At 38.3% G+C, this 144,179-nt stretch overlaps 1 protein-coding gene across 1 annotated transcript; it reads left to right on the forward strand.

Moving 5' to 3' along the window:
- Positions 1–6,550: 6,550 nt before the first annotated feature.
- On the forward strand, positions 6,551–65,170 carry si (sucrase-isomaltase; the record flags this gene model as incomplete). The annotated part of the gene is made up of 47 exons (XM_080506480.1): positions 6,551–6,683; positions 7,124–7,203; positions 7,372–7,492; positions 9,437–9,546; positions 9,794–9,945; positions 13,431–13,602; positions 14,012–14,120; positions 14,558–14,670; positions 14,780–14,905; positions 17,394–17,525; positions 17,607–17,726; positions 21,080–21,193; positions 22,107–22,191; positions 22,809–22,926; positions 25,661–25,832; positions 27,629–27,745; positions 30,435–30,589; positions 32,684–32,768; positions 36,956–37,012; positions 39,163–39,287; positions 39,461–39,549; positions 39,828–39,877; positions 40,420–40,611; positions 42,257–42,406; positions 42,510–42,716; positions 42,898–43,052; positions 44,090–44,258; positions 45,830–45,926; positions 46,580–46,692; positions 46,970–47,095; positions 48,688–48,816; positions 48,931–49,047; positions 49,164–49,226; positions 49,338–49,454; positions 49,537–49,627; positions 49,735–49,873; positions 50,013–50,146; positions 51,006–51,040; positions 51,582–51,698; positions 56,904–57,052; positions 57,825–57,909; positions 58,053–58,109; positions 58,975–59,099; positions 59,385–59,473; positions 61,241–61,290; positions 63,951–64,121; positions 65,156–65,170. The coding sequence occupies 47 exons, from the start codon at positions 6,551–6,553 to the stop codon at positions 65,168–65,170; spliced, it is 5,427 nt and encodes a 1,808-aa protein (XP_080362606.1).
- Between the last annotated feature and the right edge of the window lie 79,009 nt (positions 65,171–144,179).

Consider the following 144,179-nt stretch of genomic DNA (forward strand, 5'->3'; position numbering starts at 1 on the left):
GCTGGTGATGTATATTCAAGATGTGACATTGGTCACCTAAAATGCACTTGTAACACTTTAAAAAAACATTTTTTTGCACAGTATTAATATATTCCTTCCTGAATTGATCCATCAGTAGCAGCCACACAGAGCAGCCCTCAAGAGGAGCTGGTGGAGGGCGATGGTCTTGCATGTGCATGTTTTTGGGACTGTGGGAGGAAACTGGGTTAGGGTTATGCAAACTCCACACAGTCAATGGCATCACTCAAAAGTCGTAAACAACCCAATTAAATGTTTTACTCCAAAAATAAAACAAACATGAGGTCAGGACAACAATAGAAAATAAAAAGCTTCCATGGGAGTTCACCCACACTCTTTTCTACAAGTGTGATGTAGCACTTACAGGCTTTCATTTATGTAGGCAAAACCCTGGGACACCAGGTTAATTGGTGGTGCTGCTGTCTGAGTGCTAAGCAGTATAGCCTATTTGCATGTACTATAATTACCCCCTCCCCCATTATGCTTTCGACAGAACTTAGACACTCGTTAGAGAGGCAAAGCTCCAGAAAACATTTTATGAAACAGTGGATTCCTTGAGAGCATTTTGGCTCTGACGATAACATAAATGTCAACATAGTAAAGAGATTTCTTTTTTAATAAGAAGATCACTTGGTGTTGTATCTGGTTGAGATGGGTGAATTCCAAGTATAACTCTTTGTGATCTGTCTGTTTGGACAAATGTCCATAATGAACATATTGCTATTTTGCACTAAACATTATTGTCTTATTTTAACACTTTATGTTTTTGACAGAGGCAAAAAAACAAAACAAAAAAAAGAAAAGAAAAACAACAACAACAATATTAATAATAATAATAATAATAATAATAATAATAATAATAATAATAATAATAATAATAATAATAATACATATATATGTAAATGGCGATCAAGTTTTCTAGCTCTTGAAACAGCCACACTCTTTGGAGATATGTAAAAACAAACTCAAAAGCCAGGGTCTGAGTGGAATTTTGTAGATATTTTTGAAACATCCTGTTTTTTAGCACTTTTCTGTTGACAGGTAAACGTGTCTGTACACTATACTACTACCAAATTGATATTGGCTTGACCAGATTTTTTTGTTTTCTTGCCATGAGATTGAAAACGTATTGAGCAGTATTGTACATTTCTAGTATTTGATGTCAACTGCCAGGATGTGATGAAAATAGTAAAGTGAAAAGAATCAAACTTAACGATGAAAGTAACTACAGCTTTTTGAGTAAATACAAAAAAATAAATATTATTCATTTATTAAGTATAACCATGTAGAATTAAATGCATCTGTTACTTTCACAGAGTTTAATCCACTGATACAATGTTTTATATGATCCCACCACATCCTCACTGATTGGGAAATTAATATTTTAACTTTATTTAACTTTTTCATTTATAGCATGTTGTTAAAGAGGTATTTGCAACCCCCCTGCCCTCCCCCCAAAAAACAAAAAGAAAACAGGGGGACCATATTTCGAACATTAATACATCAAAATATATATTTCACGCACAATATGGCATTTATACCTGTGACAACAGCTCAGTGAAAAGTCTACATGAAAACTCATTGGGGTTTATTACGCATTGTGCACAACTTGGTGCGGAGTTCAATGTTCATTTTACATGGAATTAAACTGCAGCATGTGGGCAGAGGAGCCACAGTTAGCGAGCACAAACTAAACAAAGCATGCCGGAATCCAATTAAAATTGCATGAGTAAGAGAGTGCTCACGGGACAAAGACAAATGGATTCAATGCAATAACTTCACAATATTAATTTGGGGAGCTGAAATTAACATTTTGAGAGGACTTTTGCACTAAAGACCTAACTATTACTAAAATAACTTGACAACATCATGTTGAGGAATAAAATGAAGTGATAAATTAACACTGCAAACACTCCAAAAAATAATGATTACTTTGTTGTGCATACAGATAATTATCTAAAAAGACAATACACTATCCATGGTGCTAGCGGAGCAGGAAAAAAAAAATCTCCTTTCTGCAACAGACAATATCATGATTAATTTGTCACAACAGGGGGTGGATTATTCACTTCCATAAACTGCATTTAACATAACTGATTGTGTAGGTATAAAGCACAAACAAGAATCATCTCTAATCTCAGGCATTAGACAGAATATGCATGAGTATGCCTCTGAACAGCAGTAAAACTTGCCATACCTTAATGCGGTCAGTTATTAATAGTGCTGGCATTTATCACTGGAGACAACACTTTAGTGGAGAACTATAATCAGAGTGGTGATGAAAAATAAAAAATCAGCATAAACACATTTAATCAATCAAGACCCGAGAGAGTTTTTCTGTGCATCATGAGAATAGTATAGCTACAAAATGTCACCAGCAATAAAAAATACTTTCATGGGTAAATGACAACAATGTCAATAAAGGATTATAAGCACATTGACAATTAATATCTTTTTTTGTGAGGTTTTTTTTTAGGGGGGGGGGGGGGGGGGGCTCCTTTTGTATATCAACATGCACATGGACAGAAGCACACATGCACAAACACATAGAAACTTGGTTGGTTGGTAGCTCTCATTGTTGAGTGCCTAGTTTTAAAGTGACTGGATCAATACAGGAGAGTGAATTGCCAATTTCAGTTTGTTCTATTGAAATTGGCTGGTGCTGCATTCTAGTGGGAGAGCACCTGAAATTGGCAGTGGCAGAGTGGAATTGGATTTGTGAGGAGAGCGAGACCAAAGAGTGAGCAGGATGATCACAGAAACACTTGGACAATCAGTTGTACGCACATGTAGTTTCACGTTAAGCTGCTCCTATGCCATAGTTGCACACATCATAACTAGGAAGACAGTGATACATCCTTGTTCACGTTCTGCCTTATATACGGAGATGCTTGGAGACGCACTTATTCAAAGCTCATCTCACCTTCTTCGATCGTGGAGTCCACAGCAATCAAGCTCTGTGTTGGAGGAGCGAACAATTCTGTCCCTGAACAACTTGATCACTCGATCCTCTCCATTCTTTGTGTTAGGGTTATATGGACTGAAGCCATCAACAAGCTACAGAGTATGTTTGCCTGGCTGGACGTCTTGTCATAGACACTGCAAACGACTTCAACCATAAAAATGCATTTCTTAGTAGCCTCACAAGCTGCATTTGCAGACAATGCTAAGTTTGTTGGACTTTGCATCAGAATTATATACAACAGATGGCACTGGACCAGAAGAGCATTGGTGGAAATCAGGATCAATAAAGTGTCCAACCATCACTCAATCAATGAGTCTGTCTGTCTGTCCATTTGTCTGTCAGTGTGACAGACAAATGACATTCAGTGAAGGACAGAGTACAAACAGTCGTGTCAGGTAACAACTCCATAGCAGAGCCAACACAGGAAGACGCAAGCAATTCAAGGAAACTACTTTACCCAGAAAGTGTGTGTTTGGGTTTTGAGATGAAGCTGGTTTATCCTGAGGTCCCACACGGGCCTGAAGGGACATAGGCCTGATCCATTAGAAACACATGTGAATGGTTCGTGGAATTTACTGATAAAGAGCATTTGACAGTTGGCATGTAAGGCATTAACACACCACATGGAGAAACTTGAGATTCAGTGTCATCCTTAAGGACACTACTGGATATGCATAAGACGAAATGAAGCACAAAAATCGACAACCTTGTGATTTGAAGCAAACCAGTTCTACCGACTGGGCAACAGTAGTTCGGACTTGTAAAAACATAAATGTATATGGGTGCTTTGTGTATGACACCAAGGAAGCTTCTCTTATCAAAATGTTCTTTCACAATGCTAATATCTAATTTAACATTTTTTTTCTTCTCTTAGGTAAACACCTGCTTTCAGTGGCTCCCACTCACCAGCGCAGAGGTGAGTATTTGTCACAATTGATGACCTGCTACACAACGATGATTGTGTCACTGTTAGTGTCACAACACAGAGTGCCGTTATCTTTCTTCATCCCATTAATCCCAGCAAGCTTTTTTTTACATGAAATAAATGGTGCAAAAATGAGTCATAGTTTCACTACCCACTGCAAAGTCGTCAACTCTCGCTGTGATAAACCATGTCGTGCAGATGGCAGTTACATGGTATAGACTTCACGATAAGAATAGCTCGACACTGAGGAAGAAGCTAATATGTAGCCTATTTTCTGTTTTGTGAAATTGAAATATAATGATTTATTCCTCACTCCTACCTGACTGGACTGACCTTTGCTATGCACATCTTGGGGCCCATTCTCAGGCTGCTGTTCTGATGAACCAAAACACACTTGTGAATGATTAAAAGAACAACAATTGAAGTGTTACACATCCTGCAATTACAAGACCAAATATGGAGCCAGACACACAGAGGCATTAGTGTCAGGACTTTAGACTGTGTGTTTGTGACTGCTTAAATAGTGTCATAAATGTTTTGTGTGGTTGAGCTTTTTGTTTGATCAGATGTCGCATGAAAAAATATATTAACAGACTTTGGTATATCTCTAATGCATCACTGCCATGTATACGATACTTATATGAAGAAGAATACTAATTGTAATGATACTATCCTACTTTATGTAACTACTACAAATGTTTAATTCAATGACATCTTGCCTAAATTGAGTTGAGTTTTTTTTTTAACCTGTTATCAACATTTGGTAACAGATGAATATAAAGGTGTATACATTAGTCCAATTGTTGTGGTGGAAATGTGATGTTGAAAGGGTGAAGATTACACAAGTTGATACACGAGAACCAAAACCAGACATTGAGCCCTTGGTAAATTGTAAACATACAACCACGCACGCTTTGCGAGGCAGATACTAACGCACAGTCATTAGAATTGTGGAATCAAAGATTATTAAGATATCATTTGCAAATGGCTGATATGGTTATATGTGGAAGCTTATCTAACTTTTTATGACTTTAAGGTTTGCCTAAAGAGATTTTAACAAGGACAAATCAGTTTTACACCGGGGCTGTAAAGAAGAGGTGATCATGTGACCACACTGCACCATGTAGATTATAAGGTTGTCTCTGGTTTTAACTGAGTCGCACTTTTCCCACACCTCTGAAGAGAGCCAAGGTAAGGCAGCTGCTGCAGTATGTCTCAATGTCCATTATCACATGTTACTACAATCCAATGAAAGGGAACACTTTCTGTAATGTCGTCAGTACCATTTTGTTGATAAAAGAACTTCATTATCAGAGTGATAATCATTTTTACATGAGTAGGATTTCAAGAACTACAACATCAACATATGCTAATGAGGAATTAAACTGTTTTCAAAGTCATTGTCAATATTGATGTAGTTTTGCAAGACAGTGAAATTTAGGTCCAATTTTGTTTTGTCCGTTTCTGTTTTCGGTGTTTAACTGCTCACAGATGTTTGAATTATGCAGTTCTTTTTTACATTAGCACAGGCAGCCTGCAACTATGTTAATGATAATGTTGGTTATACACAGCTCTTTGCGAGCAGAGTAAAAAAAAAAAAAAAATACTGTAAATTGCAATGCAGCTTAGAGGAACAGATGTCTGTGGAGAGTTTTACACGCTGATTTTATTTATTTATTTATTTATTTATTTTTTGCTCAGATGCACAGTACACTGATCCACAATGTTTTTGTCTGTAAGGTTTAAACATAATTACAGGAAACAAACTGCCTCTAGCTTTAACTTTTGCATATACTTTCAAGCACATATCTCAATTTCACCGCTGAGCTCCAAGTAGTGCTGAGAACTTATCACTAAATGTCCTATCTGTGTATCATATATTTTAAACTGCCTGAAGTCATGGGGAACCAGTGTGGCCAAAAAGATATATTTGTTGTTGCTGGGAGCTTGAGTATGTATCAACATTGGAAAGGTAAAATGATAAGCCGAGCGGAAGCTATTTTTACCTGATTTGTAAAAGCTAAATGGAGAAGCGAAAACCCGGAAGGATTTGTACTGTATCAATGTTTGTTTTTTCTCTCTGTGTATTACCTTGCATGTTCATAGAAGTCGTCCCATGTTTGTACCTGAAGTGCAGCTGATTGCTGACACACAGGGGCGTGCACACGTTTGGCTCTCCATTGATGTCTCTCTGTGCCCTCACCTGCTCTTCACAGCACATTAAACAGGACAGCCATGAGCCTCTCAAACACCAAAACAGAGACATACCCACCCACACATACAGACATTCACCTTGCCTTCGTCACTTAGAGTATACCCGAGTGAAGCCTAATTACTTGAGTGATGTGACAGGTGACTTTGCTCAGTCCAACTGTTGAATACCATCTTGTTTTGAGAATCACTTCACTTTTCTTTTCTTTTTTCTTTTGTCAATACTTTTGAATAACCCAGTGTTAATCCAAGGGGAAAGTTGACATCATACTGTATATTTGTTTTTGTGCGTATCCATTTAAGTGTGTCTTGCCATTGGGCCTCATTAGGTGGAGACGCTTCTCGAGCATTTGACATTTCACCATTAAAGAATTGTTGGTTATCATTATTGGATGTTAATGTACATTTGTTTATTTTCTTATGTGCATTAGATGGGGAAGCGAAAGTTCTCGTCATTGGAGGTGGCCTTAATGGTCCTGTTCACACTTATGTCTATGTTGGCCATAGCTTTCATAATTGTGTTTGCAATTGACGGACTTTGGACCAGTGAAGACGGACAAGAAGGTAGGGGAAGTACATACATGGACAGAGATCACCATGAATTAAAGCACCAGTGGAACATCTTATATTGAGACAGATAACATAAAAATCACATCATCATTCAGAACAAAACAACAAAATGCTATTTTTGACTGTCCTTTCGAATAACTCATACATTTTTCATAACGCACAGTATTTTGTGGCATGTTTAGCTACCATGGTTACAATGAAAACAGGGGGTTACATAATCAAATGGTTATGCTCTTGGGAGTAATTTCTTTGTCCGTGATAAGAAAGAACATCTACCACGAATATGCACAAGACTGGCTTTTAAAATCACACACTGACATGTTTCCCAGCAATGTTGAACCAGTGAACACATCGAATACTTAACCATCAACGTAAAATCCTGAAGTATTATTTCTTCTTGTTTTGCTCCTATCACATTTTTTTTCCATTGACAGGAAATGTGGGTCTCATTACGTGTCCGAGCATTAAAGACAGTCAAAGAGTAGACTGCTACCCTGAAGGTGGAGCTTCAAAGGTAATTTTGCATCCTCTCCAAGAATTTTGTCGAGAACGAGTTGTCTAAACACCTCCAACAGATTGTAATAATTCTGAAAACGATGCTGATATTACAATAGAATTACTCACGCTGGCAGTAATGTCAGCGTGGACAATGGTTACAGCATCGGCCTCCCTATTTGCACAGGACAAATGTGAAGCGCGTCAGTGTTGCTGGGAACCAATGGATGAGAAGAATGCTCCCTGGTGTTTCTTTTCAAACAACCATGGCTACTCTGTGGTTTCAGTGGAGAAACCAAGTCTGTACGGTGAGTACCAGCCCCCCCTTTCTGCCTGCCCGTTGCCTGAGGAAGCTTGTATTCTAACTGCTTCACAGTCATACAAGCTGTCTGCCCTTCGCACAATCATACAAAGTTCGTTATTCTTTTACTTTGCCTAAGGCATGTTTTTCTGTGAAATATGACATGGATGGCATATCAGAAAACATGATTGACTTTGCAGCATGTAGGTTTTTCTATTTTCTGGTTGATCTCACAGCCGTACTTGAAATCATTATTGTGTAAAGGCCTGAAGTAACACTGGCTCATCTATATCATGACCGAGCTCCGACATTTTCAATCACAATGTTCACACCCTACAAAAAAAAACATTTTGGAATATTTCAAAGGTGACTAAATTGAAAAAAATAAACACTGATGATTTCTTATATCTAGGCTAAGAACAAATGAGGTTTACCCGATATAGGGAAACAAAAGTAAAGCATCCCCATTTACTCAAAGACCTGTTCTGAAAACTTTGATCACACTGGTAAATTAATAACCAGGGAGTAGATTTGTGTCCCAAGAGCTTCCTATATCAGATGTCAGAATGGCTTTAATCAGTTATTTAGTTTTAATGATTGCAGTATAATCATAATGTAGCAATTAAACTATGATCTTAGTTGGGTCAATGGTTTAATGTTGTTCTTATCTTATTCTTCTACAAAGTTGAGATCTCAAACATTATTGGTCAGATTTAAGTAAAGAAAAATGAACTTGGTCAGAGGCTGGATTTGTTTTTTTATCATGCTTGCTAGATGCCTGTTGGCAGCCAACCTGCAAAGACTGCAGGAGGCATTGAAATAACAACTATTTATAGTACTACTGCAAGGCTGCATTCACACCAAATTGGTTGGTGCGGCAGCTCCCTGCAGCGTTGTGTGGCGGTATGAGTGCGTCACTACATGAACAGTTTGCGTGATAATATATTGTATACAAATAGGGTGTTGATGCACACAAAATAAGTTTTCCAATTTAAATGCTTTCTCCTAAAGATACTCAGTTTTTATCACTATGTACAATCTTTATGCAACAAGCAAGCAGATGCGACCAATGCCAATTTTCCTGTTTGTAAACTATTATCCACTTGGTACGATTTACATTCATATGCGATTGACACTCAGTTCTGAATTACTTGCTTCATTCTGCACCAACAAGTTCCTTCGGTCTCAAAATTAGAATCTATATATTTTTAGTTCCGCAATACAGGTTGTGAATGGACCCAACTCTTTTTCACCATACGTATGCTCCAGGGTTTAGTGATTTTATTTTTTATGGAGTATTATTACGTTACATCATCAGTCTTGTCTTTTGATTTGACTTTTTGTAAATATCGAAGGCCATTATTTTCTCTATGTACTGCATCAATACCCACTGTTTTGTTCTTCTTTCTTTATTCTAAAGCACTTTGTGACTATGCCTGTGAAATACCAGACAAAAAACAAAATAGTTAGTACATCTGTGACCTCTGTTGATGCCTTCCCTTCCAATTATCAATCATATAGTAACTTGACATTTTGGGAAACTTGGCTCTGTTCCCTTCTGTTTTTCATTAGTCCTTACATGTTTTTTAAATATTATACACCAAGTGGTTAGCACCATGGAGCCTAAACCTTGATGATTGGCAGTATTATCAATTTAACATTGATACCATTCATTTTATTTTTTAATGCAAATGTCTAATTTAAAAACAACTGGTATTGTGGCATTGGGCTTATTGATAGTGGATAATACGTATAATATTTATCAGGGGAAAACATTGTTGACTTGACAAAGATCTACTGATGATTTAAATGTTTATTGTGTGTACAGATTTTAGAGGCTTAGTGTCCGAGATCATCATTTTCCCCAGATTAGCAGATCTGATGTGAATCCAACAATTCTGTTGTTGTAAAATAACTTTACTCTTTACTTGCAATCTGTTTGATTTCACAGCAATGACAGCCACGTTGAAGAGAATGCCCTCTCCTTCCTTATTTGGCGGTGATGTACAGGAGCTCTCATTTCATGCAGAAATGCAAACAAACAATCGACTCCACTTTAAGGTACACACTAATGCTACACATTACGCACACACATGCTCACTCTCACAATGCTTCACTCATGTGTGAGATATATTTAGTCAAGTCAAACTAAATTTAAAAGGGGCTTTTTGATCAAAGGATAGTTAAGATGAATGCCCGGAAGAACAAAAGAGAACCAAAATAGCGATGTACACAACAAAGTGGAAACATGACCGTGAGATAAGAGGCCAGGCTCGTACTCACTGAATAGTTGTTTCCTTTCCCTCAGATCTATGATGCCCACAAGAAGAGGTACGAGGTCCCTCATGAGCACATCAGAAGCGTAAAGAGCAACCCATCGAACCCGATCAGTGACACACTGGAGATCACACAGAAACCCTTTGCTCTCACTGTGCGCAGGAGGGAGAACAAAAAAATCCTGTGAGTGCTCCCTGTGTGTGTGTTCCCTCTGAATATGTGTGAAACTCTTTATGTATATTGATTACACACGAAGGACAGTTGAGTATACTGTATGTACTGAGTGTATGAGTGAGTCTGATCATGTGCATTGAGGCATCGCTATTTATATATTTTCCTTTGATACTATATTATTGTGTCCTCAAGTGAGGAGTCTATTGGTTTGTTGAATCATCAACTGCAGATGGAAATTATTAAGGTGTGCAATATGAAAATGGCACTGCAACCTGCATGAGCAGTGCAATTGGACTGTGGAGTGCTATAGCGCATTAAACACACACACACACACACACACACACACACACACACACACACACACACACACACACACACACACACACACACACACACACAAGTTCACTTTTGATGAACATGTGATGCAGCATCTTAATTCTGGTCTCTCTGAATTCTCACCTTTGAGAACTGACAGTTGCCAATAGATTAGCATTGATCCTGAGGATCTCAATTTATGCAATTATCTTGGAAACCCCCTAAGGCCTAGTGCCACATCATCTCATTGTCAGGTATTATTGCCACTTACTGGCAAATCACTCCATCCTGTGCTTGCACGTTCCGTTCGTTTCCCTGAGCAATAAATAATTATGGTCATGTTGGTCCAGGGCACTCTATGGTAGCCCTTGGGTGACATCACAGTGATAAACTACCTCTCATAATTGTGCGCCCTCACACAAATTCCATAAGGCACTAAACCATTATTATCATCCGGCTATCTGGAACATGCCAAGCGGTGCAAAATAGTCCTTGTTTATATGAGTGTCAGTAAATGATGGACCATGAGTGTGACAAGAAGGCCTGATAGAGCTTTGCACATTACTGTGTTCTGTTGTAAATCAGAGTTGATTAGCATTTATTGCATACAAAGAGATCCCTGACTTAACATTTTCTTAAACATAAATGACTCATCTGAAAAGGGGAAAATATATTGTGATATGCTGGAATATGGGTATTATTTTGAACTGTGTGTTAGAAGCAATGGATGTTGATAGTTTTGATACCTGTCAAGCGCTGAGAAATAACTACATTCTGATAGCTGCTGGGAAAAGTATTTATTCAATATTGGCCTGATTTACTAACATCCCAAAAATGGCACTAAATATATTGCACCTGTGGTTTGCAATTGTTTTGCAGGTGATTGACAGCACACATAAACAGGGATGTCGAAAGGAAGTTTTTTCCATCCACCATATAATTCTCAGTGCACGAAGGCTTCTTGTCAGCTTACACACTTATTTGTGTGTAATAAAACAGATTTTGCGGTTCACACACGTGACACACCTATGCAAATCAGTCTTCTTGTGTGCAGGATTATTTTACGTGCTCCAAAATGGGGAACAAACAATATACGAGCTGGCGGTGGTGCTACAACTTCCTAAATGTGCAAAATTGTTCAATCTTGACCTCAAAGTTGCAAAGTCAGTCAGAGAAAGCCAAAGGATCAAGCCACAGAATATACCACAACTTTTTGCCACACCATCTCATTAGTTTGTTTGGCTACATAACATTTCACCCCATACAATGCAACAGCAATTCAGAAAATAGACCAAAACAGCAATAAATTCATTTTATCGCACCGTATTGAAGGAGAAATACAGTAATACCTCCTGGAGCTCATTAGCAATAAGTAAACAACAGATCATGACATGGCAAGATGTACCAAGACTCATGCATATTGCTGATTTAAACTTACAGGAAAACAGCAATAATAGTACTCTATTATTGATTCTGTGATTGTAGCTTTTTTTTTCTAGCTTTCACAGCACATCTGAATATTTAAACTTGTCTTAAAGGCTTTAATTTTAGTTGAGTAAAGTTTGAGTTTAATTAGTGCCTTTCAAACGCTCAGTCGCACATGAACAGGAAGGCTGGAGTCCCTGCCACACCAAATCACAACCTTTGGTTTGAATCACTGACTTACACCTCACACCAAACAACACATATCAAGTAGCACTTTTACCCTTCCGGACACTGCACATGACCTTCAACCAGAAGCTGTAAGATTGTGCCGAAGATTCGTCAGTGAAGATAAACGGGCATTTAGTAATCAGATGCTCTCATGTTGTGCTTACACTGCTTTGTGCTTTATGATTGCACTTGCAGTATTTACTTATTGTTATAATTTACATTAGTTTATACAAGGAAAGGCCAGACTGATGCTTTTCAGGAGGTATTTCTCTCTAAACATCTTCTATTATAGCTTTGTCAAGTTACAACAGCCAATAAAAAAAGAGCACATGGATTGTCACCACTTCAGTTTGATCCAGATATGATGTATAAAAGATTGAAAATACCCCCTATGCCCTTTTAGGTTGTTATGGCTTATGGAAATCATTTTTAACTTTGTTTTCCAATGGCTTACACATGTTAAAAGTACCCACATACACATACCATTTCTGTACATAGACAGTTGTCCACACATTTAGACCTACATTTTAGGTCTTCAATAACAAGCTGATAAGTTTTGGAAATTAGCCGGAGATCCTGAAGACAAATGCACAAAGGCACCTGCAAGTGTGCAACCACTAGCCCCATTATGCCATTCTACTCTGAGGTAATGTGTAGGGTGTAGTCTTTACATGATAATAAAGATTTTCTTGGTAAAAATGTACAGAATGACTCAACAGACTGGATCAGTGAATTGTGGCATGTCATTCTATAAGTGTTTTAATTGTTTGAAATGGCTTTTTCTATGCAAGTGACTTGTAAATCAAACCAGGCCTTTAATGTGTTTGGTGCAACTCTCTCGTTCTTGATAATTTGTGACTTTGTGAAAATACACATTTTGCATTACTGGCATTGAACTTTGGATATGTATTTTCATGTCACAAGAATAAGGGTGGGGGGTCAATGCCTTTCAATGTATGAGGTCTGCATGTTCTCATCGTAAAACTAGTTGTACATAGACATGCTGTCGTTCCGAGCTGCCTTGATCCCCTTGACAGCCATAAGTTGAGCTCATAAGAAGCAATGACTAATGAAATGAGTCTTTGCTTCTGCCATTTGTTTTCATGACTATTCAATAACAATGAGTATTTACAACATTTACTTGTATGTTTTGACAGCTGTTTGCAGCTTCAGCAGCCTGAGTATTTCAACTACCACAGTATATCTTGTTCTGAAGACAGGAGGAATGCTACCCAGAGGGCTTATTAGAGCTTGATGGGATGGTCTGTCTTTTCAGTGTTTTCTTTTTTCATCAGCTCAACTTCCTCACAAGTCCTTGTCTCGCTCTTACTTTCTTCTCTTGCTGGATCTCAGTGTAATATTATTTTTTACTTCTTTGTCTCGCACATTCTCCCTGTTACACCTGGTTTTCTTTTTGTTCACATCCCAGTGCTTCCTCTCAGACATCATCCTGGCATCTCTCTTCCCACTCCTGATTCTTGATCAGTTTGGTTTTTTTCTTTCTTTTTTTCTCTGTAAATATTCAGGTTTGACACAAAACTGACTCCACTGGTGTTTGCAGACCAGTACCTGCAGCTGTCTGCCATGCTGCCATCTCATTACATTTATGGTCTTGGCGAGCACGTTCATCAGCGGTATCTCCATGACACAAATTGGAGAACCTGGCCCATATTCACAAGGGACGCTTTTCCCAACGGGGTAAGGAAGCGAACACATACACACATGCATCCATGACACACATACAGTCGCATGTATGTCATGGATCCCTCCTGTTTGAAAGGCTTTTTGCATTGACCTACATTTCCTGTAGACTTTGCCTAACCTGAGCAAGAACTGCCATGTCCCAAGACACCACACTTCTCCTAACCTAAATCTTATCACTGTTGAGATAACAGAGTATGTTCTAAAAATTGAAATACTTAGCGTGGACCATGTTTACATGTTCCTCACATGTGCTTTTTCCCCTTTCATTCTTGTTGTGTTTATAATTGAATATCCTGTAAGCTGATTCACTAGTATAGTCTCCCACACTTTCAGTAAGTCTCCCACATCCCTTTTGCACTTCACATATCCTCCTTAAATGTGTTCTTCTCCTCTTTCCCTGCAGGGAACACACAACCTCTACGGACACTATCCTTTCTTTCTGTGTATGGACGAATCCAACCAGTCGAGTGGAAAAGCATTCGGTGTCTTCCTAATGAACAGCAATGCTATGGGTAAAAAATGAACATAAACACATGAGAACATGTCCGAGTTTAATAGCTTTATATATATATATATATATATATATATATATATATATATATATATATGTACACACTCAGACATAAAAATGCATAACTCAGTGGTTATATAGTGGCTATATGTTTTAACCACTATTCAATGTATTTTTCAGCAGAAAGTACCATTAAATTTAGGATTATGTTAAGATTTTAATAATTATTTGTACTAATTGTTCGAATTTAGAAAAAAACATACACCTTTTCAAGACATATAATCTCAGCCACAGCAACGGAAAACTTTACAATCTTTCACCTAAACTATTAACAAATGATTATAATATATTAGAATATTGTATATATATATATATATATATATTTAAAAAAAAAAAGCAGTTATGTCTAAGGTTGGAGTGTTTTGGTTTGTTTCACAGAGGTGACTCTGCAGCCAGCTCCAGCAGTGACCTATAGGACTATTGGGGGAATCCTTGACTTCTACATTTTCTTTGGAGACACACCTGAACAAGTGGTGCAGGAATTCTTAGAGGTGACTTCATGAATTACAGTTTTCTTCATATAAACGTTGTGTAGAAGTTATTTGTGAGTTACTTTCACAAACTAGCTAAATTAAAATTGTGTCTTTTTGTGCTGTCCAGCTCATTGGAAGGCCCGTCATTCCTCCCTATTGGTCACTGGGCTTCCAGATTTCTCGTTGGGACTATGGCAGTCTGAACGAGGTCAAAAGAGTGGTGGAGAGGAACCGTGCTGCTGGAATCCCATATGTAAGATCTGTTTTGCTTGCTTTCCAGTCAGCCTATCCTCATTTTTGATCTTGATGTGCATTATATGCATATGTACTATGTCAAATAGTGTTTCATGCAAGCCTCTACTAACCCTCAGTTACCTGTGTTTTTATTCTCGCTTTGTTATTGTAAAACAACTTTGCTTATTATAAACTTCAGGGTTATAAATGTGATCCTGCTACCGGAACTTAGAACTTAAATACAACTTAAGCAAATAAAGTGTAAATACAATTTGGATTGCACTGTACCTAGTATCACATTGAAAGTGTGCTATGAACTCTTCAGGCAAGATAAAGACGCAGCTATAAATTCCTTAGTATTTTAATATATTGGTTACTAAGAAACTGCTTGACATGATTCGCAAAATATTTTTGGTAAGCATGAGTTTAATCAAAGACAAATTAAGACCTTTATGTAACTCAATTTTATTGTAATTGGCAATTCTTAAAAAAAAAAATTAATCATTCAGCTCCTAAGCTTATGTAGGAATGCAAATTGGGTGCAAAATCCTTGCATTTGACCTTGAATTCCTAATGCATGAGATCAACTCTATTCAAATTAGAGAACAACAATACATGTTGTGTGTGGATGTGCACTTTTTAGCTGTGATGACAACAGTATAACTTTTACAGGTGGTAGCAGGGGGTGGAAGCAATCAATACCTGACCTTGTGCATCCCTTCATGTATTTGAGCTACTCGTGCACCACTGCGTGGGCCCAGAAGCTGAAGCCTTAACCACGACACTATTTGTGGAGACGTGATATGAAGGTTGAATCAGGAGCTCGACCGACAGTCAGAGTGATAGGAATGGCCTTTAGCTTAGACGGGGTAATCCAGCTTTCTGTCAAATAATGGAGAGTCTGTTGGGCTCTATAGGTTCAATCCCGGGACCACTATTTTTCAAGCGTCACTGAATGTTAGTGCTGATCAAAGATCAATTGGCCAAGTTCCTTTCACTAGCTCATTCATCCTGATCTGAATATTAAAACTACTACAATACGGCTTCCTCTCTGAGACATGTGATAAATACCAGTTCTGGTTGACATTATCTTGGGAATGATCCTCATATCTTATCTCTGCCAGGCCTGTGAATTGCAACCATAAGAAGTCCTGTCTGTTAGATTCAATCGTGTTTGATGTGTTCTACATAGTATATCCTTAATTCCCAATATAAACATACAAATCTAATCTTTATATGTCCCCAGAAAAGATTCCAACCATATTAGAATTCAGCGGTGATTGTACCAATCACAAATGCAGTTTGAACTAAGTCTTATCTTAAGATCAAGCACAAACAAATGTCCCACCCATCTTAATATTTCACTCTGATAAGCACCAATCTCTCCTTCATATCTAAAGATATTAGGATGCAGCTGCCTCCTCTCCTGCTGTACTCAGGGACATGTTTGATAACCATTAGATAGACCACGGAGGGTATTATCACATTCTCCCTAATATGTCTGGAGTTGATTACCATTAGAGGGAAGGATCTGGCAGTGCCTTCCAAACCATCTGCTCCATTGATATGAAGTAGACTTTGGCAGGCAACAGTCAGCCATAGTCAAGCATAAAGTCACACCCTGGTTAAAAAAAAAAAAAAAAAGACATACACTGTTCTCTTGAAGTTCAGCAGCACATTAGCACATTGGTTTGCATTTCATTCATATCAGATCTTTGAAAAGCCAGAAAAGGAAGACCAATGGACAGACTGAAACTCTTTGGAGGCGTAAAAATGTTTGATGTAAGCGCACAGTTGGAAACAAGAGTGGATTTATTCATGTTGTATTATGAGTGATTTTAAATCCATTACATTCGTATGAGTAGTAAATGTGATTTTAATAGCTAGAAACCTTTCCAGCAATTTCCAATTAGGTTTTGACTATCTAATGACAATGACAATGACAACAAACCTGTTTTAAATAAACCTATTATGTTACTCCTCGGCTATCCATCCATCCACTTTCTATACCACTTTGTCCAACTAAGGCTTGTGGAGTGCTAGATGCAATCCCAGCTGACTGGAAAAAGAGAGGGTATGCCACAAATAGGTCACAAGTCTACCACGGCTTAAAGACATAGTAAAACAACCATATATACACACCAAGAGCAATTTGGAGAGAAAATTAAACTATATTTGGGGAAATAAACCTAGAAACCTGGTGAAAACTCATGCTCGCACAGGGAGAACATGCACATTCCTCACAGAAAGGTCCCTGTACTCAAAGTGTGCATATTGTCATTGTGAACTGGGAGTCCTGGGGAGTCCTAACCACCTGTTCTGCCCTTAATGCAATCAACATGTCTTAATACAATAACCAATAATTGCAAATGCATAAACAAATAATAATAATAATAATAATAATAATAATAATAATAATAATAATAATAATAATAATAATAATAATAATAATAATAATAATAATGTGGCCTGTTTCAGATGTACATCCACTTTTTTGTTCTTTGCAGGAAATTCAATATACTGACATAGACTACATGGAGGATAAAAAAGATTTCACCTATGACAAACTGAAGTTCAGTGAGCTACCTCAGTTTGCGGAATATCTCCATGAGAAAGGACAGAAATATATCCTCATCCTGGTAAGAAGTACTTCATTGTGACTGATCCTATATGACATGGAATTAATTTCTCGTGTCACAAACTATTGTTTTTGTCCCCAGGATCCTGCCGTAGCCACCAGTAGAAGACAAGGGAATGCTCCATATGAGTCTTATGACCGTGGGACTGCAGTAAATGCTTGGGTCACTGGATCTGATGGAAAAACTCCTCTGTTAGGAGAGGTAAGATGGGTCTGCTTGCATAAGAAAACACTATGAAAAAAAATAAAGGTTGTGTCCTCTAGCACTTGAACCAAATTTTGCAACGGTAATTGTAAATTAAAGGTGTTGGACACACATTCCTCCTTTGTATTTCATGGGTGAGTTATTTGTGATCTCAAATAGAAATAGTTTAAACTAATTTTGAAGTTCATTAGATTATTATTTACAAGGTTAAGTCATGTTAACCTTTATCACAACTTATTTTTCATGAGTTACTTTCTTCAATTGTTCACTTGTTCAGGAAGATTAAGATGACATTTTCTGGTTTAGACATTTTGGGACATGGACAGTCATGTGGTTTTTAGAACACCTTGGGAACACAGACTGAGGCATATCAATTACGTCCATGAAGGCATCTGCCAGCTCATTGTCACGTGCTTTGACAACTCAATCCAGGATCCTTTAGGACCAGAAGGTTTATGTGATATATCTTGCTGATTGTTATTCATACTTCTCGTGTCAAGAACGAGGACAACAGTTAGCATTGAATCCGGTGAAGTAGGAGTTTTAACCTAATAATTTAAGTAAAAGCTGTTCTGCAAAAGACAGTGCTCCAGCATGAGTTGCAAGTGTTTTTTGATGTTTCTCCTTTGGAGTGAATACTTTTGTCTAATATTCCACAACCAAGGTTTACTACTACACTATTACATAACATTATCTCCAAAAACACAAAGCCTCACTTATGTTTTGTGGGTGCATGATAGTAAAACTATGAATAAGTTAGGAAGTCAGGCAGGTACTGCTATATGTGCCTGCTGACTTCAAGACCAAACTGAATTTCTGTTGATGGCTTTTACATGTATTTCCATTCAATGTTGCAGTTAGATACTGCATGACACAATAAGTCATGCAGCATAAATATATTCATTTGAGTCCATGCCCATGCATGCATGACTGGTTCTTCACAGCATCTATCAGACACACTGATAATCCTTAATGGAAGTTCAAACCTGTGGTATGTCATTTTTGATCTTTTTCCCCAGAGAGCACATATTTAAAATGCTCCCCCCTGCAGAGAAGATGGGAGGGGTGGGTAAAAGTATGTTGCTCTCATGCTTTTAGTGTGTTGCTTTTGATTACGCACACGATTAGGTCCAGTCCCAGTGCTAATCGCTTCTTCATGCTGTTTATAACAGGTCAAACACATATGCATTGATTCTGCATTAGTATTTAATTTTAAAATGTTCTGCATCATTGCATCACAGGTGTTGCGTGTGCGTGTGTGTGCGTGCGTGCGTGCATGTGTGTGTGTGTGTTTGTGAATGAAGAAGGTGGAAAACAAAAGAGAAGAATAACATTATGTGTTCATCTATGTGTTTCCAATTCTCTAAATTAAAAGCTATTCTTGGCTGTTTGTGCATTATGTCTGTGCACGCATGTGTAGAGTATAATTGATTCTAGTTTATTTCCATATGAATGTATGTGTCCTGGTTTGGGAAACAGTAAGGTCTTTGCAAAACGACCTTTGCTGTTGCTGCTTCGTTAATAAAGGAGTTGCTGCGACAGGCTGGTATTTATTCTGCTTTTAAGATAGCTAATTGCTTGCAAAGATAAGGATAAAAGCTTTTCCTTTTGGCCCATATGTTCCGGGGTGTGAGTAAAATCATAGCGAGACCTCACTCACACATTTCTGTTCAGACCACAGACGCAAAAATGGATGGGTGTAAACAAACCTGCAGGGAGAGAAAAAAGGACTTCATGTGGGTTTAAAGGTAGGGATGACAGACAGAAACATGGGCAGAGGAAAAGGTAGGTGCAGGAAGACAGACAGACACAAATAATAGATTAGAGTGAAACGCACTTGGAAGACAGACTGGCTGTCTTACTGAGTGGCACTGTGACAGGGACATCCACAGAAAGCCAGCCGGAGTGAGAGACAGGAGACAAAAAGACAGATTATTGGGTACACACAATGAAAAGGACAGATGAGAATGGAGGTAGAAAGACATTTCTGTGGAAGAAATAAGCAGAAAGACAGATGGAAACTGGCATAAGAAAAGAGAGACAGATGGGTAAAAACACAGATAGGCAGACTGACAGAAAATAAATAGATGAAAAGATGAAGTTAGGATGAGATATGCTGCTACAAATTCCTGTGGATTTGTTGAAAGTGTTTACCCTGTTGTCAACATTAGTACACAGTCGGAGGTGACAAAATCACGACTTAAAGGAAGGAATGACTGAGAAAAAGAGAAAGATGACATCTGCACAGGACTATCAATATGCTCTGACCTTGGAGTTCTGACCACCTGCCAAAAACATCTGCCTATAAATCCTTGTGTGTGTGTGTGTGTGTGTGTGTGTGTGTGTGTGTGTGTGTGTGTGTGTGTGTGTGTGTGTGTGTGTGTGTGTGTGTGTGTGTGTGCCTGTGTCTGTGTCTGTGTCTGTGTGTGTGTGTGTACACGCACATGTGAACATGCATAAGCATGATTCATGTCTTTGCATCAAACTGGGTTGTAAAGTTACTGCCGATGGAAGTAAAGGTAACAGATAGCTTGAGTGAGGCAACCTTGAGATTTAATATCTCCAGTGTTCTAGTGGAACATTCACACACAGAAATGCGCACCTAGAAAAAAAAAAGAAAAACAGACATTTTTTACAGCTTCATTTGTGGGCCACACCCGTTGATGCACTTTATTGAACCTTGCCATATCAACTAAGTGCTTTTCCTAAATGTAACCTATTCATATCAGCCAGGTACCAACAACCATATAAACCTGCATTTTGGTTCCAACAAGGTAACTTTGCAGGTTTTGCACATCACAAATACACACAGAATATCTGCCTTTTTCTATGGATTAATAATTTTTCTTTTAGTACATGTCATTAAAGACTACTTATATAACAGTCACATCTACAGATTTATATTGCATTATTGATTAATCCTCTGCTCAATTCTCTTTTTCCAAGTTGTACATCTCTTCACCCCCATTCTCCTTTGAAATCTTTCCCTCCACCACAATTTTCTTCACCTTGTCTCTGCTCACGTCTCTTAGTTTTGCCAACAACTCGACAGCATATTCTCTATGCAGCCGACCATTTGAGATAACAATGCCCTACAGTGCCCTGTTTGTACACTATTGTAGCACGTCTTGCACGTCTTGCTTTGTAAATGACACCGCAAAACTTTTTGAACTTATTGAAAAACATAAAGAACTCATATGCCACAAAACCATAAATATTGCTGTGTATGAATAAAACCTGAAGTGTAAACCATTAAGAGAGAATCACACAGTATTGCCAAGCTATTTCTTTCAGAGTTTCATTCAAAATTACTTTAAATAAATTGGTTTTTTATACTCTCTCCTTCTCAGGTGTGGCCCGGGGAGACTGTATTCCCAGATTATACCAGCCAAAACTGCATCGACTGGTGGGTTGATGAGTATGAACGATTCTCCAAGGAGATCCAACATGACGCCCTATGGATTGTAAGTCAGTCATAAATACATCAGCTATATTTATGTATTTACAAATTATCTGCCCAATCAAGTATAATTCATGAAGACACCAACTTTTTTTTTGTTCAGTGGCAATTATTTTAAGACCAACAGGTTCAATAGAAATCATTAAGGAAAACCCAAGACCAAATAAGACTGAATTGCATTTTATTTTATTACGCTGATCATTTCTCAGGTGAAAATTTGGATCAATCATCAGTCACCTCTTTTCATACCACCCTTGCAAAATCCCAATCCCTGCTTAATCTGTACTCTACTACAAATAAAAGTATTATTCGAATTAATGTCAAAACTACTCAGTGTATGTGGAGAACTTGTTACTTTCTCAGTGATGGATGTTGCATTTATCAAGGGCACACGCCTAATTCAATTTATCTTTAAAAATATAATGTATGTTTAAAGCCGCTATATCTGACAAAATCTAGAGAAGATATATATATATATATATATATATATATATATATATATATATATATATATATATATATATATATATATATATATATATATATATATATATATATATATATATATCCTATGTTAAACAAATACATGCCTATGAACATCCACAGGCCGCAGGCCATCCACATTGTGTATTTCCAGGCCACTGAGGCCAATACTAGCTACTGTAACCCAATGCAATATTTAATACTGACTATACTCAATATTCAATAGTGGTATTAAAATGATCAAAGCATATTAAATGATAGTAGTTGCTATAGAATTACAACACACTCCATATATCCCAAAGTATTACTTAGATTCAGCAATGGGGATATTTGTAATTTGTTTTTTTGGACTGCTGAGTTTGTCCCAGACAGGTGTGAATGCCTGTTAAAATCCAGTATTTAAAAATGTGTTCCTCATGCTCACAACTATGCAGGACATGAATGAAGTGGCAAATTTCAAGAAAGGATCCACAGAGGGATGTGAAGACAACAACCTCAACTATCCTCCCTTCACTCCAAGTAAGATAGATATTCCACAATACAATCACAGTTCTTTTCTATACTGTTGCAACATATTTGGTTCGTGCCTTTTCAAGGATGCAGATGCATCTCCAACATTTGTTAAAACTACATTCTTGGTCCCCTCTTTGGTTCTAAACCTCGATAGTTCATGACAGCCTCAAAATAGTAGCACAAGGTTATGCTAATACAAGGCAACAGAGGATGTCAGCTTGCAGTACAAATACTGTGAAGAAGTTGATAAATTAGCCACAATAGCTCATAAAGTTCCGAGATAGAGGAAAACTCATCTAAAATAGTTGGTCCCTGGTGAAGAATTTTGAAAATGGCTCTTCTGCCATGTCTCTAATTCTGAATGTGTCCCAGACAGGATGATCATAACTGGAAAAGGCATGGTCCCTCGATGCCACCGTTTTTATTGCACTCCTCCTTAGTCATCCTCTTCTTCCTTTGCAGTCCGCTGTGTCATTTCCTCCTCGTTCCCACATCCTATTGATATTATATATCAATGTCTCTCGCTCCCTCTCGAGCTCACCTCTTTGCACACTATATTTTATTTGTATTCCCTCCATACCTCCTCTCACCTAACGCCATCCTTCATCTTTCTCTCCCCCCAGAGATTCTGGATGAGGTGATGTACAGTAAGACTCTGTGTATGGATGCCAAGCAGGCCTGGGGGAACCACTATGATGTCCACAGTCTGTATGGCTACTCCATGGTGCTGGCTAGTGAAAAGTAGGTGCATCTGCAATCAGTGACGGGAGCGGTTTGGCCAGCTTGTGCTATGGAGGCCAACTTGCTGACACCCCTTCTGAGCAATGAGGAATTGGCAAAGTCCAAATGCACTATGCAGTGTGAAAATCAAGTGTTGTAGATTCGGAGGTTATTGAGCAATGGCCCTTAAACAGAATTATGGAGCTGACATCCAAAAGTGCAACAGTGAAATCTGTCTGTTCGGTGCAGTCAAGTGACTTATACCCCCCCACCCACCCCCACCAAATCCTAGTCTGCGACTCCTGCAGACCTATTGCAAGCTAGATCCCATGTGATAAGTGCAGAAATATGTTTTAACAAGCCCAGCTCCCAAGGTGCCTGAATGAATTTCTCATTTAGGTCTTCCACTGAAACAGTTTAAGGGCCCATTACGCACAGACCTACAAACCAGCGGCCAATGCACACATTTGCCATTATCACTGCAATATGGCAATTCATGAAAGTATAGAAATTTAATAGCTACATGTACACACGTGTGCATGCATGCACACACACACATCAACGCAAACAACTTGTCTGTTACCTACAGGTCCTTTGAGTTTACACATATAGTGTTGCCATGTGCATTGTTCATGTAAGTAGGACACAAGAGGTTCTGTATATTGCATATTTAAGTTATGCTAATGAATGTAATACTCATTAAGATACATTAATCATGCTACATAAAGTCTGCCTCACCCAGGTGACTTTGCTTAAGTGCTGCACAAATTATACAATGAGGCAGTTCTGGTTTTGAAAAAAAAAAAAAAAAAGGATTTGCAAAGCTATACAGCATAATTTAAAAGTTCCCCCAAGCACAGCATATTGGTCCTGCAAAGACAAAATTGTGCACCCACAAGTCAAATTATTATGCGCATGCTCAAAACTTAAATGAGGTACTGAAACAAAGCCCAGATACCAGATGTATAAAGGGATAAGATGGACATTCTAAGGTGTCCAAAGTCCTTCAGCACTCCTTGAAGTGTTATCGGTAGCCGATAGCCATGCACACATGATGTGGATATGAGAAAATGCATTATCTTAAAAATAACATGACCAGTTTTTATGCTGATGAAAAAGAACCACTTCTGACCTTTAATGAATAATTTGTATGCAAAGGCCTATTGTATTACTCATTAATATTGAAAATAATGTTTGAGGCTCAGGGAAATCTATTTTCAATGTACCGGTATGCTTATTTTCATCACTCATCCTGTTCCTATACTTTCATGTTCTTTATTTAATTATCAATTTAAAATCCATCCACATTATAGCAGTCATATCCTAGAGTAGTAATAGTTATGAGCCTGTCACAACCTGATTCTTATATTTTGCCATCAATTCCATTTGATCGTTTTTGCTGCTCAATGTCAAGGACTCAATACTTGATGGACTTTGGTTGGACATAAATCTAACAACAAACAACAAATTCTCAGATTACACAAATTAAATAGTTTCACTTTTGATACTGCTGATTAATTTATTATGCAGGTCACAATACTTTAAATACCAAAAAATATATACCTTTCAGAATTTTCTGTTCATTCCACTTAAGCATTGTGAAAACATTTACAAAAGCAGGATAGAAAAAAAATAAAAACACGGCCAAATTTTTATGAATTGCATACACATTTTTTGTGCAAATTCAGCTATACTGTAGGTTTTACATTTTTGGTCCAATGCTGTAGTAAGATTCTGTGACTGTGTCCATGTGAGGGCATGGAGGCTTCTGCCCAAAACAATCGACAATAAAACTGATGGAACTTAAGTTTCCAACTTGCTTCTTTTGTGTTTCCATTAAAGATGCAGTTCAGCTTCTGTATATTTTAATATATTTTGCAACTATGGTATCTGATTCATCACTATGAGCCTTAAGATGTATCTCAGATGCCAATAAAAAAATCAATGTATAAGGCCACAGTAACCTTTCAGGTGTTACCCACCCCCACTCCTCCCCTCTGAATATAGCCGCAGTGTTTCTTAATACTTTATTGGGATGACAAAACTGTCAAAAAATCTCACGGTATTCCACGACTTCTTGATCTCAGTGAGTTTTGACACACACATATTGATGACATTCCTCGAAGGGTGTATTATTAACTTCTCAAAACTGCAGTGGGCACATTTACTGCAAAAATATGCACACAAAGTCGACAATGCAATACTTGCTTACACACACGGCCACGCGCACAAGTCTCCTCTCACAAGAGTGTTCCCCTTCCCCCATTGCTCTCTTCTAGATGCACGTCCGCACACACACACACACACACACACACACACACAAATGTATCACAAGAGACTGAAATATAAGGTCTCAAAGCTGACTCGCTGAGTCACTCTTGCAGTAATAAAGCCAGCTCATCCCTTTTTGTCTCCTTTCTTACTCCCCACATCTATTTTTACTCTCCCCCCTTCCACTAATTAAAATGTATTATTGGCAGGAGACACAATTTGTAAACATCATCAGGGCTTTGTATTGTCATAAAAATCAATGCTGCATTGACTGCCCTCAAACAAAATAATACTGTACAGTAAAGAAGAAAAAGTATGGACATGACCTTTTGTAATCTTCCTTTATCCTTCTTGAGTGGAGATTCTATGAACAATTGTATATGAGGATTTAATACACGACTCTCATTTGTGCATGCCCATTTTGCCCCTTTGTCTTTTTTCATGATCTTGGTTATGAGGATGTTTCCTCATCTCCATCCCACAGAGCTCTGCAGCGTGTTTTTGGACAAAACCGTACCCTGATGTTGACCAGGTCCTCATTTCCAGGTGTGGGAAAATATTCAGGTCACTGGCTAGGAGACAATGGTGCCAACTGGAATGACATTAAATGGGCCATCTCTGGCATGCTCGAGTTTGGACTCTTTGGGATTCCCTATGTGAGTAGCAAATCTTCATACGGGTTCAAATACAGTCCATACTACTGATGCTACTACATATATTGTTAACATGATGCTGAGACAGGTTTCTCAATTTAATTACGGATTTAAATACTCTCAAAGCAGTATTAACATTGCAATCTGTAGATCATGCAATCATTTTCATTCAGCAAATGTAGTGTTGTGTTTCAGCTTTCTTATCAATGTGGTTTCAAATGGTGGTGTCATATCAATAATGTATTTCATCATAACCCCAATTCTGTGATCTACCAATAACAAAGACATGGCTTGTTTCATCACATAGGTATGTTTATGGAGACCTTGGGATTTCTATCCCAATCAGCCTCTGCAATAATTTCTTTACAACAAGCAGTTTCACTTACCAAAATCAGGCAAGACAGTATATTATGAATCATCTGCTAATTGACTAAATAAAGCATCAAGCTTTTTAAATTAATAAGTTAGATCTGTATTTGACCATTCTGTTCTGGCGATCTTTATGGCTGCACATTTTCAAATCTGCTTTTCTACAATATCAAAATTCCCTGTCAATGTTCACCATCCAATGCTGTTTTTGCCTGCAGAATTAAATGTAAAGGTGAGTCATTCAATCCCAAGATAACCCCAGAAAACCACCGTTAGCTGTAAGGCAAGAGCGCTAACTATGGATAATTGGTCACATTTAACCGTTTTCTGTGATCTGGGGAAACTTAGAAAAATGATATATTACTGCTTTGCAAAATAAACTGATGCCTGCGGGTATTTGTAAGAAAGCCTTTACGTACATAGATCATTTGCATTGTACAATAGGTGTTTCTCTTTTTTTAAAGAGGATACAGCCGCTAATTGAGATTTATATTGAGACATACGTTTAAAGGTACATGGGCGGGCAAAGAAACTGCTGGAGATTCATTATTATGTCAGGAAGAACACCAGTTGTCTTTGCAGTAATAACATCCAGTTAGAAAAAAAAAAAATACTTGAGAATGCATGCTGCTAGTCAGTGCCAAAGTACACTCTATACTGTGTACTTGCATGCATGTGCCTCGAGAGCACAGAGTGCAAATGGCAGTGAGAAAACAACAGGGAGTTGAATGCACACTAACACCCTGACACACATAAACACATGCACAAACCCCAGTAGTGCGCATCAGGTGGTTTTATAGATGCCAACTTCTCCTGGCGGGACTGTGTCAAGCTAATTTCTGGTTCTTCAGGATACACACAGAAAAGCTCACCCAAACACAGACAGAGAAAAAAGGGGAAATGGGATTTGGATCGATTCCCTCCCATCGAGCCTCTTGTAAAATATGGCCAGCAGTAAACAATAGAAAGCAAGCAGTCTCTGTGGACTGGCCTTTGACTGAAGTCTCTTTCTTTTATTCTATTGTGCAATTAATGTAAATAAAGATTACTGCCTACGGCTATTGCCTGCCAGCAAATCTTGACTGAACTGAGCCAACACCATGAATGACATCTTTAAACACAAATGTGTAGCCATATATCCCAATGGTGCCCTTTTTCTTCAATTTTAAGCAACTGTAGAGGATTTGTTGACTTTCTATTTATTTATTTTTTTCTCTGAAGCTAGATTGACATTTACTATCTAGCGATATGATATTTTATTTTCAATATCCCCAACTGTAATACTCAGCACTCCCTGGTCCCCAGGTTCGTCAAATGCCATTTCGGCTTTGTGTTTCCGGCACAACAGTATTCATACATTCAGAACATTAGTAGATATATGCTATAGGTACTGGCGAAATGTCAACTTCTCATTCCCTGATATGTTTCAGATTGGAGCTGACATCTGTGGATTCTTTGATGACTCCAGTGAAGAGTTGTGTCGCCGCTGGATGCAGGTGGGGGCTTTCTACCCCTTCAGTCGGAACCATAATGCTCAGGGCTACAAGGTAATGTTTTTATGTCCAACAATTGTCTCACACTGAAGTGTTAAATCTTGGTATCTTTATCACTCTTAAGTCAAAAATACTCCAGGGTATGTCCTCAATAATTTAAGCATTGTTAAGTAACAAAATGGTCATCACACCAGAGCAAGAACAAATCCATTAATGATCACTAACATTTGGTCTGTTTAAAGGTATCATATGTAATACAGTTTTAGGTGAAGCTTTAAAAAAATAATACCTACAGTTTGATAGACTATTGCCGCAGTTATTCCCAAAAAGTATTATATTGTACTGAAGGGATTTGAGACCAAAGGTAGAAAGTTACCAACCGAGCTTGTCTGGTCGTCACTCTTTAAGTCACTCCAGGGCAAAATGATTCTTAGTTCATAAAGACAAGACTAGGTGAACTTTGACATTGTCAAATGCAGCACTCAATAAAATGATAAATGAAACTCTTGTCAACTTTACAAACTAAAAACTAAACTAAACCCTGACACCAAGAGACACTTGAAGCACTGGAACTGAAGTGTAACGGAGGTCAGAAGCTCGACTAAACACTGGTCCTCAAAAAAGTAGAACTTTTATCATTTGATGAAACAAAAACTATGAATTATTGTAAATTACTGGGACATGCATATGCATATTTGCCATATATAGCAAATATATAGCAAATACTCAGCCACCACATTGTAAAACAATCATCTGCCTTCATGCACACAGTTCCTTTCAAAATCTGAGTCAGCATATCTTTAGATACTGTATAGTGATATTGATTTGCCTACGACCGCATCCTTGAGGGATTGCATGGTCAGTTTTGATCCATTTCAATTCAGGTTTATTTAGATAGAGCCAACAAAATTGTCATCTTGCACCAATCACATTACAATAAAATAGAGTGAGAAAGTCCAACAGGCTTGCATGGGCACAAACAGGTGACAGTGGAGAAGAATAACATCCCTTTAAAATACATAAACCTTCATCTAAACCAGATTTTCTCTGCACCCAGTACTTTTGAATTACATCATGCAGACATATGCTTTAAATATATATTGTTTAAAATGTTAACAGAAGTTCCCCACAATGTCAAAATATATTAAATATTAGTTTTTCATTGAAAAAGACATCGGATGAAGCCCAGGGGTTATAGAAAATGCCTTGATTTTGCAAACATCCTTGCATTTGTTAGCACAACTATAATAGGTAAATTGTATGAAAAAAAAAGATGGCAAACATTGTTACCTGTTGACTACATCGTCATGAAGCAAGGTGGTGCCAAGAGCGTTTGCCACACCACGCTGAAGTTTTCAAGTTATAGTTAGAAAACCCCTGAGAGGGAAAGGAATTTAGTTTCAGTTAGGATTGTTGTTTCTTTGTTTTGAACCAGACTTATTCCAAAAACCTCTTTCAATAGGTGTGACAAATATGCTGATAATAATGCAGCTATATTGATGTTTATGTTTATCTTTGAAAGCGCAGCCTAAATTTAAACCTCAGATTTAAATGTCATAACATTGGCTTAATGTCACTGAGAGACACAGGAAAAGCGCTTGCTGAGCCGAGAACCGTGTTTATATTGCTGCGGAGGTATTTTTGTAGATGAACACAAATAACTTGAGAGAAAAGTCAGTCTACGCCATTGAATAGCTTGAAAATTGATGCTCTCACAACATTCTTCATGTGACATTTTCATACTCTGCTCATCACTGTTTCAAAAATAGCTGCGGTAAGGTGGGGCGGATGTGAGCGAGGGGCCATGGAGAGGCTGTGTGTGTGTGTGTGTGTGTGCGGACGTGCATCTAGAAGAGAGCAATGGGGGAAGGAAGTATTTTCTTGAGAACAGGGACATGATGATGATGAATTTAATGTACGGTTCCCGCTAAATGAGACAGCCGACGTGTGACCTTTGGTTTGCTCTAATCATGACACTCATCACACGCCCTTACAGACTCGTCCAAACACATAAAAACACAGACACACACAAGCCTGAGTGTACGTATACACAGCGACACACACACACTGACAAGTTCTCATCAAAGTCTGAGTGGCGCTGAGGGCATAAATGATTAGCCAGATGAGAGGAGCACAGACTGTTAGTGGCTAATCACCCTCTCACTCACCACTTTCATAAAAATTAAGTCATACCTTTATTTCCTTCCTTTAGCTTAATAATATATACGTGCGGTATGGCTCGGTTGGTAGAGCGGTCATCTCCCAATCGGAAGGTTGCAGGTTCAATCCCATCTCTGCCTGCCCACATGCCAAAGTGTCCTTGGGCAAGACACTGAACTCTGAACTGCCTGTGTGAATGCAGTGTGAGAGTGAATGGTTGGTGGTGGTCGGAGGGGCCGATGGTGCAAAATGGCAGCCTCCCTTCCGTCAGTCTGCCCCAGGGCAGCTGCGGCTGCATACGTAGTTTACCACCATCCAGTATGGAATAATGCAATGCAATGTAAAGCGTCTTTGAGTGCCTCGAAAAGCGCTATATAAAACCAATGCATTATTATTATTATTTTAATCTTTGAAAATAAAGTCAAACTGCAAGCAGTTCCTTTTTATTTCTTCATTTCTCCTGTCCCATTCGGTTACTTCTTTCGTCCTTGCATTCTTGTCATGTTTTATTTCTCGAGAATGTAGAGGTTTGAATTTTGACATTTCCCAAATAGCTTAATTTTGTCCATGTCTCTGTCTCCAGGACCAGGATCCAGCTGCTTATGGTCTTGACTCAACACTCATGAGGTCGTCGAAGCATTATCTGAACATACGTTACACACTCCTTCCCTACCTGTACACACTCTTCTACAAGGCTCACACCACAGGGGAAACTGTTGTACGTTCCATTATGCACGAGTAAGTCATTCATGTTCTTGAATCCTTTTGATAGCAAAACTACACCATGTTAGTACAATTGCATGTTGATGTACATTACATCAAAACTGAGGACAACTAAAGATGAGCAATGTGTCAATTATCTGAATGATATTATGGATTTAATGGAGTCAACCTTTGTACAGACGTTTAACATGAATCAGACAGCATTATTTGTTTTACTAATTGTTTTCTACACCTTTTTTCTCAAGTTATGAAATGAATTATTTATGAAAAATATGACACATTCAATTATATTATTTATAAAATATTGAATTAGTTTAATTTGTCATTTCTCGGTTTTCAATACATATAGTCAAACTTAATTAAAAAAAATGTTTCAAATGTATTTATTCAGAATTTTAATGGATATATTAAAACTCATGCACAATATAATTGCCACAAGCCTTTGTGAACCCACTTTTTTTCAAGTCCTAACATTTTCCCAAAAAATAACAAGGCAGCAACAAAGAATAAGCTTACGTACCCAATATTTTAGTCAAAACATTTGTATAGGTTAAATCAATAAAACAAAACTCCATAATAGATAAAGATGTCCAGGGAGAACCAGTGGTCGCACATGTCTTTGGCACTATGTACCGCATCAAGATATTAATTATAACTTTACATGAATCTGGTGGGACAGATTATCTTTATATAAAAACTGATATCAGGTTAATATATGATGCTAAAGAACACATTGTGAAACTATAACAAAACAAATTGCAACTTCCAAGACAAATTCATAATGAAGGTAAAAATTAAAAAGAAATGTTGAGATTACTTCTGAATGTCCCCACGTATTGAGCTTATTACTTTCAAGTAACTCACATATTTTAAGTCAATATAAGTACATTCAGCAACAGAGTAAACTAAACAGTGGGCAATAATTTATCAAGGTGTACATGTGCTGAAAACGATCATAGTTCTTCGTCATCACAAACCGAATATTAAGCAAGTGACAGTATGTCCCTGGCATTGTAATCAAATGAATGGAAGTACTACAAGGAAACCAGTATTATGGTGAATCAATATCATGTTTCCAGTCGGTCGACCATGTGAATGTAAAGCACACATTCAGACTGTACCTAACCTTTTCTACATGTCCAAAATCACTTTCACGAGCAATGTCAGGTGAACAGTCGCAGCCAATCAGGTTGACTAAAATTCAATGAAAACAAACACCAAGTGAATTTAAAGACTGCAAAGTAGATGATGTAAACCATATTCAATCGTCCAGTTTGAGGGGGTTCACTGACGGCCCATGGTCATGTTTGATATGATCAAGCTCTCTTTGTTCAAGATCATTGTCAGAAACTCAGGTTGGTTCACATGGAGGTAAAAGTCTGGATCACGTCCACATTTTTCATTTGAATTTTTCTCCCGACCTTGACCCTAAATATATGACATTGTTATTGCATCTTTGTCAATCTTTTGAGCATTTTTCACATTAATTCTGTGGCGCTGGATGTCATGCTGGCAAGGTTTCCAGTATATGAAATCCAACTCATGTAGTGTTGCAAGTAATAAACTCTTAATACTGCTCAAACACAAAGTCTGCGGGAGACCTTACATTAAACATCAGCTGCACAGCTTTAAAAAGCCTATCAACATAAAATAACCCCCCCCCCAAAAAAAAAAAAAAAATTATAAGAAGGACTTGACTAAGGCATTAAACTAACATAGTTGTAAAAAATATATAATAACTTACCTTGAATATACTTTTTTCAAGTAGAAAAATAATAATTATGAGAAGAGTCCACATAGTTGAACAATTCTGTTTTTTTAATTATAAGTTATTCGAGTGTGTAATTGTGTACTTGTAATTATGGCTTTGATAAATAGCAATGAAATACAATAAGAGACAAATTGTTGTTTCACTGAAAGAATAAAATCTAAATCAAAAGGTTATGAGGACATTGCAGTCATGTTTTGTAAGAATACATTACAGACATATTTTGGCTCGAGACATATTGAGCAAGAGCATGAAGGTTTTACAAGCCTATTTTACTCGTGAAATATGTGTTACAGCTAATGCATATTTATATATTTAATACTCTACTTTTTGTGATCCAGGTTCTACCTTAACAGTGCTGCCATGGATATTCACAAACAGTTTCTCTGGGGAAAAGACCTGCTCATCACACCTGTACTCGACCCGGTCAGTTAACACCAACACTCACACAACCATGCAGTCATCATGCAAATTCAAAACATGCCCACTTGACATGTATCCAAACATCCAAATATGTATTCATTAAAAAAAAAAATTACAGATGAGGTTATCAGCTTCTCTCTCACATGTCCATGCAACCACACGCACACAGCCTGACCTCCACTGGGAAAACATGACATGGGATTTTCTTTGTTTCCCTCCCCTCCTCTCATCCCTTTTTCTTCTCTCTTTCATTTCCTCCCCCTTTTCTCAGCTCTAATGAGAGCACTGACCTCATTACTAGCAGATTAGAAGAGTAGATAGAAGTGTGTACACGTGTTAGTGCATTTGATTCAGTGTGTGTGTGTGTGTGTGTGCACTTGCATGCATGCCTGGTTGTCTGCGGGAGTGCATGCGTGCACATGTAGCTGTGTGTGTATATGTAAATGAGCGTGCATATGCATTCGTGCATATGCAGTGTTTGCGGTCATGTCAAAGTGGCCTGAATAATGAGCAATTTAGCATGGTCTCTTGTGTATTACAGAATAGTGGAAATGGAACTGGATTCATTGTGGGGCCATGGATAATGTCACTTCAATCAGTGTGATTGTTAAAAAGAAAAAAGTTAGAAATATAAGACATGGTGTGTGCTGAGGGATGTTATGCTTGCAGTGCAGTGTAGAGTCTGAGCCATATTAAACGCAGGCAAAAGAGAACTCATCAGGTGACTGTGCATAATGCCTTTTCAGATAATTGAAGACAAATGCCTCGAGATCAGTGGTAGGTTAAGGCCCCCTTTTACACGACAACGTTTTCAAGTTAAAACGGAAAACGTCTGTGGAGTTTTGACTATCAAAATACAACTTTTCTGAAACACTGTTACTGCACATGCACATCATGACCGTAGTAAATAGTTCTTCTGCACATGCATGAGTAGATGGATATTAACAACAACAGCAGCTTTCAGAGAGGCATGACTCCTGGGACTTGGTAGTTTTATATTTAGAGTCACCTGGAATAAAATCTAACTTTGTCCATATGGATGTCGCCATTGTTAATGTTTATCACATATTGTTCTCTGCGTGCATGTGGGTGTTATTTCATTACAAAATCAAACTACTGTTCCCACTAGTGTCCTGCATGCTACACTATATTGTTTTCAGTGCATTTCTGTGTAAACAGCATTTTTCTGTGAATTAAATATCTCATAATTTGTGTGTTTATAGGTTATTGCAACTATGATCAACTGCTAGTATAGTCCGTGGTCAAAAAGTTCCAATGAACTTGTGAAGTTCATCTCCAGGCATAAAAAAATCATGATGTTGATTTTTGAAGGTGAACAAAATCCCACAGAGGAGAAAACACTTGATAAACACTCAGTATGGGGATTGGGTAACCATGCTGCTATTTTCTGTTGTTGACACTATAAAAACAAAATAAAAATCATATAAACACTTTGAGCAGAGCAAGACATCGACTTCGGCCTGACATTCACAAACCATGAATACAACTCCGACTTAATGCATCATGGAACTGTGTGACAGCACTGTAGTTGGAACCAGCAAACTCAGTTGGAAGGAAAATATAAAAATAATGATGGATTTTTTTTTTTCTCCTTGACTTATTTTGAATCTGAAATCATGCTTGCCAACTTATCATACTTTGTGAGCTATGGAGTAACAAATTTCTTGTTTGTGGATTTCAGATTTAGCCAGAAGTGTCGTGCTCCCAAATCAATACTGACAAGAGCCCTCGACAGAATATACTCCCTAATGCCTTCTGCTTAACAACATGGGTGTGGGCCTCCTCACCCATAATATGCAGGAATTGGCTTCAGAGCTCTAAACAACTCCAAACGTGATGAGCAGTATAGAAGATGGAAGATGGATAAAATGAAATAAGATAAATCCAAGGGTCACTGGGATGATTTTCATCTGCAGTTTCTTGTATAACTACAATGCATACCAGCGAATGACAATTATATATTGCCAAATGTCAAAAACATTACATTATCAACTAAAAAAAAATCTTAGTTGTCAGAAGAAGTGATGGAGCAGCCGGTTTGGTTTGACCTGCATTTATGGAGTTCATCCTCACATACTTTGAAACAATTCAATACTTTGTCAAGAACATGTGCAAATAACACCAACATATTAAATGTGCTGTTGCCTTGAGAAATGTGTTATGGGCAACTTCAATAGGAAGGAGCACGTTGTAGAACATTGACGTCAACTCTCAAAACATGTGGTTCTTCTGCTTGAAAACTCTTTGAGGGTGAATATTCACCTTTTGTGGAAACACTGAGCTGCTCTGTAGTGTTCTGGTTTAAGGCGAGAGTGACGGCCAGGTACTGAAACCAGAGTGCAGGCTGTGTGTTCCGAACGTGTCATACTCTCAAGGGCTGCATAAAGAGATAGTGTCAACTGCTTGAGTAGGGTCATAGGGTGATCTTCAACAACCCTTGACAACCTACTCTCACTTTATTTTTTTTGTTGCTCTCATCTCTCTCAGCCGATCCATCTATCTCTCCATCCGCCTGCCTCCCCTCTCTCTAATGATGCTCTTGCACTACCATTCAGATCAGTTGATGCTTTAACCTTGATCCCTGTGATAAACTGAGGAGATCTCATGCTATCTTTTACCCACTCTCTCCCTCCCTCCGGTCTTCATCCATACTTCCACTCTCCCTCCTCACGCCCATTACTCCCTTTTCTTTTTTGCTCATACTTTCATCAAACGTTGGCTCCCTCATCTAATCTGCATTCTCTTAATCAGCTGCTGTCAACTCATCCTTATGATCCCATTTCATTTCATCACGTCTGTCCTTCAGTCTTCCTTACACCCCCCCCCCCCTCCATGGTACTCGCTGCCCCTCTTATCTCGCTCAGCTACCATCTGATCATTCTGCCAGTATGAATCTTTGGCCCACCTGATCAAATCTTACCTTATGGTTAACGGAGCTTCAGTACTCCAAATGAGGATACAGGCCTCATGCCTTGTCCCCCTCAATCACAGTTAGCAGCCATGCTAAGTCTTACGGTCCCTTCCCATTAGTCAGCACGGTGAGTGATAGGCACCGCGAGCAAATCAGACACCAGAAAACGAGGTGTAGGGGGAGCATCCATTTCCCCAGGCTCTCATCCCACAGGCTGTGCAGCAGTTGTGACAGGTGATTTGCGTCAAACTATTAATGTGGCCCTAAAGGGGACATTAACTCCTTTAATTTGGCTCACTGGCCACCATGTCAACGTCTTTTTGATATTTTCTCTTTTGAGCAGTTAACATGAAGTTTTGGCCATTTTTTCTCTTTCCAAATTCACAATCCTCTCCTATTGGCTGCTGTTAATATTCTTGTTGTCTCTTGTTGTATTCCATCCTGAGTTTATGTTTCTAATGGCAGACTTCAAAAGGCAACAAAATTGGACACTCTGTTGAAGAAAGGGATATATCGATGGCATCAGTGCATTTGACAGACACCCTTGCCCTTCGCAGTTGACATCGTACATTTTACCGTCGTACCATTTGTTTTTGTTTTTTTAGAGGGCCTGTAGTTTGCTCTTTCTTCCACTGTGCCCCCTGTGTTTATCTCCCTTCCCTTCTCTCACTCTGTGTTCTGCACTGTCAGAGAGCAGGGAAGTGACAATGATATCAAAGGCTTGGCGCTCGCCTATTGATTGTCCCTGTCTGTCAGCCACCTTAAGCCATCAAAGGCTGTCACCTAGCAGTTGTTGCTTGATGCGGCCTTACTCATCTTTCTTTGCATCATAGCACTGGAGTCCAAAATGTCAAAAGGCCTTTGTGGAAACTTTATATTAGACTATAGTCAATTTTAGAATAGCTTTTCTTCATTGATTGAAGCATTTTATCATCTTTTTTGCCATCAAGTTGCAGTGATTTATAGCAGCAAATGTGACCCACACTTCCTTTGTGCTGTAACGTTTCTCTTTCTCTGATGTTTGGCTTTGTGAGATTAAAGTGTCAGGATTGGTGCTGTGAGCTTTAGGATGCATTACAGCTGCAAACACAAATCAAACACAGGCATGCTTTCACACAAAACTATAAGCCGACACATTTTGGTGGCTTCTTCACAAACCTGATGCATGCAAAGCTGAGGAGGAATCAAAACCAAATCAGCACTTCATAATTTAATGAGCAGACAGATATAGTCAAACATTTGTTCTTGTGTGTTACAGGGTGTGGATCACGTGGATGCATATATACCAAATGCTTTGTGGTATGACTATGAGACGGTAAGAATAAAACACATAGGGAAAATGTGAATTGTGTAAGCTTTACATTGTTCTTGCATACATGTCACCCACTGAAGAAAGTACACAAGTGCACCATACTCACATAAAAATATAAAATAAAATTAAGTATCGATTACCATGGATATTTTCATTATTGGTAATAACTTGGATCATTAATGTACAAACCATGCCAGGAAGTATAAACGCATCGCAGAGGTAGATATAAATGATTCCATTTTAATTCAAAGAACCATGGCCATTTTCTGTGAAAGGTTGTATTAATTCAGGAAATACCTTTGCTTTTCATGAAAACTCAATAATTCAAGAAACTTCACGTGAACCTTTGTCAAGAGTTTGATTTTGAGTAATACTACTACTACTACTACTACTACTACTAATAATAATAAAAGAAATTAAAAAAAAAATGTCTGTATATTAATACACCATCAACTTCTTTTGTTATAATGCAACAGACCATACAAGTGTCCCTCATTACGAGTGTACAGCAAATCATTGCAAATGTGCTTATCAGTTTGGTGTTACATTAGTCACAATAATGCCTATAAAAAGTACATGTAATACATGAAAGCCTTTGCCTCCAGTCTTCTGTTTGGGACAGAGACTGCAGTGATAAGACAGATTGAGAGTGAGGACACAGATAAAGTGAAAGAGGGGACAAGAAGGGACTATCTCCCTGACAGAGAGATAAAAGAGGTGTTGAGTTCCTTTGGGACCTTATTTGGGCGTCACAGTGGCGATGTAAAGCGCCCACTGATCAGATGAATGATTAGATTGGCTGTCTTGCCGCCGGCCCCTTGTCCTGGTTGGTCTCCTGTGATTATCTGGTAGGAGGATGGAAGTGTGGGAAGGGGGGTATCAATGCAGTGAAAATGACCATGAAAAACAAATTACAGAGAAAAGGAAAACAAGAAAAACAGAAGGGTTACAGTTAAAAAAGTAGACAGGATGGATGCAAAGATGTTGGAAGGAAGGTACAGTTATGTGAAATGGAGAAGAAAAACTCAAACGACATGATGAGAAAAAGAAATAAAAATGAGATGAAAATTACAGTAGGTGGAAAAGTGGAAAAATGGAGAGATTTGCTTGCTTGGAACGAAAGAGAAGAAGAAACAACTCAGCGAGACAAGACCTCCTTAAGGCAGACAATGAGGGGGTGATACGATCTGAAATTGCTTATAGACGCTCCACTAACTCCAGCCCACACACACACAACCATACTGTACGGCATAAAATGATGCACCCCACAATGGAAATGGAGAAGAAAAATGGGATTAAAAGAAAATAAATCACATCAAGAAGAAAAAGATAGATGCAGATTAAGTTGTGATGGAGTGCCAGGAGTTTTAAACTGTTTTAGGCTTGTCTGAAATGTCAACCTTAGTGAATTGAAAATTAACTGGGGTCTGTCTGGAAAAGGGAAGACAATATGATATTGACGAATGTGTTTGGAAACCCTCAATAAGTACCCAGCAGTACAGAATGGTTTGAAAAAAATCTTACTATAATGTTAACATCTCAAAAGACATGAAATATATCAAATTAACTGTAAATAAATCATCTTCTAAATATCTTCAAAAAAGACTAATCAAGATTTTTGTATTGTATACATTACAATACTCTGTAAAATGTCTATATATTATACAAATGCAGGTACAATATGTAACTAAACCAGTAGGTGTATATTGTTTAGGGTCGCTGAAGTAATATTTTGTGATTTTTCTAACCAAACATGATAAGGCACGAAAAGAGAAAAAACAATTATAGGTAAGATGAGCATTGGGGGACACGTATGTAATATTAGTTATCAAAAAATCAAGCAGAATCTCTTTCACTTTCTGCAACAGTACATAAATAACAAGCAAGTAAATCACTGCCTTCTTACTTACTAATTATGTCAGATTAGCTTCCCAAATAATGCTATTCAGGTTCATATTTAAACTTTCTGTAAATACATTCCTAGGTTATGCACCCTATACATGTGTGTGTGTGTGTGTGTGTGTGTGTGTGTGTGTGTAAAGTATTTTTTTTTCTGCACTCAGAGACAGTTCTATTAAGCCGTTACAATAGTCTTGACAACAAAGGGAAATGTAGATGAATGACTATAAATATTTTCTTGTCCCTCTGATCAGATGGAAAGATTGACAGTGCGTGATAACATCTTTAGGATGCACCTGCCAGGTGACAAGATGGGTTTGCATATCCGAGGTGGTGCCATCCTCCCCACTCAGAGACCTGAAGTCACTACCACATACAGGTAAACACATACCAGCAAAGCCACGTGCATCGTTGTATAGCTCTTGTTATCGGGTAATTTATCTGCATTTGTTTGCATACATATGTTAAATAGCAACATGATTCATTGACTTATAATTACCTTTGCATATGGTGTTTGCATGGTGATGTGCATGTTTATGTTTATTCCCCCAGTCGACGTAACCCGATGGGTTTGATCGTTGCTCTTGATGACAATAACCAAGCAGCTGGGGAGCTATTCTGGGATGACGGAGATTCCCGACGTATGGCTGCTTTTGTCTTTTTTCCTATGGGCTAATGTTTTGGTGAATGTGAGAGTAACTTGATACTACAAGAGAAAACAGATTTTTATTGAGCAATCATCAACAAAAAAATGTTACTGGACACAAAGACACACGAGAATAAATATTAAATAATTACAAGTCATTCCATATGAACAAAGGAGCCCAGTGACTGTACAGTGTGATTTGGCAATGGTTGTGTTAAACTGCTGTGACAAACAGCATCATTATCAATTCCCTTTGTTTTTTCTTTGTTGCAGAAACCGTTGAAACAGGAAATTACCTCCTCTATGAATTCTCCGTCATTTATGTAAGTTTTCCTCAAATGGGCTCACACTGTCTATTCACATCCAGCCCACATCGTTCTTCTGATCTCTACTCAGAGGTTCAAAGTTCAATACCACCAGAGATTTTTGACTCTCCCAGTCCGGATCACCAGGCATGATTGATCCATGCTGGGGCTGCTAAAGCTTTGCTGGATCAAGTACCATATGTAACTACTGTACACTGCACTGAGGATTGCCTTGCATGTTTAATGTATGTGGTTGATGTTCCTGTACATTAGCAATACTCCGGGGTGGGAGGGTGTACAGATGGAAAATCTATCCTAACAGTGGTTTGACGGATCGAAAGGGATTTGCAAAGTTAATATGCTCATTGCATCACCAGTATTTTTGATGTAAGGTATGACCGCAGCACTGTCAAATAGACTTTTGTTTTTTCCTTTTTAAAATAGTGAGTGTACATATTTTTGAACACAGTATATATTGCCGCTGAAATTTAGGAGCTTATAAAAGTTGATACAATTAGCATTGGTCGTGATGTCAAGATTGTGTATCTGCTGTCTTTTAGGGAATACTGACCATGCAGGTGGCCCACAACGGATACAAGGACCCAAACAACCTTGCCTTTGAAGACATCACCATCCTCGGGGTGCCTTATTCTCCCAAATCTGTGACAGTGACTCATGTCAGCACGAGAAGTGGCAGAAACTCTACAACTATATTGCCAAGCAGTAACGTGACACACGATGGCGCCAAGGAGGTAAACAATTATCGTACAACTAAAAATGTTTTTAGCAGCGCTGATTCATAATTGAATTCTCGATGAATTTACATGTACAAGAAGTAAAGTGTGAGTATACAAGCCACACTGGAACAATAGTAAGTCATTTTTCAGAACAAACCATATTATTCTCGAACTGTGACAACCTTCATTTGACTGTGTATAAGCAGGTTGTGGAAAAAAAAAATCTGCAATCTTCATCTCATTGTTTTGGCTATTCAAATATTTAAGACATTTTAGTTTAATTTTATTTCATCAAATTAGATATTTTTTCTTGTAGATTAGTTGATAGTTAAACTAAGTGAACGTTATCGGGGAAATCTAATGGAAGACAGATGTAGGTGAAATGACTAACCGCCACCTTCTGCCATTTGTTTCAACAACACCAAGAGTGAAACCATTACCTGGGAGTTATAAACAGACAAATAAAATTCTAGGATCTGTGTCAAGCATTATAGCAGTAACGCTATAGACATCAACTTTAGTGTGCATTAGTGCATGTGTGCCTGTACACACCTACTCATGTGTGAGTGTCTTGTGGTGATCCTCAGAGTCCCCGTGGTCACACACACAAGCATGCATTCATCAAGGGAATCCCACTGGTAATTACTTCTGAGGGGCTAAAGTGTAAATGCGCCGTTAGGTTTAAACTCTGGCGAGTTGAATCCATCAGTCTTTGTCTGCCAAGGCTCAGCCTTGAATGTTGCTCAGTGCTGCTAAAGCTCATTAGTTCTATGTCAACTTCAGTAGAACTGAATGCACGATGCACCAATTTGTGATTTCATTTCAGTTTTTTGATCTGACTGGATTGTTTTTTTTTATTTGTGACTTGAATATTATGAAGTAAATATACATATATTTAATATATATATCCTAATCAGCCATAAAAAAATATGACTACTGGTGTAATATTGTGTAGATGCTCCATTTGGTTCTAAAGCAGCCCATCAAGGCATGAACTATACTCCACCTCTAAAGATTTGACGTGGTAGCTGGCATCACAGTGTCTGCAGCGGGTTCTTTAAGTTGAATGAGTGGCAGGTGAGGCCCTCATGTGACAATGTTTACCATTGAGCACTGCTATGCTATGACTCTGCTGATGGTTGGCCATCAGTGGAGCATTTCTGACAGATATTGGCCATGCAGACCGGAGACATCCATAACGTGCTGTAGTTTTGAGGATGCTCTGCTTGGTCTTGTCAGAAGAAAATTTATCCTTAAGTTTCTCATTTTGCTAATATGAACGCATGAACTTGGAGTTAATTTGCCCTCGTTATATACCACACACTAACGGGTGCCACAGTAAAGAGATAATCAGTGTTCATTCCAATTGTCAGTTGTCACAAGTTTATGGTTTATCAGTGTATAAGCAGTGGGCCCCTGTATTGTATTTGCCCATCTTTGATTTCTTCCTTCTTTTCTTTTCATCTCTGCAGCCTTTATGTTCTTTTTCTTTGAGTTCCTTCACCCCTCATCTATTTACCTTTGCTTTGTTTTCACTTGGAGATCAAATAAATGTTGGAGATCAAATAAATGTGCTTACTAGATGGTGACCGCAGTGAAAGGGCCTCTCCAGAAATTGTTTTGAGAATTACTCCTGTCCTGGGTTTCATCATGCACACAGGTTCTGTTCCTGCATGGCCTCTCCTTGACTCTCGGAGAGACCTATCTGGTGGAGTGGGACATAGTGCCAGAGGAATATAATCGCTTTGACTGCCATCCAGAGGAGGATGCAGATGAGACTAAGTGCAGGGCCAGAGGCTGCGAATGGAAGGTAAAGTGTGAATTACTCAATGACGGCATGCAGAAACTCATAAAAACTCATACTTTTTTCTTTACATTGTAAGAATAACTTCTTTTTTTCACTCCCTACTCAGCAAAGTGTCATTGAAGGTGTGCCATGGTGCTTCTATCCGAAAGACTATGGCTACAATGTTGTGGGAATACGAGAAACTCCGACCGGCATGACGGTTGATATAATTCGGAACATGAAGTACAGGAGCAGTGGTCGTCCAGAATCACCAGACATCAATGTACTCCGTGTGGAAATTCAGTATCACAGCACTGACATGTTGCAGTTCAAGGTGTGTAGGAGGAGAGTGGGGGGGATTCCTGTCGTCACGCATTGATTTCTATTTCTTCCATCTGAAATCCTATCCCTTTGCTCTATTTAGGGATTTTTTTTCTTTTTTACACCAAAGCACTCTCTCTGCATGCCGGCTTCAGTGAAACAAACACTCACACTATCAATCGCTCTACATTTAGATCTGGGATCCAAACACCGATCGCTTTGAGGTACCAGTTGAACTGACAACCCCACCTGCCCCCGAGCCTGATGAGAACAAGAGGCTGTACAAAGTCACTGTTACAGACAAGCCATTTGGTATCCAGGTCATAAGAAAAAGCACAGGAACCAAGATGTGAGTCATGCATTTCTTGTCACCTTCTGGAGTTTCACATGTATTATTGTTTTTTGGGGCATTATTCAAGGGAAGATGTGTTATAACTTAGAACTTTGAATTATCATAACCTATAACAATAATATAACCATAATAAATACATGGGTCACATTTGTCACTTGCAGTTCACAAACACATATAGCTGTAGACATACATTTACAAATGAGTAATGAATTCCGAGTAAGCAAGCTTAATTTACATTTATTCCAACACACTTAAGGTCAAGGTTGGTTTACTCATACTCATAGGTAGAGTTTATATTTTCTATATTTTTTCTTGCTTTTTAATATTATCAGTCGAATGGTTAGATATCAGTTTTCCAATTTCTTGTTATCTTTCTATTGTGCTGCCACATTGTACAATTGTGTCTCTCATTGAGGGGGCAAAATTATTGATTTTCTTAAGACCTCTGAAATTTACCATCCTACTCATTAAAGTAAATAAATATACATTTCATACCATATTTTATGAAAACCTTAAAGTGGACCCTTCTGGGAAATGATTCACCAGGCAATTTTTGGTTGTATTGATGCTCTTACAAAAGATGCAACAAAGTTAGACAAGGAATATAAACTCATTTTAACAATTTTCAGGAAAGAGACTTCTCTTTTTGAACTCCACTCAGATTACAATTTTGGTGCCAATTCAAATCATGTTGTATTGTTACCCAATCAGATATGCCCAGGAAAGATCCCCTATGCATCAGTGCCTAAAGACAATTTTGTCTTGTTCAGCAGTCATAGTTTTATTGCATGAAGAGTCTTTGGTCTATTCAAAGCACATCTCAAAGCAAGGATGACATTATTTTGCATTTAAGCCTCCCAGGTTTTTTTAAGGTGTCAGCTGAAGTTTCACTAATTAAAATTTATGAACTATGTTGAAGGGATGCCTAGAGTTCCTATGGGTCATTATGCTTATTTGCGTCAAACATATTGTGAATAAGTCCCTTTGACAATAATTCCCTCTTGTTTTTTTTAATCCTCTGTCATTTCACTCAGTTGGGACTCCTCCATGCCCGGTTTTACCTTTTCAGACATGTTCATCCAAGTGTCGACTAAACTGTCATCCGAGTTTGTCTACGGCTTTGGGGAGACTGAGCATCCCACGTATAAACACAATCTAAACTACCATACCTGGGGTATGTTTGCAAAGGACCAGCCTCCTGGTGTAAGTACACGCATGCTCAGATGACATACATTTGAGGATGCACACAAACAATATGTGCTCTTGCTGTATATAGATATTTAGTTGTTTCTCACTCCTGCTTTGTATGCATAGTTTACTTGATATGTCATCTCCCTGTAGCAATGAATGAGGTAATAATTTCCATTTTTCAAACCTTGACACCCATCAAAGTATAATTCATGACCACAACAGTTTCTCCTCTTTTCTTTTGGCCAATTTATGCTTGTTAATGCATATTTAAGGCACCCCGTACAAAATGTTTTTAACATCTCACTCTGCCGAGACTGCAGAGGTGACTTGTAAATAACCTTCCTACACAGCGTGTAACCTTGTCTTACTGCCACTGATGTCACTCTGATGTGGGTCTGTTGACACTTTCGGCCGTTATGAAGTCCCATCAAGTTTTCTCCAATGGTGTCAAGGCCAGACAGGAAGAGGTTTACACCTGTATCAACATTATCATGTATAATTGTAGAGTTGTCAAGACAGCTCCACAGGGTTCAGACAAATGTTATGGAGCCCTTCAGAGAGCAGGGGAATTGAAAATGGAGAGGGGGAAAAGAAGGGGGAAAAGCACTACAAAATTAACTCAAAAAAAAGAAACAAATCACAGAGACAGGTTGACATGAACCTCTGTATTTAGTCTTTAAAAAAATATTTCATGTTACATAATTAAAGCTGAGATCACAAACACCTAAAAATAGGAGCTGAGGAACAGCATGCTCGTTGCTTACATACACAAAAAGGCTAAGGCCAAATACTATGAAGCCTTTTACTAAGTTTTGATAAAGAAATGAGTACAGCAAATTTTTTAATGCAGATGGAAATGATTGCCATCTGCATTAAGTGACACTGGCATTGTGACATTTTCAAGAAATGCCACAATTCAAGTGTCTGTTTCTACATTGTTGTTTCTGGCAAAAAGTAGCAAAAGATCAACAGATATGGATCAGAAGAACACTGAATTCAACGTATCTGTAGTGAACAAGCCGTGACCTTTTATTTCTTGAGTAAGGACTCCTGCAATATGCAGCCAAACTACAGGAACGCATTCACTTAGTGAGAGAAGCACACATTTAAACAGAAATGACAGACAGAGGAAGACATAGTCCTCAGAGCCTAAGGATTACAGTTTAACAACTTCTTATGTAGCAGAAGTGCAGGAGGCTGATAGAGTGTGACGTGCCCATGAGTTTTCATTGCTAGATGGTGACATCTGAAAGTGGCAGATTTCCTGTCCCTTGCCACCTTTCTATCTGTTCCTCTTCGCCCAGTCTGTCTAGTTCCATCCTCCAAACGCTGAAGAGTAGGACCCTTCTCAGCACTTACAAGGGGAAACACTCATCAATTTCACACTCATTCCCACAAGGAAGTAGATTGTTCCGCATGCATAGCTATCCAGAAACCACAGATAACCATTGCGTTTGCCTTTCCACAACAACAAAACTGATTGAAAAAGGCAGGGTTATTATTGACAACAGATTTCATGTGAACCCATGCTTTTGCCAACATCCACTTACATTGCACTCTCCTTTCTTGTCCCTTTGTTACAGTACAAGATGAATTGCTATGGAGTTCACCCCTTCTACATGGGCCTTGAGACCACTGCTCATGCTCATGGTGTGCTCTTGCTAAATAGCAATGCCATGGGTAAGACGAAGGCATAGACATTCAGACACTACTTACTTGTGCAATCATCCTCATAACATACATAATTACACATCCAGAGAACATGTAGAATAGAATTTGAATGAAGGATAAAGAATGGTTTGAGCAGATGCCTTTGAACAGGCTCACTTATGAGCCCGAGTTACTGTTCCACATTTTGTATATTAGAAAATAAAGCCAAATTGCATGCTTTTAGATGTTGCAAAATCAACATGCATCACACACATCATTACATCTCTTACCTTTAAAGACAAAGTGATGGGCTCCTCAGGATATTTCATCACTGGATAAATAATTCTCTTTGTCGTGAGTGATGTGGTATAAACTCACGTCACGATCTCTTTCATATAAGTATTCCAACCATTTTTCTTAAGTAAGTAAATCAGAGTATACCACTTTGTAATACCTTCATTCTGTTTTACTAATTCATTGTTCCAACAGTCTGAATTGTCTTGCTGCAGCTTGTCTGCTCAATAATTATCCAATTGTATAGTGCGTGTGCACGCACGCACGCACGTGCGCGCACACACACACACACACACACACACACACACACACACACACACACACACACACACACACACACACACACACACACACACACAAAATAAATGTCGTATTTGTTTCACATCCAGATGTGACTTTCCAACCCACTCCTGCTTTAACCTACCGAACTTTGGGAGGTATCCTGGATTTCTACCTGGTTCTGGGACCTACCCCTGAGATGGTGGTGCAAGAGTACACTGCAGTAAGTCTTCTTGTACTTCGAGGTTGTTTGTGTGCGAGTCCGTGCCTGCTTATGTGCGTGTGTGCCTTGCGTCTGGCCCTGGGCCGCTGTTGATGGACTACAGCAGCTGGGAGCTCCTCGCTTCATTGCTCTCTCTCATTTAGCCAATCTAAACACACATACACACCCCCAAACAATCAAACAAACACTTTATGGACGCTGTCCTATTTTCCTGCAAAACAACTTTTTTTCCTGTGTTGAATTGCAATGACTTCTGTGTTTGTTTTCTTCTTAACAGCTCATTGGGCGACCCGTTCTACCTGCCTATTGGTCTCTCGGGTTCCAGCTCTGCCGCTATGGTTATGCCAATGATGCAGAAATCAAACATCTTTACAATGACATGATAGCAGCTGGCATACCCTATGTAAGTTATTTGGTGAATACTCTTGTTTTGTTCGATTACGATGTAACCCTGAATTAGGAGTTATTCAAATTCTTGTCCGATGAAAACAAGAATGGTAATGTAAAATTAAAACAAAGTTTGGATGGAATTGAGGTCAGGTAACTTGAAGAACATCCAACTGTGTCACCACTCCTGCAGCTTTCATTGTCGCTCTGTCTGGTAGAAGTTCAAGGTACCGCTTTGGTCATTATATCACATATTGAAGCATACCATTTCACTTAAGAAAATAATGTAATTATTGCCATCTAGGGTGTTTTAGATCAGTCCATTGCTTCAGATAGGCTAAAACACAAACTTTTCCCCACTGTGCTACATTCTCTATAATGGACAATTGTTGCTTTGACAGTTTGCTGTCTTCCATAGACTGTTTGACACTAAAATAACGATCAAATTTAATTAATTGCTGAATATTAATTTTCTGTTAAACGCTGGTTAATATTGGGCCACTCTCAGCATACGGACCCTCAGTGAACAAAGCTTGATATATTGATCTTTTGATGGTGTGGTCATTTTTGGATTGCCTAACTTTATAGCCTTTTATTCAACTAATTGAAAAAAGGTTTCAAGGGCTGTGGGCTGCCCCATTTCAAAGCAATCATTTTTGTCACAATTTGATGCCCACTTCAGTCTCATACAACAGCTGCCTCAGTCAAAAGATACCAGCAAAGTAAAGCTAAAATATTGTACAAAGAAACCTAAATGGATCAATACCCCATATAGCTTGTGTTCCAAATGCTTACACCATACTAAGTTAGCGCAGCAGATTCTGGGAATTCAGATTTCTGAAAAAGAAAAAAGAAAAAAAATCCCCCCCCCCAAATTTTACATATAAAAGTCGCAATTCTTATAGATTTAGGTATGTTTGTTCCTGCTGTCTGCCAAGACACCGATTTTATTCAGTCAGAGATTTAGCATAAAGAATCCATTTATTGCTCTCCTCTAAACAAACGCGAACTGAAAGATCCTTCCATTCCATGTAGGTTATACGGTACAGTAAGATGCACTCAGTCAGATAGACAGAGCCAAATTCAACATAGTATCTACCCATAATTTACAATATAATTACTATGTGCACAATGACGCTGTAAAATTGAATTAGATATAATTTGTTGGTATGGTGGAAGCGAAACTGATACATTGACTTCTTAGATTACAACGGATACATCCAGTATAACCCAATCAAACATGACCTCTGATTCCATTCGACATTCAATCCACTTTAGGTTTCACAGTCTTCAGACGTTTGAACGTGATTTTCTTTGCTCTCGCAGTACAATACAAGCTCCAGATTGTGGCTGAATAATGTCGATGAGAATCAAAACAAGACAGACAATGAAATATTATTTTGTAATACATATATATATATATAAATGCTCTCAAAATTATGCAGAAAAAAAAGATAGGAGTTTTTTCTTTATAACCCATCTCATGTGTTTCATTATTATTAAACATTGACAGTTTTTACCAGTTCTATAACATTTTGAAATGTAATGTGGCAAACTTAGAAGAAAATGTGTCATGAGGTAATTTGAGCATTAATTGACATGTTGCAGGACGTGCAGTATGCAGACATTGACTACATGGAGCGTCAACTGAACTTTGTCCTCAGCCCTAACTTTAAAGGACTGCCTGCCCTCGTTGACAGTATGAGAGAAGAAGGCATGAGGTTCATCTTTATCCTGGTAGGAACATTACCTTGTACATGCTTGAAGATAGTCCCATTGTTTCTTATAAATGGTTTAACACAAGCCACTCTCTACTCATGAATGCATACATTTTGTGGTCACTAACTCCAGGATCCAGCCATTTCAGGAAACGAGACCAGTTACTACCCTGCTTTTGAGAGAGGCAAAGAACAAGACGTCTTCATCAAATGGCCCAAAAGCATCAGTGATGATATTGTGTGGGGAAAGGTAGGAGAAAAAGGATTCTCATACAGTCACATAATATTTTGATAATAAAATTATAGAAATTGCAAGAAAAACTAGAGTATTTTGAAGGTGTAATAATTACTGTTCTTAATCTTCAGGTTTGGCCTGATTACCCTCATGTCGTTGTAAATGACTCTCTTGACTGGGATACCCAAGTGGAGGTAAAATATCTTCCAAATTGGTCTCATTGAGAAAAGCGACAATTAACACTTCACCCAAACAATAGTGAACGCTTGCAATTTCATAATTTCATCTGAGTGTCCCACTTACAGCTCTACAGGGCCTACACCGCATTTCCTGACTTTTTCCGCACAAGTACGGCAGCTTGGTGGCATCAAGAAATCCTGGATTTCTATGAAAATACAACAAAGTTTGATGGCATTTGGATTGTGCGTATCCTTGATGAAGGCCTTGTAATACTCAGAAATAGAATCTCCTCTGTCAATACTGACATTTTATGTTCTTTTAAAGGACATGAATGAGCCTGCTAGTTTTGTCCATGGCACAGTTGGGGGTAAATGTCTTGGAAATGAACTCCTTGAGTTCCCTCCATACATGCCACGTAAGAGACCTCTTCTGTTATTATACTGTTTTCAGCCATACTATAAATACACAGAGTAAGTCCTTCCAACATAATATAAATGCAATGTTTATTTGTGGTCTCTGAAGCTTTGGAGTCCAAACACATGGGGTTAAAGCACAAGACTCTGTGCATGAACAGCGAGCAAATACTCAGTAATGGAAAAAAGGTCCTGCACTATGATGTCCACAACCTCTATGGGTGGTCCCATTCCAAGCCCACCTATGAGTAAGTATTAATGTATTTACTGTAGATATGTGAAAACGTGTGTTTATTTGTGGCTTTGGATGTCTGCATGACAATATAGTGTACTTTTGAAAGTGTCAGTAGTTTTCATTTACGTCCATAATCTCTTATTTTTGCACAGTGCCCTCTTGAACGTGACGGGTAAAAGAGGCATAGTGGTGACCAGGTCCACTTACCCCTCCAGTGGAAAATGGGTCGGACATTGGCTTGGAGACAACTCTGCCAGCTGGGACCAGCTATATAAATCTATTATAGGTACATAGAGGCGTGTGTTTGAATTGTGCTCTTTTAATTCATAATTGTTGTCGCCATTTCATAATAATCTGACTGTTTGAATGTCTTATATGTTTAGAGAAAATGGTATGATCTTGTCTACAAAAGCAACAGAGACAAGAAAAATCGGATAAACCTGATAGGATAGTTTTTATTGTAACTGGTCCACATTTTCGTCGTGCCCTAGTAGCTTTGGAAAGATCGACTGATCACGTGCAGAGTAGACATCCCACTCATTCAATATGTTCACCGCAGGTAGTAAACTACAGTAAACACAAATGACAAGTCACAGCAAGGGTATATATGGAAATACATTAAAATGAAAAATATATAGTGATACACAGAGGAGAAAGAAAAGGAGATATAGACAACTGAGAAGGAGAAAGTTGAGAAAAATGGGTAACAGATTGCAGTCTAATAAGTACAAATCGGGACTACCTCATATTTATTCATACTTGAACTAATGTCTCATATGTTTGAAAACTGTTATGTTCAACAAAGGTACAGATGTGACACTATTATGAGAGCAAGCGTGTACATTGCCTTTCAAATTTAAAGTTAAGTCACAGAAAGTAAGTGGTCTCAGACCCTAATGTAACCAGTGCACCTGGATCCTGAGCCACCTATTCACTGCATGGCATGGTGTGCTCATTAAGATAAACCTGCAGGTCTTCTTTACTTTATTGATAAGCTGATTGAAAACTTCAGCAACCGCTTCAACATCTTCAGCTTTGGACTGCTGTATTAACAAAATAGATTTTTCTCTTGAAACCCAGCGGGATATAAAAGGATTATATGTTTTATAGTATCCCATTGGTATTTGTTTTGGTTTTTTTTCCAGGTATGATGGAGTTCAGTCTGTTTGGCATCCCTTACGTAAGTATCATCTTCCCATCTTAACTTTGACAAGATGCAGTGGTATCGATATGACCTTCTCCTTTCTAAACAGATTATAGCTGCTTGAGTGATGTTATTTTATTTGCTTCACCCTCTGATCAAAGGACAGTGTGAGATATGATATGAAGCATGTCGTTACAAGAATCAGTCCAACCAAGCTGCTTTGTGCTGTTCTGTCATAGCCGATACAAATCTGTCAGTGATTGAGCAGTTCCAAGTCAAAATTACATTTATATTGTTGTCCAAAGTTTTTCTGTCTTTACTGGCCTGCAACGGTTTGTCTTGGCATTCATCTGAGTCCTCTCCTTCCTATGTATTGTCATGTGGTCTCTTCTCATTGTTTCTAATAACAATCACAATCTGACACCATATTAATTAATTAACATGATGCTACATACTCAAGTGACCCTTTCTCCTGTGGTTGAAAGGTGTCTTTCTTAATCACATTCCATGATCACCATGCACATCCCTTTCTTTTGACAATGTACACTCAAAATCTTGGGCTGCCGCTCTCTTTCAGACCGGAGCAGACATATGTGGGTTCTTCAATGCAGCAGAGCGTGAGATGTGTCTTCGCTGGATGCAGCTGGGTGCCTTCTATCCATACGCCCGCAACCACAATGGCAAGGGGAGCCCGGTAAGTAAACTGAGAAACTGTACCGGGTTTTGTACTTGCAAATGAGCATCCCATTTCTTATTTGTGTTTGTTTATTGGGGGGACCCATAAGCTTACCTCAGCGACTTTTGTTTTTCACTTATGCCATCTTGACTTGAATTGAAAATCACTATTGAACAGATGTCTTCATTTATGCACAAACGGACGTAAAATTTTGTGGCCGTTTGACAACATGGGTGAATGCTGCTTTTTATTCTTTTAGCTTCAGTGACTCCTTTTTTTCCTGCAGAATTTCCAGCTTGCAGTACAGCTGTGTGAGAAGATAATGCAACATTGAAAGCCCTCTGAACATTTCCACTTTTTGTTCCTAGAAGAATACCACAAAAAACTACCAAGACTTCAGGCTACACACTTAAGATGCTTCAGAAAATGTCATATCAGAAAAAAACAAAAACATTTACTACTCATCAAAAACTTTCATGTTTAAACATGTCATTTTTTTAAAGATGCAAAGGCCCATGTACACAACACTGTTTCAAGTAAAAATGTATGGTTTTTGAATTTTTGTTTGAGAAAAGTTTGCATTTACACAGTCACATTTTGAAAACACGTTTTCATGTAGAGCCACAGGTAGGTGCGGGTTTTTGGTTTTGTAATGAAACCACACACACATGCGCGCAGAGATCACTATGCTATAACTATGAATAATGGCGAGTACATGGACATTCGTATGGGTAGACAACAAAGTTTGATCGTTATTACGGTGTAATAAGAAGTAGTAGGTACTTTAGTCCCTTCTATAGTCCCTTCTTTATTGAATCTGTTTGCTCATGCTCACCCTTCTTTCTATTCATCTCTCTATTAATCTGCGTCTGACATACGTACACACCCTCACAAACACACAAAAAGATAGACCTGTTCAATGGTGTGGTGTCGGTGGCATTCATTCTCGCAGTGACCTTTAAGAGCGTTGGAACACATCTGAGAAATCCAATAACGCCCGTCCGGAGATCGATCCCACCAGGCGAAATTTCTTTGCACTGGAGTCTGCAAAATTAGACAGGACACAGTGGTGTGTGTGTGTGTGTGTGTGTGTGTGTGTGTGTGTGTGTGTGTGTGTGTGTGTGTGTGTGTGTGTGTGTCACTGCCTGTGCTTTTTACCGACATGGAGTGGGGTTATAATTGAATTTTCAAGGTGATTTGGGCACCACTGTGCAGTACCTAACCTCCACTCCACACATAGGTACACCCTGTGATTCTGATCATTTAATAATGGCTTGCAAATCGGTGTTTAAACGTGTCAGGGGGGGGAAAAAAGCGCACACACACATACGCACTGCGGGAGAGAGAAATGCAAAATGGCAGTTTAAGAGGAGTTGGTAAAGTCCGGAAACCAAAGGAGACAGAAAGTATTGCGTGTACAGTGCAGGTGTTTCTACCATGCAAGAAATAAAGAACAAAGTTGTTGAAGAGAACAATATTGACAAGTAAACACAGATAAAGGAGATAAGAAGGGCAGGATAAGTTCATAGACTTCAGACAGAAAAAGACACAATAAAAATGACGGAGGAACTCATCAAAGAAATAAAACAAGATGGGAATTTTAGTGCCATTAAATAGCGGTAACACAAGGTTGTAGGAAGTATGTGAGAGGTGGGGCAAAAGTGAATAAACAGTTTACCGACTTTGAAACGTATGTATTCCAGTCAAAATGGTGAAGAGACGGTGTTCAGTGAGAGGACAAAGTACACAGACTGGTATTGGGAGACGTAGGGAAAAAAAAAACAAAACAAGGTCAGATGCATTGTTTTTACAGTAAAAACTATATTTTTTGTCTCCAGTCAGCCATATAAAATACTCCATCCTTAGACAGTTGGGGACTGTAACCTCCAGTCTGCCTAACAAGGCATTTGACAACAAAGGATTACCACCACCACCATGCGACTGGAGGATACACAAGGTCACAGGCGTTGGCGAGAGAAAGAGAGGAGAGTTTTCGCAGAGTCATTCCGAAGGCTCTGTCACGCTTAGTGTCTCTTTGCCCACAGACAACTTTCACTGTTGACCCCAAGATAATTTCTCTACAGTGGCAATACACTGCGATGTCCATAGTCATATCAGAACAAAATTAATTAAAGTTAGATATATTTTTCCAGTGGGCCTTGTTCCACCAATGCATTCATATTGGAGTCATGTACTCTATATTGTAATTCACCCAAAGGGACATATCATTGTTCATCTAAATATATTTTCTTTCTGATGCAAGGTCTGCAATGCAAAACAGAAATGCAAAGGGTTATTAGATGGGGTGAGGGAGTAGATTTCAGACAGATAAATGAAGACAAGGAGAGGAGGGGAAAAATGAGAGGGACCGATGCACCCAGATAACCTTTTTTTTCCATTCAAGTTGTGTGTGTAAGTATAAGCACTCACACACACACACACATACATCTATCTGCACACCAGTATCACAAGCCCTTTTGCCACAGTAATTGTAGCCATAAATTAGATGAATTCCAGAGATGGATTCTCTGTCTGCTCCTCACTCTTCTCCCATCTCTTTATCAATCCCTCCTCTCGTTCTTTTTTTTTTTTCTTCTTTCACACAGATAAGAAAAGTCTACCTTAAGGGCTCAACAGTGGTATAACTCTCAGGTCAGGATTTGTGGAGCTGAATGTTACAAAGGGAATACAGGGAAACCGATTTCAGATTATAAAATGTCTTACTTCAACAACATAGGAATTGCTATGCGATAGTAATAATCTAATATCACAATGTCATAAAATGGATACGTAACCATTACCAAGTTGTATGCAGTATTTTCCACCACAGGTTTGAAAACACCAGGTAGAAAATGAACATCAAAATACATCCCTTTCCTTTGAAACCAAATAGCTTGCATGAATACATTTTATTTGGGAATCCAAAATATGAAGCTTGCATGCAACAATACCGCAGTACTGACATGGTTTTCCTCAGTTGTCCACCCATATTTCACGATATATCAAATCCATTGCCAAACAAACTTCTACAAGTTAAGAAAAAACAAGCGTTTCCAGTGCAGTGTGATATAAAATGTATGCTAATCATGAATATGCTCACATATGTTCATCTTTGGTATTATCTTATTCATCTGTATTTGACATTACCCTAATACAATTTCAAAATTGAATGGGGTGATGGGAAGGAGGTGACTGACGTTGGGAGATGACAGCTAGATCATATAAACAAAATGTACAATAAACAAATGGATGAATATGCATTAAATGCACAAGAATAATAATCGAGTGAAGTAGAAATCACAGCCCAGATGGACAGGAATACGATGAGAAAAAAAGAAAAATAAACATAAGAATCATCCAATTTAGACCATTAAAGTGGGACCTGAATTCACCTTTAGATAAAACAAAAAAATTATCCTAAATGAAAAAATACAAGTTCAATCCTATCAATATGAATGTTTGACAGCAAAGCTCAGTATACTCAACTGCTGTTTTAATCTCTGCTTCGCAACAGTCAGTCTGTTGTTTTTTTATTTTCCCTAATTCATCAAACCTGTGTGTGAACTACAATCTCAAAAGGCTAATTCAACACTGTACCCTGCTTCTAGTTCCATTTATCGAGTGAGGTAGTTTGTATTCAGGAATAGTTATGAACCTGTATATAAGTGTCCAAATATGGATAGATGGAAATCATACAGTTGAAATACAAATATACACAACTAGCTGCATTAAAAAATACAACTGGTGATTAGTGATCCAATACACACACACACACACACACATACACACACACGGTACAATAATCACCTTCCAGTGACCGTCTCTGAATATATGGCATGAGAGTGCACAGAAAGGGCAAGGCAGGTGGACTTTGCCAGTTTGAAGATAATTATAATCTTGTAAATTTCCTTTGTAAATTTGATGATAATCGAATAAATTCCTTGGGTCCTAGGATAATGGAAATGCTCTTTATTCAATCATGTGCGTTTAGGCCAAAACTGTACAACCACTGAGGCACAGTTAATAATCGCTTTTAAACATGACCTAGCTAAACCTCAGCAGGATGTCATTCTAGTGATCTCTGTGATTTCTTGTTTTAACGTCCAAATGATGAGGCACTCACTCACACTTACACTGACCATATATCCTGTCTTCTTTATGTGGCATTGTCTTGTAAAGAGCTGCTGTTGCTAATTAAAATGAGGTAAATATTATTACAGAGCTAAGGATAATAGTTTGGTGGTCGTTTATTAGTGAAAGGCCATTTGATTTGATCAATGTGGCAAACAGTGATCTGTGATTTTTGTCTTGTCAGTATGAATATAGATAGACACTGAGTGTAGTAGTGAAAGCGGAGGTCAAGTTAACCAATTATTTTCTGTAACAAATGTTGTGATATGATAAAAACAGCCAAAGTGTCAGCAAAAAACCGTATGGTTCCCTTTGCCTGACGGAATATTAGATTTTCTGCAACGCTGCTATGTCTTTGGGTCAGAGTTCACTTCTTTGTGAAAAACTTTGAGACCTGAGATCCAGACACGAGGTCAGACCACCTTCAGTGGGCTGAAGAGAGCACATGAACCCTTCCAGCCACTGTTAAATGGCATTCTTGTGCATTTGTCAAATAAAACAAAGTTAGCTCTTGACTCGAGAGTCTTCTTTTGGGACAATAAAGTAAAACTATGAGGCAACAGCAAAGTAATTAGCCAAACAATACAATGTTAGATTTGAATATTAGTGAATCCATTCTCATATTGTAACTAATCCAATGTTGTTTCTTTGGTTCTGTTTTGTGAAAATAGCAGATCTGGTGAAACCGTTGTTTCTGCTAAAGGGATTGAGCCAAATTCTTTTTGAAATATATCAATTGAATTCCTTTGGGAACCTTTTTCAATATAAAAGCAGACTAAACTGAAAGTGAATCAATTAGACCTTTTAATAAACACAATCAAGAAGTAATCTACTTTGTTTTTGACTTAATACATTAAATAAAACATGCATGTACACAACTATGGATTATAGAAATATGAAATAACTAATTCAATACTGCCAAATAGTAAATTATGTAAAAGCAAGTCTATCATACCTAATGATATTCATTTTGGAGTAACTGTGGCTTATCTTGTACTCTCCATATTGGTTATTTGAGTTCCATCACAACAAATGTGTCTGTGATAAAACATAACATTTGCTCTTTTTTTTTGTTTGTTTTTTTTCTGGCAGAGACAAGATCCTGTTGCTTGGGATGCTGAATTCGCCGCCATTTCCCGCGATGTCTTGAACATCCGTTACACCCTCCTGCCTTACATGTACACACTGATGTTTGAGGCTCATACTAAAGGAAGCACAGTGATCCGGCCAGTCCTGCATGAGTAAGCACAACACAACAAGTACACACTGTAGCAACAACAACACATATAGTCACACAATGCATCCATGCATTTTTTAGTGGTCTCATTTTGGCATTTTGATCACAGTAAAGGTACCTTGATTTCATCAAAACACATTTGATCATTTCTGAATGGAAACGTTATTTGGGTAAACTTTGATATATTTTTTACAACCGAGCTCTGTTTAAATCGCCAAATAATTTTCCAACGAGTTAAAATATGTTTCTTTATTAGCTACAGGTGGTAAATTCATCCAATATAATTTTTTTTTTTTTTAAATCAGTTTTATTCATATTTGCATACCTCTTGCAGCAAGGTGAAGTAGGCTAAATAGGGATATTTGCTCATATGAACAACTTGACAGGGCAAGAAAATGAGAAGAGTCTTCCCTGACACAACAGCTGCCGTTACAAAGCTCCTGAGCGAGGTACTTTAATTCCACTGAGATGGAGTAGAAGACAACTGTATATGGCTGTGGCTGCAGCTCCCAGATGTGAATATGTGAAATTATATGGAAACATTTTTTCTTCTTTTTTTTTCATTTTAAGAGACTCTTATGAAGTCACAGATGGTGTTTAAGGAGCTGGCAGGGTGAGCCTGGCGAGGTTATTTGGCTTGCACCTTCAAACCACTGACTTCTGAATGAGCCTTTGAACAGTCATCTGGGCTTGGGACGCATGAGCGAGTGTTGGTAACATTTCTCTTTTTTTTTTCTTCAGTCAGGCTTAATGACGTCTTTGCATGTATGTCACAGGTTCATGGATGACAGGGCTACATGGGATATACACAAACAGTTCCTCTGGGGACCTGCTCTACTTATCAGCCCTGCCTTGGACAAGGTATGTGAATTTATACAAAGCACACCTGCATTACTTTTTTTTTCATCCACTAAAAATGTGCATAACCTTTATGAATGTTTCTATGTTTATTTTGTTAAATTCATTGTTTTCTTTTTTTTAATTATCGATTACCTCACCAATAGGGAGTCACAAGTGTGGATGCATATGTTCCTGATGCACGCTGGTACGACTACTATACGGTGAGTCGAGGTCCACAGCACTTTTCACAATTAATCCCTCCATCTATCCACCTTTAAAACCATTTCATCCTGTCCATAATCATAGGAGCTGTTAACAATAAAATATGGAAATTCATTGTATTTAGCCAAACATTTTTTCATTTTGGATTAATCGTTGTATTTCAATAATTGTACACTTTGAAAATGCATGTTGTAATTTATTTGACCCATATTACAAGTCAAAGTGAGTCTAAATACTTGGATACATTGTGCAACAATACAATAGTCAATACCGAGGAATAATTAGCCTTTTCTTGTGGAAAAAGCAAGATCTATGCCCAAAGTGGGAAAAAAATCAGTATCATTGACTTACTTTAATGTGTAGCAAAATAAATATACAAACTAACCAAATCAAGGGAGCCACACTCGACCACATTTGCAATAACAGCTGAATTTACAATCTCAGCAAGTGAAATGCACTATTTGACAACATCATGAAGAAGCTGAACCTGGGAGACTATGCCATAAGAAGGAAAACAAACTTGCTTGGTCTGTTTCTGGCAAAGGGACTTCCCATCTGTTCGTGTTATAAATCTGAACGGAGAGAAAAAAAAAGGTGAAAAAACAGCCCAATCCAGTGCATAAGAACTTGAGGGAAGAGTGGTTATCTCCATTTAAGTTCAACTCACATGATATGCAAGCTGTTCCAGCAAGAGCCACGAACAAAGAAGAAAATACTCGAAGAAATCAGTTTGGAAATGATTCCCTTGATTTGTGAAAAATTACTGAAACATTTAAAATGTAGCCATTAGAAATGGCACCCCTTCTGCAGTGCGCCCCATGCAAAAACTGCTTATTCTGACAAAAATGCTGCTTCTTTCGTCAGGCGAAAGATGTTGGAGTGCGTGGCCAAATGCTTACAATGTCAACACCTTTGGAGCATATTAACCTCCACATCAGAGGAGGATACATCCTACCCTGGCAGAAACCAGAAAACAACACATTTTACAGGTGCGTGCATGCATGTCTTGGATGACACATCATAACAACACTTAAGCGTAAGACCATGCACTCAGAGTAAAGTGTGTCTTTTATGTACTTGAGTACCTATGTTATGAAGTAGTGAATGTTTAAATGGCTTCTTTTTTCCCAGACAATGGAAAAAAAACCAACAACCTTTAAACGGACATGTATGACCATCACGGTTATGTTGATGTATTTGTTCTTAGCAACAGGTACAAATAGGCTGTGTCCTTCAGCAATCTGCTATAACGCTCTTATCTATTTTCTTTTCAGTCGGAGGAATCCTTTAGGACTCATAGTTGCTCTGAGTGAAACTGGAGCTGCTCAAGGATCGGTATTCTGGGATGATGGAGAAGGAATAGGTAATTGACGGAGGGAGCTTCTTAATTGTTTTATATGCTGTAGTTATGTTTATTTCTTTATTCTTTCAAGAGTTATCAAAGGCAGTTTCATTCAACACTAACATTAAGTTACGACAATTTATCCATACATCCACAAATATTAGGGCACAACAACCAAATACAAGCGCTGCTTTTTTTTCCCTCTTTCGTTTAGTTATTCTTTTTGCTGATCTTTTGTCATTTTGTTAAGTTGAAAAATTCAGAGCAAACAGTATTTCATAGTAGAAGTTTATATCTGTGGCTATCTCATGTGATTTTTTTTAAACTTTCAACTGTGGTGGGATAAATTACCATCACAATTCTATTTTCATCTTGGTCGACTTGGGAATTCTATTGGTGAGAGTCACCAGTAATAGCACTATTGTACTTGGTATTCTTAATGCTTATACCATATACCATAGTATATGGTATAAGCATTAAGCATAAGTATATACCATACTTCTCTGCATGCATGAGTGTGTGGTTTCATTACAAAAACAAAGAACAGCAACCACTAATGGTCTGGCATGAAAACGACTATTTTCACAGCTTCTACCATTTCTGTGTACATGCAAATTATTTTTTTTTAATGTTAACATGTAAACACAAACACTTTATAAACCAGAAATGCAGAAATTATGCATCTCCAGTGGACATGTTCTTCTGGAATCACTAAAATTATGAAATTAAATTTAAAAAAAGTGTGATTAAACACTTTTCAATTTACAGTCTGAGAAAACCCATAGTTCTACTTATTAAACAGGGTTTCTTCAGATTCTTTCGGAAAGACAGCTCGTTCTTACAGCACGCACGCACGCACGCACGCACGCACGCACGCACGCACGCACGCACGCACGCACACACACACACACGCACACACACACACACACACACACACACACACACACACACACACACACACACACACAAGCAGGATCAGCCCCTCCGAAGTGCCTCTGTGAGGAGATACACTCTGTGAAAGGCATGTTTGTTTGGGACAAAGGAGAAAGAGGGAGCGAGGGAGGGAGAGAGAGAAAGAGAGAGAACGATGAGAAATGCAGAGGAGAGGAGTGACAGAAACTATTACAGTAATTCCCCGTGTCGCTGCCTGGAGATATGCTCTCCATCACTCTTCTTTTATCTGGTCCCTCGCTCCTCTCTTCTGTGTCTCCCTGTCTGGCTGCCGTGTAGTCTTCCGATGTCTTTCTACTTTTGCTTTGCTTCTCCAGCACCGTTCTCGCGCACCTGTGTTATCGGCTTCCCTGCTCTCAGCTGTTTTCTCACTCTGCATGTTTTTGCTTCACTACAGAGGGATGACTATTCACTCTGTTGTCAGTCAGACTGATACATCACTCATTCATTCGCTACCCCTCATTCGGTTCACCATGTCCAGCCTCACTCTTTCATGCAGTACATCTATTTGTCAACATTTCATTCAGATAAAAGCAGAGCTTGTTGTTTTATTTTATTAAATTTTTTTAATTGCAAATCACTTTGTGTAGGGGTCCTTCAATGAGCTCGGGCTTGGTTTAACGACTGACTCACTGATTAACCCAGTTAGATGATTATGTACTTGTCCATTTAGTCGGCTGAATAGAAACACAATGGTTGGTAATAACGTTCATTTTGTTCAATTTATTCATTTACCACATTTCTGTATCCATGCCATTCATTGAAGCAGTAAGACATTGATTTTCTCCCTCCACATCGCTGCTTTGTATGTAATCCACCCCTATTTTCTCTACTAAGACACCGTGGGAAAACAGGAGTATCTTCTGACCATCTTCAAAGCAGAATCGGTGAGTTCAAGGGCCAGCAACGTACGCGTCCTCCTGATTCCTTTATCGTTGTTGCAAACAAATTTGAACATGTTTCAAATGTTTGAAACCATTACTGAGGAATCGCTTTCTAATTCTCTCATGGTTGTTTGACTGTAAGTTTATGCAACTTTTGCTAGGGCACAGTTTTTATTTTGTTATATAAATATGAATTGGTGACCTTGTGACAGTATGGTTTGGGTTCAAATCTTCCTGCCTATGGTTTCCCCACTGTGCAAGTGACTGGTACCCAAGACTGATAGTATAGGTCACATCCAGGAAAAAAAGAAGTCCACCAAAGAGATCAATAAAAATCATCTAAATTAAAAACCTTAAGCAAAATTATATATCAACACAAGACATGCAGTTAAACAAGCATTTTCTAAAACAGTAAAAGTATTACTTAAACATTGGTTAACATTTTTCAGGTTGAACGATACAAGGATCAAAACAAACAGGTTTCTACAAGAAGAAATCCAATTTCAAACATTCAAAGAGTGTAAGTTAAAGGCAGTAAGGTGTTTGCCTCAAGTTTTTGACAGGAGGCCTCCATCTTTAGCTATATCTTTAAGACTTTGATGATACTGCTCACATTCAAGGATACACTGTCCTTGTAACTTTAAGGGAACAGTTTAACTGTGCAGAACAATAACAAGAAAGTATTCTTCAATTTTACATACAATAAATAGAGTTGGGAGGCTAAAATATGCTATGGAAGTCGAAAGAGCTCAGTTTAGCACCATCAACACTAAGCCAGTCGCTCTAAGTCAGACAGTGTATTCTGAATTGCTAGACTTTATTGGGCACAACTACATGGTATTTATGGTACTCTCAAAACCAACACGCCAGCTTAAAGGTGACCAGAGTGCAGCCACTGTAGTTCTGATGCAGATTACAGTGTGTTCAAAACCCTAACCCTTTGTGATGGCATCAGATATTTGAAAATGAAAAAAAAAATAATAATAATAATAATTATATATATATATATATATATGGGTATGAAGATGCATATTGATTAGCTTTTCCAAGAGAATATTTTAGCCAATTTCCAGAGTAATTAAAACCAGAGCTTCTTCTTATTAATATCACTATGCACATGTTTAATTTTAATATTGGGTTTTATGAAACAAGAGGAATGCCATCTAGCAATACCTGCACAAAGAAAACAGGATGTTATTTTGAATTTAAAATATTTGAATGTATTGCCCACCATAAAAATCAAGACAAGAGTGTTTTAAGTTGCAGGTTCATGGAGCAACAAGCAGCAGTCAAATTACATTTGGAAATGTTGAAGACAACAAAGCACTATTGCTTTTGTATTATATCCATTTCTTCCCAGTTTATCTCAGGGGAACAATGGTTTAACCACTTAATACCGCAAACATCATTTAATCCAACTTAATTTTTTTTTCAAACCGTTCTTACTCTGTATAATTTAAAGCATACAAATGCCCAAATACTGTATTTCAGAAGATTATGACATTATAGGATTTCCATAACTTTTTAACTGAATTATCTCATGGAAAATTGTGAGTTTATACATAGAGCACAATAGCAAGAAACACAACCAGAATACTTCAAAGATCTCTTGAGTTAAAGGAACAGGCATTTCATCATAAAAGCAATAACCTGTCCGGCTTTCAGTACCAGTAACATTGTCTGAAGAGTCACCAATTTATCCTTGTGTATTCATATGGAGCTCAGACCCTTCAAAGCACATTTAGAAATAATCATGACAAAATAAAAAGTAATGAAACAACACATTTGAATTTGCACAGAGTCTGTGTTATTTGTACTGTATCCTAGCTTTATGTCTGAGTCCAGCATGAAACACATTTTTAAGTGGCCACAGCTCTATCACAGTTTATTACAGAATCCATAATCACAGGGATAAATGGGGCCATCCATTTGGGTTTTCACCATGCAAAGACCCACAGACGCACAAAAACAAGCATGCGTTTAATCACAATCACACAGGCGTACGTATATGCACAGAGCTATAGCCGGCACGTACAGCTGCCACGGCCAAACATCTGTGGCTGTCCTCTGCCTACCATCAGGCTCAATCCAAAGCAATTTCACAGCGATAAAACAGGCCCACAGTCTGACAGCCAAACGAGGGAGAGAGAGCGGGAGAGAGTAAGTGTGTGTATTTGTGTGCAAGCCCGTGGGTGTATGTGTGAACAGGCAGATGTGAGAAGATGAGGATAAGTTGGACAATGAGGCCAGTGCGGCCTGGCAGATTAGCAGATCGTATTCCATTTTGGATGCCTATCTGAACATCGAAGCGTGTGTGTGTGTGTGTGTGTGTGTGTGTGTGTGTGTGTGTGTGTGTGTGTGTGTGTGTGTGTGTGTGTGTGTGTGTGTGTGTGTGTGTGTGTGTGTGTGTGTGTATGCGCGTGCGTCTCAATGATAATTTTATCCCTTTTAGATAAGGCTATTTTACGTTTTTCATGAATTGAGAACATTTATGCCTCCCTCAATATTAAAAGATCTGTTGACACCTTAATCAATTTATTATCATGGTACTTGTGTGAATGCAATAGTCTTTTATAAATGTTCAGTATGATATGAACTGATATCTCGTTATGCATTTCATATATTTAAGGTGTCTGACTGTCTCAAACACATTGTGCTTCTAGAACTCTCTGGTCTCTACGCCTGAAGTTAACGGACTGGCGGCTAAGGATCGGCTGATCCTGGGAGAAGTGAAGGTTTGGGGTGCAGGCACTGTTCTCATCAAAGAGGCAACACTAACTCACGGAAATGGAACTGAAAAAATACTGTCTGCGAAACACAACGTCGATACTCAGGTCAGTTTTGGTCTACTTATCAATCATGTGCCATCACAACCTGAACCTATTCCATCTATGATTTGGCTTATTTAAGTACTACATGTTTCCTTTTACACTAATTTAAAAGATATAGCTAATACACAGGTCATACTTCAGTTAAAAGTGAAAATAGCTCCATACTACCTTTTTTCCCCTGTTTCTTTATGTGCTCTTAATGCTCTTTACCAGCACACATGTTGCATGATAAATGTGATTCAATTGTAGCCTGAAACTTAATTTATTTTGGAAATGGTCTTTAACCTCAAAGGCTCTTAACACAAATAAAATGACAGTTTCTTGCTAATGAGTTATTTTTGTGCACGATTGTTAAAAAAAGACAACAACAAAAAACAAACTAATTTGTGTCCGATAGTAAATTAACATAAACTATGCTGCAGTTTTAAAGCCACAGTATACAAAGAAAAATGGAATATTGGTTAGAATATTTTAATACACAGCAAATCCCTTATATAGCTGGTAAATTAGACAGTATATTTCAATCCCTTTCATTCTGAACATGTGATAAAGCGGAACTTATTTTTTAGAACATATTGATAAACTAGAATAAACACAAAACTAAGTGCATTTGTTCCATTGATTTGTATTTATTTTTTTATGTTTTTCTTCATTTGGTCTAATAATTCTTCTTGGCAATAAGCATGATAACAATGGAAAGCCTGTTTGTACCCATTTTAAATTACATTTGCAGAATGAGCAACAGAGCTGAATTTTTGGGTTCCACCTATCAACACAAAGATGAAATCCACACTCACTGCAAATGCCTTATTGCCACAGTGTGAGATCAAAATGGATTCATCACATGGAGTGATGTTTTTCAGGTGGCCTCCACAATTTTGGATGAACCCTTTCCCTCAAACCCGTTGAGCAATAGCAGGATCTGCTTAGGCAGTCTGTGTCGTACGTACCATAGTGACCAACACAAGCATGTTAGCTGACTTTGGAGAAATAGTAGTAAATGCATTTTATAAAATCTCTCTGCTGTGTTTCACTAGGGTCCTGTTTGTTAAATGAATGATTTGTCTCCAGTCATGCAATCCCATCAAACAACAATATGAAACAAGAGTCAACAGGCAAAAGAAAACGTAGCAAATTGTTCATGGGTGCAACCATATTCTCAGCTGCATTTCCCACAACTGCTTGTTCCTTATAAATTTGGCACCATTTAAAAGGGAAATAAACATGATTTCCAATTGTATCACACTTATTGCGAAAGAAGAAAAAAAAAAGAGCTACCAAAAATAATGCATTATGAGGCATGTGAGTGATCCTCAGTGTCCACTGTATCTCACGTATGATCTCAAATATCCCTCCAACAATCACTGGTTATTGTTTAACACAGCCAATTACCAGCTCTTGTATGCATATTATAATTGACTCATGATCTTTTATCATTACTTGCTCAAATATCATAAACTCTCATGAACAGCTTTTGAGTTGATTGAGCATTTTCCTTTCAAAAGCTGTCACTAAAACATAAAAAGCTGAGGTTCACAACCCACCCCCTGCTGGGCTGTACTCTGTCACCTAATAGCTGTAATCAACTCAGCATTCTCGCTGACACCGTTGTTTTGTGATGAGCGTAGAGCTGAAGCCTTGACTCAGGACACTGATTTTAAAGCAGCTCATGTAAAATGACTCCCATTTCCTACTGCTTTCTCTATCGTCTGCCTCTGCAGCTGAGCAGAATCGTGAGAAACCGTGCCTATAAAGAAAGATCCAGAGTGTACCACAATATGATAGCCTCTGTTCATTTGTTTTTTTTACAGTGTCAAAAAGCTTCTCATGTGTTGATTGTCCATTTGGGGTTTGTGCTCTTGGTTACCACTCTTATCTCACATTGAACAGACCTAATTGGGTACATGTTCGTAGCTCTTCATCACAGGCTTATTATAATAAATAATAAGTAAAGAAAAAAATGCCCACAAGGTGTGACTACATCTCTGATTGTGTGTCTTTTTGTGAGCCATGTGTTGGACTTACGACTTGTCCAGAAGGACCCTTACATTTTGCCTAATGTCAGCTAGGACCCTAAATTGAATACGGAAGATGAATTGCAGGAGGATTGTGCATGGATATATATTACATTCCTTTGCCGTGTGGCCAGGAGATTCTGGTCCACCGGCAGCATGACCAATACATCGATCACAATCAACTGGTAGACTGCTTGCCAACTCAGAGTGGTCACTGAAGAGATCTCTCTCTGCGTATTGGAGCATGTGGCGTCACATAAAAATTGAGATTAAAAGCATGGTAGGACAGAGCAAGTGTTTCTAATCTACTGTTAACCTACGAAATGCATAGTAGCAGTTGACTGACTTCACCAGTCACCTGGTGGTTAAAATGATTGGTACATATGAGCAAGAAATACTGTAATCCATGAAGATGGCAGATCTTTGTAGCACATGAATTATCAGCAAGTTATTAGTTCATTTTGGACTTTGTGTCAATGATTCATGGAAGAAAAGGCATCTGATTATGGAATCAGTGCACATTATTATTATCATCCTCCATTTAGTGTGTTTGCCCAAAAAAATATATGATATTGGTAATTTCTCCCAGATCTAACAAAATACGAGTGCCTGCATTTTAAGCGTAATTTACATTGCCTGAAGGCAGTTGTGTTGTTAATGGTTGTGTCTGTATTCAACATATTCGAAATAAAGGGCACATGAGCTCAGGCTCAAGCAGAGATAGCTGCTATTATTGTTTGTTATTATTGTTTCTTAAGCTGGTCCCCGCCAGTTTTATTCGCAAATGTTTTATCATAAGATATTTTTGTGTTGTATTTTCTTAATGTCTTCTGTTGCTTTTACACAGTATTGCCTTTTTAAAAGATAATTCCCCATATTCTTTTTTTTTTCCTTGCTGAAATTCTCCAATAATCATTAACTTACCTCCCTGACCACTTTCAAACTCAATGGTATCACATTTCTCTTTGTACTTGCGAGCGCTCACAATTCCAGACAACTTTTCCAAGATAAATGCAAGTTGTAACACACAGACCATCCAAAATGCTCACGCAAACTTCAAGCGCAATCTGTTTATGTGAGCATCTACTCAAAGCACCCTTTATTTGGGATCTTAATAAATGAGGCCATTGGTATTTCAATTTTCTTTCAACATCAGGATATTTAAGGGTTATAGGAGATGGCCATCATTTCCTGAATTTGAAAAAAAAGCTTGATGGGCAAAAACTCAACGTTTTAACAAAGATATACATTTACACAAAACAGTGAAGAGTGCAGCAAAGCATGTGCAAGATCAGTGTGGACTGGATGTGAAAAAGAAGAGTGACAGGCCCAAGTTAGTCCTTAGTTCGCCAGTGATAAACTATGCCAGCCAAGGTTGTGTACTATACTCAGTGCACTTATCTGGAACATGAAAACGATAACTACAACAGCTCCATAAATAACCAAGACTGAAAAAAAGCCCAGGAGCTTGATATTTGGACTGTTCTTGGAGAAGATGGACAGGGAGAGACGAGAGGGGGCGAATTCCAGATGAAGAAAGTCACAATGACGAAGGCATTTGAAGTGTGTGTTGGGGATGGAAGAACGGGTCGAGAATAATGAAAAGACAGATGGACAGTCCGTCTTCAGGAAGGAGTGCAGGATGGACACACTGCGACAGAGAGAAGGAGAATGCATCACAAAAAGCAGATGGAGAGGCGAAAAGAGAGGTGAAAGAGATAAATACCAAGGATGAAAGATGGGCGGAGGAGAGGAAAAAGGGCAGAGTGAAACAAGAGAAAAGGGAATGACACAGTATGTGCATGGTAATAAGTGCTTTTTCAGTGTGAGGCGATCCATTCATCTTCTTAAGTATTGTCTGATGGGGTAACAACTTGAAAGAATCAGTAAGCAGCTGGTGCTGTGGTATTTAAATACTGCGAGATGTCAAAGCGCTATTTCTGGCTGCTTGGAAACAAAATGTTTTATCCCGAAGACATATAGACCCGTTCTATCTGTCATATACAATATCCTATCACATGTATAAGGCCTGGCTTTAACAAGGACCTGTGCTGTTTATACTAAAGGAATTAAATCAGAACATTGTCCTTTGAATCAGACGTGAAGCAGACAACAAAAGAGAATTAATGTACAGTAAACTTTTTCCCTCTAACTTCCCATCAGTTACTCAGCAAAAGCAAGGAGCAAGTTCTAATAATCAATTTTGTCCAAATACATTCACTTGGTCGTGCTGCACGATGTCGAGTTAGGCTTAAGGGAATGAAAAAAAAATGCTGTATCCAATTGTTGCAAATGGGTTCGGAGGTGTCTAGGACCTCAGACATATAAAGATGTACAGCTTATGTTTAACAATGATTGAGGTGTTCTCTGTTCTCTCCTCTTTTCTCTTTAGGAGCTGATTATAGATGCTACTGAAACGTCTGTCCATGTGGATACAAGCTTTACCATAAGATGGGGGACATGAATCTCAGTCCTGCGATTGTGTTTTTTCTTGTAAAATTGTAAAATTATTTGAACATAATTGTGCATGTATGTAAATCAAGTGACAGAGAAGACAAATTGTTCTGGAACACGGGGATGTGAAAGCTTCGAAATGACAACAATCACTCAAGAGCTTACAAGCCTAATTTGACTGCTTTTTAACAGCTTTCCTGGTTTACCGTTTTGAGATTTTCATATTTAAATAACAGTGAACAAAATATCGTGTGCCATTCACATATTTTTGTCTGCATATGCATTTTAATCTGGATATTGTTTTTACATGAATCACATTTAACAAGTTTGTTCAAATAAAGTCATTTAAACATATAAGCTCAACATTCTTGTTTTAGTCAAAGGGAATAATGAACTATGAATACTGATAACTCCAGTGGCATACCTGGCTGGTTTCCCCCCCTGGTTTTAACTGCAGGAGCTGACAGCTGTCTGCGCAGACATGGGGCGTCATCACAAGACCGTATCTGAGCCAGTGCACAGTGTGTCCCTGTTGAGTTGGCGCCCTGGGCAGTTGCCCACTTCGCCCATAGCAAAATTTGCCGCTGGACAACTCCAACAAGTGCAAAACATGGGAATTTGGAAAAATCCTCAGTTTAGCTTTAGAAATAATATACTATGTATGACCTAAATGTCACAAGACTAACAGGGCCACAATGTTGATTTTAAGCTTGCCTTTAGCATGAATGTTCTCTTAAACTCACACATGGCATGGCTTTGAATATACCGATACCTCTTGTAGCCTGCGGGCCACATGTTTGATACCCCCACTCCACATTTTTTCACAACAACAAATTTAACTTTGAGTTCTTCTCATATAATCAATTTAACAGTGCAGGGAAAAATGTTAACCTAATTTCAGTCCGCGATACATGGAGAGTGAGTCATTTTATGAAATTGTCCTGGCCCCTTTTTCACACCACAGACGCATTACTAGGAAACCAACAGCTGTGCAAAATGACTGAACAGGTGTTTATAATAAAATAACAGCCAGCGCTAATGACCAGTGGAGGGAAACACATGCGAAATCTCAAGGAGTGTCTTCTTAATAAATGCTAATGTGTTCTTATCCAACAGATGCATGATTGACGCTCTGTAGCACAGCAGCTACAAGCAGTGACAGCAACTACAGTGGATTATCGTGATGTGCACAGGACATTTTTAACTACAGTTTGTGTCACTGCCATTCACCATTGTGTTCCGGCACCTGTGCACATCCACAATACATACACAAGCCTCTCTACATCCGTGGTTGTATATGTGGGTATGAAAGCAACTAATTATAGCTTTCACCTGCAGCAAGCTGTCCACCTGAGCTTTGTCTCATCCCATTACTTCCCCCATATAATGATGCACACATCCATTATTCAGCCATTGGTAAACGTAATGATATCAATTTAGCCATGGGCACCCTAAATTGATTTCCTCTCTAATCATCACTCCACAGGAAGGAATGTATAGGGAGGGCATTGCTGCAGGAAACGTGTCTATGTCGCAGTGTTTTTTTTCCTTGCATGTCTCCAAAAGGTTTAGATTTTAGATCGTGATGAATAATTCCCACAAGTCCCTTCAGGTTATTTCTAATTTTGAGAAGAAATGTTGCTTGTGACTTCAGAAAAGAGATGTCCTGACCATGTAGGCCAGTGGGATCTAATTGAAGGAATAGCCTTATCTGAATGTGTTTTGATTTTAATATTACTCAAATGTGTAAAGAAAAAAACACTAACACAAATTTGAAATGGTTATCCTCGCTGACAGTTTCCTCAGGAGGTAGTGGTGGCCTTGAGGTTACAGCTGCAAGATTGTGGATGAGAAATAGATATGGACGCTGAAATGCATGTTTTCAAAGAAACCAGAAAGCATATTCACACTCAAGAAAAATATGTGAATTACATTACCTGCCGATTTCATAATGAGTAAAGGCACTTCTCAAATGTGAATGATTTAAATAGTTTGCCATAAAACTGACAAAAGGTCGTTCTTTCAAGCTCATTAAAACATGATATTTTCAGTGTTCATGCTCCTCACCAAACATCAAATATGTGCAGCTTTTTACAGAGCATATCACCGGCCTTCCTGGTGTCTAAGAATTCTCTCAATTCACTCTCATGAGCACGATTTGTTCATGATTTCCAACATCTTCCATAGGGAGTTCAATTCTTTCTCAACAGCAAAATCCACTTTTTTTTTTTTTTTTTTTAAAGAAAGTCTCACTTATATCTCATTATTTGCGGATCAATGTGTTTTTCTCTGACTTTTCTGAAAGAGAACCATCTTACCAGACAACATGCTTTTAAATGAGTTGCAGTAACAATGCGTCTTTGTTACTGAGGTGACTGACAGATACAAGTGTGTCACAGATGAGTCGGGAAACAAAAAGATAAAACAACATGAAAGGTAGAGGGAAACCACTTTGACAACATCAAAGAATATGAGATGTGACAGGTGCGAGTGTGTGTGTGTGCTCCTCTTTGTCTATACCTATGGGGACATTGTTGCACACTAACCTGCTGGGGCTTACAGGTTGGACTGAGAAATGTACGTCTGAGGAGGCAAATCATCACATTTCAGAGGAAGACTTCTGTCAAGGTTAGGCTGAAGTTAGGATGAAATTCAAGACTGGAGCTTTACGAGGATTACATGTAAATGAATGTAAGTCAACACAATGTTCCAGAAAGGCATGGAAACCAAACGTGCGCGTGTTTTTGTTCCTATGTAGCCTATTGTTACTTTTGTTTGACTTTCCTATTTCTGTGCTGACCTGAGTGAGAACCTGTTGGATATGCATGAGAAAGCCACTTTTAAGTGGTTACAAAAATGGACAATATGAAAAATATGATTACAAATAAAGACATGCATTTGTATGGAGCCTTTTGTAAAAGTCAAACTATAAAAACACAATTTCCTGAAGAAATCACATGTCAGAATAAATTCTCTATGCTACTAGATGTATTATCAAATTGGAGACGTTGGTATATGAAAAATAAATATGAGCGGAAGGAGGTGGTAGCACAGTGAGAGATGGGTGCTGCCTGAAAAGGCTGCGGCAGTGATCGTTGTAAGTGATTTGTTGAGTTGGTTTGAGGAATAAAACGGTGAACTGGAAAGCTGATTCTGTGCCTGTTTGCAGCCGAGAACCCCTGAGAAGCAAGGTTTTGTGTCGTACCCCTTTTTAAGAGTTTGCAGATCTCTTGGTGCATATGAGTTTTCTCTATATGCTTCATATTCCACCGTCAGTGTAATAAAAAAAACAGGAATCCAAGATTAATTGTGTATTGCTGTCAATGTCTCCCTCAGCTTGATTTAATAAGATCTTGTGCAAAGAAATGTACCTTGCAAGCTCATGCAAATAAATTCATCTTTTGGTTTCTGTGTCATAGATAGATGAACAAAGAATACCACCAGGAGTGACAATACGTGCAAATACAAGCATACCAATAAAATATGTTACATGCATGAGACCCTACACACGAAGACAATCTAATTGAAATGCATTTCTATGCTTGCTTCCATGCATTTGTGCTGAACCCACACAAGCGCAAAATGAAATGTGATACCAAGGAGTTTGACTTGGTGAATGCATTTAGAAAAGAAATCCAAACAAATATTTTGAAGTAAAGCAGCCAAAAACCGAAGAGCAAAAGAAGATGTTCCAAAAAAACGAATCCAACCATGAACTTGGTTACATCCTGTATAGGTTCGGAGGGTGCTGGAGTCAATCCCATCTCACTATGGCTGAGGGCAGGGTAGACCCTTGACAGGTCAGCAGTTTTTCACAGGACAAACACAGAGAAAGACAACCATACACAGTCAAATTCATACCTTGTGGAAATTTTGGGTCACCAACTAACCTCACATGCACGTTTTTGAAAAGTAAGTGAAAATTAGAGCACCCCAGAATCAACCCACACAAACACAAGCAGAACATGCAAATTTAAGAGCGCAAATTCAGAATATATTGCATGACCTAAAAAGAGAAGCTAGACATAAGATATTTGATATGAAATCCTGTAAATAAAAATCCTAGAGAGCCAGCTGAGATTTTCTTTCCCTCAATATATAATAACAGCAACATTTCTCCTAATATCTGTGTCGATTTGTACTTTTTTTTCTACATTCTTTTGAAATGCAATATTTCTGAAACAAAAACGTTTTGCTGCTGTAAATCACATTGCACATGAATCTATTGTCATTAAAGATGCAAGATAATACATCTTCATGAAGGAAAATACTAACTCGATAATTTGCTTCATTGTGCATATCTGTCATCTGCATTTAAGTTCAAGTTTGTGGCAGTTTTTTTTTTTTTAGACATGAAAACTGTTGGTTGATCAGGCCCTCTGTGTTTCCCCTCTGATAGTCTGGTCACCTTTTCAGGAATTATCTCATCTTCATTCTTGGATAAAACTGGAGAGTAGCTTATTGAACTTTTTTCACCCTTGACTTTATTCAAAGCACAAACACAACTTTTGCTGTTGTCATTTAAAAAAAAAAGAACACTTATTGGTAAGATAGCTCAGTCTCATCCACCCGAACACATCCTCACTTCCAGTTTTACACACAATTACACTCTCTCTAACACATATACAAAGACAGCCTGTGTAGAAATCTCACCTGCTTGTCATGAGCAATTTCGTGTGTTTGACACCATGCTTTAGCGAGGCAATTTTCTCTTCACCTCCACTAAGCTGCCGCTTATTTAGAGCAGCCAAGCACACAAGTCATCTGCCCACTGAGATCCTACTATGCTAACTACTGTTTTTATCAGCATTAAAGGAGCATTAATGGTTCCTGACCCTGAACTAAAACAAAAGCAGAATCATCCCCAAAATCGTAGGTTAGAGAGAAAGAAAAAAAATCAATGGAGGAAACCTCAGGAGAGGCAATTCAAAGAGAACTCTTTCCTCTTTGAACAGTTGGGGGTGCAACAGGAGCCTTTGGTAAAAAAAAAAAAAAAAAAGTAAATTGAGAACTAAGATTTGTAAAATATTTGTGTTTTGTGACTTGTGGCTAATTTAATATGGTATGTTGGCATTTAGATCATTTCCTGGGTGAACTGACACTTTTTTTATCTTAAAAAACAAAAACAAAACAAAAAAGGAACAAGCGTTGCAATGGAGGGCTTGTAAAGTGAAGTTGATGACAAAATGATAGCACCTGCATCACTTCTACTTTCCACTTGTTCCACCCCACTGCTTCGTTTGAGTCTTGTTTGGTCACATCGAGATTAACGATAGTTCACAAAGGCAGCCTGCTAACTGGTAGTGATAGCATTACGCATAAATTATTGACATTATCACTTCAGCTCAGCACCTATAATACGCTCGCGCGCACAAACTGAGAGCAACAAAGATTAAATAAGCTACAGAAAGGTGATCTGTCAGATATGCTTAATTGAAAACATGAGACCTTTTCAGGCAGGTCAGTCTGAAGGTTCGACAGTGGACAGATTATTATTTCCACGTCATCTGTGGAATATGATACGCAGCAGAGTGTGCTAAGCAGCTATTTTACATTTGAGTGAATGACTACAATTAATATACGCTATTAAAACACATCTGTCAACGCTTGTGCTTCCCCTTCAGGTGCCATGGCAATCATAATTGTGCCATTACCAATCCCATCATCATAATCCCCGTTGTCATCATTCTTAAAACATCTCTGTCAAGAACGCAAACATAACATCTTTAAATAATCCCCAAGACACGAGTAGATGGAAGAAAGCATTTAAAAAAGTACCAAATTATTGATCAACCCAAGTGCTGAACCCAAAATAACACTGATGTCAATATTACAGGGTCTCAGAGCGGTTTGTTAAAATTTCAGCAAATCATGATGCAGCAAAGATGTTTCTTGTACCACAAAATACATATTAGATTATTATACTAGTGGAATAGCTTTGATATACTAATTCTTTTGATGTTTTAAATATATTTACCTGGCATAGAAATACAATAATTATAGACTAATTCAAATTGAGGGCTCAAACATGGTTCACATTGTTGAATTACTGTGAGAGCAATAACTCTTTGGATAATTTGAAGTAACTTCTAGTTTTTCAAGCAGTGGCACATCAGATTCAGCAAATATTCAGTTTTGTTTGTTAATTCTGGCTGCTCTCTGAGCAAGAAACCAACTGTTTCTGTTTGCCTTTCAAAATTACCACCCAATTACACACAAATATTAGCGTAAGCCTTAGGTGGAGTCAAATGGGTGCAGCAGTGGATCAGACGCTCAGTGGTTGGGACTTTGTGCACAGGGGAGGAATACTGGGAGGTTTCATATGAGTCAGTGCCCATTGACACATGTATGGATGTAAAAAGAGAGTAAAAAGAAAAAACAACAACATGTTGCGAGCCACACATTCAGAATTAGGCATCAAGGAATGGTTGCACGACCACAAATCACATCAAGAGGCACAATGACACTCCCACGTGCCTCTACACGCGCACAAACATTCCTTACAAATCAAATGCAAAACGGGGCATGCACCGAGGAAGAACGGTATGCCAATTGGTCAGACCATCCATGCAGAAAAAGGATTTAAATATCACTGGAAATGGGGCCAGCATGATTGCATCACTTCCGGATCAACAGAGGCAGTCAAGTAATTCAATACTTGAGATAGTGCACATAATGTTGCAGACCACACTTTGTGTGCGGTCACCAGCAGACTGAATTCCCAAAATTAGGCTCACGTCGCAGTACTGCCAAAGACATATACTGTTCTACCTAATGCATTCTGCCCTTGAGTGTTTAAGACTGAGCAAAAACATGAAGCTAATCACAAATGAAATATGGTGAGGGTCGAACTTACTGCCCATAACCACTGAATTCTAATTCTGTTGGTGTGCATACTTCATTTGAATATGAGAAGGTGCATTTGACAGCTGCTCCCTGTAGCTGCCAGCTGATAAAATAGGGACAAGGAAAGAAAGAAAGAAAAAAAAAAGACAACCGATACACAAATGAATAATCCTTTGCTCATTATGTACCCAGGGAGAGGTAGATTCTCTCCATTTATTCTGCCTATTTTGGGTCCACTTTCTATCTTTTTAATAGTTACAGTGTCGCAATAGAAACATGGGGACTGAAGCATCCTCTCTTGCTTCACTGTAGATTACAATCACCCCCAGAAAATAACACATACATGATTCATTCACACTGTTGGCTCATACTAATGACTGTTTGTGAATAAGACATGCTAGATTTTCAGCACAAGTGGAAAAATGTGGCAAAGGCTGACAGTCATGATGCATGGTTGTAATTGCAAAGCTAGAACTGGAACGCAACGCATTGAGTTTATAGCTAAATGTTGCCATGACAACACACATTAACTGACATTTACAAAGGACACAGTGGGATTGCGCAAACTGTGCACACACACACGCACACGATGGTCAGACACAAAACCACAAGAAAATGGTATAAAGCAGTCGTGTTTAAAGTGCAATTCTATTTTGAATACCAGTTTATGGAGAGCGTTTATGTGTGCATGTCTGCACCAGTATTTATGTTTATCTCTACTCGTCACATTATGTAGACTTTTTGAAAATGGATGGGAACTTGTACACATACTTCAGGGTTAGTGAACAGTAGTATGTGTGTGTGTGTGTGTGTGTGTGTGTGTGTGTGTGTGTGTGTGTGTGTGTGTGTGTGTGTGTGTGTGTGTGTGTGTGTGTGTGTATACATTGCATTGAGGCAAAAACGTCATATACCATCAATAACTTTTCCTTCTCACTTCCCCAGAAAAGTTGACTTTTGAAATAGATTTCCATGCATGATAGCAAACTTGAAAGTTCCTCAGAAGGACAGATTACCATCACAGAACAATATAGGCGATGATGACAAATTGAGAGTGATCACAGAGAGTGGATGGGGGAAGATAAGAATGGAGAGCAGAACACGAGGAAGGGAAGATGAGAGATGGGGATCACTGACATGGTGAGGGAGTGGGTCAGGAAGAATAAAGGATGGCGGATGAGAGTCAGGAATATACTGAGTAGGAGGGATTGATGGAGGGAAACAGAGAGCAAGGGAGTGTCCTCTTGGTAGAATAGTTCTGATTGAGGTCAGTTTTCCCAGCAGATGAGACACCACTTTAATCACCCTCTGTCGGTCTCATCACCATGGAGGGGCTGGCCTCATCAGGGAGAGGAGAGAGACCGTGCTGTGGGGAAGACAGAGAGGAAGAGGAATATCAAGAAAAAGAAGAAATTACGAATAAAGCGACACATATAAAATGGTAGCGGAAGATTCTGAATAAGAGTGGTGTGACTAACTAGGCTCCACTAACAAAAGAGAAAAGTAAAGAACAAAGATTGTATCACATATACTGCATAATATACAAAGTTGGACCAAGGCAAAGAAGTAACAATGTGTGCAGAATATCTCAGAGGAATAAACTGGAAGAAGTTTAAACAACAAGCATGTCATCAAGTTCTGAGTGATGCTTTGAGGTGAAAAAAGGGAACACAACAGTAATAACACAAGTTTTTGAATAGTAAAAGAGAAAAAAAAAACTGTGTTTGACACATTGGTGTGGAAGAATATAAAATTCTTATAATAAGACTATAGCCTGGTTTTAGTCTTATCTTCTGATGTTAAGCTAAACAAAAGCAATTATCATCAAAGTGCTGCATCATACTGACCAGGAAGCGCAAGAAAGTATATTAATGTAAATAATAAGTAAATTAACATAGCTCAGAATTTTCTATTGTAACATTTTATGCATATATGTATATACGTATGTATGTATGTATGTATGTATGTATGTATGTATGTATGTGTGTGTGTGTGTGTGTGTGTGTGTGTGTGTGTGTGTGTGTGTCTGTGTATGTGTATGTGTATGTATGTATGTATGTATGTATGTATTCAATTCATTTAAAATGTCAGGACATCATGATGTGTGTGAGACGAGATGTTTGTGTGTCCTTGTTCTCCCAAACCTAACTCAATAATAGGATCTCACAAAAGTGGCGCGCACCATTAGGGAAATCAGTAACATATTAGCTAAATACTTGTTGAAAGAATAAAAGAATTATTAGGCTATGGTCAGGTTAAGTGTTAAGTTGAAGCAAGTAGTAACTTCAGCTAAGTTCCGAGCGAGTCCACAGCAAATCAGTTTATTGCTCCGTGTGCGTGTGCATGTGCGTGTGCGTGTGTGTGTGTGTGTGTGTGTGTGTATGTGAAATATAGAACAATTAGTTAAATGAATCAGAACAGAGGAATGTGACCTTGTGTTGTTCTGACAGCCATAATTAGCAGAACGCAGACAATATAAGACCTGCCATCCCAGTTCAGACGGCACATTGGCTCATGGGTAGTTTTGATTTTCAGTCAAGCTTCAGGATCAACTTGGAGTTGTTCTGTTTTCAGATGTATAGCAAATATAATTCATAGTTGTTTTGTTTTTTTCACATTATTGTAATGCGTGCTGTCAGTGGAAATGATATCTTTAGAAAGAACTGGCAAATAAAGGCTAATTCATACTCCGTATGAACAAGAAGAAAGTTAGGCACTCAAGGGTCTTGCCGAACAAAATGACATAATTTCTCTTAGGCAAGCTCCCACTGGCCGAAGGCATTTTATTTGGCTGTGCCAACTTTCCAGCTCCAAGTATCTTGTCAAAGTTCTGCAGTGTGGTCCACAAACTCTCATGTTATTGGTCAGATTTGTTTTGTATTCAGTGCGTTTTGTATTGAGTATTGAGTTCCAGTTTACTGAGTGTATATATCAATCAGTGATATTTTAATTATGTTTAGCATATAGCCTCTCTACCACGTGAGACCCGAGGCTCCTTAGCATGTAGCAATGTAGCGCATATCGGAGGTTACGTGACGCCCCAGAATGCATCACTCAGGGCTATAGTTAAAACCAGACCAATATTGCGGCCTGGACACAAACTTTCTCTTTTATCACTGAAACAGATCAGTAAAATATATTCCTGAGACCATTTGAAGTTAAATAATCAGTTGAAAAGTGAAAATGCTGCTTCACAAAAGTTCGCCTGCTGTGAGGGGGCGTGGCCTGTGAGTTCTACGGCTTCTTCTCAAAGTACGAAGTGTTCTGCCAAACAATATTGTTTTTCAGCAGCTGGCTGACGTCAGGACGCAAACTTTCTTCTTGTTTTCATGGAAGTATGTACAGGCTCTTTATGTTTATGTATTTTTACAAATGTTCATATCTGAGCTGTAGTAATTTTAGCAATAAGTGGTCTTGAAGATAATTTGTGCTTTCAGATTTTGAATTAGACTTTCAAGCAAGTCGTTGCTATGGAATTAGGAGATGTGGAATGATAGGAAAAAATGTTTGACAATGCATATGACATATGGCAGTTAATATTGCAGTAGTGTTTATGCTTGGTTAAGATTTGTTAATAAACTGTTTTTGTGTCACCACCATCCCCGCTCTCAGCAGCAGTTTTTCTTGTCCACGTTCAGTGGTCTCATCAACCTTGTAACAAGATGAACAAGAACAAGCACAAAACAAGATTAACAAAATGTCCCCTTGTGCCTGCTGAGTGTGCAAGTGTTACCCATGCACTGTGTTATCTATTAGCATTATTTTTTGAAAGGTAATGGATTTTTCTTTTTTCAGTGCAGTATAACTACATTTAATTAGATGAAGATTCCAAAAAGCTTTCTCCTTTCACCAACGCACAAGCATGCTTGAGATTATGTGAAAAGAGATTTCCACAAACATATCAAAAGTGTTGCAGCTGTTATTGGCATTATGAGATAGAAAGCCAGATACCTTCATTTAAGTGAAGCCTTTGGTGGATTCTTATCTAAAATGTTAATAATCTTTCAGTAAATGTTTTCTTTTAAAATTAAAATGCACTCAGCCATGCTTATATAGATTTGTTAGTCCATAAGCCAACAAAGACACATGTGTATGGGAAAAAAAAAAAAAAAAAAACTTTGACGAGACTCAAACAGACATACAGTAGATGACTGGATAGGAGGTTTCCCATCTGCATGTGGACAGACTCACCGGTTTAACTTCGGTTGAAAAACTTCAGTGAGCTTTCACAGGAAATGCACATAGCAAGTAAAAAGCACAGTGAAAAAATGTGAATCTGAGTGGAGGCAAGAGGTTTGAAGACAAGTTCCAACATATTTATCACAGAATACGAAGTGATGTGACCTGATTGTTAGTCAAGGACCATATTCTTACAGTGTAAAGTGGGTTTTCTGACATACACAGAATTAATTTGGCATTCAACCAACTGAATGGTGTACCAACTGCAGCTGCATAATCAAACTGCAGGCTATTAATCTTTATTAGGGAAGCAGACGGTAAATCTCTCATCCACCATTACAGACAGACAAGCTTCCAAGTGGCTGTCTGCAGAAACTGGAAACCATCCTTGCAGCTACAGAAAAACTGTGACCAGTTGAAAGGGATGATCATACCATGGATTGGACATGACTCTTCACTGTGTCTGCATTTCGGTGAAGCTCATTGCTGGTTGGATGCTGATGATTATGTGCCACATGTGGGAAGCTCTGCTGCTGTAGAAGAGTTCATAATAACAAGAGAACTCCCATATCACACTCATCATTACTACTACCCAGCTAGCGGTGGCACTTTCACTATTTATTGCCGGCTTGTACATTACATAAGACAGCTTTACTTTCTCTGCTATTCTTGGACTTGAACCCCTGAAGGGTCTGCTGGCCTAGACCTCTGTTCTTTCCAATTGTCTCATAGCATCGTTTTCACATAAAGCTTTGCTGTTCTATAGCTGGACTATATAAACTGAGACCGGGATTTGATGATCAAATCTTTCAGAATAGCGACTGTGACGTCACAACACACGGACAGAAAATAATCAGATTTACAAACAAACACACACAAAGAGGACACTGGTGGATATCATATAGCATTTACCATACATAATTTTGACATTAAAAAACTAATGAGGACTGTAGAAAATAAAATGTTTATTTTTAACCATTCTTACTCAAACAAGCATGGATCAATTGTCTTTGGTACATGTACAACAAGTCAATATGAACAGCATAGTATCCACAGTTTTATTTTATTCTTATTTTTTTTTTAGATTATTAGCAGTATCTCATGCAAAATTCCACGTTTAATTATAGAAATCCATGGCCCTATTGCATACACCAATTGGCCACAACTCTACTGCATGCCTGTGTTTTTAATACACATTCATCAATCTCTGCTAAACTATGTATTTAGACATCTGTCTGTAAGAAAAACTACTAATGACAGCGCCAATAAAGCTTAATATCTTGTCTGTTTGTTCACTCCCAACATCAATAGCTGTCGGTTGCCCATGACCTTATCACTAGTTTACTGCTCTAACTCCCTTGGGCCAATTTTAATAGATACTAACCACCGGAAATAATACCAGAGATCGTCTGTCCTTTTTCTGTGCTTAATATAGACTTTTCCTTAAAAGGAAGGGGGAAAAAATGGAGCGTTGGGTTGTGATGCAACGTCGACGAGTGGCTGGTGTTGCTATTATAATCTGGCACTAGGATTCAGAAAACTGTAAAACCACACTCAGAGCCAATCAAGGTGTGACACTTGTATTTTTTTTGTTTTTTTTTACTTATATAACAGGTGCTTTCTAACCGAAATAGAAATATAAATCTTTCGCAAAACACCATATTTTCACATAGTGTGGACAATGTCACATGGACAGTGTTTCAACATACAGGGTTGTTCACATTGTAGATATGTATAAGTGCACGTATTATGGAAAGATAGTCCTGCTTATCATATTGAAAGAGCGCAGTTTTACACAAAGAAGACGGACTGTGTGGAGTTAAGAAAATAACCCTATTGAACTAAAACACACATAGACAGTAAAACAGCATCTAAAAAGTCCCCATGATGGTCTATTAAAAAATGCTGCCTTTTTTCCTGTATGGGCTCATCCCACTGGATTGCCAAAAAGTAAGCAAAGTAATTTCGCTGATAATTGTATGAATCAGAATCAGAAGCTTTATTGTCATTGTACAGGTACAGGTACAGGTACAGGTACAACGAAATTGCATAGAAAGTTTTGGGGAAAGAAGGACAACATGAGGTGAGGAGAGGAGGGAAAAAAAAGGCAGATTAAAGACTATGCTCTGAGGAGCACAGTCTGTAATTGGGGAAAAAAAAAACCCACCTCAGGCACATTTAGCATCAACACAGACAGGTTACAACATATTTCTCGAGACAGCACTTGGGATATGTGAAGGGTAGTTTTGCAGCCCGCCGCTAGGAGAAGGTTTTTTCAGGCGCACAGCCCACAGGGCGTGCAGCCGCCCTCTTCCAGCGGCCTCTGCTGGTGGTTGGGGTAGGTGCGCAGCGAATACGGTGAAAGGTGCTGGTAAAATTCCAGTGGGCAAAAATGTCCGGGGAGGGAGGGTGGGAGTAGGGGAGGAAGGCCAGGGGCGGGGGGGGGGGGGCAGAGCCTTCATTCCACACTCACATCCAGGAGAGTTGAAGACAAAACACAGCCTTGGCGACTGGTTGTCTTGGATTCCCAATTGGAGATTACGTTTGTTTTCGTTCAGGCGCTTCAGCTTTATCTGTCGACCTTGAGTGTCTCTGGTCTCCAATGCTGCTCCAATTGTGGCAAGATTTTAGCTTCCCAACCAAGTTCGAATATCCTCCAAGACCGATCCAATTTCACGTAAACGTTCAAGAGTCGTACTCTTAAGTTCGTTTATCGCATGAGTCTGAGCGTTCAAAGCTCGGCACAGTCCTTCAGTGACGATAGGCAGCCTTCCCAATGCAGCTGCCTGCGTCTTCTCAACTTTGCGATAGATCAGAAAACTGCCAGCTCCAATCAGCAGCATACCTGTTATCATGAATCCCAATATGTAGAGGTCCTTCACATCCTCGATGGAAAGAATGGCCAAACAGTTGCTTCCAGGAACCCCAGGAATCCAGCATGAATCCAGCTGCAAACGTCCCATTGGGACATGCGGGCTCTCCTTTGCCCGATCTTCGTGTCGTAAAAATTTGGTCGATCGCATTGAGAGACCAGCTGATCAATTCCATGGTTCCGGTTAAATTTGGATGTGGGTCTGAAGAGATTCTCTTGATAGATCAGACACAGGACAGTACAGGATGGGAGCAGCAAGCGGGGAGGGCGAGCGGGAGAGGAGAGGAGAGAGAAGCGTCCGCCTTCGCTGAGAGCCAGAAGAAGAATGAGCCCTCAATATTTGGCATATAATTATCTCACAATTAGGAAGAAAATTACATGGTTCACTTAATTCTTGATCTGTTCAGCTATGTTTTTTTTCCTTTTTTATTTTTGTGAGCATTATTGAACCTGTCAGTGGTTTGTAGTCAGTGGTTACATATTAACCAAGTGTGAGGAAAACCTCCTGGAAACAAAGATGCTTTGAGCATCCACATTAAATAAGGATCTGCTGATTCATCTTCACTACTTTATATTTAATGATAGTCATTCGTAAATTAACAAAATTTCCACTTAAAATATGCCAGGCAAAAACTTTACACATCAAAAGTTATTTTCTACTTTTGCACTTATAGCTTACTATGACTTTGTGTATCCACATATTCAGCCACATGCTCATCCAGCATCACTGTTTAAAAGAACAGTACAGGAAATTGCTCCTTCCTCGTACTATCCGACTCTATAATGTATCAACTTCTTCCTGCCAGAATCCTCACTGAAGCCCGATAATTTCTGCTTCCTCCACTGCAAAATAAGCACAAACTATTATCATATATGTATGATTATACTATTGTGTTCAAACTTATTTATGCACACACAGTGTTTGGTTTAACTTTTAACTTCTTAAAATATTTATTATATGCATTGTTACCTGTAGTTTTTAATGTGCTTATATTTCATTTGTATATGTGCTCTTTACATGGCTGCTGTGACATCTTAATTTCCCTCCAGGGATCAATAAAGTAAATCCTATCCTATATCACAGGGGTGAAATGATTAAAAGAATGACTTTGTGACTTTGATGACCAGTTTTCCACATTTGTCATAGTTACAATACCAAAACCATTTTCCTCTGTTTACATGACTGTAAATATCATGTATTCTTGAACCATCTGTTAGACATCCTTTATGCTAACTGGTGCTAATGAAGCATTAGACTTCAGTGAACCCAGACCCTATGTTTTAGACACAGAGAGTGTGTGTATGCACTTACAAGCTGTAAGATGAGGGGAAAAAGCTGGCGGTAAATGGTGTGGGTTGACTTAATGACATAATGTTTATACCAGGGGTGGCCAACCCTGGTCCTCGAGAGCCGCAGTCCTGCATGTTTTAGATGTTTCCCTGCTCAAACACACCTGTTGTCATGATGAGGCTCTGCAGAAAGCTTGACAAGGAGCCACGAATTGCTGTCAGCTGTATTGATGTGAGGATACATCTAAAACGTGCAGGACTGCGGCTCTCGAGGACCAGGGTTGGCCACCCCTGGTTTATACAGTTAGACACTAAACGACAGGTCACTGTGTTATTTCTATGAAGCATGCGTTGTTAAGATTACAGCATGTGTACGGTTGCGTGACTGACGCGAGTTGTAAATTTCATGCGTTAAATGCATATGGAAGCAGTTATGTGCTTCTTCAATGTCTTGTATGAATGTTTGCTTCTTTTTGGTTTTGATAAGTGTAGGGCCACCATTGTAAGTGTATTTCTTATTTCGAGTGTATGTATATCTTGATTACATGAGCATTAATTCGCTTACATGTTACTGTACTGCTTGTTGCAGTCATAAAGTCTGTAACGAAATAGTTGATACCTTAACATTCAAATGATAAAGCTACGTTTTTTTGTGCACCAAGCTTCCAAAGACAGTCATAATTAATTGAAAAGACACTAAAGCCCACAACCTCAACTATAACCAATAGCTATTTAAAAACCCTGAGACAACATTGAGACAGGGATAAATGGTCGTACTGCTGTTTTGAAACAGTCTATGATAGGAATGGAGGTGGAATGGGATTATTTTAGGTGAAGCTGTTTCATTTAAAGAGGAAGAAGCACAAGATAAGATTTCACCACAGCTTATAAAACCTATTTTTCAGGATCTAACAAAGACTCACTCATTTCTGATGGCCAGTCTAAGCCGAAAGGAGTAACTTTAAAGGTCAGGACTGGTGCATGGTGATCACCTTAGGATCACACACACTTAAGTTGGAAAACCAACATGCCACTTTCTCTTGATTGCTTCTCTCACATATAGAAACAGTTTCATGATTGTTTGTATATTTCTTAACATATACTACTCAATTTTCAACCGTACCAATCATGTGAAAACACATCTCAGCACAATGAATAACAATGAATTTGACTAGTGGATATTCATTTAAAATGTAGCCATGCATGTAACTGTGCTTTATGAGAGGGAAAAGCTAATGTGTGAGAAAATAGCTTTTGGGAATTGAGGTAAAGACCTAAAGCAAATGCCAGTGCACAATAGTACAGTATGTATAAGGGATGGGGATGTCAGAATGTGTAAGCATAAATTTGTATTTCAAGTACCTGTTTGTGTGGATGTATACAGCAGGAAGAATAATGATATTTATTCAACACACTTCAAACAGGTATCTGAATTCTCTGGTCCTCAACTTGACATTTTGAAGCGGAAGACAGTGTGAACACTGTAGGATGTGTGAGTAGAGGACTTAGCCTATATGCCCACACATTTTTCCATTGTAGAAGAAAATGTTTATGGTAAAAACAGCAGTAATCCCTTTTCAGTTCAAATGAAAATTCAATAAACTGGTTTTGTTATGTTCAGTGTCATTCAACAATACAGCACAATGCCACTTTGCCAGAACAAACAGCCAAAGGGACAGACGAAGTATCCGTCTAAAGTGTAACCAAACAAGCTCATGCTGTTAATAAAGAGGTCAGAGGAAAACAACTACAGTTGGATTGTATTGCTGTGCACAATGTAGTAGTTTCCACACAACAGCAGAGCAGAGTAAAATTGATTACCTTGCTTAGATGTTGGAGGTGTGCCATCTTTCATCTGCAGCTCTTCAGCAGCTTACTGCTACTGCTGGTTCCCAATCTGGTGACAGGAAGAAAATGGTCATTGACATTATTTTGTGGTGGGACATTTTGATGAGTGCTGGGGGTCGAGTGAGAGGTGGGACTATACAAAGGGGGATTCAGCTGGTTGAGCGTCAGGAGATCATAGCAGGTGCAAACTTGCAAAGTCACAAAAAGCCTAGGCCCCAGCCACTAACCTGAAGCATTGACATGATTGGTGTGGGGTAATCAATGCACTATCAACTATTATCTTATCTGATCGCTAATGTTGAAGAATGACAACTGATAGAACTGTTTCCATTTTGAATGCAAGCCATTGAACTGCAATGCACTTTGTGACGAAATCAGATCAGGCAGATCAAGATCCTGGAGAGATTACTAGTTCATCAGAGGGCAAACACAGAGATACAGACAACTACACGCGCACATTTACACAAACTCACACTACCAAATTAATCTCACAATGCATGTTTTTGGACTGTACCCAGAGAAAACCCTTACACACACACACACACACACACACACACACACACACACACACACACACACACACACACACACACACACACACACACACACACACACACACACACACACACACACACACACACACACACACACACACACACACACACACACACACACACACACACACACACACACACACAGAGAGAGAGAACATGCAAATTCTGTAATGCAGTCAGCAGTTGTGTAGACAGCTGTGTACCAGCAGTGTAGCATGTATTGTTGGATAGAGCCCTCCCTCTCTCTTTTTTTTTTTTTTTTGATGTATGCTTGTCCCAGCAGCTTAGAAGCGAATGGCTTGCTCTCAGAGATACACACCGACATGCACTTGCCCTGTAAGCTTTTGAGTGAGTGCTGTCCAAGGTGCTGAGAGTTAAGCTCCTCTTGGCTTTGGCTGTATCGCTGAGGCTGCCACTGTCCATGGTGCTGAAGTGGCAAGGTGTGCTGCTGTGCGTGTGTGCATGTCCGTGCGTGCAGTGTGCACGTGGCGTTTTTTTGTAAAAGGTATGTGCCACTTCTTTGAGGTGGTGTTTTCAGGTCACACCTGGCCCTGGATTCAGTGTTGCCAATCCCAAACAGTTTCTTTCTCAAAAGGACTCAGATGAAAAAAGTAATCTCTCTCGGTGGAGGACTTTTCCAACCCTTTCATAAAGCCACAAAGCGACAGGGATAAAACATATATGGCCTATATAAAAGTCATATTTCTCACATCCCCTTACATATAAACACACGCGCCATCACTGGGACTGGGGAACAGAAATTCACCTTTTTAGCAGTTTAAATGACACGCAAGCCAAAAAGACAGACATCTGGTGGAAAGAGATAAAGACAAGATGTCCTCTGACTCAGTGACCCTCTGTATCTCTTTTCCTTTTATATGCCCTCCACAATCCCATCAACCCCACTCCATCATCCTGAATAGGCATCAGTCAGATTGTTGACAGCACATCTCAATAACTGGCCATCTAAACAGTCAATTCACTCTCCTATGGCATCTTATAGAAAACATCAACCTGGTAGAGGGAGGAAAATAAATTAAAAAATGGACATCTGAATAATGCAACAAGCTATTGGGAGTGGAGAAGAAGTAGAAAGGAAAAAAAAAAGAAATGAAGAACTGGGCAGAGGAAGGTAGGTGATTGGCAGGAGGAGATGGATGAGATGAAAATTGAAAGAGTAGTACGAGTTGAAGGTATTGTGACAAAGTGGGAAAGACTCCTAGGAAGAATGAGAGGGGAAAGAAAGAAGAAAAATTAATAATAATAAAAACAGAAAGGAAAGCAGTATAGAATGGTAGAAACATATCTGAGCTAAAAGTAAGGAGGGAACACAGTCAAAACTGCTGGATAAACAAGTGAGGAAAATTAAAAATACAAGTGTGAAAGCAAGAATAATAGTACTGAAAAGAAAGAGAAAATTCAGAGGGAGGCTAGCACAAATAGTTTCAACAGCTCTGTTCAACGTTTTTTTCCCAAGAAGCCCTTAAAACAGGGTGAAGCAGAGAACAACTAAGCTATTTCCTTCTTCTGATATGTTGTAATACCTCATTATACATTGTTGCCATTCTTGTTTTGTCAAGTTTTTATGGGGTTTTTCAATTGTTTGTTTTTTCAGTCACACTTATTTCAATATGCTGCATCATTTATATTTAAAGTTAATTTGTTAAAGGTTTTCAAAATATGTGGAAATAATTGCTGGGGTTCAAAAACTACTTGTGTTGCGTTGCAGGGTCTTGCAAAGGTGTCACATCAATACTACACAAATATGTCGCCATTATTTTTTTTCTTCATTTAAATATATTGCACTGATCTAGATTTAAACTATTCTCAATTTGGTTTCTTGTAATTAGATGGTCCTAAAAAAAAAAAAAAAAAAAAAAAGAGTTTTGTATGTCAATCTTCTCTTCATCCAGGCTGAACCTCATCCAACAACATAACTTTCACATCACTGTTGCGAGACAAGCGTTTGCATTTTTACCTATTAAGTTGAAATATTGTCAGAGTATCAGGTCAAGGTTGAATAAGTGTTGTGTGTGCATGCATCAATGGTGGTTCATGCATAAGTTATGCAACGTAAATATGCAAAGTCGATTTCAGTGTGATTCCAAGTGAAAATATTTAGTGATTTGCATTTGTTGTTTAGCTTTTCAGTCCTGAACTTGTTGCTAATTGTCACACATTGAGACAGGGCCTGAAGTGCTAATCCTGCAGAGCATTCCTAATCCACTCCTACCATTTTATTTTATCTCTCACAAATACAAACACACACAACCACCATGACAGCTAAAATGACAAGCCTATCGATTAGGTGCAAAGCAGACCGTTTAAGCGCTGTGTCGATGAACTCTTTGCATGTTAAGAGAAGGATGGAAGGCAATCAGGTGTGAGGATGAGAACGTCACATCTTGATGCATGTCACCATCTGTGCCCCTTTTGCTCTTTTGTTTGATTTGATCTATCTGAGATATTTCAGATCGTGCTGCAATATGGCAAAGCAACTGTAGTATCATAGCAATGACCTTAAAAGGACAGTTTATGACAGTTTAATCTAAATACAGATGTTTTCTTGATCTTAACAAGTCCAAGATCAGTTCTATTTAATTTGTCAGTTCTTAATGAGCAAATGAAAACCAAAAACATCCAAGAAGATTTATTTTCACCTTGCCAACACATCCCACATTTTTTAATATGCTAGTAACAAAATTAAATACTTGTTCACCTGCAGCTTGAATTTTTGAATTCTGTGTAGAAACGCTTCTGTTTGAGATGCCAATTGTGATTCGGTGTAAAATTCAGGTCTATTTTGCTTCTCCGTTGGTGATATTTCAGACATCCAAATATTTAATAAAGTCACCTCTGTTGATTATCCTGAAATATTTCTACAGCTTGAAGATGCAAACAGAAGGTCATGTCAGTACAATTAGCTATTGTTAAACAGCTGGAAAAAAAAAACACTGACAGAAAACAACAAGCTAATTTAAATACACAAGTTAATTATTTGACAAACTGTGCGTTGTGGATACTATAAACTTGGGTACGACGACACGTCTCCCTGCATGAAGTCAACATCCATGAAATGTGGATTGACACTGGCTGTGGCATGCAGCAACACACAAGGACAAATACACGGCAGTCTCATAATGTTGTGCTTGTTGTGGGCGGTTGATGAAACATTTGGCCAGATTTACTGAGATTTGGTATTAGGTGCTCGAATTGAAACATTCGCTTTAATGAAATGCACTTTTCATTTGCACACATTGCAGGTGATCAACTAAAACTGTTGCTGTCATGTCAGAGAAGAATACTTCAAATTCAGTTTCAACCTGTATCATTGTATATTTTTCATGGAGGGCTTGAATGGAACTCTAAGCCTCCACAAGCAATAAATGAATAGCAGTACCATGTTATCACAATATTGGCGCGTTACCGCAAAACTAATCAGAATTTGACCAAAAGTCAAATCGAACACGAAGTCAAAGCTGTTGTACAAAAGAAGAGCATCAAAAGAGATTCAGGAAAGATTGCAGAAAATATATCATACTAAATCTGAAAACAAAATTCATGGTGAGCCAGCTGAAGAATACCAGCACCTCTGGGCCAAATTATATTAAGAGTAAAGTCACTGAGTCCACTCACAAATGTGTTTCGCTCTGGCGATTAGCGCAGTTAAATAATTGCACCAGTTGCAGTAGGTATTGCCATTCTGTATGTGTGTGACATTGCATTACATTTTCTATTCTACTTTGCTTCATAGTTACTGTTAAGTCTGACAGTCACGTCTCCCTTTCTTTCTGTCCTGCTTCATCTCTTTGTCTCAATTAAGATAAAAAAAAAAAAAAAACCTCTTTAAAATGTTGATTTCTATGCTAAAATATGAAAAAAATAAAGACAGAAAAGGACCAGGGGGGATGTAGATTGAGGGGACATTATGCTGAATAATGCAGACGCCACAGGCTTCTAGTTGTCGTTATTTATTATTTTATTTATTTTCCTGGAGGAAGAACGCATCTCCTCTTCTTCTCAGGCAATTACTTTTAATTGGATAACCTTTTCATTTGCTGAAAAGCACTATTTTTAACTTAGAAAGCACAAGGTGTTGAAGCGCCATGCTTTCCCTCAGGAATAACTCACTGCCTCGATAGGTAGACTCGTGAAGAGAAACTCTGTTAATATGGAAAGAAGATGCAAGAAGTGGGAGGGAAACGGGGAGAAGCACACACATCAAACAAATGGAAATTCCTTGTTTAGGGTGATTTCATATGGAAGAAAAAAAGTAGAATAAAGTTTTGAAGACATAACAAAAACATCATGTCTTGATGCATATGGTACTCCTTCTGAATGATTAAAAGTATGAATTAATAACTCCAGAAAGTTGTACAATTTGTTCTAACTATTGATATTATTAGTCAGTACAGTTTAATGAACTGATTTTTGCAGTTGAATTTATTTTTATTTTTCTCAATCATATTTGTGTTTTCACATAGAAGTCTATTTCCTACTCGTAATGAGTAACAGAACGTGTTGAAACCAGGAAAAATAAATAAACACCTATAAGCACACACAGGACACAAATGTGGACAGATTTTCAAACATACACAAGAAAAAAAAAAAGGTTATTTCTTGTTTCAGTCCTTCCTTTTTTTATTGATGACATGAATTGCCAAAATTTGAGGTTGTTACGCCAAATGTACAACCATGACTGAGAGAGGTCATTAGAGCATCATCAATGAAATTGAGCTGGTTTGGTTAGTCAAGTGATCGTCTCTCAACAGGAGGTTGTAGGTTCCATTCCCCATCTTCCCAACCTTGTATGGCAGCTGCCTTCTTTGCTGTGTGAATAGGTAAATGTGAATACCAGTGTGAAGAGCTTTGGGTCGAACGCTGTGGAACACTGCTATATAAGTGAAATCAATTTACTGAAATGACTATTCCAATAATAATAACAATTGTTCTTTTCTATTGTTTAAACAATAAACTGAAAGAGGAGCCATGAAGTGGACGATCCAACTCTGATAAAATAAGAAAATAAGGAAGAGAGAGAACAAACAAAAAAAAAAACCTTCCAAAAGACCAGGACTACAGGGTTGCCACTATCAAAAGGAATATAATGGAAAGGAAAAACTGGACCCAAAAACAAAGCTCTGGGTCAACAAGACTCGCTGGGTCTCCCCAGTCACCACTCCTTTATACTCAAAGAAAAAAAGGGGCAGGATGCCTAAACGTCAAATCAGGATCACCTGCACCAGATTATTCAGGTCAAAACCTCATGGGAGGGAGAAAGACAAGGAAAAGGAGAGCAGAAACGAAATGGCATGTAGCAGGAAAATACGATTCAAGCTTAATGCAAGTTTGACTGCGAATGTAATGGATAACCAAGCCATGTACACAAATTGTGTACATGACATGAGCACATACAAATGTGTTGTGAAAAATCAAAGGAGACAGATATAGAGAGTTTGTGTCAAGTAAATGTGCACTGCTCTGTAAAATACATCGGTGGCTGTCACTGTGGATCAGTGGAGTACAACTGTTCAGTCAGTTTGTGTGCTCCATGTGTCGAATCTCATTGTTTATTGTAACCTATTTCTGGTGTTATAGGCTTCCTAATCAGAAAAATAACAAATCTAATCCCAGATACGGCTTCATGCTCATCTGTCAAATCAACGGCTACTCTTTGTAAGTGCTTCAGATATAATGTGCGTAATTTCCCTGTTTCCTACGACACTTACTGTACTTCAGTGTACCATGCAATGAAAAGAGTGATAGTATAGACAAAAAATGTGTTCTGTTTTGTCCTGCATATCACTCACAATTAAATTAAATTTTAAGGATTCATATGCATTGCATGTAATGTGTTAATGCAGCATCTTTAAGGCCACATACCATGTCGATCATTAGTAAGGAGTAATAAGAAGGTATATCCTGGAGCAGGGCTGCGAATCACCAAGTGCATTCAATGTGCATTACGTTGCAAGCAAAACAGCCTTATGCTGAGGGCTTATGTAAACTGGCTATGTGCCACTAGGAAGGTAGGAAGCAGACCAAGTGTAAACAAACATACAGATTTTGCTCTGTTTTGGGCAACCCCGCAAGTAATTGACAAGGCATGAAATCAGAGAGAAATGGCTACAAATAACTAAGCTCTTGTGATCTTGTTGTCTGGATTGCCTTCAGTGTATTTTCAGGATTATGCTATTTCCACGGCACACTTCAAACTGTTATTGGCTCTCTCTCTCTCTCTCTCTCTCTCTTTAAAGAACACAAATGAGGGATGCTGCACATTCAATGGCACCAGTATTGTGCCTATCTATCAGGCCTCAGCAAAAAAGACAACAGATATATATATATATATATATATATATATATATATATATATATATATATATATATATATATATATATAGTTATAAGTCATTCTCTGACAAATGGCCTATTAGACATGCAAAATAACACAGAGCACTACATTTTTTTTTTTTTTCTGATAAATGTAGCTGTCATTTTCATATCTGGTGTCCATGCTTTGCTTCTCACACACACACATACACACACACATATATATATATCTCACAGACACACACATACCACAACACAACAATGTTCTTATGTGCTTAATATTGTGGAAAACTCGAGGTTGCTTGAGGTGCTAAACTGTGTTTCATAGTTTTAAAAAAGTAAAAAAAATAATGAACTTCAGCTTCAAAAGTTAACTTTAACTATGCATACTAGTAGCAGTGGGCTGCTGCGGTGAAGCACCCAGGGAGCCGCTGGCGTTCAAAAGGCTGCAGTAGCAGTAGGATATGAACCAGCAAAGTTCAAGTCACAAGCTGCCTTTTCTAAGTTCTAGGCCATCACTGTCGCCCTCTCACTTTTAGAATGAGATCTGTTCAGACAGATCGTGGCCAAATTCCCACCTTGAGACATTGAGATACATTTGTGCAACTAAAACAGGCGGAAGTCAATGGTTAGTGAGTTAGTTTTAGTATTTAAGGGCACATGGTACTCTGATACATAGGTTGGTGGGTTAGAGTTAGGGTTAGTTTTTTTATAAATGGTAACTGAAAAAAACAAACAAACAAACAAAACAATCAGGCACAGAAACACAATTAAATTATCCTCCATAATGGAGTCAAGCTTTTGACCTTAGCGAATAATGAAAACAGTAAAGACATAATGGAAGCTTGTAACCATTTATTTCTTCTAGCTGGCTAATAAGACACACCCATTATCAACTCTTGAGATAGTTTGATAAGCGTTTCTGTCAGACGATATATATTTTATCGTGGTTTAAAATCTTCAGTGAGAACTTCCTTTATCTGAGCCGTGTAATCACAGCCTGGGATCAGCTTCAATGAACACCATCAACCAATAGGAACGCAGCGGGTTATTATGCAGCGATCAAGTGACTCTCCAGCACTGCACTAAAACAAAAAGGTTCCCAATGAGGTAAATTGACGGACCACATTGACATTCTTTATCATTGTCTATTATACCAACGTCACTTCCCTACACACAAATGCGACTAAATGATCTGTTCAATTCAAGTTTTGCTTTGTTTATTTCATTTTTTTTCTTGAAGCTCCCAGGAACATATGACTTTCACTAAAAATTACTGTCATACTTAACTTTACGAAATCTATGTCGCACAGGGTAGTGAATAATAACTCCGTGATAAATCAGACAGTTTGCCACAGGTCACGTTGGCATTCTCTATATTTGTTTTGCATGTGTGGCCAAAATGATTTTTTTTTTGCACTTGTATTTAAAGCATTTATTTATTCATGTATATGTTCACATATGTTTAACCTGCACAAAGTTGCAGTCGTTCTCAGGAATGCGTTCATCTGTTGAGCAGTGAGAACTGACTGATGGCATGGAGGTTCATTTCATCTGAAATCAATGGCAAAGGAAATAGTCAGACTTTAGCAACTACAATATAAGTCAAATACCAACATATTGACCAGGATATTTACTGCAGTGAGGCCTATATTTGGCATCAATTAACAACAACAAACATTCCACCCATGCTGAGTGATTTGCGCATCGATTTGCTATTTATCTTCAGCATATTTATTTTTCTGTTTCCCAGACTTTTTCCAATAATGAGACAACCTGGGTTTATGAAGGGCTGCTTCATCTTAAACCTGTTAGTAATCTGGCTCAGTAAGTCAGTATCTTCATGGAAAAAAAACCCAACAACAAATGTATAGCTTTGTTCGACTTCAACGTCACTTGCATTGTTTCTGAATCATTAGAGGCGTTGAGAAGGACTGCTGTGGAAATTATTAATATATTAAATCAGAGAGTGCATTGCACAGGAATGTCCTGCCGATAAAATACTACCCTCATTGATGGATACCTGGTGAAATCACTGTGCATGTTGGCCATCCGTTCGCCTCAGGCAGACGTTACTACGTATCAATTGAAGATGTGGTAGATAACTGACCAGTTATACTTTCTATATTTCTCTTTTGTCATCTTATTCCACTGCAGGCCAGTGAATGAAAGGCTGATGAGAAAAGTAGACTACTGTTGGGTGTGCCATAAGCATAAGATGGCACCTCTAGACTTGGTCTTATAGGATTGGAGGAGAACTTGTGCTTGTGACTAGAAAGAGTGATACATTTATGTGCCCTACTTGCAAGGGTGACCTAAATGTAGGTAAGTATGATAACCCAGGCTTGCACATCGCTTGCTGAATTTTTTTTCTTCTTCTCAAAGTCTTTGATCACAATCTGACTGCTGCTATCTTGATGGTGTGTTTCTGAGAGTGTGCTGAGAGTGCAGATGTTTGTTTTTCTTTTTTCTTTTTTCTCTTCTCCCCACTGCTCATTGTTCTGCCTTTGGCGCACTGCTGTAACTACATTTTATTGTGTGTGAACTTGTTTGAATTGATCATCGAGAGTGTATTCAGAGAGCAAACTCAGAGCTCTAGAGCTTCAGCAAGAACTGCCAAACATAACTGGCAGTGATGCTGCACTAATTTAATTTTAATGGCATAAGAAACAATGCTCATGGTTATTTCTACCATGCAGAGACAGATGTAGGTATACATAAAGCTTAATAGTCTCGAGAGACTATACAATTCTTCAAGCCTGTATGCATGTGACAAGCCCATCAGAGACTAGTTAATTATTGGAAATCCACTGAATTATAAAGCAAGGGTCAAATCATCAATTCAGAAGTTTCAAATTAGATTATTTTTTTTTTTTTTTAAGCCGTTATTCTGTTGTCCACATTAATTGTTCTTTAATGTGCCTTAGTGCATTGCAATATGGCCTCTCAAGACTGGCTCTACTGTATTTGTTGGCAGTAATGGGCTGTTTTCCAGCAATCTGCTCCAATTGCTATGTGCATTTCACTGCCTCGGGTGCACTACTTACTTTGCTGGACTGTGATGATGGATTGTCACTTTGAAATACCTGCATTGCTTTGTTCCAGGGCCCCACAGCTGGTATAAACCAATACAAGAAAACTGCACTTGCAAACCCACTATTACACAAGTATCTTATAAAACGTTTGCGTCTTGGCCATGGCAGTAGGAGGTGACCCTCTCCCACATCCAATATCCTCAGACCTACTAAACTCCAGTAAGCAGTGTTGCTCTGAACATGGCTTCTCTATGCTTCTTCTTTTTTTTCATCTAGCAAAATTAAACTTAACTCAAAAGGCACTGTCAGGTTTAACACTCTGGCCTTTAAAAAAATCTGACCTTGTTGTTTTTGATCTTTTTTTTCCCCTTTACTTAAGTGGACATTGTGAAATACGGTTAAATACTATCTCTACTTGACAAACAACCACAAAAAAAGAGAGAATACATTCTAATTTCCACATTTGATATATCCCTTCGTCTTTCAATCCCTATTTTTTTCTCTGCAAAAACATAACCTGAGATATGATCTTTGGCATTTCACTATTTTCTACAAGAAGGTATCGATTAAATTATGATTGTAATACTTTTTTGATAGTAATTGTTTGTTTTGTGAAAATACACACATTTTGATCATGTCCACTCTGCACCACAACAAATAAAAACTTCAAAGCTCAAATTTAAATGTTTAAATTTAAACAGGCACTTTTTTACCGCTCAGGCCGACTCAAAATAAAATTGGGCTGTTTGTGGCCCCTGAAAAGATGTGTGTGTGTGTGTGGGGGGGTAAAGCTGAACAGTCTAAATTCTAAATAGCAGGTGGTGTTTTGGCAGATGGATGTCTTGATAGAATAAATGTTACTAGAAAATGAAAAAAAAAAATCTGAGTTTGCACAGCAATGAAGTAATGCAGCATGATTTAAACAGTGTGCACTTAACCAAAATAATGATATGTCTTGCTACATTATTTGTTACAACAAATCAATGCTATGAAAAATGATAAAGCTGAATTTCTGCGAAAGCGTTGGAATTTACACCAATAAGAAATGCATTATGTTCAGAACTTTATGCCTTTACTGTATGTCTTCATCCATCCATCCTGTTCAGGGTCCCGGATTCCAGCGCACTGTGTGCGTGGAACACATATCAGCAGACAGACAACGCGCACACACTCACATTTACAACCTAGGCGCAATTTAGCGTCACCAATAAACCTCACATGCATGTTTTTGGATTGTGGGAGGAAACCCTGGCACACACGAGGAGAACATGCAAACTCCACACAGAAAGGCCCTGGGCAGTACTTTAACCCATGATCTTCTTGCCGTGAGGCGAGAGCGCTAACAACTGTGTCACTATGTTTATTATCCATCAAAATCCAGGTTGTATAGGTTTCCTCATTTAGTCTTGAAATTGCTCATGGCCATTATGTTCATACTGAGAGGAAAGAGTGACATAAAAAAAAAAAAAGTGCAATAATGACAATGAAACATACATGTTTGTGCAATATGTTACCCGAAAACCAAGGAACCATTAAAGCTAGGGTAGTTTCAACATTTCTTTTTTCCCCCCCATCATTATCAAAGGAGCAGACATTGTTTCCACTTCTTTTATCTTTTTGTACTTTGGTTTCATATCTCTTTTGTCTCCAGTTTCAAGCTTACATTTTACCCATTTTACTGCCCTCCAACTTTGAAATGTGTTGGTTCTCTCAAGATCAAAGTAAGTGTGTGTGTGTGTGTGTGTGTGTGTGTGTGTGTGTGTGTGTGTGTGTGTGTGTGTGTGTGTGTGTGTAGGTGTGTGTGCGTGTGTAGGTGTGTGTGTGTGTCAAGGGAATTATCACTGTTTTTGTCTATGTGGTTTGATGAACTCATGGTGCCGCTTTATGACTGAAAGGTGAGGAAAATTATAATAGTAGAAGCAGGAAAATGCATCTTAGGGCTTAAAACATGTATTATGTTCCTTTGGGCTGGTGAGACAGGTCACAGTGACATGACTTGCTAAAAACTGTATTTATTTATTTATTTTTTGTGTCATAATGTTCAATTTTACTATAAAAGGTCAGGCTAAATGCTCACAGAGAGCATTGCTAATTGATGTGAACTGAAAAGGGACTGCATTAGAGACACTAAACTGAATGGAGATTATGTGTGAGCAAAACTGTGTGTGTGTGTGTGTGTGTGTGTGTGTGTGTGTGTGTGTGTGCGTGTGTGTGTGTGTGTGTGTGTGTGTGTGTGTGTGTGTGTGTGTGTGTGTGTGTGTGTGTGTGTGTGTGTGTGTGTGTGTGTGTGTGCGCGTGTGTGTGTCTGTCATGGGCGGAGGGGGTTATTTATGGGTGAGTGCTTGGGCTCGGGTGTACAACTTTGTGAACGTCTGTGTGTGTGTGCCCATTTGTGCATCCACGTCTGTGTGTCTGCGTGTCAGTGTGTGTAATTGGCCTGACGTGGTTTGTGTATTTCAACCCAGGGGATGCAAGTTATTGGACTGACCTCTGTAGTGTGACAACAGTAGAGTCCGAGGCAATCTAAAGGCACAAACATCAGCAGCCAACAGCAACCAAAACACATTAAAGATTAAAGCAGTCGCTCAGAACAAAGCCACTGGTGTGTGGTTTGTTAAAAGTGGACCCTGTTTGTATCGCTAGTTCCACCGGGGCTGGTAGGGTCGCTGTACGTGTTTGTGTGTGTGTTTAGGAATTTAAGTGGCGAGTTATTGTGGATGGGAATATGTAAATATTGTTGAATCCATGGTTACCACTTTGAAAGTCGCATATGAATTGCATGCATATATGTGTGTATGTGTGTGTTGTTATGTCAATATATTTAGTCATCATAGGGGTCCTATAATGTTTTCTGAATTACCGATGTGTGTGGGCTTGTTCTCATATGCACGTCAATCTGATTGCACATTCATTCGCGGGGACTCATGTGGCCACGAGGGGAAATTAAGCACTCCACTCGGAACACTCTAACAACTCGCAATGCAATAATGACCAATAATGTGATACCTGCTAATTTTGTAATAATTTGGAAATTATTCAATGCAACAAAGCCATAACAAAATAACTTGCCAATAGTTTAATAAAATGTTTGATCCATTATAAGAATAGCATTTTTCCAATGATGCAATAATGTTCTTTTCCAGTTTTTTTGTAAAGACTGTATAACTAAATCTGGCACACTCTCTTAATCTAAAACACATTGCACACTGACAGTGTTTACAGAAAATGTATGCTTTTTCCTGCATCACCACTGTGCCAGAATGCATTTGCAGCATATGACTTTTCAAACTACAAAGCATCTGTGGTCAGTGAAAGCACTTTGGGGCCTGCACACGATTGTCTTTTGGGCTCGCCACATGTGATCTGATCACCCAAAATGCATGTTTATGCCAGACGTAAATGGGCCCCGTGACACAAAGAGAAAGGTTGTCTTCTATTCCGAAAGTTGACTTTGTTATTTCATAATTTTATCCTACCTATGCATGCAATGAGAGTGATCACCATTGTTGCCTGAGTGTGTATGTGACTGGATGAACAAATGGCTGAATGTGACATATCGACCTAACCCTAAAGCAGATTGACCCTCCTGGGAGTTTCTGAAAATGTGTTATCTGTGTCATTCCGCTATTAGAAAAACACAACTATAGATGTGGATTTACAAATTACAAGAAACAAAATGCTTGTCATTGTAGTGTTGGACATCACAAAAACACTGTTCACACAAGCACACAATCAAAATCAGGTAAATCATTGTGTGTTTTAAACGTCTTTTGCAATGTACATGACCTATTAATTTCTAGATACGACCCATTAAGTTCTATATTATTATATTTACATCAGGCTTATTTTAAACACAGGTTTAAGTACTAGTTGTCTCATCCTAAAACATGATTTTACCAAAAATGAGGGATTTTCATAATGGGGGCTCTCCATCTTTATCCCGACACAATGCACACTGTCCCTTGGGGATAGTGTACAATGACGTTCAGTTACCCACAGGCATAGAAGAACAAGGCCACACACACACACACACACACACACACACACACACACACACACACACACACACACACACACACACACACACACACACACACACACACACACACACACACACACACACACACACACACACACACAGATGTTGTACATGATTGTTGATCTTGTAGTTTTGTCAAATATGTGATGGGCTATGAGGGATGGGGATGTTGTAAAGACCTGCCGGCCAAATGCCATTCATCACCTGAACAGTTCTCATAACAAGCCCAGGCCTGTAAAACAACTCTTACACTTCCATCCTTTTGAAGCACACACATGCAGTAAGGCTTAGACCACACATAATTATTATTATTATTATTATTATTATTATTATTATAGAGAGACTTTGGATTATATGTAAAGAAACTGCAAAATAAAAACTTGCACTGAAATGAAAAAATAAAATGAAAAAATGCACATTCACTGTAACCCACAGCATGTTCTCACGTAACACAATTTAATCAGCATGATTACTATCATTTCATATTTCACAACCTCAAGGATATAGCCACATACACATCCAGCATGTACATTGGCTTAGGTTGTCCTCTGCACACCATCTTTCATTTTGAAAGCAGGGCACATGTTCCTCAAAGTTCAGCCAACTAAAAGACAAATGTCTGCGGATAGAAACTTATGTTCAAATAAATCTCCAAAACTTTTCCAACACCTCTCACTCACTGTTTTTCCCCCCCTCCAGCTTTCCATTCCTTTGCCCCAATGGTATTCATGTGTAACTGATGCCTACGTCACTCTAATGGGCCTTTGGATGGAAAAGGTGGGGAGAGAGAAGCTGTAGGTTATAGATGAATATGGGGTGAGGTTGGAGGCAGTGGAGGTAACAGCTAAGAATGAATGCAAGGAGATGACAAGTCGTAAACTGGGGGGGTTAGGGGGGGTTAAGTGAGACTGAAGAAGAATGAATCACAGGGGTAGTCATCACTTTCAGCAACCTGAGGCACACTGATCAATACAAAGAAAAATTATTCAAGTCAATTCATCTATCTTCTTTATTCATCTTTATTTGTTTCTATGACCTCTCCCTCAATTTGCTATCTGCCTTATTGCCTCTTCGTTTAGGAGATGACTATCTATTCATCTTGAGGTGAGAGAGAGAGAGAGAGAGAGAGAGAGAGAGAGAGAGAGAGAGAGAGAGAGAGAGAGAGAGAGAGAGAGAGAGAGAGAGGCACAGTGCTGCATTTAGTACATACTTCAGAAAATTAATTACAAAAATAATCTATCTGAATTTCACAAAATAAAGGTAAAGGTCAAATGTGTCACATTTCAAGAGCTAAACCATAATTTCAGCCAAAGGATAATTTAATGGAAAATTTGCTTCATCATTGTCCTCACCATAACTTTCTCCTCCGACAAGCATCGTCTCTTATTCAAGAAATCACATTTTAACTTCCAAGATGTGTAAATAGGAACTAAACCCAGTTGATATGTACAGGAAGGCTTTGCTTGGAAATCTTTCCACCATATTGGTTGTTTACGCTTGGACAAAAATTGGCTTCATGGTTTCCTGTACCATCCCTGCTGGGACTCCAGACAGGTGTGTGTGTGTTCAGGTGTTTTTCCTTTCACTTGTTGTGTGTGTATGAGAAAGCCTGGGAAGAAGCGGAAGAGATGGCAAGAAAACTGAGTCGAAGGATTGATTTTTGTATGAATGTGGATGATTGATTTGTGTGCTTGCGTTTGGAATGCCTCTGTGTGAAAACCATCTGCAAATCCATATTAAAACCAGACGAGAAACCCAGTTGCTCCACACTTATAACGTTGTATTGGTGGTCAGATGTCTTTTGTGCAACCAAGTCTGAGAATGTCTCGGTTTCATTTGCAACCTGACACGAGTCCATCATCAGCTTTCCCTCTCCTACTGCCTCTCATTGCATGAATAAAGATGCACACACAGCCACATGCAGACGTACACAAAGCAGCAAATCTTAAAGCCTCCAGAGCTCTATGCCAACAGACCTGTAACCGTCGGCAACTGCTCTTGTTTACGCGAGAGATGAATGAGACAGATCGCTGCTGAACTTGCCTAAATAGTTCCCCAAACACAGAGACAGGTGGCGCGTATGTGTCGTGCTGTTTGTGTGTGTTGGCAATGTGTGCCTATGTGTGGCTATTAGGTGGTTGTAGGGGGAGTTTGGCAGCATGCACATTTCAAAGATTTATTGACAGGTGGCACCATTTGGTTTGTTTGTTTTCCTCCAATCCTCTACTGTCTTTTCATTTCTCTTGCTTGTTTGTTTTCTGTTTCCTCTCACACATTTTGGATTTTTGATATATTGATGTAGATCAAATCTATTGTATCCCTACATTAAAAAAAAAAAAAAAGACTGGAAATCTGATCATATATTGGTGGTTGAAAGGATGAACACTGGTAGTTTTACTCTTGAGAATGCTCCCTAAGGTGGAAACAATCAGCAGCTAACCACTGATTCATATGCATCCTGACGCATCCTGATGAAACTGGTTTGCTCAGAGTGTCCTGCACCCATTCCCAACAATACTTCCTACTTACGGGCATCTTGGCACAATATGCTACAGGTTCATTTATGAATCAAAGGACATTTATGAAGCTGCACAGAGCATGAATCTCACAATTTTCAAATATTTAAAAAAAATGCATCTTCAAAATGGGTAACAGTTCACTTAATTATTCAATATTACACAAAATCAACAGATCAACGATACTGCTGGTTTGAAATGCAGCCACATATATTACAGAGGGGGGAAAAAAGCGATGTAAATTTGACCCAAAATACAGTTGTTTTTATTTATGAAATAAGTAAGCACATGAGTAAATAAAATATTGGGTGACTTCAACTGTAACCTGCTGCAACTAACTGGTAAAACTCGATTTGCAAAGGACTGTAGGCTCACAGTGACACCTGTTATATCTAAGTACATGAACCCACTTAGGAGAATAACTTCCTATACCTACGTATTGACCCTGTGAAACACAGTAGTTAATGATACTAAATACTATATTTATTACATTTAATTAGGCAGTACTCTCACCCGAGCCTTTAAAGTGTAAGGATAAGCTTTCTCTTTAATTATAATACATTTTAGTGCAATTACAAGATGGTAAATCAGATTTATAAGATAGAGAACCTGAGGTTTTAATAAATAGCTTCTCGGGAAAAAGCTGTGGTTGAAAGAAAAAGTTCATTTCAATCCGAAAAATGAAGTGAACAGTAGTCTCCACAGTTTAAGTGAAGTGTTTTGAATACATAGGCCGAAGTCAATCGACCTCCCTATCCAGACTTTAATGATGTTGAACTGCAACGCTGCTTGCTTCTAAAAAAAGTTGGCACCACATTTGAGCTTTATTGTGCGTCTTAATTTGACTTGATGAGAGACACTTGTGTCCATTTTCTTTTTCTTTGTTTCATGTTAGACGCACATGCCACCTCTTAACAAAAATCAAATCAACAAATGAGTCAGGATAAGTCAACAAAATGAATTGTATCTCAAAAACATTTATGTTCTATTGATTGACATTTGGAACACGCTAAGAGGAAATCAATAGACAACTAGACAACTGTGCAATTGTTTGACTCGGCACCCTTGGGAGCAAAAGTTACTTGCTGCCGTACTTTGCCATCTTTTATGGATTCTTAATTCACGCTTTGACAAAAAGATTAAAGGAAAACAAACTTGGAGTTGTGGTAGCTCATCCAGTGCAGGTAAGTGCATGCTATACAGAGACAGCCTCAAAAGTTTGTATGTTCATTCCTGTTTGTCCTCTGTGAAATTATCCATATACAGTAGTTGTTGCCACCAACTCATATATAAAAACATATATAAATATATATAATTAACTGTATTCAGAGCACAGCCTTAGGGTAAATGTGTAAGTGTGCATATGCATATGTCTATATCTATCTATCTATCTATCTATCTATCTATCTATCTATCTATCTATATACATATACACACACACACACACACACACACACACACACACACACACACACACACACACACACACACACACACACACACACACACACACTTACACATTTACCCCAAGGCTGTGTGTGTGTGTGTGTGTGTGTGTGTGTGTGTGTGTGTGTGTGTGTGTGTGTGTGTGTGTGTGTGTGTATCTATCTATATATCTATATATAGATAGATACATATATATATTCTAAATAAAGAGAAATCTAAGGAGAACAAAAACAATAAATTCATGTTTGACAGAAAAAAAAAGACTGGCAGCTTTACCAGGAGAGAGAGAGAGAGAGAGCAGTGTAAGTGATGTCAGCCCGGTACAGCAGTTCCCTGAGCTGGAGAATGGAGCAAGGTGACTTGTTATTAAGCTGTCCGTGTTTCAATTTATTGTAATAGAGCTCACTGAGGCTTGCTTCCCATCTCAGCCATTCAGTCATTACAGTAAATATACAGATGCACACACTCCAACACCCATATCCAGACTCAAACACTGTTACTTTGCAACTACACACTCACACAGGCGTGCTCACACGTTATTGCAGTCCTCTGACTTCACAGGGTGAACTGTTGCCTCGATCTTTTGACTCACAGCTGCATGCTGGCCCGGCAATGAGCTGTTGTACATGTCCATCTGTGGTGAGCATTTATGACAGATGGGAGACACTTTGACTAGCCTTCAGCCAATACACTTCCCAGAGGAGCAACTACCTGCAACCACAAATCACTTCTCAGTTCATTCTCCCCCCCCCTTTTTTTTAAACCCCCTTCTATTTTTTTTCACTACTGGCACCACAGCAGGGGAGAGATTTACCATGACACACCACTGTAAATGACAAAACCGTCAAGCACATGAGAACAAACGAGAGGTGGGATGGACGGGAAGAGCGAACTGCAAAGAGGATTTAGATATATTGGCAGAGGAGAGAGAGAGAGAGAGAGAGAGAGAGCAGCAAAATATACAACAGTCGAAGACATTCAGCCATAGACAGTGGATAGGCACCATATATAAAAATGGAACAAACTTAATTTGAATATTATAATTGAAAATTATGCCATTATTATTGTTACTATTATTATTATTATTATTATTATTGATTTTTTAAGTTTGAAATTGAGTTGCAGTAAAAGTAAGAATGCTTTACTAATACTCATCTAAAAGAATATCTTACAAATATTTGTTTATTCCTCAAGGAGGACTTGGTTAATTTTCAGTTTTCCAATGTATACTTTTTTCCCATAACTTTACTGTATTTATCAATTTTAAACAACAGGGACGGGGGATTGAAACCAGATGACGTTATGCCAGTAGTTTATGTGCATCCAATATCAATGTAAACATTTGTACACAGAAGTGCTTCATTATTCTTCAATTTCAGCGAGCTTTTGAGATCAAGGGAGGTCCCAGTGATGAAAATCATTGTACTTTTAAACTAATAGCAAACAGAGAACACCTTTGTTAACATACTTGTAAGCAAGTACATGTAAAAGTTGAAATCGTCAATTTTAGAAAAGGAAAACATTTTGGGGCTTTTTATTTGAAATAACAGTCTGAGTTTAGTGAAAACTAAAGTCAACCTCTGGTATATTTTCACCAACACATAAATCATATTTCAAAGCATTTTAGTATCGTACCTCAAAAAAGACTTGCAAAACAAACTCTTTGCTTTTAAATCTATCAGATTTCCAGTCATTAACACATATGAGCATATCTAAATATTTATAAACCATCAATGAACCTGAACACATTTGCAACATTTTTAAGGCATTTAAGTTTGTGTACAAACATAAATGTTTGCTATTACTATGATGGAGAAAGTCAAACCTGACCTGCAGCTTTTCAGCCAATTTTCTGCTTTCAAACGGGTAAATTAGAAGAGATGTTACAGAGGTAATAATCAGAGACTCGTTGCTTGTTGTCTCTATTGCTACATCTTGACTTTATCAAATTACAAGTGGAAAGAGCGAGCAATCAAGAAATAATTTCTTTTATTGAAGATTTTTCTACAGAATATATGCACATACAGTCCAGGGCCTATTAACAATAGTTTGTTGTTATTAATATATTTCAACATTATTACAGTTCATTAATTTAATTTACCTTTTTTTTCCCCTGCTCCTTGGCCCTGGCAACCTCTATTGACAAGCCGCCACTGTTTGACACTTTTTCAAAATCTTCCACTCTCTGTTGACTTTCATTTACAAAGGGGCAAAAAAAAATATAACACTCATCTTCAGCCATTGAAACTCTGAAGACAACAGATTATTCTGCACTCTAATGTGTCTTCCTGGTGACCCGGATGTCAGACTCAAAAAAAACAAAAAAACAAAAAGTTACAAACTGAAATTGAATTTTGATATCTCAATCTGATTTTTTGTTTTTGATGATCAAATGCTTCTCATATGAAATACTTTCTATTTATTTGAGTTATGCTTTCCATTGCAGAATAAGTAAAAGTTGTTGTTAAACTAGAAATTGTATTTCAAACCCATAAAACAAAAAAAGCATTATCTAAAAAAAAAAAAAATCCCCCTTTCAAACTCAATTTCCAGTAGCACAATATTCTTTCAACAGTTCCACAATAACAACAGTGAGTATGCCAACCCAAGTCATTCTTGAAAAAGATGCCAATTTAAACATGCATCCTTTCTTTTAAAAAGAGTTTACAAGATCTGGAAAACTAAATGTTTTAATAAAACCCAAGTTTTGGTCAAAGCAACAATGCTCTTTTTTCCAAATATTTATTTATTTATTTTTTGTTTTGTTTTGCAAACTTGCTTCTGTACAATAAATTCATACTTTCTGAGTTCAGCTTGATTAGCGATGCAGTTTGCAGCATTACATCATGGAACTTTAAGGCTCCAGTAAGCATTTCTTGAAAATCCCATATTGGTCGCCTGACTTTGAGTTGTGCATGGGCTAACAATAAGAAAATCAATGCAAACGCTCCTCAAGCGAAGTGATTCTTAAACAGTTGGTGTGAGTACAATGAAGTGAGGGTATGTGACAGAAAGCAAGCAATAGTTGAGAGGTGAAGATGGCCAAAGTGACAGAGACAGATAGAGATTTCAAAAGGCTACCGTTTCTTATCAGCAAAGGTCACTCAAGCAATTACGTGACACATTGATTTATGTCCCCTGAGGCAAACTCTCCCACAAAAGCAAGCACCACCCACAAACACTCACATGCACAGTCTCGAATACACACAAACACAGTATCAATCTGCTTCCCCCCCTAATTATTATTGTTTTTTTTTTTCTGTGGGAGTCTTGTGGTTGGCTGAGATCATTAAGGTCTTGGCCACAGGGATGCCCTGTTTTTATTCTCTCCAGTAAAGCTTTGCCACATCCTGCCAAGCCAGTCCTGTTCATTATAAAGCATCCATCAGTCAGTACCCACAGCCAGAATGTCCGTGTCTAAACTGCACTAATGCTGAAATCAGCAACACAAATGTGGCTGATATTTTATATATATATATATATTTTTTTTTAAAGCAACAACTTTTATTTGCATTTAACTTTTAATGTAAGTATAACTAATGGAAGTTAGTTGAAACATGACTTTCACCACCAGTCAGCCTCTGTTTTTGAGTTGATGGAGTGGCTAAAATGACATATTACTGTCTACAAGCTGCAATAAAAACACAGGTTGTTGAGTTGATTGATCCATAATGTGAAAATGAAGAGTCAGTATATTCAATGTATAGAATGGTTTGCATGTCAGCTTCAAGAAATATTAGAATATTTCATGGAAAAGAACTGCATGCTCACTTTAGGTTATATACAAACAAGCGTCAGAGGGAGGTGCTTGGATATCTTGCAGTATTGTTTATAATTGACTGGACATACAATTGGGACAATATGTAGCCTGGGCCAAGAAGTAATAGTATTACATCTGCTATACTGGAAAGTATGCCACAGTGCTATCCTCTTCATTTGCTTCTCGATATGCATCTCTGCATATACACAGTAAAACCTGTGTGTCTGCAACATGCATTTCAGACCATATTGATAAGTTACTGGACCATGGTAACTGCATGAACAAAACTGAATTAGATAAATAAGGAAACAAAGCAAGATATTTTCACTCTATTCAGAGTCAAATGGATAAGAAATTAAGGATGACCACGACATGACAACTGCATGAGCAGAAGTCAATTAAATTATTATCAAAGTTCCCAAAACAAATAAGGCCACAATACAAGATATTGTTGGGCGGATCTAGTTTGTCAACCATCATTTAATTGCACTGTTCAGTTCCTTTTTTGAGATGTGTTGTTATTGCGTTATTGTTGTATTCATATTTGTAGTCATTGCATTCGTGCAGCCTAGCAGTGCAACGTAAGTGTGTGACGTAAATTAACCCATTGTTAGTTAGTTGTTTTAATGGTGCTCACGGTTCACTGCATGGACAGGCTCACTCGATGTACTGTGCCCAAGCTCGAGACCGGAACACAACCAAAACCTTGGACTGTGTCGTATACGGCTGTTAAACTCTGTACTTACCTGCCGAGTGTACTAACGTTCCTGGATGAATGGTCTTTGTTGGGAAGTACTTTCCACCCACGCACACTCAGGAGAAGGAGCGAACTCGCAAAAAGGCCGAAAGCACAACAATATGTTCACTACTTTCAGAATAAATCAGTAAGAAAATAAGAAGGGGCAAGGCAACTGCAAGTGCAAAAGTGAATAAAACAAATATAAAAAGTACTCAAAATAAAGTTTTCGCCAGACCAATTCATATGTGGACGGTTACAAGTTTCAAAGTCTGGGGTGACAGTTGACCTGACGACTCTCATATCATTCTAAATATCCAACCTGTTTCTTTTGTTTGAATTGAGCTGGACCAAGGCAGAGAGGCCACTTTCACACAGACCAGTTATGCTGAATGTTAAGATCATTTTGACTGAAAGAGTGGTGAGGGAAGGATACTCGGACATCGCATAGCTGCACCAGGAATAGGATAGGCTTACCTCGCCAAATTGCTTTGACAGCATCTGGTCACATGACCGCTCCACCAGCTGAAGCTTTGCGTTGCTTCGCAACGTGATGCTTTCCACGTTGATACCAAAGGGGCTGCGTATCCAGCCAATGGTTGTGTTTTTCTCTGGGAAGTAGTCATCAAATCGAGCTTGAAGTTTAGTGAGATGTAACCCGAGAGATTCTTTCAAGTGGTTTTTGTCTGCTCTGTCGAGCTGCTGTGCTTCATTGCAAGAGCTGGTAAACATGTCCAGGCTGTCTTTGGATAAATGATTTACCCACAGTGTCATCGCTTTCCTCAACGCAGCAATTTTGCCTGAATGTTCAATAATATTGTGTCCTTTCCCTTTCATTTATACATTTCATGAGTTGAGGTGCTCAAATACATCAGCAAAGACATTCAACGAGCCAAATTGTGTTGTCAAACACCTCTACATATGGGGAGTGAGTCTCTGAGAGGAATGTGGCGATTTCTGTTTTAAGTTCGTAAAAGTATGACAGCACCTTGCCCCTCGACAGCCAGCGGACTTCTCAGTGATACAGCATCTATGTGTGCTTAGAGCCCGTCTTTACACAAATATTAAAAACAGCAGCCATTTTTCACACTTTGCTTTATGCGGTTCGCCACTTTGGTGATATTTGTTAACGCTTCTTGTTTGGCGCAAGACACTTTTGTGATGTCCTCGGCTCCCAGGCTCATGTTTAGGGAAAGAAAAACTGCATTAATTCTCCAGCTTGTTGTGGAATGCAGTATGTTATGTTTCTAAATTGCAATTCAATATAGATAGTTTCAGATCAACTCTAGACCCACTGGAGAAATCATTTCTCCGAGTTGGCCTGATAAATTGGGGGAGATGTAGGGAGGGTGGGAACAGCTGGCCTTGCTCCATCCATATTTCCATTTTCTCCAATCTTGATGAAGCACCTTTCACCATCACTATACAGCATCAATATTGGAATACGTAAGTGAAGTAAATTATATCTTTTAAACACTATGATAGAAATGTACTTGTTAATTAATTATTAGAATCTCTGAACACATCAAAAATAATTAGTAGCCAACCTTTCAACATTCTACAAGCAGGGCCACATTTAATTATTAGAATTAATTACAGTAATGTGAAAAATCAGTCTGAAGAAGTTTTGCAAACAGGAAGATTTCTGCACATAATGAGAAGTGTAATTGACCTTTGACAAAGTGGGTATGATGTCATGTGTGCTCAACCAATATCTCACAGGGAAAAAAAAAATGAAAAAGTATGTTAGAACAGAGATAGTATAATTTTTGTGTTATTAAATTGAACAAATGCGATATACTCAGTCAATATAATTAACTGCTATTATACAGACAAAAAGGTATTTAAGTCATAGCAAATCTGGACAAGAGTTTGAAAGTAGTAATTATCCTTTACTAATGGACTACTCAAAATAAATAGAATTGGTATGTCAGTGCAAACAATAAAAAAATGCTTCCTTTTATAATTTAATTTTTGAGTTAAGTTATTGAAGAATGTGCTTCTGGGCTCCCTACTCAGGCTGACAATTTGACTCCATTGTGCAGTGCAGGGACCTCCGACCGAATGTTGAGATAGCCGCCACAACTAAGACACGCAAACTCAAAAAGCTCAGAATTCACTGGTTGTGTGATTTAGTCAATACAAAATTAAAAACGACGGTGGAAGTGTTCATTTGCATTTCCTTCTCTTTGGTGTAATCGATTTACGAGCCTTTCCCCCACTTTAATTTACACAACTAAGAGTATTACCCTCAAACTTCCTTAACTCTAAACTCAGCTGAGCCAGACTCTCAGCAATTAACTCCAAACTCATACAACACACACTCATGCGAAGTAGGAATCATTTGGTTCAATCACATGTGTCGAACTCCGGTCGTCGAACGCCACAGCCCTGCACATTTTGCATGTCTCCCTGCTTCAACACAGCCGATTGCAATGAGCAGCTCGTTATCTGGCTTTGTGCTGAAGGTGGTGATGACTCATCGGGACATTCGATGGAAGGAGACGGGGAAAACGTGCAGAGCTTCGGCCCTTGAGGATCTGAGTTTGATACCCCTGCTAGAAAAACCAATGGCATTTTTCGATGGGTACTCTCATGTTCATATACCTGGCAACACACTGCTGTGTTCTTGAGAAAATAAGGCAAAAGCGTAATTTCATAAACAATGTTAATTTTATGACAACCCACTATAGATCAATTCTTTTCATACAACCCTGCATACACATATAATGTAGAGGATGCCACATTTATATATACACATTTTGCATGGTTATATCCGCATCAATTACTTGCATCTTCCTGATCTTTCACCTCCTGTTATTATTGTTGTTGTTATTGTCGACTCGTGGATGCGTATACACAGCATGTGAATGTGAACACAGGCAAGCCAAGTAGTTGGTTATTAAACATTATAGTCTCTGAGAGCTGAGGTTTCCCAGGGGGTCTATTCTGCTTGGCACTTATCACATAAGTCGCACATGGGAGATGTTAGGAAGAAACATATATGTTCTCTTTTGATCAGAGACTGCATGGGTTATATCAAACCACACATATTTATGACAGGTAAAAGCTGAGAAGTCACAAGCATTGTGGGTGGTCTCTGTATATTGTCTGAACTCACACAGGCAGTGTCATTTAAGGTGATGGTGACTGTATTTTATATGACATAATTACCTGAGGCTGTATTAAATAATTGCTGAGCCTTTGAATAGATTTAATTGACTTGTGGAAAGGGCACTTCACTTCCAACTGATTCATTAATCAAAAACAATGAACAACTAATTGAATTTAAGCTCTAAATGCAAATGTCATGCAAATGCATTGAGTGTCCACACTAAAGCTGCTCATTCATGTACTTAATCATAAAAGGCAGAAATAGAGTTTGTGAAAATATAACAGGGTGCACTTGGAGAATAAACCCCCCCCCCCAAAAAAAAAAAAAAAACTAATAAAAAACCTGCAACAGAGTATATACCCAAGTACAGAAACTATTTCAGTAAAGGCCTTATAAGCAATCAAGTTGTACGAGAAGCAACAGCAGTATACATAATAAATTGCACTTTGGGCTAACTTTATTCACAGCAACCTAAAAGTTACATTTGATTTATTAACACTGCTCGAAGGATCGATTTATGCAAAAAAGAAAAAAAAAAAATCACAAAAAACCAAACCAAACAAAAAATGCTGCCTTTTCTAGAGGCACTTTTGCATACAAACACCAGGAACCATCAAAAATAGAGAAAAAAACCCCACTTTAATTGTGAGGCCTTTGTCTAAATTAACTGACTGTCGATAGAAAGTTATTACACCAAATGCGTCATCAATGAAAAACAATAGTGTCATGACGCAGCTCCATAAGGGGGAACATTTTAAAATATGAATGAATAATTGAGTTATTACAGAATGATGGTACGTGTCCATTGGGGCATTTTTTTCTCTTTTGGAAATGCACCGCATTTCAAAATCGCCTGCATGGTGGGCGTGTCACTTGCAGGCCACTAGGTGAGGTCTTGATTAAAAAAACTAAAGACTCAGTGTTAAGGCTCAGAGGGTATCAGCTCTACTTTAATCTTGTATTGCATGTGGCATCAATGGTGTGTGAGCCCCGGAACTCGAGCGTGTAGCACGGCATAGAGTTACGTGCTGCAACTAATTGGACAAACGTGTCACTCGAAGCTGTGTGCCAATTTAAACCAGACCAACGTGGCGGCTCGCTCATAAACTTTCTCTTTTATATTACTAAAACAATTCCATAAAAAAGTATTTCTGAAAACATCTGAGGCGAGAAATAACCTATACAGTTGCTGAGTCTGTCCTCGTTTTAATTCCAGTACAGCAAGTTTAGACGTTTTATGAAAGTTATGCGATGAGTCGTAGCTCAGCTCCTGCGTGTCATTAGCATAAAGGTGGCATAATTCTACATTACGCAAATTAGCTGTTGGGAGCTCTGGGGCGACAACGCAAAACTCAAAATGCACCGCAATGCACCCAGCATGCAATGCAATGCATTTTATCAAGACAATGAATGGGGTGTGGGGGATTGACAGATATTGACAAATCCTGTGGGTACGGACCTTTCATGGCCCGTCAGTGCAACTTCATTGTCCATAACTATGTCTGTGTGCATGTATGGTTTCATTAGAAAAACAAACAGCATTCATTAGTAGCTCTACAGGGAAACCTAATTTTTGGAGCACTTCCTCAATTTCACTGTAAACTGACATCATTTTCAAAATATTGCAGCATAAAGGCAAAACTTTTATGTAACGAAAACGTAAAAAACAATGTGTTGTCACTCAAGACTGTGTTGTGTAAACAGGATCTTCGATGGTCCAAATTGAATTTGCGCATTATACAGAAAACCATCATGACACATTTCTAGATTTTAGTGCAGACCTGGGAAACTACACATTTTTTGTATTTAGAAGGTTCCGGCTTTTGTCTGTCTGTGAGACTGGGAATTGTATTACTTACAGATTCTCCAAACAAAAACATTGTGAACCTTCGTCCTACAGCTTGGGTTCTTCATACAACTGAAATAAGCTTGCCGGTCTTGTAATGAGATTTGTAAAAAAAATAAAAATAATAATAATAGCAATGATATTACAGTGTCAGCTTAGAAAAAAAAAATGTACTTGCAGTTTTACCAAAAAAACAACATTATGTGCAAAACTGAATTCTGACTGGAATTCTAAAACAATGTGAAATACATGTGCACCTCCGGGATATACACACAGATGCAACCATCAGAGATTAATACAATATAATTTTTCTGCAAGCACTGCTTGTCTGTTTCCCCTCATTTGCAATCCTCCTCTCCAACAAGATCATTTCTGCAGCATGTTGGAGAAACACATAAAATCTGTCCATGGAATTGGATTCTAAGTTCAATTTGCTCTGTAGAATTACTGTTTACCATCCCAGCTTAGTGGGTTCCCTTCTCCAACTCGCTTTTTCATTGTGTTGTAATTGAGTTGTCAGAAGAGACACTGGGTTTGGTAGTAAAGTCGGGGGTACACAAACTACTACTGTAACTGGTAAAGTCATGGTAGGGATGCAAATGTATTGCATTGGTTTTGAATATTTACTGTCCTTTATAATTTCACAAAACAATACAATGCATGATTAATTGTAAAAGAAAGACATGTGAAAGTCATATTGTGACCAAACATAATAAAAAAGTCAAGTATCTTTATATATTCGGCAGAAGATCAAACCAGAAATGAGATGTATGCACATGGTGTTGGTGTATTTCATGATTAACAGACATAATTAGTCTGCCTGTCATTGTTGATTGCAGCACCAGGAAAACGTTTGATTGGCTTCCCTGTGCAGGAAACATCCTCTTGCTGTGAGTGTGGGTGTGTGGCAAGTGTGTGCATTCACATCTGCAAGCAGCAAGAACCAATAACATCAGTTTGCAGCAATATATATTCAGATGTGATGTGAAATATGACAGGGAAATGAATCATTTTTGATATATCCATCATAGCCAGGGATAGACTGAATAAAGGAGGAAGGCATGGACTTTTGGGGATTTTATTTCCCGTGCTGTAATTCTCAGTGCTCTCCTTCTCAACGGACATTTCACAGATGGCTCGGGCTATTGTGAGGCCATGCATCAAATATGGGATCAACTATTCAATACGCTCAAATCAGTGTACAGGTGGGAATACATTTGAATAGAGAAGCTTATCAAAAAGCACTGGCGCATACATAAAACATCTCACATATAACACAATAAAGAAATATAAATCACGTCTAAGACATTTTGGAAGTAGACATTGCTTGGGAAAATTAAAACTCAAGACTTAAACAGGCTATTCTCAGCTCTGCATGAATCACCAATTGTCAATAACTTTTGTGATTTCTGGATACAAGACAAATGTGTTCTGAATCCTTCATGGCACATTTAGTCAAGTAAGATGCAAGTCGATGTGAAGAAATATAATGTGTCACAAAAGCACAATTATGATAATTTTATTAGGGACCAAGCCTGAAATTTGTCACCCTCGTCAAAACTGGTGAAAAATTTAATGAAATGTGACCATTAACACCCAGAGTGCTGAAATGTGCTCTCTAGTGCCACATAGAAACACTAAATAGTCATTACAGCCGATATGAATATATTGGCCATTTCATCAAAACCTACAAATTGCACAGTGACACATCCAACTGGAATTCTGCACTTTGCCTTTCAAAATAAGATTCCCCAACCAATTTGTCCTCAAATAAATGAACACAGCAGTGTCTCGCCAGGTATATGGACATGAGATTGTTTTTTGTTTTTTTTAAAGGAAAGTCGGTTTTATGTTGATCTATTGTGCAGGTGTATAATATATCACCCAAACAGACTCTAGAAGGTGGTATAAACAGGATAGGTCAACGCCCTTGGTGTCTCTGGCTGCTTTCGAGTACATTCACACACTGAGGGAAAAGTGAATAAACAGCAGCAAGCCTTTGGATGGTTGCCTGCAACCTCATTTATCGTTCACTCGAAAAAGACATTACCACATTTGTTCATTTAAAGTGTACTCTTCTCTCTTCTTAGGTAGATTTTATCAATTATATTTGAAAAGAATGAAGCACCACTGAACCTTTTATTTTTTATTTTTTCAATTTCAGGTCATCTACTCCAAGACAACTTTAACTGAAACTGCTAAATAAACTAATACTATGAGGGCTAACCAAAACATTATCCACAGCTGTCATCTTTCAGTTTTTTCTGTCTACCCTCCTCCATCTCTCAACCTCCTCAAAGGTCTTTATCTTCTCTTTTTGAGTAGGTCTCCATATTTCCTACATACATGATAAAGTCATCTGACTGCATTAAATCACTTAATATATAATTTCTCGTTTCATTATGTCCTCCACCAAACTGTCACTTTCATCAGTTGTAAGTACGATCAATCCTCTATCCATCACAACGCGATTGTATTATTAAATTAGTTCATCTATGGTACATATAAAGCTTGCACACTACGCCACTAACAGTCAGGTGGCACAACATTTTTGACTATCATGAAGCTAGAGAGGAACACCACCTGAATACAAGTATAATACAATGTATAAATATCCTAATAAACCATAATCATACAGTTTGTTTCTCGTCGTACTTCAATGACAAAATCAAGAATGAAAAACAAAATAGACACCACAACACATTTTAGGTATATTTTTTCTTGATTTCTGACAGCCCAGGGCGACAGAATACGATTACTAGAACTGTGATTCTGTTTATTACAGCTGTCAGTCATCTCCGTAATTATCAGCAGCAATAGGGAACTGCCTTCACAAGTGGTGATGCAAAACACACACACACACACACACACACACACACACACACACACACACACACGCGTGTATAATCAATCATGTGTAATTATGGTGTACAGAGAGAAATATCCTCTACAGTCAGTAACGTGTCTGCACAGTAAGAGTCACAGTGTGACAGAATAATAACCATCATTAAGGTATAAAGACGCAGGCTTATAGTTCTAACAAATCCTGCTTCCTCTACCCGTCAATAACTGAGCTGTGTAGGTGTGTATGCAAATTGGCAGGTCCCCGTATGTACTTCATGTTTTGAGAGTGCACAGGTTTTACATGCAACGTAAAAGTCTACCAGTCACAAGTAGACTTGTGTGGAGTTTGTTTGCATCAACTCCCAAATGTGTGGATGCGTTTTCAGCGGATCTAAGGGCGATCCCGACAACTTATTGTGAGGTACAATGTCAGACAGTGTCCCCGTGTTTTCCTCAGGTAATAGGCAGCAGCACATTTCAGTGTGTCCCACAGCAAGCACATGCCATCTGTTGGCTTGTTCCCAACTGCTGTCTACCTTTCTAATTATTTTAGTTGTAATGAGAGGTTATGTGTAATGAGCATTAGAGCTCGAGCCTCGTCAACTCCCTCTGATGAACTCCCTCATTATGAGGTGAGGGGCACGAGAAGAACAGAAAAAAATGGATGCGCATTCCAGATAACAGTTGGGTAACACAATGGGTCATGAATCATCTAAAACAATAAGTGCATTTATGCACATGGTCTCAAGGTTTACCTCCCCATAACACCGATTAGTGCAGCTGTGTGTGTACGTGGACGCTGTGCATATTGGTTAGTGCGCGTTTCCCTTTGTTGGACATGAAGGGTAATTGTGGCTTTTGTTGACGGTTGGAGGCAGGTGGTGAGCCATCTGTTGACGACAGGTAAGAGAGAAGGATAGGTGGGCTTTGGGGACAGTGGAGTGCTGAGTGGCAGAGGAAGGGATGGCTGCACCCCCTCCATCAATCACACATGGATGAACAGCAGGCGCAGGGGCAATTGGAGAGATTGGAGGATGAGATGAGGACAGGGGAGAGAATGAGATATAGCGATGGAAGTGGCATCAAGTTACTAAGAGGGTTTCCTGATCGGTACGTGTAAAAGACGCTTGTGCAAATAAGTGAATGTGAGTGAAAATAAACAACGAATTAAAAAAGAAAATAATAAAAAAAATGGAAGGACCAAGTAAGTACCAGCCAGGCACCATGTCAAAAACTGTAATACACTCAAATGTGAAGTAGAAAACACTTTATTACAATGCGAAGTGATAAGCAAACATGTATGGGCATCTGGAAACATGAGTCACCTATAGTTGTACGTATGGATTATTGTTTTTGGCCCTGTCCAATCACTAAGCAACATTATCTTCTCCTTTGATATTTTTTTATTTTTTTATTGCTAACAAGTGTTTGCTTGAGGCCAGAGCCCCCCAAATGAGCAGTTGTTGTAACTGCACAGCACTGCAATCTACTTCATAAAGTGTATTGTAGAAGCAAACCAAACCAAATGAAGACGGAGAAGTTTTCAGCATTTCCCAGCCAACTGAACAGGTCCATTGAGAATCCCTGAGTGAAAACAACATGAATGGTGCAAAGTTACATAAAAAACAAAAAAACAAAAAAAAAACCCTAAATAAGAACTTGAAAAAAAAAATGTGTTATATTACTAACACACAATGCTTTGTGTTTTGCCTGAAATGTGTCCACTGACATGTCCACTTTGTTCTAGTGACTGCTACTATCAGGTCACACACATATTAGGTAAACTTTAGTTGCTATGTCATCTAAATTCATTCAATAATACTAAACTTTATGTTCATGAGATGTTTGTGTTTGTGAGATGAGAAATGGAATTGGATTCTTATTGTGAAACAATTACATTAATAGATTCAATTGGCAAGCAAACATTGGTTTTGAAAGGCAGAGAACATTTGGCGGAAACTAAATTATCTCAGGAAGAGTGAAATTTAAGAAAAAAAAACATGAATCGATGATTAAATGTAAAATGCCATCTAATTGAGGATAAATAAGTAAAATATGAAAGAAAAACTAATTACTTTTTAAATGGAAAACTACTGTAAGCTGATTCAGGCAGTGACCCATCTAATGGCTCGGTGAGCATGAATGATGTGAGACTATCGAAAATGGAACTGCCTTCTTCTGTTTGAGCTGCGAGGGTTTGGAGATGATAATTGTATTTACTGAGGGTAGTTGGTTTGTTGTATTACTGCAGAGCAGAGTGACATGAATAATGTCCAGTAAAGACTGTATTCCCCAATGACCTTGGAAAGGAAGGAAATAGAAGTGCAAAGGAGATATATAGATAGAAATATATTTTAAACACAGTTTTGCATAAAGTACAATCTCACTGTTTATAGACAAATAAAAAAATCTAAACAAAATACTGTTAAAAGAAACCTCATAATCTGGTTGTATGAATAGGACAATGGTCAGAGAGAAGATATATCATTTAAGCTCATTGGACATCAAATTGCCAAGATGAACCTCTACTATTCATAAAGGGTATGAAGACACAAATTGACTCTCCGGTGTCTATCAATGTAGCGGAGGTCAAACGAAAATGATTCAATCTTTATAATCTTGCAAAATATCCACATGGAGAATACATTACGTGTACTTTCTCAATTAAAGTTGCCGTTGTGCCTAATTTGTCCACAAGTGTCTCATTGTTTAGTTAAAGTTATCGCAACACAAAAATCCCCGAACTGAACAGCTGACTGTAACAAATATTGTAGACGAGACATCAGTGATGTAGAAATAATAGGTAGCTTTATTATTGCTACCATAATAGCATTAGCAACAAAGGCATATGATGAGATTGAGTCTGTTAAAGTGGCTGCAGAAATCATGCAGCTTTTTCATCATTGTATTCTCAAGAGAAACACTGTAGAAGGTATAATTTTGCACTGCATTACATATTTACTTTCAGATATTTTTCTAAAAACATATTTTGTTAAAAATCCTGTGTGTTTGCTTATTATGATGCTATAATTGTACTTGTCCAGAAGAGATCAAATTAGGCTCAGGATTCAATAGCTACACAAAAACACATGGGATATAATTTTCTTTGATTTCGTATGTGAATGTGATTTTTTGCAACAAAAGCCTGGTGAATAGATTAGCTTGTAGTTAATTTTGTTCTGGATCTGAGGCAGGAGGATTCTCGTCATGCTCAGGGTGACATCTTTATGTCACAGTCTTTATAAATGTATTATGAGTGCAAATGGTTTCCTTCCTATTTTTCTAAAACAAATCTAGTGATAAAAAGTATGTAAATAAGCGAAACAAGATGTATGGTTGTTATTCGCCATAAGGTTATATAAAAAGGCACCTCCCTCTGATAACTGACTCCCAGTGGACTACTAACTGCAGCATGAATGTGTGAGTGCTAATTTAAAATCAAGCACCATCTTGGGCTATCTTTCCAAGCATTTTCCCCAACAAACTCCACGACTCAAGATCCTCAAGGTCATAAAATGTATTTGGGTACTTAATATTTTGGGAATCTAGAAAAAAACAATACAAAAAAACCCAAACAAAAAAACCAAAAAAGTTTGACTGTCTGAAAACAAACATAATTCTAGAAGTCCATAAAGAAATCCAACGTACACACACACACACACACACAAAATACATTTTTCCCAAAATATAAACCTTTGGTGAAAGCACAACAAGCACCATATGTAACAATCCAGTGTGGTTTCCTGATCATGTTTCCTTTCGAGTGGGATTTAGTGTAAATTAGGTCTTTACATTGATATCTGTAAAAATGAAGATATTCAAATGGAGGAAACAACAGGCCAATATGCATGGATTTGCATGCAGTGATGTTCAGCATGGATTCACCCATTATGTGCTTGTGCTTATCAGTATTTATGTGGGAACACGGTGTAGAGCCATGTTACTGTCACACTCCTCCTGGGAAAATTATTCTTTTTCAAGGCACAGTCAACCCAATTAAAGCCATGTAAATGCTGCTTAGAGTAGCAGAGAGTGCCAATAAGATGTGCAACAGCAAGATGCAGTCAGATCAAATCAAGTTATAGTTTAAATAGTATAATTATCTATCATGCTCTGGCTGGTATGCAGAGTAGAGTCCATCTAATGAGGTGTATTTATGCTTTTCACAGATATTCTTTCATACAATGTCATTGATTTCTCACTGCAAGGACATTCCACTGTAACCAGCTTCTCAGGTTATGCCCCACTCCTCCATTGACCAATCACTGTTCAGTACAGCTGGTGATTTTTGAGTAATTTGCATAGGGCAGCCTGATTGACAGGCTGAGGGCTGTGATGGTGGCTCTTCTATTTATCTCAGCAAGGTAGCATTTGCACAATTTAGCTGGTACCTACCAGTAATTGAATAAGCAAAACAGTATTTGTGGAGAAGTGGATTCCATTGTCAATTAATGGCACTGCCAGTAAAAACATTGAAGTCACCAGCCACAAACTTGATTGGCTTATATCAAAGCTTATTCCATCCAGATTTCCTTTATTTTTGGGGGGGTTGTACAGTTTGAAATATTTTAAATCAGTCAATGCATCTCCACACTGATTGACTTCTAAAAGCAGTCACCTTAATTTAATTTGAAGTCTGCACTTTGCTGTAGAAACCTTCAAATCTTTCCATAAAACCACTTACATTTCCCAGATTAAGTCAGACAACACAAATAAGAAATGCAATGCCGCCAGAGTTTATTTAGAGCTGTTGATAGCTGTGGCCTATAAGGATTCCCTGATATCAAGGGTTTTTCAATATCTTGCTAAACCTTACATGATATTTCTCAATATTGTAGGTCATATGAATAAATAAGCATTAAATAATCAGGTGAGGAAGGAGTTATCATGAAACAAAAGGAGTGCAGGCATGGGAATGGATGACGGAAACTGAAATAATGAATTTAGTACTAAGTCTATTTTGCTTGTTCAAGTATTTTACTTGTATTAGTTACTGTGTACTTTTTATAATTTAGCATGTGAAAAGTTGAAGACCAAAGCATTCTTTTTAGTTGATGTTAAAATATGTATATTTGCCTTCATGGAACAAACTTATTACCCACATGTATTTATCCAAACCTCCAAACAGCATATGGAATATATATTGCATATTCAATACATTACCCTTCCTCTCTGGCTCTTATAAGGTGAAAAGATGATTCAGTAGATTCTTTGGATTTGATGTGCCAAGGGGTATCGAGAACAGACATCTCCCATATGTATTGCCTGATAGTTATGTATCCCTGGCTTCAATGCAGCTGTCCCATGACGCACATGAGAGACAAGACAAGCCGTATGGGAAACGTTATGACACAAGTCATCATCAAACAACTGACTTGCTGTATGGATGTCTCTTCGTATGTGTCACCATATCTTTATCGGCTTCCCCCTTTGTCTTCTCCTCGCTCACTGTCATTTAGTTTGGCTGTCTGTTTCTGTGTATGCTTTATATGTATTGTGACAGTGATGGGTTGCACAGCACTGCATTCGTTTCCAGAGTTCTGCAAGTGAACCAACAGGCTCTGGACGCACTCAAACTGAGAAAATCACAGCACACTAGGGACAGCAAGAGAGGCCATGTGGACCATGACTAGCAGCTCGTGAGGTCGCAACTGACAGCAAGCCCTTGTCAGAGCCATTAGAGAAAGAAGACCACCTACTACAACTCCACGGGTGTCTTGACTACAGATTCTCAACAGTGTTCCACTGTTGCTTATGCACATATCGCAGACCAACAATGCTTCCTGTTGACCACAGGTATTTTCTCATTGACTTTGTGGCACTGTTACCATTTCGTCTCTGACAATCAACGTATAAAGTCAAGGTTAAAAGTCTGTGTCATTGTGAACATTGTTAAGGTATAGGCGTAATATTTTAGTTTGTTTGTTTTTTTTCTCAGTTTGTGGACATTTTCTGATCTTTTCCTTATTTCAAGCTGTCGACTGGACCATCTTTCTGAATCTTTTTTATTGCTTATAATTTTCATGCCCCAATCTGTTCAATAACTTTTCCCACAAAAATGTCCAACTATATACATTTAATTTATGTCTTTTATTAAAACTTGGTTCACTGCCTTAGATTTGATTGACATTTTCTATATTGTTTTATATAATATCATGATGAGATACATCAAAGTAGCATTAGTATTTACAATTATTTTGTTACGTATGCATTTATTCAGAATAAGCAAAATTACAACTGCTTTCATATGATCATAATTGATTGAGTAGCCATTGATTATTATACTAAAATACTCATGTTTGATATGAAAACAATGTTTCTGTTTCAAAAAACAATTTCAATTCAACAAATTCAACAAAATGTAGACTAGTTAGGTGATAAAATGTTAAATTGTGCAGTAAATGTGGAAATTAAAGGCTGGAGCACAACTCTTTAGGTTCCCCTCAATTACATTTTTATCATTGTGAAGTTAAAAAGTATTCTCTGATAGCACAGGTGGGCAAAGGAGATTGATTTAATAGATGGAGGGTATGAGGACTCCTTGTCGCACCCGGGATTTCCATTTCCGCCTTTGAATACACTCATTTCCCAGACAAATCTGCCTCATTTTGAGTTTAGCTTGCTGGCAGCTGAAATGAAATTCCTTCCAATACAAGAGTCCTTACAATCTCAGCGAATCTCCTTATGTTTGTGTTAAGTTAAGTTTCCAGCAGAAAAAAAATGTAGATTTGCTTTAATTTCAGATGCTGAACTTCATATTGTTGAATTATTTAGAATAGCTGAAAGGAGTTTAGGATACACATATTTCATCTTCTACTTATTGTTTTCACGGAACTGAAGAAGTAAACTGGATAAAGACCTTGCCACAGTGTCCTTTTCTTTTAACTCTACATTGATTTGATGGATAGGTCTTCCTCCTCTACCTGTTGATATGGGAACGCGTGTGTGTGTCTGTGTGTGTGTGTGTGTGTGTGGGGGGGGTGTTATTGCTGCAGGCTTCCCCGCCAGCTGTCTGAGAGTTCACAGCATTCATGCGGTTAGAAATAAAATTCCTGTTTGGTGAAAAGCAGGCAACTCCTGTTTGACTACACTGTATTTCTCTTCTTGTTTAATGTCAGTATTTTTAAAGCACATAAGTTAAAACGAAAGATATTAGTCTCAATACCTTTGGTAGCCACAAAGGTCTTTATTATAATAAAAAAAAAAAAAAAAAGTATATACATATATTTCTGATGTGTACATGCTGACGTGTTTGTTGTGTTGTTTGTTCAACAAATCAGAAAACATTAGACAAGTTAAATTAATGCTCAAAAGAGGTTGACTAAACAGGATTACACTGAGGGGCCGTTTCTATGTTTAAAGTAAAAAGTCATAATTGTTTGCATTTTCTCTTCATAAAATTATTGAAAGGTTTTCTTTTTTTCTGTTCACACGGAGGCAGAGCATGTTCAAACAGCTCCACTATGGGTGCCATCTTCAAAAAGTTGCATTTTCAGTGGCTCTGAGCACAACTGTCGTGCAAACTGACACAAATGTTTTCCACTTTCACTTGAAAATGTCACGTAAATGGAACTTTACTTTAGTACCTTGAAATCGAACGTACAGAAGTGACTGGTAGAAAAAAAATAGATGTCTATTGATCATTTAATCATAATCCATTTGAATAAATCGAGGAGTAAATGCACATTAGGTAGGTAGGTAGGTAGGTAGGTAGATCGGTAGATAGATAGAATGATCAATCATTCTGGGGTTTATCAAAAACAACTGTAATGTCTCATAGGCGGTATTTCCAAACTGCTTTTTTTCAGTTCACAATAGAATGATGGTCCAGCAGATCCATCCTAAGTCCTGGTAACTCAAAACAATGCACATCAGTAGTTGATTTATATAGGTTGTTAGTCAAATATAGTCATTAATCTATGTGTGCTTTTAAACATTGCCAACAAAAGCCAATAATAGTAAATGTGTGTGGCAAAATGTATGGCTGTTGTATCTAAATAATGACAATTTTACCATTCACCCATTGCACAGTGTATAATGGAAAGATCAATTCCAATTCCCTGGCCATTTGTACAGTTTGCACCAAGAATTACATGCACACACAGATTCATACCCACACTACAGTCCAAATGAGTTAATGAATAGAGATGGGGTTGATGGTGGCACTTGGTGTATGTGTCGCTGTCACACAGTGTTAGTGTTAGCACTGGGGTCAAGCGTAGCCAAAATGAGCTCTGACTTCCTCTGAGTTAACACCAGCTCATTAGTCAAGTAGAGCAGGGCAGTCACACCTCAACACACACACTAATTTCTTCTGTCTCTTGCTCTGCCCCTCATTCCCTGTCTGTCTTCCTGTGTCTGCATGTTAGTCCATCTCTCTCACTTTATATCTTTCTCCCACACCCACAGCACTGACTTACAATGACTTTTGCACTTTTCTACAAGAGAAAAACTTTGCCCACCAAGCTTGAGAAAAGAATGGTAAATAAAAGGCATTCATTGCTTGTTAGAATAGATGGAAACTGAAGTGTGAGACTGACAGTGAGTGTTCCTAAGTATCAGTCTACTCAGGCAGTGCTATTTTATACAGTTATTGATGTTCAATTAACTCATCCAGTTTATTTGTTGTCTTGATTATTATTTGTATTAAAAATAACCCATCACGAATCTATTGTTTCTATGTCTGCTTAAAAAAAAAGCCTGCCATGGTCACACTGTATGCTAATACAGTCCTTTAACTGCTGTTGAGGTCATTTATCTTTTGAGAGCAATCATAGCAGTACAAAACATGAGCGGTATGCGAATGCACTCTCAGTCTATGATGATCCTAATGCTGGCTTCAATTATGCTTCATTGGGCCTCCATTCTATCCTGAATAACATCTAGGAAGGTTCACAGCTTATATTTAAGACCACCGCTACACCCCAATGAACTCATTTACAGGATAATTTAATCATTCAACACAAAATATCTGTCATGTCCAAATTATATATTGAAAATAAATCAGTTTCGTTTGTCTTGTCTACATGAAAACCATAGTGCAGATATTTTGGCTGTGGCTCTTGTGGCTGGGTGGTCAATAATGCGCTAACACATGCTCCCAGCCTTCACTGTCTCATATTCAGCTAGTCTTCTATTTATTTAATGTCCACTGTCTTCTGTCTCCTACATCTCGCCAACCTGTCTTTGTTTTATTGGTGCTGCTTTCTCTCTGTCTGCCGCTCTGTCTTGTTTCCCTTCCAGTGACTTTGCTCATGCTAATCCCAATAGGTAGTTAATTATAGACTGCAGGTCTAATGGCATGAAGTAATTATAGAACTCCAATGAGAATTCACCGGTCACCCCTACCTTCTCTCTCTACGTCCCTCTAATGGATCTACTATTATGTTCACTATATGTCACCTCCTCTCTCTTCCTTCATGTCTACTTCTCCATTTGATGCAGATTTTTCTCTCTTTATAATACTTGAAAATACTACGTTTGTCAGTAATTTGCCAATTGTGTCTCCATATTACTGAGTTCAAGGCCGTGTTCAGGAACATGACAGTCTGTCATTTCTCGTGTCGACTCAATAGTAATGAGGTATAATCCACTGTTCAAACATTGCATGCCAAAAGCGTAATTCTACTAGATGTAGCAATGGGAATGGTAATTCTGCATCCTTTGGAATTAATATTTAATTTACACGAGAGTCCACACAAAAAGAAAGCATTGGTTGGAAAACAATAAAAAGAGAGATGCCAACAGATTTTAAAGGAGTCATATCACACAATGTTTCAATACTTTCACATGGTTCTTATTGTTTCCAAAAAAATCCTTGTATTCAAAGCTTTTTGCCCAAAATCCAGCTTGTCCTTGATTTTCAGCCAGTTGAATATTTGAGGATTTGAGCCTCATTCAGAATCTACTGATTTTCAGGGAGCTGGACTGGGCGCAGCCTCATGCAGACCTCAGCCTGCGGTCAAAACTCCATATATACGCTGAGCACCCGTTTAGCCCCTGATTGGCTGCGACTTTGGTGGTGGAAAGGCAAAGAACTGGTGCTAAGGCTCCAAACTACCCCAATATAATAGCTTCATCGGTAATGACTCGGTAATGTCGGTAATGACTAGGGTGTGGCAAAATGTGTCAGTTTGCCCCTTTTTTTATCGCACAATTGTTGGTGCTCAGACAGGAATTTGATTATACTGAAGACATTGGACAAATGCTGATATTAAGTACAACTGCACTGTGACATTTCACCGTATGCGTCACACAGTGTAACAGCTGTTTTAAACATCTGCTAATAACATCCAACACTGGTGGCACAATAAATGGAAGAATATCATATTTTGCCTGGTGGTAGTATCAGTCTGTAACTGATGTGTATTTTCTTATGTCAATTTTAAAGATATGAAGGACATTACACATTGCATTGGATCATTCTATGAATATCTGTGTTGAAGCTCATTTACAAAAACAGTTTAGATCCGTATGAGCTGTTACACTCAAAAAAAAAAAAAAATGGAAAAGAAAAAGGTTAAATGTATTGTTATTTTATTAAATTCAGTCAAAAAGGTATTTTTGGGACACACATGTATCTGAATCTGCCTTCATCTGCCCAAATATATATCTCTATATATTGTGTAAGAATGATAATACAGCCACATATGTCAATTGAGCTGATTTTTTCCTGCATTTAGCTCAGGTTGTTTTTACACCAATAAAAGTGCAGCAAACAAACAAATAAATAAATAAATAAATAAAATAATAACAACAATAATAATAGAAATAATAATTTAAAAAATAAATAAATGATAATAATAATAATAATAATAATAATAATAATAATAATAATAAGTATTTGATCTCTGACCCAAATATATCAAAATTATGTGGTTGCATTAAATATCTCCGTAAAAGTGGAACTCTATTATATTACATTGTATAATTAATAAAGAAAACAAACACAGCATGTACACAGGCCCGATGAGAGAGCCACAATTCTGTGTCAAGGAGACTGTATCGAAAAAGACGAGAGAAAGACACACTTCAATACAGCAAAAACAATTAACAACATCACAGAATGGCCATAAGGAGAACGTATTTAAAAACACATCCATCTCTTCAAGCCCACTGGAGGTTGCTTAAAAGTCTTTAATAAGGTAAGATTAATATTGTGCTGAAGAGGAATTAGTGTGACTACTGAGAAAGAGAGAATAATCTTTTTAATGATAGAAAGACTAATCTGTTTATTTTTTCTTTTAATGCTCAGAGTGTTTGACTATTAAGAAACAGTTAAGAAGTCTTGTAAACATTCCATTCACCCCTTTAAAGGATTAGGGCCACTAAGAGGGAGATTCTTTCATTATAACAATACTGTATATGAAGCCACACTCGCTATCTGTCACGCTCGATGTTCAGCATGGCCTGAGGGATCCTGTGAAAGTAATTGGAAGACAGCAGACAAAAAAAAAATAAAACAAAAAAAAAAAGAAGCTTCATTTTTGACAGTCTTTCTTCGCCCACTTTGTTTATAATGTGATTCAAATACAAAAAATGCATACTATTTACAAATGGGTGTTAATTATGTAAGAATGTCAGCTATCGTCTGTTTTAAAATGTTAAAAATCTGGTAAATTTGGAATTCTGACTTATGTCACAGGTGTATTGTTGCCATTTAAAATCAATGTAAAACATATACACTTCCAGTATACACATGCAGTTATTTCCAGTGTTTGAGATGTTTTGCACCACAGGGTAACACTTTTTAATGGAGGAGCATATCTGTTTCTCAAGAGTAAATGTTTGATTGTGATTTGGATAGACTTCACCTCCAGTGAGAGACCAGACCCAGGTTTGACGTCTCCTTCCTGTCTCTGCAGGGAGGCAGTCAATAAATAATGCTCAAGTGACAAAGCTCTCAGAGGATATAAAGGGAGCGAGAGAGAGAGAGAGAGTGTGTGTGTGTGTGTGTGTGTGTGTGTGTGTGTGTGTGTGTGTGTGTGTGTGTGTGTGTGTGTGTGTGTGTGTGTGTGTGTGTGTGTGTGTGTGTGTGTGTGTGTTATGCTGCTGGTAACTTTTGTATATGTACTTCTATGTTCCGACATGCTTGGCAGGAGTGTGGCAATTGTGCTGTTTTAGATTAAACACTGTTGGAGCTGTTGTGGGTGTAGATTCAGCTGATTATATTTTACAGCTAATTTACAAGTACAGCTCATTACTTTTTAGAGCCACCCTTTCAGGCCTTTAGCACCTGCAACACCAAATGTGTCACTTTTGATCAAACCAAACATAATGATAAACGTCAAAGCTTTAACACCCTTTCTAGTAGACGCATTAGAAATTACATACATTCCCATGAACTTACAAATTCCAGGCTTTATGGGTAATTCCATCAAGCCTAATTGAGTCCACTGAGGAAGGACAACACAATGATTTAGTAATCAGCTGGGGTGGAGAAATATGAGAGAGAGAGAGAGAGAGAGAGAGAGAGAGAGAGAGAGAGAGAGAGAGAGAGAGAGAGAGAGAGAGAGAGAGAGAGAGAGAGAGAGAGAGAGAGAGAGAGAGAGAGAGAGAGAGAGAGAGAGAGAGAGCCATTTAGGTGTGCACTTTTCTCCTGATCACTTTCATTATATTTACCTGCCACGCACACACACACACACACACACACACACACACACACACACACACACACACACACACACACACACACACACACACACACACACACACACACACACACACACACACACACACACACACACACACACACACACACACACACACACACACGCTACACCCTTCATCCCCCTAAGGCCTTTTTTTCTCCCTGCAGTCCAGATTTGTGTGGTATCCCTCTCTAATTCCCATTATGGCGGTGTCAGGTTTGGTGCTGAAGCATCTGAGTGGCTTAGCTGTCTTAGCGGCAGCACTCCAAACCAGCTTTACTGTTCCTCTCTCGGGGTGTTCTGATCCAAATGGTGAGATTGGCTTGCACATGGCAGTAAGTGTCACCCACAGTCCAACTACAGGCCTCTCAGCTACAGTTACTGAAGAAGGTTGGAAGACACATTATTTCTAGCTTCCTTCCATCTTTCTGACAACTGGATAACCTTACAATTGTTCACAAAATGTGACTGCCATTTTATTTTCTGTCAAAGAAGTGTCTCCCTGAATGTCAAAATTTGAAAGTCCAAAAACAAACCTAACCTGGATTTGTTTGGGGACCATTTCAAAACTGCCACCAGTGAGGGTGTTGAGGTATGTGTTCTGCCAATAATACTATTATACATTTGACCCCGTATGGCTCTGATGTTTCACTTTTGCTCATAGACTATAATTGGTACTCAAAACCAAATATATGTTCCCTAGAAATGTGGAGGAAACATCTCCTTGCAGAATGACTCTAGGTAAAGGCTCTGTTAGAAGGCGGTTTCACACAATTCGGTCTGATATAAAGCTGGTGTTGTGGACTTTCCGGATACAGTTTGTGATGTCACCAAAACTCAAAAGACAGACTTTGCCATTTGTTTCAACTGAGGTATGGCAGGAGCAGAACACTGATCGATCTAAAGTGAGATGTTCTGCCGTTGACACCTGCTATTAAAAGCATCCACAGTAGGAAGGATGGCAAGTCAGCTGTGAGTAATTTACTCTGACCTTTGGCTTCACAGTGCAGAGTGCAGCCCTGAGTGGTGTTGGACCACTGGAATTTAAGTTGACCTGACCGGTTTAAAGATTGCATTTTTCTCTGGAAAGAATTATAAAGAGCGATAAGGGTATGAAAGCTGTAGTGTGTGTGTGTGTATATATATATATATATATATATATATAGTGCAATCAAAAATAATTTGTTAATTTAATTAATTGATTTGAAGAATGTAATTTGTTAAATACATTTACGTAATTAACAGTTTTGTTTACTTCCGGTTTGTATTTTTTGTTTTTTTGTGTGTTTACTCCCTTACCACAGCAGCAGTATATGCAGCGTCTCTGGGTGCAGCACTGTGACTAGACAGCACAATACTGAGTGGAATAATATTAAGGCAGAATGTTTCACTTTAAGAAGTGAAACGTCAGTTGCTTGCTAAAGGTCACACTCTATCCAACGATATCCTTACAGCTATATGGATTTCCTTTTAAATAACATGTTATTAGTTTATGACGGTTTATAATTAAGGTTCAACTTGATGTTGTGTTATCCGTCTTTCTATTAGCCTTGTTCAACAATTAGTATTGTTATATTGATAAATATTTGAAAGTCATTGAGGTAATCAAATAGTGCCAGCACAATTGTTCAAGTATCCTAGCCTTAACATATATATGGTAGCATTTCGTGGTCAGGAGGCTCACATTTGCTCTCCTATAACACCACAAATTTAGTTTAACCTTCTAACATTGCTGAAGCTCCTTTATATGTTGGTGAGAGTGGGCAGGTTTAACAGTGTCTGTGGTTGGTGAGTGTGAGTGTGTACATCCATGTGTGTGTGTCAATGAGATATGACATGATCTTGTAAAGCACATTGGGACACCTGACACAGTAGATAAATAAAGGTACATTTACAGAGACTTGGAGGTGTGGGTGGTCCCTGTTGTCCCGTATCAATTATTAACACAAAGCATAGCAGAATAGGTTCACCCACTTAAATCGAGTCTTGATGCTGGTTGGCCTCTATTATGAGTCACAGAGGAGAGCAGATTGTGTGCCACTGATAAAACAGTACGGTGCACAGAACCACCTTGCATGAGCCGAAGTGTGTGTGAGTGAGTGTGTGTGTGTGTGTGTGTGTGTGTGTGTGTGTGTTTAACCAATGACACTGTCTCACCACAATACAGCTTGTAATGACAAATCAACCAAAACAACCCCACAAAATACAAGTGACTCACAGCAGAAGAAACCAAGCCATATGAGTACATCAACAATAGGACTAACAGGTTTATATTTGACATGTGCATCAGTGATGCCACCCAACAGACTGTGTTTTACCTGCAGTGCTGTGAGTGATCAGCTGTGCGTGGCATTCAGAAAATAAGAAAGAGAACGGCCAACAAAAATTTACATAAGCTTGCAGCACACACAGCTGTTATTGCAATCGCTAGTGTGTGTTGCAATCAGTTTAACACTGAACATGGAGAGAAGAAAATTAGCCTTTTTCATAATTGGAAGCATCTCAACACAGTTACAAAATGTAAATGTGGAGGGGGCAAAGGTACAGTCTGTATTTGAAGAGGAGAGCTGAAACCACCCACCCCATCCCAAACTCACTTCGTTATTCAATTATATCCGTTTTTCCTCAATGTTCCTATTTACATTATGTGTTTTAATTAATCAAAAGAAGCATATCAAGCTGTACGGTTATCTCATAAAATAATTTATTAAAGGATTCTGTTGTGGGTCTTTGTAATCAGATGTGAATATGTCTGCATTAGCTACTTTGCCCATGTAAATATGCATCGGTTTGCATGTGTGACTATGAGACAGAGATGGATGGAGATTCTGGTACAAAAACTTAAGTTAAATGTCACACCTGTCTGTCACAACACACCTGCTCTCGGTGACGTGTCTACACTGACAGGCTGACATTTACACACCTCAACAGGCCAGCGCGCGCGCACGCGCGCACACACACACACACACACACACACACACACACACACACACACACACACACACACACACACACACACACACACACACACACACACACACACACACACACACACACACACACACACACAAATATGGATGTACATTTGCAAACAACAGGGCCACATCTTTAATGGTGAAAGTCAAGCACCTTTGTCAGTGTCTATGACTCAATGCATCAGACCTTTCATGCTCTGGATGTGGTCACTCTCGCTATAATCCATTTCAAAGTCATTTTAATTTCTAAAATATTTCAGTTTTGTTAAATTATTACAGCCCTTCATAATAAATGCATTGGGTACCTGATCATGGTTTATCCCGCCCTTCACTTAATGTCAGCTTTTAAATTCCCCAGCATTTGTTCAACCAGAACTCCCACATTATGAGCAACTTTATTCAGGACCCACATTTGCAGCATGTTGATGTTTCAGGAGATACATGTAAAAAACATGGTTTATTAATTGGATGTTTCTAATCTTAACCTAACCTTAATTTTAGTCTGAAACATGTCAACTACTCAATAGTTAATAGGGGACTACAGTTTTTACCTCCATGGGACAGCGTTGCATGTCTCCAGAACGGCACACGCGACATCAACTCCAGATGCTCCCGTATCCTCTCTGTGCATATAATCTTACTCTATTTATTGTGGATGGAGCGTATCACCCCTCTTGGGTATGTTTAGTGAGACAGGCAATACTGCCGTACATTGTAAAATGACATGACAGCTGCCACAGTCTTTCAATCTCTTTCTACCTTTCAGTCACTTGTTTCCCTCACTATTTGTATTGTGCATTGTGTATAACCTGAAGCCAAGCCACCTTATATAACACTGCATTGGGATTGACCAGGGAAAAAAAAGACCTGTCTGTGATTAGAATAATCTCTTTGCCACAGGCTTTTGTTTTCAGACTTTAAACTTTGAGTCATCCAAGAAAAAAAAATGCAATATCTTGGCTAATAGTTGCCATTACATGGTAATATGTTAATAAATGTTGGATTATAAAATATTATACAAATGTTGTATTATATCGTTAAGGTTGTAGGCAATCAAAATAACAAAACTCTTATTGTATGTATGTATGTATGTATGTATGTATGTATGCATATGATGTATAACTATCTTAAATGTTACACTTGTGATTCATAATTAAAGTTCAGTAAATATCTGTGTTTTTTTTACACCATTCATCCATTTCCTCTAACACTTCATCCACATGGGGCAGACCCAGCCCTCTCATCCACAGCGTCCAGCAGATTTACTATTATTATCTTATTTGTGTTGTTCAATATTATTATTCATCATTCAGTTAACTTTAAGTGTGACAAACCGATTGCATTCCCTCCAACTCCAAGAAAGTATCCATCAGTGTCTTAACCATGATTTACACTTTTCATGAAGTCAGAACTACCACATTTCTTAGATGATTTGGGGCTTCATAAATGTTCCACATTATTTGGTCTGAGCAGAAGTCCAGAAGATCAGGGAACAATGCAAAATATCAATGAATGAAAGTCAACCTCTTGGCTGCGTGACTTGAGCCCTTCAATAAGATGACAATAACAAATTATACCAAAAGTAGGCAATGTATTGGATTTTGAAGAGTTGAGTGCAACAAGGATTAGAAGTTATCCAGATAGCATTCATAAAATGCAAAATCCAGTGTTTGCAAATACAAATGCTAAATGGAAGGACAGTACCTACAGTGGTGTTCATTAGATGGTTGGCAGACTCCCAATGGTCTCAGGTGTCTGTCTGGCACAAACAGCAGAGCTTCTGGCAGCAAGGTGAAATTGACAGTGGGCAATGGTTGCAATTGGCATTACGGGGGTCTCAGCTGGCAATAAGCTGCTGATTCTGTGTTGAGGGACATTGCCTCTTAGGACTAAAATATGGTTTTAATGTTGAATAAATGTGTTGGTGCAGTCATCGCCTTTCATTAACATATATAAAGTTACTACAGGTGAATTATGAGGCATTAAATTATCTTGCTACTTAAGTGTTTAGAAGATGTTGCCCCTGGGATGTCTTCATTTTATTTACGCACCTGTATTTTTGATATCCTCTATTATTTCTTTCTTTCTTTTTCCTCTCTGTCTTTGTTTGAAAAAAAAAAAGAAGAAGAAAAAATAGCAGTGCAAATTGATTTGGCGGTGTTTTCACACACAAACTGTATGCTTTTTTTATATATAATGAAGGATAAATAGTACAGGGGCAACAAAGAGGAATTTAATTGTCACCCCTTGCTTATTTTCCTTGCAGTGCAAACATATTTTTCTTTCAATACTTTACTAAAATTCAAAGACAGGGAGGGCAGTAATGTGGAAGCGGGACGGTTGGCTTCAGCTGTTGGTCGGTGGGAACCAATCCTTCCTTTTCCCATAAAGGGAGGAAACCACCCAGAGCCAGGTGTCGAAGAACACACACGGACTGAGGCCACATTTACACCTACCCAGGTTTTTACAAAAACAGATATTTCCCCCTCTACTTTTACAAAACAAAACAAAACAAAAAAATCTTCATGAGCACAGACCAATCACAATCCTGGAAAAAACACCATATGTGACGTCAATATCTGCCTACGGCAATTTAGATACAAACAAAGATTTCTTTACTTTTTAATCTCCACTGTGGCCACAGTTTTCAGGAATCCTCGTTTGTAGTGACTCGAAGCTGCATTTATCTGTAAACGCAAGGATCGTTCTTTTTTAAACAACTAAGTACATGTAAACGTGGCCTGAGAGAGCACACGCCTGAAAAAGGGAGCTGAGGTGTGTCAGTGTGTGTTTTTGATGACTTAACAATAAAAATAGGGCGTTGGGAAGAATTGTCTCCGTGTCTCTGTGTGTGGACCCGCAGGTGACAGGCATGTCTGCCATAGTGACGATGGTAGAGATTGCTCATTTTAGTAAATGTATCTTAAAATTATGTAATGCTAACAAGGAACACTGATATAACTACAGTTGAACATGTGATGTACGTCATATACACCTGATAATCACATAAACATATATCCGTCTCATCCCATATAATGCTTTGCCCATATTTGATGGCAGGATGTTGGAGCTATTCCCAGATTACAAAAAGCGTGAAGTACCACCTGCACAGTTCATCGCACAAGAAACAGAGAGAAACACACAACCACACACACAAGGTGAGAATGCTAAACACTACACTGCACTTCAGCAGATACAGATATGACGATAAACCGTAAATTCTGTCTTTGTATTTATTCCCAGAAAACATACGTAATGCAGTGGTGGCCTCGAGGTTGCCCTGAGTGGTTGCATCAGAAAGAGTCAAACATTGTCAAATCAGTTAGAAATGTGGATTCTAATCCCCGGAGTAACCATAACAAAAACATAATTTAAATAGTAAATAGCTTTTTTTTTTTCTTGACCATTTGTTGAAGGTGAGACGTGGAATGAATTAATATCTCTTTATTTTGACTTCATTACCACCATTACCATTGGTTAATTTACTTTCATTTGTATTGGTTAAAAAAAAAGCTGACCCATATCAATCCATCAAGCTATAACAGCTTAAATAAATATAACTGACTCTATAAGAGGATACAACAGTCATGTTAGGTGTTGTTTAATTGGTTATTCAGTAACGTTTCAAAAATAGATGTGAACAAAGTCACATAAGCCTAATTGTATTCTGATATTCTGCGTTTTCCTTCATCTCATATTTTCTTTAAAGTGAGAACTAGAGACAGAAGAAAAACAAAAAAAAAAAGGCTGCTTTCTTTCTAGCTCTCATTATCTCAAATGTCACAGCAAAGGTTAGAGGTGACATTATCTTGGCCCTGCCACAATCTTGCAAAGACCACACTCCCTTTCATGAAATCATTTTTTCATACTTTGTTAACAGGTTATATTTCACAGCATATTGATACAGTGGCAATCATAACACCAAATCATCAGTCTATTTTCATATGTTATGTATATTATTCCTGACATAATGGTACTGGGCTGCATTATGCAATAGCATTGACGGAATCTGAGCAGCATATATCTTTATCCACCAACAGCTAACCGGAGCATATGTAACAACAATTTGTCCTCTGTGTCTTATGCCGGCATAGCTCCTTTTCTCTTTGTACAAGTCTGTTTGCCACGATAAAAGATATAGGAAAAACTAGACAATAACAGCAGCAACTCTTAGAAGTCGATGAATATATATAACAGAAACATACTGCAGACACTACTATGTTTTGACATGTGCACCGGTGCACAAAGGTTCTTTTCCATACTTCTCCTGGGAAGTATTTATATTTTCTAACTCTGACAAAGTAGTCACGATCGCATGTCTCGAGTCAGTTAAGCACTACACCTCAAACTACTTGTTTGAGCACCACCCGAGGGGTAATATACATTTAAAACTTCAAATGCATTGCATTTCAATATAGCAAGTGCTTTCAATAAAAATGATACTGATATAAATAATGCATTTTACTTTTGTGCACGCCTCTGCTGTCTTGTATTTTTTTTTTATTGTTTCTCATGATTAATGTGCAGTTTACTGGGGTGAAAGAAGGGTTCTAATCCCCCCTCTGGTGGACAAGCCCCCTCTTTTGCTGAGGTATTTTCCATCACTTCGAGGTTACAATTTATGTCCCCCTCATGGTGATCAAAGCTGCTAAAGTAAACCATTTCTGCAATTTTACATGCATTGAGAGTGAAAAGTGAAAGCTGATGGGTAACATCATAAAATCTTACATTCATATATGTTTTATGGGATTTTAGAATTCAGTAGTCAAAGTACAAATCAACAAATCACAAAAAATGCAAAGAAAAAGTTGAGAAATACAAAAAACCTCTAGGTTATGATGGCTGCAGCATGGAAATCTTATGTTCTTACTTTAGGGCTAATGAGTCGTACCGCATCAATCATCACAATACTGTTGGGTATCTAGTGATGCCAGTTGTGCTACAAAAACGAAAATCCACCGACTTAAAAATCACAGCTCACTCTCCACGGGGTACACATCTTCCATTGTTGAATCAAAGCTGCATCAGAGGGAAATTTAATTTACTTTTGCTACAGGCTTTAAATTATGCTTCATATGATTTTTCTCTTTTTTGTCTTGCTGTGTTATTGCTTTGATGCATGAATGGTTTAGTCATCACTTGACAGGTTCTGTAAGAACTGGCTGAGATAGGAAAGGCTGAGATGTGGGAATTCTGTTAACACACATTTTTGCGCACAACTATTTTCATGTCTGACAATGCAGGAAAAGGAAAGGTCTTTTGAATATACACTATATGGACTATGTCTGGTTAAACTTTACAAGGATGTATTGCAAAACATAATGAAGATAGTGCAGAAAATGTGATTCTGTTCCTATTTATTTTTATGCCAGCATATATCTGAGTGTGTGTGCGTGAGTGAAAGTGAGAGGGGCTGATTGGTTATCCCACACACCACCCGCCTTCAGCTATGTTCAGGATCAAACATTCCATCTGCTCGCCACTGTCCTGCTGTGTCCTGCAGCAGGTACACACACACACACACACACACACACACACACACACACACACACACACACACACACACACACACACACACACACACACACACACACACACACACACACACACACACACACACACACACACACACACACACACACACAGAGTTCTGTCCTCACTTGTGCCTGTAACACACCATGAGCCGTACTACACGCTTGCTAAGTGCTCTCCAACAATGAATGCATGTGCGCACACGCGGACGTCAATCACCAATCCCACTCCATGCAGAGTGACAGCCGCAGATTGAGCTGCAGCTAGCCAGAGGGGCCCAAAGTCAGGCACGAGTGGACACGCACGCACGCACGCACGCACGCACGCACGCACGCACGCACGCACGCACGCACGCACACGCACACACACACACACACACACACACACACACACACACACACACACACACACACACAAACACACACACACACTCCAGACGTCCCCAAGCAGTGACTCAGATGCAGCAAGCCTATCTCTAGGCTCTGGTGATGAAAAGCCCAACCTCCACAGAAAGGGGAGATATGAGCTCTGCTGATCCACAACGTCAAGCCTGGGCTCCAGATATCTGTCTGTTTTTCTATCGGTGCTCTGACAGAAAGGTGGACTGTTCCACTCGCCAAGTAGCCATAGGGTGTAAAAAATGGGCCAATGGAAATGTGTTTTTTTTTTTTTTCAACTCAGGTAGTTAAAAGTAAGAGTTCTGAATATCCCAAGGTCATAGGGAGTACATTCAGTGAGTTAACATGTAGTTAAATACACAGAGGTTAGCACTAAAGAAATGTAAAATGTTGCTACTTCTACTTAGTTTATAGTTTATTTCTAGACTTATTTATCAAAGTGGTTGGACAAAATACATGGAGTTCTGATGCACCTTAAGAGAAGACACATTGAAGAAAAGTGGACCATCATCCACAGTACTGAGTGAAGTACGTCAGATGGTCCTGAGAGACAAAAACTCATCAGAAGACTGTGTTGAGTGTGGTATTGTCGGTGTGTATGTGCATCCTAGCATGTATGACTGTATATAATGGCGACCCAGGGCAGAACATTTCTATACATCATTCTGTTACCCTGATAATAGCAGCAAAACATTTTGGACAAAGGATATTTGGTGTGCTGAGGCTTGTGTCTGCAAAGAGATTTAATGCTGTGTTTGCAGGCTTTTATTTCTTCTGTGCATCAGTGTGGGGGGAGGTGGCTGTCAGATTTTATCTTCAGCTTGCAGGCCATCACATTTGAGGTCAAAGAGGCTTGGTCCTCTCTGGGCTCCCCATGGGTCTGCAAGCACAGATGTTGTCAGGAGCTTAGCATATTCCTAGAACAGGGCCTCAAGAGGCAGAGGGCACAAATGTCTGCCAAAAGCCACCACAGACCCACATGGGGTCTACAATTAAACAAACTATTAAAATGTGTATTTTTATGGGTGCAATATTGTTGCAGTAAATCATGTTCAAGTACAAAATATTATAATGAACCAGATTCATTGTGGACATTTCTAAAATGAACAACAACAAAGTAAATGGAACAAATGCAACAATAAGGATAAAATAGGTATTGGCTACCACCAATAAATGTAAATAATTAATTAAAGCAAAATAGTAGACCGATTCCTGCATGCAACAGCTTTACACAGCTGCACTATAAGGCTCAGTTCAAAAACCTGTTCCCCACATTTACATCACGTCAAATCCGCATCTGTCTGTACTACAAATATGAAACCCCTGACCAAACCGTGATTAAACACCATGCTAGATAGTCACTCGCCTTTCAGTGCTTTATTTTTTACTTGTTGTGCTATAACTCTCTTTCTACAGTGATGGCAGTGCAAATGCCAAGAGGTGTTCATAGATACAACACACAGACACAGTAGCAGATAACAAAGTGCAATTACTTTCAAACTTGCACTCACAAAACAATTAAAATCTGCTGCTGCTTAGTTCTAACCTTACTGTATACATAGATATAGTCCATAGATATAAGGTAAATGCCCACTTGCAATCAAACTGCTGCCTTTTCAACACTTGGACAATGTTTTTTTTAGTATTCTATCAGTCAGCATGACTCAGTTCACACCAGGCCATGTATACATGGCAATGTTTTGCAGTGAAAACCGAAACATTTTGTTGCATTTTGGTTGTCCGTTTACACAACAACATGGCTCAGTGACAACTGAAAGTGCAACTTTTTGAAAAAAGGCTCCCAAGGATTCGAAAATGCTCTAACATCATCTTTGTTGAAATGGGGGGAAAACACAACTTTTCAGAAATGTGACTACTGCGCAATTGCACATTGGCAAAACGTTATTCTGCACATGCATGAGTAAATCTACAATAACAATGTTTATTTATAGTTGAGACTCACCAGTAACAGCAATCCAACGTTGCCGTCTATCCATGTAAATGTCCCTGTACTCCCCATTGCACCCACATGCACACATAAAGCAATACTCGTAGAAGCATTGCTTTATGTGTGCATGTGGGTGTGGTTTCATTACAACAACATACAAACACACCCACAAGTGGCCCAGTGTGAAAATTATATGGTTTTTAGCATTTCCATGTAAACAGACATAGTTTTCAAACCACTGCCATGCAAACAGGGCCTCAGGCACAAGATGCAGAACATCCATGTATCCAGCTCAGGCATTGGTGTCACTCAAACCTTTTTTCAGTCCAGTGAACACATCACCACAGTATTTAAAATGTTCTGATTACTCCAAAACAAAATCTTGATCGCCAGTGTCATTATGGGCACCTTGTCCCACTTTCAGAGTTTTGTTCTTGAGGTTGCGAATGACATGCAATTTCTCCCAAATGTTTCGACGATGTGGATGTATCACCTGTGATTTAGGATTCAACACTTACTGTTTTTCAAAATCAGAGATTGGGGAGAGGGTCCACGACTGTTAGGGATAATTAATTGGAGAAGATCTCCAAGGAAAGAATATTAGAAGCCAGTGCTTCATAATAAATGTATTAACTATTGAAATTGATAAATATTGCACTATTGATGAATAATTCATGATTATCAACAGTTGGCGAAAGATCAAACTCGACGTGGGTAAGTGTTGTGTATTCAATTTGTCACAATACTGTCACTGGAGTGTACCATCAACTTTCAGATATTAAAGTCTGGGTTAATAATGATCCAGTCCACAAGCGTTATCTTGGGCATTTGGCTTTGAAATATGCTTTTGTAAATTTAACTCACAGCAACTTCAAGATGACAGTGTTGAATGTCCAAGCCTACTTTTTTTTTTTTTTTTTTTCAAACACCAGGAGAGATAATAATAGAGGAAGGGCATATTTCTCATCAAAAAAGCCCTTTTGCTGTATCTCAACAGGCAACAGATCTATACAACAAATTCAGAAATTGAGTTTAGTTTAAAAAGCAAAAAGAAAAACAAAACAATTGACATGCAAAAAATATGTGGGCACCAAAATATGAGTAATATGTGGTTGTGTAGTTAAAAACAAAATCCTAAAATCGTATTGCCAAACAGGTTTATCTTCATTAAGGGGAAGGATGCATAATATCTTTGGAATGAAAACACGGTTGGGAAGGTGAGGGACATTGGGGAAAGCAGCGAAAGAGAATCAGCCCCTGATGTGGAACCACTGTGGTTTTCCCATCTGCTATGCATCTTTTAACCTTGCACGCCCCAGCCTAAAATAGATTAGTCTTCAATGTTTAATGCATGCCGATGTACAGTACATAATAGAGCAAGAGAAGTTACCCGCACACAGCCTCACCCACACACCTGCACATACACATTATGCATTTACTACTGTTTGCAGCAATTTAAATGTATCTTCTACACATTTACCACAATGTGAACCATACTACTTGCATAGCCCTTAACATAACCTTAACTTGAACCTGACCTTAAAGTGACTTCAACCCGTCTTCACCTAAATGAATATAGATTTTACTCATGGAATCTCAGTTTCTCTTCTAACAAGAATGACAAGTTACTATAATGTAGAGTGTGAGAACAGAGTTAGTTGCTTCAAACAGTAATAAATACCAGATTGTGCATTTGGTTTTTCTCATGCATATACATAATGACACATATGTATGTGTCTGTATACTGTGTCCGCCCTTTGTTACATAGCAATTTGGCCCTTGCAGTTCGCCTCTGCACACATAAAATCCTGGCAAACTTATGACTAGTCGGCTCTTGCCCGAGCTGCTGCCTGTGCCTCATGGCGAGGTTAAGCGCAGAGCATTAAAACCAGGCACTCTCATTACATTACGAGATGAGTAATGCTTGGCAGTGGCTGCCGCAGCTCAACTTTACTGTTGCTGCTGCATGCCCTCATCAACGCTGCTGTCATTGTCATTGAAAGCACCATCATTTTCAAGAATGCTATCACATGTTGGTTGTTTTTTACTCTTGCGGGTACAATCATCAGAACTATGAGTTGCTTCTCTTGTCATAATTATACAGCCTTTTCATCTTGGTCAGCTGCATGCCAGTTTCTATACATCCTTCCTCATATTACAGGACAATATATTATTGAGGCTGTCTTAGCAGAAGAGAAACACAGAATCCTTTGAACACTTTTTTTTCCTAATATACATGGACATCTGGAACTCTCCTGCTGAGAGTTTACTATCTCAATTTCACAGTTTGAAACAAATAAGCTTGATAATTTGTCCCAATTTGATCCAGATAAAATTACAAAAAAATATTTGCAAAATAAACGTCATTCTCTCAAATTGTATGTCATCCCGCAAGTGCACAGGCAGAACGCAGCATCTGATAAGTTCTTTATCTGATGAGTTGGGATGAACACTGTACACATGTAAAATTCCTATTATATCCGATCTAATTGTGAACTGTCATCAATGATGGCTTCATTAAAAAAAATAATAATAAAAAAAAACAACTTTCATAATATGCGTTCTGAATACTGTGGACTCAGGAATTATTCAAGACACATTTCCTGTTAGGGGCAACTTTATTAAAAAATATAGAACTATTCAAATTCAGCACCAATTGACATTTCCACTGCACTGACCCTAAGTACTAATCATTCAAGCAATATGCACTGTGAATATGCCAATGTTTTCATAGCAAATAATGTGTGCTTCAGGTTCAAATTTAATTATGTTCACAGTGACTATCCTCTCAAAAACGAACCCCTTCCTTCAAACATTTCCTGTGGCGATGTCTACCATTTCCACTCTGCTTCCCTCGTAATTTACAAATGCCGCTTGGGTCGCTTGGAGAATTTAGAATCATGACGTGACAATTTTCCCAAAAACATGAAAAGCCACTAAGTTTCACAGAGAGTGTTATCTTCTATTAAAGATGTACAATTTCAGGAAGAAGCAGAAGGCTTTTGCATAGCTGATCCTTTGCCTGCAGTAAAACAGTAATGTTTTTTATGAGTCTGTTGAATATTTTAACTTTGGGGCAATTACATGACTCTAAATGTGATGAGGCACACTTCAGCCAAGCTAAAATATGCAAGGGCTGTGAAAGACATGACGGGCAGCGGCAAACAAGTCGTACCCGTCTGATGCAAACATCTCGACTTATACACTATGTTAATAGTCTGTTCACTTCTGCCTTCTGTTGCTTTGTTTGGAATTCAAACACCAACACATGTGGTGGATCTCACGTATCTGGAAACTGTTCTATTTATGTATCTCTGCATTGTGCTTTGTTACTTTTATGTTTAAGATACTCTCATGGAAAAAAAAAAAAAAGAAATCCTGCCTGAAACTCATAGAAGAATAACTCCTTGGCTGTTGAAAGTGAAATATACATTATTCTTGCATGTTTCAAATATTAGTTTTACATTGTACTATTGTATTAAATTGCCTTGTCGTGTTGATATGCCTGGACATTTTAACACTAACAGATTTAATAAAGAAAAAAGAAAATAATAGATGAAACAGCCTGCAAAGTAACAACTTAGTAACAATCTGACGTACACAGTGTCACGTGTTGGGACCTTAAAGTGACAATGTTGCTGGTATGTTTGTGTGGAATGTGCATGATCTACCTGTGTCAGCTTCCCCCCACATCCTAAATGCCTTATCATGTCAAATGGTAACTCTGAATTGCTGCAGGCATGTGTGTATGTAAAAAGTGTGTAGACATGCATTTTCCAGTGTATGTCCCATATATAAGAGATATAGATAAATATGAATTGCATCATCTCAGTGTTTTTCAACTGACATTTACATTTTTTTAATGTAAATGTTAAGTATTAGGTATTGCTAGTTACTCAGAACAACAGTTAACTTGTACATCAGTCATTTTATGCATCATTAAAAGCATCCCTCGCAGTCACTAGACATTTTCTGAATTAAAGCATCTCACTCAAAGAGTCAGAAATGTTTATATGTTATACATTTTAAGTGGGTGTTGAATTACCATTATTTTAGTATGACACAACTAAATGAGGTACCCTCAATGTAATTCAGTATATCTACAGTATGTACAAAAATGTGACAAAGCAATATATTACACCTTCCTTCTTAATCATATTTTTCTCTCTTTTTGTCTCAGTTTCTACAGTATACACACAGCTGAAGCAATATAATATCACTGTTTCTCAGTCTGTGACCTGTGGGTTCTGCACTAACCTGCCTGTCACTCATATCTACAACAAACAAAAAAGAAACCCCTGCAAAGTATTGAGTAAGCATTTCTATTCTGCTGACCAAGATGCCCCAGCACTAAGGCCAATCTGACTGGGATGAGATACTGGATGTCATGTACTCCACACAAACACAACCATCTGTGTGTGTGTGTGTGTGTGTGTGTGTGTGTGTGTGTGTGTGTGTGTGTGTGTGTGTGTGTGTTGTGCAAGACATCCTGTGTCGACACCAAAAGAGATGTAACACATTGTTTGGGAGCAAACACGGATGCAGACAGAAATGTATGCCCCCTCACTGCATTGTTAAGTGACAATATTGGTTTAGTAGGCTTTCGGGTTATAGTGGATTTATTTTGTTGTATTTGCAGGGCAGGGATATCAGCATAATCTGGGTCAAAGCCTCTGAATGAGGAAGTGGATGCATGTTTTACTGTTCTCCCCAAAGACTACAGCACAGCCCAGTTCATACATAATTCACTCGACAACAAGTGTCTTTAGAAAAGAGACTCAGAAAGAGCGAAAGAGAGAGAGGGAGAGAGAGACAGTGAAAGAGGAGAGACCA

This window comes from Blennius ocellaris (assembly GCF_963422515.1).
Source record: "Blennius ocellaris genome assembly, chromosome: 2".
NCBI lineage: Eukaryota > Metazoa > Chordata > Actinopteri > Blenniiformes > Blenniidae > Blennius > Blennius ocellaris.